Genomic DNA, 144,179 nt, shown 5'->3' with positions numbered 1-144,179 from the left:
CCCACCAGACCCGCTACGGCGCAGCGATCACGTCTGAGGCGTGCCGCATCGGACGCTGCACCTAGGAATAGCGCTGTGACCAGGTGGCTTTGGCTGTGAGGGAAAAGAGGAGCCTCGCTGCTTAAACACTAGGGTTCGGGTGACGCACGCTGGAAGTTGGAAGGGGAATGAGCAAGAAAACTTTTTAAACGCAAGGGTATTGGGGCATCCTCGCACCAGTCCCCGCACGGCCCCAATGCGTTCAAACTAGACGAAGTGGAGAAGCGGGCGAATGGCGCGCCACCCGTGGGGGCAGCGCTATACATTGCAAGGAGGGGGTCTTCTGTGTTTGCCGCAAGGTGACTCTGCGTGTGCGCCAAGCGCAGAAGAAATGTAGCGGAAACGTACTTCGCTACTCGCTGAACTGGTGCTTCTGTAATTTAGGTGCTCATAATTACCGATATCCTGCCTATGACAATTTCTTTTTCTTGATTTCAATTAAGACGTCATTAAATCGCGCTTGTTCCCTCACCCAATCTGCTCTTTTCTTATCCCTTAACGTTACACCCATGATTCCTCCTTCCATAGCTCTTGAATCGTCCTCAATTTAAGTAGAACCCCTTTCGTAAAACTCCAGGTTTCTGCCCCGTACGTGAGTACTGGTAAGATACAGCTGTTATACACTTTTCCCTTGAGGGATAATGGCAACCTGCTATTCATGATCTGAGAATGCCTGCCAAATGCACCCCAGCCCATTCTTATTCTTCTGATTATTTCAGTCTCATGATCCGGATCCGCGGTCAATACCTGCCCTAAGTAGATGTACTCCCTTACCAATTCCAGTGCCTCGCTACCTATCGTAAACTGCTGTTCTCTTCCGAGACTGTTAAACATTACTTTAGTTTTCTGCAGATTAATTCTTAGACCCACCCTTGTGATTTGCCCCTCCAAGTCAGTAAGCATGCATTGCAATTGGTCCCCTGAGTTACTAGCAAGGCAATATCATCAGCGAATCGCAAGTTACTAAGGTATTCTCCATTAACTGTTATCCCCAATTCTTCCCAATCCAGGTCTCTGAATACCTCCTGTAAACACGCTGTGAATAGGATTGGAGAGATCGTATCTCCCTGCCTGACGCCTTTCTTTATTGGGATTTCGTTGCTTTCTTTATGGAGGACTGCAGTGGCTGTGGAGCCGCTATACATATTTTTCAATATTTTTACATACAGCTCGTCTACACCCTGATTCCGTAATGCCTCCATGACTGCTGAGGTTTCGACTGAGTCAAACGATTTCTCGGTATCAATGAAAGCTATATATAAGGGTTGGTTATATCCCGCAATTTCTCTATCACCTGATTGATAGTGTGAATATGGTCTATTGTTGAGTAGCCTTTACGGAATCCTGCCTGGTGCTTTGGTTCACAGAAGTCTAAGGTGTTCCTGATTTAATTTGCGATTACCTTAGTAAATACTTTGTAGGAAACGGACAGTAAGCTGATCGGTCTATAACTTTCAAATCTTTGGCGTCCCCTTTCTTATGGATTAGGATTACGTTAGCGTTCTTCCAAGATTCCGGTACGCTCGAAGTCATGAGGCATTGCGTATACAGGGTGGCCAGTTTATATAGAACATTCTGCCCACCATCCTTCAACAAATCTGCTGTTACTTGATCCTCCCCAGCTGCCTTCCCCCTTTGCATAGCTCCCAAGGCTTTCTTTACTTCTTGCGGCGTTACTTGTGGGATTTCAAGTTCCTTTAGACTATTCTCTCTTTCATTATCGTCGTAGGTGCCACTGGTACTGTATAAATCTCTATAGAATTTCTAAGCCACTTGAACTATCTTACCCATATTATTAATGATATTGCCGGCTTTGTCTATTAACGCATACATCTGATTTTTGTCAATTCCTAGGTTCTTCTTCACTGCTTTTAGGCTTCCTCCGTTCCTGAGAGCATGTTCAATTCTATCCATATTATAGTCGCTTATGTCAGCTGTCTTACGCTTGTTGATTAACTTCGAAAGTTCTGCCAGTTATATCCTAGCTGTAGGGTTAGAGGCTTTTATACATTGGCGTTTCTTCATCAGATATTTCGTCTCCTGCGATAGCTTACTGGTGTCCTGTCTAGCGGAGTTACCACCGACTTCTATTGCACACTCTTTAATGATGCCCACAACATTTGCGTTCAATCCTTCAACACTAAGGTCCTCTTCTTGGGTTAAAGCCGAATACCTGTGCTGTAGCTTGATCTGGAATTCGTCTATTGTCCCTCTTACTGCTAACTCATTGATCGGCTTATGTACCAGTTTCTTCCGTTCCCTCCTCAAGTGTCGGCTAATTCGTGTATATACATATATATATATATATATATATATACATATATATATATATATATATATATATATATATATATATATATATATATATATATATATATATATATATATATATATATATATACATACACATACACATACATACATAAACTGCTTTTTTAAGCTCCGACATCCCATCTCTACCTTCACCACGTTACCGGTTTTTTTTGTGTTTTGACGCTCTTAATGTTAATACATTAAAAAGTATGTTTCGCAATAGCTACCGCCAGGCCCCACATCATAAACACTGTAGTCAAACACCATAGTGCTTCCACCAAAGTGGTGCTCTGTACCAATACATGCAACTCGGGTGCGTAATGTAGGTACTTTAGGTCAACGGAACGCTCAATTTACGCTAAGCCAAACGGTTCGTGGTCCATTCCTTGCAACCCCTCCACAGAAATGACATAAATAAGTCGCGTACACGTACGCGCATGCGTTGAGTGGCGGAGATACGTTGATTTGTTGAACCAAGCGACAGAGTTGCGTGCTATACCAGTCGTTTTCTTTATTTGCGCTAATTCTTGCAACCTTTGCGTTTGTAGTTCCAGCAACAAAGTGCTATGTTAACTATTAAATGCACTTTATAAAGCTAAGCAGTTAAACTTGCAGTCCCGCTTTAGATAGTTTTAATCGTGCGAGCGTTTTGAAAACATTTTACAATTCTAATGAAGAAATAACACGCGGCACCGTACTTACATTTGGTCATTTTTCTTTAGTTCCCGAGGAAAAGCAATGGTAGCCACGTTTCAATAAACTTAACATATCCTGAAAACCTGTTTTTTTTTTCTCCCGTGTATGACTATGCGTGCAACTCGCTATTGAAACAATTTCAGTAAGATGACAAAACTTCCACTATAAAACAACAAAAACACATAACGCATACCCGCAATATGCCTTTCTTCGCCTCATTTCTATATTGTCTTACTATTTTTAATCCCGTGCATTCGCCGGCCATGAGTCCGCTAGACAGTGGAACGTCATGAATGTCGCCGAGACTATGACCTATATTCTCACTCTCAGAATAATGTATTGCTCCAGAATACTGCACCTTCATGCTTTGGTTGTGTGAAGCGATAGCGTGATTTATTCGCGTGTGAACCGCGTTTGCCGAGATGTTTGAAAGATTTAAACGAACCGCTAGTTGGTTGGCCGCCCTTTCGTTATAGGTGGACACTGGAACAGCCAAATGTTTGGTGATGAGAAAGTCAGATTACCTGGAAATATATCGCTGAATCGGGTCACCCGCATACCCGCTTGATACGTACATTTTTTTTCCCTCCGAGTGATAACCTTTATCCATCGAACATCAGCGATCGATGATACTAATTTCTTGCCTTTCGCGGTGGGACGGCTGGATAATGCCGTCTTGCTTTCCCACTTCGCAGATGACATCAAATATTTCTTCACGGTTTCCTATTCTTCTGCGTTCTGTCTTGGAGAGTGAATATACTGGCCCAACTTTACTATTTTGGCAGTATGACCAAGCGTTAATTATGGTTAATATTCGGACCTGTCTTCCACCTATTCTGGATTCCCATGTTTCACTAAAATGAGTGACTCTCGCAGCTATTACTCCTTTTGCATATCAGAGACCAGAATCGGTTTTTATGGTGAAAACAAAGCGATCTGAAATAGTTTGTTGACAACGCTTCACGGATGCCCAAATAGTCCTAAAAGAGATCGGCTTGCAAGGATTTTTGCAAGGATCGGCTGCAATTATCTACGTTCTAAATGGACATATGCCAATGTTCTTCATTGTTGGCTTGTATGGCTGCTAAAATGTTAGCATTAAAAATAAGAGAAGAATGATATGCTCTTGATTTCTATAGATAAATGTTAAGCTTAGACGGCGCTAAAGGTGCTCGAGACCCATGAATAAGGTAACAAAAAAGAAGACGCCATGCTAGAAAGCATGCTCTGGCGTTTACTATAATATTGATCATGATACACGACCCCCTCTTGACTATTCTGTTTCTCGTAAATGTTTCTCCCTCAATGTCAAAGTTGTTTTGTTGCTATACCATATAACTCTTGACAGGCTTCACGTGAGCTTCATTTTGATTACTTCGTCGCATAAGCTCTCTTTGACAAACTCAGAATTTCTCACATCCGATGCGATGCAAGTAGCCCAAATATGCCAAACCTGCCTTCTTTGAAAGTACCTTGTTTCGCTCAAGTTTATTTACTTATCCTTACTTTATTTTTTTGTGTGTTGAAGATCTTACATCGGTGCTTCTCCGCTCCACTTTTTGTCCTTGAATTTGCGGTGGCATGCGTCAGTCTAAATTTCACCTCTTTTTTGACAAATCATTTGCACATTGCACGACATATTTAGGTCGGGCGGTTTGTATACAAATCTCATTCAAGTGAATATATCATCTTCCGGAAAAGGGGACTATAATACTCTATTTTAGACTGGTGGAAAGGACGAGAGTATACGCCCCACACTTGGATGCCCTCAATATCCGAGACAATGGCAAATGTGACGTTACCGTTTCTTTGCGTGGAGTGATCTAAACCAGGTAAAATATTTTTACCTGCAACGTACATGGCCCGCCTGTGAAATCGTATTATGCGGGCTCCTGGGGTGGGGTGGGGTGGATGGATGGATGGATGGATGGATCGATGGATGGATGACGGATGGACGGACGGACGGACGGACTTATGTATGTATGTATGTATGTATGTATGTATGTATGTATGTATGTATGTATGTATGTATGTATGGATGGATGTATGTATGTATGTATGTATGTATGTATGTATGTATGTATGTTATGAGCATCCCCTTTGGAACGGGGCGGTGGGTTGCGCCACCAAGCACTTGCTATTATACTGCCTAATGTCCTGCTTAGGTTAAACAATAAAAAGAAAGAAAAACACTATGAGCTACACTTCCAAATTTTCTGATTCCTTATTGCGAACTGTGTCTTTGTACGTCTCCGCCTTTTGTCGTTTCCCTACTCTTCTTCCACCAATCTTCCAATCACCTCTTACTAATGCCTATTGCGGACATGATTATTTTTCCACTGCTCCCTCTGAACCCAACGGCTTCAAGGAGGCCAGTGGTGCCTAAATCGACCGCTGGGTAGACATCTTCACATTCTAACAAAACATGCTCCATAGTTTCCCTAGCTTTACCGGAGCAAGCACCTGCTTCTTCTTCCTTCTTATATCTCGCGTTATAAGTGCGTGTTCTAAGGCATCCCCATCTCGCTTCGAAAAGTAATGAGCTTCCCTTTGAGTTATCATAAATTGTTTCTTTCCTGATTTCGTTCTTTCCTCTTAAGTAGTTACCCATGGCTGGTTTCTTTTAGATTGCCACCACCCATGAGATTATTTCAGCCTCTCTGACTTTCCGCTTGACCTTTGTTGCTGTTTTGCCCACAATACATCGCGCATGCTTGCTCGTAAGCTTCCTAGTTCTTTTCGTCCACTGTGAATCAATGTTTTTCCTGTACAGATACCTGAGCGCTCTCCCAGCCCAATCACTTTCTTCCATATTCCTCAGCCGTTCTTCATACTCAGTTTTACTGCGAGCTTCCTTCACTTCAATAGTAGTACAGCCCATATCATCCTGCACAGCTTCAGCGCACTTCAGCGCGCTGCTTTACAGTGCTGAGCGCGCTGTAAAGCAGCGCCACCTAGAGCAAAGTGAAGTCACAGAACTGCGCAGCGCAAGCAAGACTGCCACAATGTAAGCTGGAGGAGTGGCTACACGGGGGCTCCATTTTCGGCATGACACACTAGAGGGCCTCCTTCACCGTGATGTCTATTCGCGTAGTTTTCACGAGCCCGATCTCCACTGTCCACCCGGCGTCGACGGCCAGTGTAACGTGCTCCGAAGAGGTGCAAGAAGCCTGCAAATACAGGCGAAATTGCCGTTCGACTGGCCGCTCGAGGCACTTTATGTGCATTCGCGGGCTTCCTTCACGCTCGAAAAACACTGTTATGTAGCATGTATTAAGCAAGAGAAAGCTGTATCGGGAGCTTTTTCATGTTGCTCTACAATTTTCTCATTAACACTTCTCATCTAATTATATTTGAGAAGTTAATTGATTATTATTTAGGAATAATTATGTAATTAGGCGGAATGCAAAAAATTATCTGACCGTCTCCAAGCGACGGCAAACAACATTACCTTGGCTCTGTCCAGCTACGTGGCATTTGCATATTTTTAATGTTTGGCTCAAGGTAAACACCCTGTATATGGCGGCTTCTAAAGAGAACATCGTTGAAGCCCTGAAGGGGTAGAAGTAAGGAGGTTTGCGGATGATGTTGCACTCACTTGTGTTGTTGCTCGCAAATTTTGTTTTGTCATTCCAGCCAACAGATGAAGGGAAATGGGGAGAATGGGGTTTCGCTGACCGCATGATAAGGACATCAAGAACATCAGGGCAGCGGCATCACATTCATAAATACTTTCGGCGGAGCAGAACGGGTATTGTTTGGGCGAGATGTGTGTTTCTGAGATAAGGCTACAAAGTGTAGGAACAATATACTTCAATATAAAGAAGAAGAACAAAGAACATGCCAGGAAGGTGGATAAGTTCGTTTCCCTGCTGAGCACTGGACGGTATGGATGTCGTCAACAGTCGTCAGTGCGCTGACGCAGCTAGAGCTCTTTCTGGTAGGAATGAAGTTGCACGATGTGTCCAGATATGGCGAGCACGTTCCGCTTACGCCATGTGTGAGGAAATCACCTCATACCGACACTGCGAAAAGCTGATGCTTGGTGTCGTGTTTCACTGCTGTGTTGTGTGCACGTCCCCTGGGAGCACCGTAAGCACCTCGCAAGTATACTCGAGAACCCCTCGGCGCTGTGCTCCAACCATCGTGCTATCACGCTTTCAACGTTTCTTCCTATTTTCTTGCTTTGAGAGGGTTAAAATCTGTCGAACATTTCCGCTAGGGCATGTGGCGCCGTAAGAAAAAGGTTGCCACTAGGTGCTTCTCCAGGTGCTGTTTTACTCCAAAGGTGATATACTTGCTGCCTGTACTTAGCTGACAAAAAATTGGTATTATGTCGATAAAAGAAAAAAATGCAAAATCTGTAAACTTGTGCTATGTATTGCAGAGGGAAGACGGCGCTTGAAAATGTGCTAAATCTGTATCCTGAAAGTCACACATAACGAAGCAGAGTGCCTCATGGTCGAGGAATGACATTACAATAACAGTAATAGCGCGCAATTACGTGAGCCATCTATTATATTCCGTAAATAGGAATTGTCATTTCGAAGCAGTTATCTCTCGCGAGTGCCCTCACGTATGTAAAATTGAGGGGTTAGCGCTGCCGTAATTCACCATGCTCAGATGAATTTTATATCTTCCCTCACTCGCGCCACTCTGCAAGCTTTCAGTTGATAGTCGGCGTTTGTGTTACCCGATTCGTTTATACTTGTGTCCCGGTTTGCACGCCTGCTTTTAGGTTATGTTAATCCTAACCGACTTGCTGACTTTATATTACTGTATGAGACATGACGTAAAGGTTTTACGCGGTAATTTATTGCTTTATTACGATGATGAAGTTGCACTCCCTGCCACTGCTTTGTATGTCAGTAAACTAATATTACACGAGCCTGCCTTCCGTACCCATAAAGTTACAGATCGGTCTCAATAACGCTTCGCAATAGAATTGTACTTCGTCCGTGTGTCGATGTACGCACCGTGGTGGTTTAGCGGCTGTGGCGTTGAGTTGCTAAGCGTCAGGTCGCAGGATCAAAAGGCCGCATTTCCTTGGGAGCGACATTCAAGCACACTAGTGTGCCCTGCATTTGGCGCACTTTATAGATCATCAGATGGTAAAAATTTGCATAGTCCCCCACTACGGCTTACCTCCTAATCGAATCATAGTTTTGGAACGTAATGCCCGATATTTTTTTCTGTTGTTTAAACAGCCTGAAGAGATACGTAGAGGTACCTCGTTTGTTGACAATAGAGTCTTTAGTTTTACACATAAGTGCTAGTATGTTTGAAGCACAACAGCAGCTCCCGTGGTAAACGAAGCTTCATATCTATGGAAAATTATGCAAAATGATTTACTGTCAACATTTTATTTATTATTCTGCCTGCTGCATGATGCATGAGGAATACGGGATATTCTGTTCTTCAGCGCAGCGGGCATACATAAGGGAGGCGCACATCGACTTATGCTGACCAAACAGCATTCATTTGTAACTACCTGATAATCGCTTAACCGGAGAATCTAACAACACCGGGTTAGGCAAGCAAAAGGTACCTTTCGGGTACCTGTAGCTCCCCACTTGGTAACCACTTCGTGCGGCGTAAGCACCGCCGATGGCATCGCGAGGTTTGCACACTAACAATAAGGAAAGCCCTGCAATATTTACCCATGGGAACGTTTCCGCGATGTATTGTTTTTTTTTTAATCGATTCACAAGGTGCATATTTCTTCACTTAGTATTTCTATGCCCTCTTTTCTTGTGTGTTTCCTAATAGGTTTTGAATTAGCACACGAATGTCATACGCATTTATTAGGTCGCTTGGTGTTCTATCAATGTATGACTTAAGTATTTTGTCTTTCTGTGTTTCATTTATTTTTTTGCCATCTTTATTATTTTTCCCGCTGAGTATTATGCCACCTGGTGAGAAGGGGCTTTTGAGAATGGTCTTTAACACCTTGCAAGGCTCTAGTTTGCGTTTTTGTCAATCACATTGATAACTTTGTACTCCTTGTCTGAATAACCCTGTATTGTATCGTAATAACGATGTTAGCTCCAGAGCTTACCAGAGCGGGGTCTGCAGCCAGAGTGCCGCGTCAACAGGAGCTCCCACTAATTAGATAAGATTAGGCGCTGAATGTTTGGGAAATAGGATTGTTCGCGGTGGTTTCGAATTCAGCGTTTGCCTTGGCAAGCCATTGTGTTGGCATTAGTCCTACGTTAATGGTTAAAACAATGGGAAAACACAGGCCGCGGCGAGGTCGACGTATTCCACTTTCGAAATATTCGAATATTTCAAAAAGAAATGAAAAAAAAGGGCTATTACCGGAGAAATTACAGGAAATTACGCAGAAAACTCATGCATAGTCGTAGGTCCTGGGAGCGATCGAAAGACCGGGACGAGATGTTTCTTCGACTAGCTAGCTTTCTTGATGAAAAAGCAGTGGGGATTTCCTTACCTTCAGGCTACTCAAGCTTCAGGTTGGTACTTCAGGGCTAGAGAAGCAAGAAAAATTTGCCCAACCAACCGACCGAAGTTAATTTCACACATCCTCCGTGAAAAGTGTAGGATCTTTCGGAAACCTGTTCAACTAATAAAGTGGACACATACACACAAAAAAACGTGCAGAATCCTTGCTCTTAACGTGAATTTATGGTAGGCCTGATAAGGGACCCCATCGGAGTTCGTGGCGCTCCCATAGTCTACTTGGGAACTAAACGCCAGAATGGAGCTGGCAGAAGCACGTAGACCTAAAGGGGTCCTGAACCACTTCTTATCGAAATGGAGAAATGCACTTGGAGGGAAAGTATGCTATTTCAGAAATACTTAGTCGCAAAAAAGGTACTTCAGTGAGTTCAGACGAAGCGGACTTATTGACAATCAAACAAGGCCTCCGCTATGCTTCCCTTGCTTCTTCAATGCCTTGGACTGCGAAGGCTACGGCGGAGTGGGACGTGCCCGCCACGCTCCACTTTCTAAATGTCACCGTGGCGCGCAGGTACAAGTTCATTTTGTATGTTAACGTAGACGTCAAGACTTCCGATTTTTGCGCCTACGACGCGCTAAACTTAAGCCAAACGTGGTTGTCCTCCGCGAACCGCAGTGCGCTCAGCCAGTAGACTCGTGGCGGCACTCCGCGGCGGCCGCGGTATCTACGCTACGTTGCATACCGCAGCTTGATGCCAGCTATTGGCCAATAGCAGCCGTCTATGAGAATGATGAAATAAAGCGCCCGATGACGAAATAAAGTGTCCAGAAGAGAGTGAGGACTGCGGCTTGTGATCGGAAAAGAGCGCTTGAGTGAAAGGTGACTTCGCGATCCGCTTGCCAGCGCCACGCACCGCGTACGACTGGAAAACTTGGCTGAGGTGTTCGCATCAGCGTGTGCTACCCGCGGACTATGTTATTTCAGCAAGCTCTCGGGAGTGGTTCAGGGTCCCTTTAGGCTTATTACGGTGCACCGCAATCTCCCGATCACCAGAACAATTTCCAGGAATGTGGCACAATATTATAAACCGTTTTTGTTGCCGCATTGGTGGCTCCCACTTTGTACGTATAGCTTACAATTCAAATCCTGTAGAGGCTACAAAATTTCACTTTAATACTTCCGAAGTTTCACTTTGGCTAAAATGTGTAGAAATTACTACTCCCTTCAGCGCCTACCACATTTTCTCGCGTAGGTGTTTGCGCATATACTTGTTAATAGAAATCATTAGACAGCTTTAGTATAGCGTAAAATCCTTGCGGTAGCGTTTCGCGTGCGATACATTTGTGGGACGCTATTCGATAGTGTTTTAGTCTTGTGTAAAACAACGATGTGCCACAAAGCGCATAACTACACTGCGTCATCTACGAGTAGGTGCGAGTAGTCAAAGCTCTAAAGCTGACTGGCTCGTCATCTAGTTAGGAGTAGTCAAAACGAGATTTTTTTTTAGAAAGTAAACAGTTTTAGAAGAGAGTTTATCGCCTTACTTGTGTTTTTTCAAGACCTTTAGTTGGACGTACGGGAACGCAAACGTAAGGTAGACATTCAACGGCAGGGTGCTGTCTGGCGCCTCGGGACAAAAGCATCCAAGTCAAGATAATCTATTAGCAACCGTCCTGTTGTTGCTACGAGGACGCGTCTCGTCAGGCCCATAAGAAATAGGAATCGCCATACGGTCTCAGAAATTGCGCGCGCTATGGGCTGATAACTAGCATTTCAGGTGAATTTAGAGGAAGTGAAAGCTCATTTCAATAGTCACAGGCGATCAACGACAGTGACAGCGCAGTCATCACGAGAATTCGCGGTGAAACTATTGTATCTTCACTACTGTATACTGATATGGGGGTCTACAACCAAAACTAATCTTATGAGGTTGATAACATTACAGAAAAAAGCGATACGATATGTCGGAAATCTCTCGTATAACGACTATACACGTTTGTACTTTTTCGAACTCTCTGTTCTGAACGTGAATCAATTATATGAGTTTAAGTTGCTTTCTTACGTCTATAACGAAATCAAGCTCGATCCTTACAAATATCTTGAATTGCACTCTAGTAGTAATGTGCCTTACAAATTAAGGCACGACCATTACAGAACTCCACTTATGAGGACCAACTACGGAACCCAAATGCTTTCATACTTAATTCGCAGTATTCTGAACAGACATACACAGGCCATAGAAATTATTCAAAAATGCGTGTCCCTGAACTCTTTCAAGAAGAGTGTTAAAGCTTACCTCCTTTCCTGTCCTAACAATCAATTGGTTGGGTATACAGAATTTTTTGATGATCCTCAGGTTCCTTATTTGTACGAATTTTCCTTTAAGATTGTAAAAGCTTGTACGTTGTTTGGTTTTTTTTTTACTTTGTATAAAACTGTGTTGTGTATGCGACTGTAGTGTATTAGGTTCTTTCTGTTGCCACAGGCTCTGAGTGTGTGTATTCGGGTGCTTGAGTCCTGTCAGGCAAAACACATGTGCCTTTTGCCCTTGTATCCAAGAGCTTGTTGTCTGAAATAACAATAATAATAATAATAATAATAATAATAATATTATTATTATTATTATTATTATTATTATTATTATTATTATTATTATTATTATTATTATTATTATTATTATTATTATTATTATTATTATTATTATAAACGAAACCATCCGTGCCTGTCGCCATCTTCAACAACGCTATTTCTTAGCGCCCGTGCTTTGCAAGCGCTAACGTCTCCCGCTAAATTCCGAAAAATAGCGGAGGCGCGCTTTGCGCAGAGCTGCTATAGCCTTCTGCGCGTGCGCAGTGTGGTCCCGCTGCATTTAAGCATTCAGTGTGGTGCCAGTTACGCAATACTAAAATTGTCTATTACGCTTAGCACCTCGTGCAACATCCGTGATTGCGACAACATCACAGAACATATCTTCACCTACACTCCTCTTGACAATGAAATACAGGACACTGCATGCCGCTTCAAGCCTTCTTGGTTACGTCACAGAAAGAAAAAAATAATGGTACCACGGACTTTACCGTCCCAATGACACATTTCCAGAAAAGCACTGCAGCAGTCTTTGAAGACGCCTGAGCTCTGTGACTCCGCATCACTTGTTATTCCTTTCCTTCTTCCTTTCCTTTTGTTTTCTTCGCTGCCACTTTTTCCAACCCTAGTGTGTGCAGAATAGCAAACCAGGCACCCCTTCACCATCCTCCCTGACCTTTATTGCCTGTCCCTCTCTCTCTATGAAGCGTGTGCGCAGTGGAGGATAGATTTGCTTGGACGCATAATATTCTCAAGCGGTGACACATTTCTCTTAAACAGCAAAACAACAACGCAGTGCGAACACGATCAATATCAATCATGCCACCAGCTTAACAGATCACTGCAGTTTTGAAATATGAAGGTTCGCGTCTTTCCCAATGGATGGTTTTCTCGAGCCTCACAGGCTATTTAACTGGTTTTGCTTCGTAATTGAATCTGCAGAATAACTGAAATTGATTGGCTTGCCAGCATGGCTTCTAATGGCACTGAAAGCCCCGAATTAAAGCACGAGCCATAATTTGCAGCTTGATGTGTTCAGCGAAACTCTCGCTCTACTAAAGCAATAATCTTTCTGGATATGCTCCGTTATGAAATGTCATGAAAGCCTAGATCATTGCTACAGCATATCAACTAAAAAAGTAAGTTCTAGTCTGATGTAGTGCAATGCTTCAATACTGACGACGGCAGTGTAAAAAGCGAATGAAGATTATAATGAAGAGAACGCGTAATAATGAAGCCTGCTCTGTGCTTGCGAGACTACATACTGCATGAGCCAGCCTGCTCCGTTTAAATTATTCAAACCTGCACAAGGTAGAGATGGAAACTAGATTCGGTGCTCACGAGCTTGCGATTAATGGTGCTGGTAATGAAATGAAGTCCCGAATGGTTATAATAGCACGAGGCATCTGAAGCAGACGGAGTGCGTAATTCGGTAAAGTAATAGAGCTGTCAGAGTCGGAGTATTCTTTATACCTCGAATACGACAACGTTTTGCCGTTACTCTCTTTAGCAATGTCACAGGCCAAAAAGACCCTTTGGTTGAGGTTTCATTTCATTTCGCTCACGTGTATCACGTAGTTCTACTTGATAACAATTTTTTTTTATTTAGGCTAAATTCCATCAAACTCAACATTATCTGCTTGAGTGGTAAAAGAAATAAGCGTCGTAATAACGGGGTGCTAGCTTCGAAAATAAAGGCTGTCTCACGATGAGAAAGCGGTTGTTGCGCGAACCATGCTGTGCTATTCCCGTGAATGACTCAATAACAATAATGATGAGTCGGCGAAACAATTTCTGAAACCGTTCCCGAATACCTGCACCTTAAAATTGTACCGTGAAGCATACTTTATGTACGTCGAATGCGTAATTTAACTGGCTGAAGGCACAAAATTAGGCCGACATGTCACGGAGAAACGCACACTTCGATGATGGCCGGATTACGCAATTTAGGTTTAGGGACCCATCTGGTGTACGTCTCTTTTCTTTTACTACTACCACAACACTATTCTTTGACAAACATTTTATCATTGAGAAGCTATGTGAAAGTATAGCCACTCTGATCATACACCTTACTCGGAAAGTCAGGTGAAACTTCAATTATATATATCTGCAAATTCCAGTGAAATAGAGACTTTCAGCAGCGAAGTGTCGCAGCGCAAAGTATTTCACAAATCTTGGTTGGTAGAAGGCAAATTATGCTATCCTGCATGGTCTAAATTCTTCACCTCAATAATTCTGTTTCGAAGTAGAAAACTCCAATTACAACTCTGTAAACTCGTTCTTTTTTTTAACAGAGTCGATGATGGTATGCAAATTACACATATCAACAAATTTCTGTTTTTTTTTTTTTTAGTACCGTCGATGTTGCAGCAGTGCCTTTGTTTTTGTCCGCGTTTTTATTTTCACTATCTTCGCTTATTAGCACTTCCATAATTATTGTGAAGCATATCTATGTAAAGGGCTTTTTTGTTGCATGTTCGTTTTTATTTGGTAGTCGTTCGTTCGTTGAGTGTTCACAAGTTTCTCCTGGTGTACCATGATTCTCGATGCACTGTGCTAAAAATCCTAAAAGAAGCCCGATAATAACTTTTGTACCTAATCAAGCAGTGGCCAATTGGAAAGCAAATACGGGTGGTAGCCAATGCAACCACACGATGTGAACAATGTTCTCTAAGGCCACCGTTTTCTCCAATAGTCGGGGCAATAGTTGAAGCAGCAATATTTATGATCGGGCAAGCGCTCTATGGAACGCCGCTTTGTACCACCTATATCAAAGCTTACGTGTGCTTGATTTCTTGCCACACAACCTAGCAGCATTCAAGCGCTCTAACTCTCACAGTAGTCTCTCCACGAGTGTCATACATCACGCAACTGAGTGCTGTCCATTGGCGAAAACATGGAGCGACATCTACGAAAGCCGCGAAACGCAGAATCATATAATTACCGGAATGTAGACGGCGAGAGTGTTGAGTGGCGCCCTCCTGCGTGTGACGTTAAAAGGGAGACTCCTCTGCCAAGCTGCACTTACGTTCCTGTGTGAAGCCAATGACGCGTTTGGCCGACGTGCCCTGCTCAAGGTTTCCAAGCGTGATTCTGCAGGCTCCAAGCTTGCCACGTCTCCATGCACATATGTTTCTTCCACGTTTTAGACTCCTGTGCTAAGGCATGAAAACACTGTCCTTGTTATTATTGTCACGTTCGAACGGAAACAATGGCATTCATGTCCGTGATCACTGACACTGAAAGATCCAAGTTGCCCTGCACATTCATTGTCTTATATTTATTGGTAACAGCATATTTCACGTAGCATCATCGCAATCCTTCACGTAATGCCTTCGTTCTATGAAAAATGGATGCGTTAAATAAAGTAGGGATAAATAGGTGAATAAACGTGCAATTTTAATGAGAACTTTCGCGACGTGTCCAAATGAGGTGAATAAACAAAGCGTGCCGCCTTTTTTTACGCGAGTTGGTATAACGTTTAACGATTTTGACGAACAGTAAGAGCCTAACTCGTACTTGTAGCCACAATAATAAGCTCAACTTAAATGTGCGTATAAAAGCAGATTCCAGGCAGTCGTGGTATAGGACTTACTGTTGGCGCAGGCGACCGTCCTAATTGCAAGCAGTAGTTAGGATCGAAGGCAATAAAGCTTCTTTATTACGATAGTTGAAACAAACAAAACTCGTATACGGATTCAAGGCTGAATATGTGACCAGGTATAGCGATGGAAGCACGCGGCTTCAACAATGCCCCAGCAACGCGAACTGATCCCCTTAATCACCCAACTCTCAAATGAGCAGAGGAATTATCATGGCCGGTTCTTCCAATAGGGCGAGCTTAGCTTGCGAACCGGGCAAGCGACCTCTTTTAACAATGGCTATTCAGGATCGCATACGCTGAGCCCTTCCGGTGTTGCAATTGATCGATATATTGAAGCGCCGGTTTGCCTAATGTAGGCTTATACGTTCAGGGGCGTCTCCTGCACGAAGCCGATAAAATGGCGCGGAATTTTTTTTTCCTCGGTTGATGCATTCGTGGGCCGCGCATTCATTGCACCAGTGCTAGATTACACCTCCCCACGGCGCATACACTCATCAATCGTTTACTAGTGCAGTGCGTTCTAATTATTTCAGCAGAAAACCTGGCGAAATTAGGCAGAGAAGCTCAGATTGTTCGCCACGGTTCGTTCCACTATGGTGCCGATGAAGCTGGGAGTGGCCCAGATGGATTACTTGTGTTGAGGTGGTTTATAAAAAAATCGCCTGATAAACATTAAAAAAATCCGCACTTTCTCCATCCGTGAAGTCGCTGTTTTCACTAACACCCCACTATTCGGTTAGAGAGAAGCAGACTTCGAGGAAACAGGTAAACAGACTTCACTGAGGGACGTCATGAAAATCGCATGTTGTAGAATGCGACGCCTCTCTGATACGGTTTTGGTGAGCCATAGAGTTATTCGCCTGTGCAATGTTGTGTCACAAACCTCATAGCCTGACGGCCATGTCACAGAGATGAAGGAGCTGAAAAAAGGCAAACTGTAATAAAAATATAGAATGCATATCCGGCATTCCCATATGCTGTGACAATGTCGTTGCTCACAAAGCTCGTAATCGGCAACAGCAGCAGTTCGTATACTTTCAACGGCATTTAGTTTACCCACCGCCCTTCTATCTCTGAAAGTGTGAAAGAACACGGAAACGAACCAGGAAGGGTATGTTCACTTAGTAATTACGAGAAGCCCATGTCACTCGTGAGGTTCACTTAATGGCACGCGGTCCCCTCTACCCCGAGCAGGTTTTCAACGTGATAGCTTTATCTCGCAGAACCCTGTCCACGGTGCATTCAACTATTGTCCTTACACGCTTCTTCCTGGAGTGTTCTTCCTGCAGTCATCTTCCCTATATTTGTTCCGTGCTACGCAGTATAGAGACATGCTTTTTATTCACATGATTCTCGTGTCGGTTCCGTACGACTTCCGCGATGAGTGCGTTATTTCGTCTTCAGTATTCCAGGAAAGGCCGCATTTCAGTCGTGCAGTTATGCTCCTTGGTTTAATTACAGCGGGCTGCTTCCTCTTCATCATCAGGCTGATTCTGTCGCCTCGAAAACGAAATCAACTAATAAGCTGAAAATGAACACGATATGGCAACGTGACATGGAACAAATGGTCAGGTTTAAAAGTTGGTAAGATTATTTATTAATTCAGCAATATAACGCTCCAAAACAGGTATTATGCAACAGTAGTATTCAGCTGTGTAACAATGGGCAAGGGGCAAGGTTCTGTTTCACAAATGCGCATTGATCCCTGTTTGAACAAAAAGAAAGCGTCTCTATTTTTATTAGTACGGATTGGTGGTGTATAGCTCCTAAAAAAATTCTGCAATGCTCATTTAACGATGTCTGTCGATGGTAATGCGAATAAAAAGCGAGAAATGTAGCGAGACACAATATTCTTGAAGTCCCGCTTACGATGGGATGACGTTACTGAAGTGATGACAATGATAAAACGACAGCCTGATGACGACGATGACCTGACGACTGTGCGACCAGAATGGCGTGATGATGATGGCATGATGAAAGTCAGATGACAAGGCCGGAATGGCGATGATGCAATCACTACGATGACATTACGACCCTGAACGCATACCTGGTGACCAAGCTATATGAACCACTTGGAGCAGAAGGCGTGATGATCACACGCTGACGAGAGTCATATTACGAAGCTGGAATGACGAGGATTGAACGACCACAACGGCCGCGCGCTATGGCAGTGTGATAACGAAGTCATGACGTGGAGACGATGTTACTTTCGCTCCCTCACCGTCTTTCTCAATGCAGAGTAGCATACTAGAGGGCCTAAGCCGAGGCCGACCTCTCTCTGTTTCCTGCTATAAAATATCGCTCTTGGTCTTTCAATGTATCACTATATACATACTTGTAGACTGCGCACGTTATCACGGAAAGTGCTGCTAAGAAATCCGCCAATGCACTCTCCTAAAATTATAGCATGTACTCTAATTTATTATCCAGCACTGCTTGCTCACTACACTTATTGTTTAAATACGCAAGTATTCCTTCTATAGCTTTTGTGCAGTCACCTCTACTAATGTAATATCTGCAACAATACCGCATGGTAAAAAGGTTAAAGGAGTTTTGGCATTATCAGCTCTTTTACCTAAATACTTCAACTTGAAGGTTTGTTTAAGGGACCGCTGGCTAGGTCATCCTATGTTAGAAAGCATGCGCCAGTCTTCCCCGTGTCTCGAGTGACGCTACCTAAGGTCAGATCTTTATCTACAGAGATTATCATTACTACAGACCTTCCAGTCCTACAGGCCACTAACGTTGTTAACCCTCTATACTGCGAAACCCACTATTAATCTATATGAAAGATCGAAATATAAGTCGCACCACCATTATAGCTTTTATCCGATGGGAGGGAAGCTGGACGAAAAAAAAAATGCCGTTGTTCTCGAGGAACGCCCAGCTTCAACCAGTTGCGTCAGTAACCTACAACCCTCTTTCCACCTACCACTCGCGTCGATGGTTGGAGCCGTCATTTCTTTCAGCCGTGGAAAAGCTGACGACCTTCATCAGGTATCGATCCATATTACTCCCGAAGAGGCCTCACTGGGAAAAGTTTTCGCTCCATCCAGATGGTTTGTCCTAGTCATCAGATGCTTTCTTTGTACGGCTTTTTTTGCGAATGAATTCAGGCTATCAGTAAAAAGAATTAATATAAATAACTTCCTCTCTTCTGAATGTCTTCAGCTCGACAGTATCTAATTTTCCCATACCTTTGCGGCGACATGCCCAATCTGATAACTTGCTCTTGAGCTCTGGGTCCCTTAAAGTACTTCGTAATTGAGCAAACCTTCCCGATGCTATTCACGCCGGCTGCCCTGGTACTCTGCTCTCAGACAGATTTGCAAAAAAAAAAATAAAATAAACACTGATATGAACCCCAATATTTCTTTCACAAACAGGCCACATTTCAGCCACGCTGAAGTTCTATATGTTGGTTTAGTTAGGTTAAACTAAAAATGCTGGCAACATTGATTTACCGATATAACTACAAAACTACAAAGAATAAATTGTTCATGAGCACAGGGGATAACACGATGGAATTTAGAATAAACGTTCCGGCATTGAAACACTTCTCGCAAACGTGTTTTAAGAGCCAGTGTACAAAAAATAACCCATACAGCAATAAAGCGAAGGTTCTGCTCTTTCTGATTAGGCAAGAGTCATTTATTGAAAGACTTATTAGGCACGATAAAATTCACATCGATTTCTAGTAATCTACAGTTGTCACTTCTTACCCCAGGAGCTCTGCAAGAATTTAGAAGTGAAAATGAGTAGTTGTAGCCACTATACGGGTAAAGACAACAGACTAGGCTTCAAAGTTTTGTGTTTTTTCAGAGCGTTGGGTCAGTTGCTATTTATATTTGTCACTGCATGTCTTCTCAGAAGCAATATACAAACTATGGATCCTACCTCTTTACTAACAATCGCTGCCAGCTTTCGCACCTTTTCTTCTCTATTGACAGACGATTATTCCAGCATAAACTTCAGATAAATTTCGAGGAAGTATTAGGATAATGAAAATCATACGGTTTCTTTTCTTTCAAATTACCCCGTATTCCACGGGATCGTGTTATGCGTATTTTATGTTTTAGAAGAAGTTGTGCTTCATCTGGGTTCGACCACAAGCAGATAAAAACACATCACCGCAGTAGAACACAATGCGGTATATTGCTTCGTAATAAACAGAAGACGTGCAAAGGCTTCGTTCCGTAGAATGCATAAATAATGGAATTTTGTGAATTCAACATTTTTAGTCACTTATGCGGAGTAAAACTTTACTTACGAGCGAAAATCCGGAAGGTAAACATGTATCGCTTAGAATAAGGTGACGCTTAAGCAGATTAATTCGTAACAGCCTGCCTACGTACAGACACTCGGCCGATTTCTTAATGTTACACTTGCTAGTAGCAAAGCAAATGTTTTCAAAGGTTATTTCTCCAAGCGTAATCGTTGCCGCACGGAATATCAAAAAGTGCGAGCCCACAACAAAAATGAGCAGACATGTAGTGCGCACACAATTTCCATTGTTACGCATGATTCCTGGCACACTGGGCCTCGTGCCATAATATGTGAATATAAGTACACGTCTGCTCCGCTGGTGAGCGTATTGTAACGCATTATGGCTTTCAAAAAGTGCTTTATGAGGTATTATATTTTTCAGAAATAAAAGCCATTTCGACGACACGGCATGGGGTAATTTTGAAAAGTTGACAGCACAAGTTTTTTTGCTGATTACGGTAAAATTGGGTCATGTTAAGTAAAAGCGGTTTACGTCAGAACTCAGCAAAAAAAAATCAGGTTGCTAATTAGTTAGGGTCTGCTCTTTATCACTGACCTTTTTAGCGTCTGACCGTTTCACGTAGGTGTTAGTGAATCAATGCTCACATTTTTCAGGCTCTATCCGGGCAAAGGAAATCGCTGATTGCCCGTTTATAGGCTGCAAAAGAGCACCAACATCAATGGCATCGCCTTAGCGATAACGCCAAATGGACTTCTTGCTGTACTCTTTAAATACACGCGGCCTGCACGGAAAAATACAATGGTGCAGTGAAGTTTCTCCATGTTTATGCTTTTTGTGAACGCCCCTTTTTTTGCGAGTTGCAATAAGCCGTTTGCTAGCAGTGAGGATAGATCGCAAGCAATGTTACAATAAAAAATGTCAAATAGTAAAGTTTTCCCTAACTAGAAATAAAGGATACGGAAAGATGTCTTGTGCTTTATCAACTATGAGAGGAATATTGCGAAAGAGCAAGAAAGAGGAAAAGAAGAAAAGAAAATGAAAGGAACGAATTCTAATGGATGACATTAGAGGCTTTTCTGTAACTGCCGTTCACAATGCGATTATTCAACGCTATCAACGAATTATCAGTCGGAAAAAAGAAAAGCTTGTGTGCGGAAATCAACTGCAGTACTCATCCTGAGATCCATTTGTACCTAATGGCTTGCCAGCTTTCTCTGCTGTTTTTCAGACAACGTTAATTTAAATCGATAAAGCCAAAACTGGTCAATGTGCGTGCGATCTCCCCATAAAGTTCCTCATAAAGAAAATTCCAGTGCTTTCTCGGGAAGCTCAAACTTAACGGTAGATCTCGTTAACCACATTCTGATACCAAATCCAGATCACTTTGGTGAATCGCCTGAGAGTGTTTGCGCCGAGACCTAGTACCCTGCTAACTGCCGAGCAATTCTGAAACTATACAGGCAAAAACTTGCATTCTTCAAAGAGGTTACATACGTAGCCTTAAACCACAGCTGTTATTCCGTGATGAGCTAATACATGAGCATCACATTTCAAATACCCTCCTGGGTGAATACAAGGCTGAAAGTACACGCGTTCGAGCTTCAATAATGCTCAAACGTTAGCCTAAATTTGAACACGAACTTGGCCAGTAAATATAACGGTACGCAGGAAATTTCTACCGAGAGGCGTGAGAGTGAGAGCATGACACTTGCGAAAGTAAGCATATGACACTCGTACCAGTCTCAGTGTGTGTGCTGCCCAGTCAGGGACTCAGTGTGACGTACTCGACGCGTGAGCTTATACAGCATTTTCGCGGTTTTTTTAGCTTAGCATGAGCCGTTAACTTTGTGAACAGACCTGTCCTATATCAGTGTCCGTGAATGAAGTGGCGAACTAAGACACAGAAAAAATCTAAACGATTGAAAATTGCCCCAGATGAAAATCTGTTCGCTATATTAAGTTACCCAGCTTTTTTGGTCAATTGTTTCAATGAAGCACCAACCCCTATTAGGTGACACAGATTTGGGGAGCCAAGAAAAAATATAATACGCTTTCCACGTACACTTTTCATATTCTTTAAGACTTCCCGCGCGCAAAAAAAAAAAAAAAAATGTTTGCGCTGAGGTTGTGTCGTCTTGGTGTTTCGTGACGTGGGCAATCTACGCGTAGAAGGAGGTGACGTATATCTTCATATACAAATCCACAATCACATTCAGGGGTTTCCGCACGGCCAATTCTAGGTAAGAAAGATTTTGTGTAGGCAGTGATCTGTCTTAATCGATGAATAAGGGTTCAATATTTCGGTCTAATGACAATGAAAATTTGAATTCAATAAACGGATCAATATGATACAAATCCGAGCTCTTAGAATTCTGCGAAAACCACGTATTTCTACACATTTTGAAAGACCTTGTCCTTATAATGCAGCGTAATCCATTCTTTGATACTGGAAGCGGGACCACATCGTCTTTGTGGTGTGCTTGTCGTGTTGCTTCATCGACTGCTGTGTTACCAGGAGTGTTACAATGACCTGGCATCCACTGGAATGCTATTTCATGTTTCGCTTGGCTTGCCTTTGCGAGGTCTAAGTGTTTCGTATATTAAATTATCACTGATTGTTTTGTCTTCTGTGCTGCAGGTTGATGTTAGAGCCGCCTGTGAAACGCTGAAAATTACCTATTTTTCGCACATCTCTTACTGACGTTATAAATTTTTATAGTATTGCGAATAGTTCAGCCGTTGTGGACGAAGTCGCACGAGATAACTGATTCATGTTTATTGAGGTGCGGTATTATGAATGCTGAAGTTGAAGAGGTTATTGTACTGGAGCCATTTGTTAGACGCGTCTGTATCCTGAATACCTCATAGATATCTGCTCAAGTGCTAGTTGTTGAGCAGCTGGAATGAACATGTCTCTTTTTCCAAATATCCCGTCTACTGACAATTCGATTTTTGGAAGCGGAAGCAGCCGTGGAGGATATTCGACGTTTGAATTTCAAAATTTATTTCTTGGCTATATATGAAGATTTTCTCGAATTTTTATATGAACAGAACTTCTGTCTCGTTTCGGTATGTCTAGAGCCAATGTCTAGAGACTTTTGTGCTGTGTTTGAAGACGGAAATAATGTCTGCATGTTACTGCAGTTTTCATAAATGGAAACGGTGATCGGCGAGCCTCAGCTATAACAAGACAGCTAGCAGTCGCCGGTGGAGCTCCTAGACATATGCGTAGTCCTCTAGCTAAACATCTTTAAAGTCGCTCTTCTGGGACACAGAACCCGCGATGCAAAGGGACGCTGGTAAGAATTTTTATGGGCTCTGGCTCCTGTTAGACGCAAGTTTATTGGGCAGTACCATGGGAGTGTGTCACGGCGGGAAGTGCAGGGATAGGTTTGGTGGTTTACACCAGCCATACTAGACAATTAATCGGGCATTTCGCGAACGTCGACCTCAACGGACACGGGATCAGTGAGAAGAATAAAATGATTCAGGGAGGTAACATTTTTTTTTGTGTTCACTACGACCAAATTCTGATAGCTATAGCGCACACACAAAATATCGAACTAATTGGACGAGAGTACGGCGGCCGTGGTATAGCACGATTGTTAAACCCCCCCGCGCGGAATCCGGAAGGTGTGGGTTCGGCTCCCATTCGCAGCAGGTCTTTTCAAGCACTTATCTCCTGTTCTTATAATATTTCTTTGCTTTATTTAAACATACCAATCAAGTAGCGCCGTGGTTTCTCTATGTTAACTGTCTGTTTTCCTCATAAGGGCACGGTATGCGTCGTCTGAACACCGTATGGCAAATGGGGGAAAAAATTATCTCAAGTAGAGGTTAGGTTGGCTCGTTTTGCTTTAATGCGAGAACAATAATTATATGCCCCATTACGCGGAAATTCGGCGACGTAGCAGTCGCTACCGAGCGATGCTACCAAAAATGGCCGGACGCCGCAAAGTATTAAAGCGCGTCATCGCTTTCACCATAGAGTCCCCCCCGCAGCGAGCAAACTTCCTTCGTGCTGCCTCTCGCTTCAACGCGAACTAAGCGCTGAGAACACAGAGCAGATAAGCTATCAGCACTCGCCCCCTTCTCGCAGATCGCTTTCAAGATAAGGCCCACGAGACCACGCAGTACGCAGGAGCGCGAATGACCAAAGCACGATAATGGTTCGCATCGAGAGGAGGCAGCGTCATCGACCACGTCGACGTACGAGTTCTACCAAACACCACGTTGTTCAAATACGTCACGCACTACAGCGTGCATCGGCCAGTGCTCATGTTTCACGAAGCAGCGTCATCATGCAAACGCTCCATCAGCCAATTTAATGATAAAGAAGAAACAAGAACCTCCAAACAAGAAAGAATGTACGTGATACACCTATATATTTGCTTCATTTACAAAACATCTTTCGTGATTTAATACCACGTCCATATCCTCGAGAAGTTATCTATGACATGAGTGCGCATTGCTACTACTCGCCTCTCTATCGTCGTCTCATGCTGGCTTTAGTTGAAAGTTTGGTGTTGCAATCACGCTACTCCGTTTCACGATTCTTTCACGGTGTGTCTCGCAATTATACCGAACGCAGCAGTATCCGACGACGAAACAGCAGGTGATCAGTAGTAAATGTTTAGACACCATTTAGCCAACTTCCACAGTAGATTATGCGTGCAGTTATTTTTTTTTGTTTACCGTACAAAGTATTCATTACGCAGTGTTCTTGTTTGTTTCACTTTTCTGTTAATAATCCCCCCTCCCACAATCACCGCTGTAATGCCTTAATAATGAAGTTAATAAATAATATATTAATGGTCAAAGCCTTCTAGACAGTGTGCTTTGCTGTATTGTTCTTTCTCTGGTTCTAATACAGGTTGTCTCCTTTTTCACTGTATCCCAACTTCACAATTTGCCTATCCTACCATTCACTCCTTTGCTTCGATCGTTTTATTTATATCCGTCTACTTTGTAGTTCCTCTTTCTTCTATACATCTACCGTTTCTACGACGTCTGTTCATTCTATAACGTTCTTGATATATCTTTACTAACTCTTTTTATTTTATTCCTTTCATTAGCTTTTTTTTTCTCCTCGGCCTTTCAACGACAGGTACCTACACTGTTTCTTGAAGGCAAGTAATTAGGAGTCGCATTTTTGTGTTTCTTTTTTTTTCAATTCTTTCCTCTCCTCGCGCTCCCTCTAATCAGGATTGACCCTAATTACTTCATAACATCCCCGTTTTTTATTTATCCCTTATCGCTCAATGACCGTCTCCTTTATCTAGGAACAGCAGACCGGCGTTTTGCAGAGGAATTCAGGTGATTACTTTCACTGCCTTCCATCACGCACACACCTTTGTTTTTTCATCAAATGACTTAAGTTTACTTTCTCTCGTTTTGCAAAGCGGTTCGCATCTGACCTAGTTACGGGTACTGTGGGCGACAAGATGAGTCAAGCACACAAGATTGTACAAGAGACATATTGAGACAGTTATATTTTGCGTCCCTCGTCGGCGTAGTTAAGTCTAGACTACTACTAAGTACTTTATTAACAATAAAGCTCAAACATAAAGCGGCAGAAGTAGCCTGTTATACGTAATCTTTGTCACGTCATCGACCGTGTTGCCTAATATCTCCTGCATGACTTTGATATCCTTCCACGTTCCTCAGGAGCCTATTGTTGTTAGTTTACCTTTTATTACAGAAAGCCACGAAAGCGCTCCTGAAATGTCTTAAGTCGACAGGTCTTGTCGACCTGTCAACCTTCCACTGTGCGCGAAACTGTGCTCTCTCTCTCTTCATCCCACACCCCTTCCCCCAGTTCAGGGTAGCAAACCGGTCGTGCGTCTGGTTAAACTCCCTGTCTTTCCTTTCTTCTATTTCCCTATCCCCCCTCTCTCTTGCAGGGTTATCTTTAGCAGTCATGTGCGCGAGAAGTGACGCGGGCGCATATAGAAATGTATTAGAAGTTAGTTGGTAAAATGGACAAATCTCCAGAGGTTTACAAATACCCTCAAAAACGAAGTTGGCGCTAAGATAAAGCGCTTAGCGCATATTCTACAAAGCTTAGATGAATTAGTAAGGTGATACTCGTAAATATGGTTGCACATGAGTTGCGTGTCCCTTCTACGCTAGTTTTATATTACACGAAGTATTCCTCGTGTCATCCAGCTCGATGTCCAGCTCTATGAGCCACTCCCCTTCGATTTAAAAAAATTCGTCAAACTTCAGATCGAGGACCACTTAAGGGTACGCATCAAATAGAGCTTTCTGATTAGTCTGCTTAAGTGACATGATTGGGTTTTACCGGCCTCGTAGGAGGCCAGATAAGCATTATTCACAAAAATGGTGTTCCTCGATTAGTAATACTTCGGCAAAGCTAACTTACGGTCGTTTCTCAATAGGACACGTAAATGAGCTACAATGAATGCGAAGGTAATAAATAAATGTTTCCCGCTTAATCTAACGAAGCTAAGACGGCCAGATTCATCCTGAAACTCAAATAAGGAGGCGTAATAAAATTGAGAAACTAAAGGAGCTTTTAACAGCCGGCACTTTATTATTATAGCTTCTATTTTTAGTAGATTTATGAAACGTCAAAACGAATGAGTTATTCAGTTTTTTTTTTTTTTGACACACCTGCTGGATGCAATCTGTAGGCCAGTGAAAACATACGCTTGTAGTGAGTGAATTTCACGTTTGGTCTCTTTTTTTTTTTTTTTTTAGTTTGGTTGCTACAGGTTTCGTTACCCATCCACTTGCTTCTCAGCTTCTGGACTTTTATCTTTTATAAGAGTGTAATAATCAAAAATCTATTTGCTGACTTCACTTCCATTCTTTACTAAGCTAAGCTGTTTAATTTCTTGTGTAGGTGGGACTCCCGTTCCATGTGATTACGTGTGCAGGAGCGTTCCTCTAGAACCATTCGCAGATATTCCTTCACTTTATCTTTGGCTGTCTGCTACGTTTATATCGAAGTCTACCTTTCTTCGGGAAAGCACACATCTATCTTAGTTTCCTCGTTTAAGCCACTTGAATCTTTCGAGCACCGGACTTCCTGTTTCCGCTAATGACTTTAACTCTGAAGTTTTCCTCGGAGTGTCAACTTCACATCACTTATTTTGCACACTGGAAAAAAGGCAATGGTATTTCAGGATGGAGATATTGACGCTGTTTCCTCGACAGAACTCTCCTGGAGATCATAAATCATGGTGCTCAGCTGGAAAGTGCCCAACGTCAAAACTTGATGGCCACCAAAGCTTGCCTCACAAGACCTGCCTGCAGTGAAAACCTGTTTTGCAAGAGCTGTCTTTACAGCGTGCATGCACTTTCAGCTAACCAAGCAGTGCTCTTTTGTTTTGTGTAATTTACTCTCTTGCGGGCAGTTTAGCCAGTCTGGTTCGTTGCCCTTTTTTGAAATGCACTACACCAGCAGCTCTACTTACAAGTCCATAGGCGGCATCATTTATTTTCCAGATGTATTGCCTCAAATGTTTTGAACAGCCATCACCGCGACTCTATGTGTCAATTTTGCTGTTTGTATACAAATTCTAATTAAGGCACTGAAATACATTATTGTCCCAGAAATAGCTTTCTCGAGAAAATGTCGTTTGCAAGCTCGTCTACTGAAAAATGAACACCTCTTGCAGCGTCGATGGCTTCTTCGGCGGTCTTCTAGTGAAAGCCTTTAACTTGTGCTATCTGTCACCGTTCGGGAGCAAACTTCCCTCTAAATCAAATAGCGCGAAACATCGTTTTGCTATAGTTTTGCGCTCTTCCGCTGACCGCGGTAGTTGGAGAAGTATGAGAGAGGCCTTTGCTCTGCAGTGGGCATAACCAGGCTGATGATGATGATGATGATGATGCGCTCTTCGGGCATTTGCCAAAGGCACATAATGTATTTCTGGATGCATGCCTGTTGTACTGGGTTGAGCTGGGACCATTTTGAAAGGTCATGTGTTTTGCAGCGAAGCTGCCAGCCTCTAATTGGTCGACATTTTTTTGTGTCGTAGTCCGTGGGCAGAAATCTGGATCAGTCCCGGGGGAAGTGCAACACTGGCCCGACCTATAGCAGAGGTGAAGCAAGCGTCAGGCACACAGCAAAAGGAAGCGAGAAGTGCTGGCATTCTTCCGAACCACGCATACAACATACCGAACAGCACTCGCTTCAGTAAATAACAAGCGCAACAAAAGCAGCCGAACCCCATTATTGATGACAAGGCCCTCCTGATAACAACGCGAAGCAGGTAACGTTCCCCGCACACGTTTCCCGATAAAGATTACTGCTGCGCAAGCTGCCGCGGCGACGGCAGCTTGCGACGTGCGGAGTGCCGTCACTAGCCTTTCGCATATAAAATAACGAGCCTAGTAACTGATTTCATTGTTCTTTCAGCATAGTTACCGGTAGGTAACGCAGAGTTAGGACTCCCGAGGAGCAGCATGCATACAATGAACGGCAAAGGGGGAAAAAAAACGGCAATACGACCAGCGGCGGGGCGCTGCCAAAAGTGCATTACTCCCGTTACTACCATTACTCTGAATTGCCATTACTACTATTACTCTAAAGCAATAAAGCAACGCATATGCCCCTCAGCAGTTGTAGTGGTGGTTTATAGCAAGTTCGCTGGACATCCACTTTAGCAGGGCCGGGATGGCGAGTCAATGCTTTTTTTTTTCTTTCCCTGTGCTGGAGGACAGCCATTGTTCTCCTTCACTTCCAACCTGCCGTTTCCCGGAACAAAGCGTTGCAGACTCTTTTTCGATGGGTAAACAAGAACACCCTGTCGAGCGTGGTCAGAGCATGGGCTAATTTTCTTATATGCGGTTTTGCTATATGCTATATAGCATAGGTGCATTTTCTGTATGCTATATAGGAACAAGGGTATTTTCCTTTCTCGTAATATTCATGGAGCCATTATTGAACATTACATTGGTAAGCGTTGTGCGTAAAGGTTTCAGTAACGCACACCGCGTTACTTGTGCGAACGTAAGCTTCTACTTCGGCATCAGAGCGTCGGTTACCAAAAATTAAGTAAACGTTGAGCAAGAGACGTTATAAGTATTACCGTCAACAACATCACTTCTTGGAAAGTAAATCAAATGAAGGATCCAGTGTGCTGTAAACACACCGGACAAAACGGCACAATTACAAGCACATTGCCTCATTTATTAGCAGACTGGCATTAGCTTGCAATATGAAATCATAGAAAAAAAGCTCCAGAGATCCATATGTAAGGACTGTGTGCATTTTCTGTAGAAGCTAAGAAAATCAATGAAATGTCATTGATGGTTACTTTAGCTGATTAGTACTCGGAGCTTTTGTGTTGTGTCAACAGATGTTTTATTTTAAGAAAAGGGTTGTGTCAGTACCGGCTTCACAGTTAGTCCGTAATTGATTGATTGATTAGCTCACTGAGTTACACATTAGGCATAACTCGCGAGGTAACACACAGAATATGAGAAATGCCACGGTGGGTGGCTCGTAATTATATTTTGACCTCAGGCACTGACACTCAGACTCTTGCAATTCGGGGCATACTCTAGCCCCGTCCTCTTACACCGGATCTATCCTGAAATTCAGACGTCAAGCCCTTGCATCCTTAGCTCAGACTTCGCCAAGTTAGATCACGTGTTCTGGCAACGCCTCGCGTTACGGGGCGACGAAGGGGTGTGGGAGGCTGCTTTACGCAGTGCCGATTTTGAAGCCCAACTATGGGCAGTCCAACGGGCCCACGACGTGGCGCAGGGGCTAGGTCTTTCTGTCCCGACGTGGGAGCAGTCCTCTACGTGCTACTGCACGTTCCGATGGACTTCAATAAAGTATTCCCATCCATCCAACGCGGGTTTCTTTAACGTGCGTCAAGAACACAGGTACAGGACAGTTCTTGCACTCACGTCACATCACAATGCACCCACCGCACCCAGATATCGTACCTCCGACTTTGTATTAGGCAGCACAGCACTAGGCCATTCAGCTATCGCTATTAAATGTAACGAATAAAAGCACAAGCTCTGTACTGCATTTTTATTACGAGACATTCAGGGTTTAGAGCGCTCGTGCTTTTCTACGTGCTACTGCTGGCTTTGAGTGAGACACAAACGAGCCTGAGGAAGAATGTTTAAAAAGTTTGCAAAAGCTAAATGACATGAAGGTAAATACGTCTTTTTGTAGTATCATGCTCAACCACGACTTACCGTGTACAGGCAATAGACTTTAGACCATTTTAGCAGCCATTGATGTACACCCATTACCAAAAATTACACGGACCAGGAATTGCGCAATGAAACACATTTTCTCCTCTGTCTTTGAACGGAACTGAAAATTAAAGACTGTTGTCCGAACCGTGCATTAGGAATTTTCTATTGCAGTCGTTAGCTTCCGCTTATGCGTGTTAATTACGAAGACTACCTGTTTTTTCGGACAACCCTGTGGTCAGCATACTTTTGCTCGCGAGGGTGTACACTATCAAAAACATTTACTCTGTTACACCTTTATCGCACAACAATACTAATCATTTTTCTTGCTCACGTTTCCTTTCTGCACTTGCTACATTCCTGTCAAGAATGCTATGCCACGCCGATAACGCGCATGCCTTTCGTGACCAGGAAGTACCTGGTGCGCAGGGATAAAGTGAAGGCACGCAAAATTGACCACCATTATTCTTTTAAAACAGAGGTACGCCCCAAAGGGTCTAAACTGCTTTAAGAGTAGCTTTCCCCTCTTCACGTTCTCGTTCCCTGTTTTCTGCAAATTAAATCCGCTGGATGTCTTGGAACTATCAGGTTATTTCAAATATTTACACCATAAATATAGAATATTCATTTCACCGCCACGAGACAGCACTGTCTTCAAAAAGATTCCCTGGGAATGTTGGAATACTGAGGAATCGCGCCGCTCTCTATAAAGCTCATAATAGTTAATGAGATTATTCCTAAACAAATCGACAGCAGACTTAATTTATATCAACTCACGGAACGTGTTAACCTTAAGCATAGATATTTGAGGCAGTTGGGCGGATAGGGCTAGTTGATGAACCATTGTCGTGGTTGTACATTACGAAGGTTAAACGAGGGCGTAGACAAGGTACATCAGTACAGGTACAACTTTACAAAGACACATCAGTAGCTGATGGTAAACGTATGCGGAAGGCAGAGAAGTCGCCCAAACAAAACTATATAAGGTTTGCTACCCTGCACCCGGCGAAAATGAACATGTGCTTAAAAAGGAGGGAGGAAGAGACAGAAAAAAATTAGTTACTACTCTAGGTATTCACCGACTCTTCAAGAAGAGCAATACTTTAGCAGTCTTCTGATAGAGTCCCGAGTAACGTCAATGTTGAAGGACTGTCCCTTGCGACATCGGGATATCATCGAACTGGTTGAGCACAGCAAAAAGTGATCGTCTCTGTGCAAACTTACAATACTTCTGGACATTGGCACAAAACAGGGCTGATGTTTTCCTCTTCAGCGCAGTGGTCACAAGCTGTGTGGTCGGCGATTCCTATGCGCCATGCTTAAGACAATTGTTGAACGCCACGCCATATGACAATCTGCATAAAATGGCCGTGCCTCTTCGGCGCAGTCCTGGAGCTACCCGAACGACTAAGGGCGCAAAAAATTTAGTTGCGTGTTGCCGAACTTGTGCCTCTTCCAATCTGATAGCGTGCATGAATGGATGATAATTGCTCATAGGAGAAGGATGAAAATGAATCATGAATAAAATATAACATTCCAAGCACTCAGTTATAATCCGAGCAAGCGTCTTCGTCGATGAGGCACATTACTTCACGTGTGCACATGTCAGTTTGTTATATACTAATAAAGTATGCTGTGAAAGACGCTTTTCCTCGCGGGGAGACTTTGGAACAATTTGTCTACAGGCTGTGACAAACGGAATCTCTTTAATTTTACCCCCCCCCCCCCCCCCCCCAATTTTTGTTTCTTCTGAAAATAAGAATGTTTTTGGGAGTAATAATCTGAGGCCACAAAGTGCAATTCTTCCTCCAGTCATATGGGCAGCGTTCTCCACACACTTTGCGCATTTGGGACCGACAACTTACAGAACATGACTGTTTATCCCGATCTTTGATAATTTATCGCCTACTTGTTGTCTGTTTGCGATCTTGTTTCTATGTTGGAATGGAACCTGCAAGTCATCAAAAAATGTGAGGGTTAAAATGAACGCTCACGGCAGGTTTTTGTTAAAGTACTTTAGAGTACCTCTCGACGACGGCATATTGCCTTGAACAACGAAAAAACGTCCAACATGACCACACTTAGAAGTGCAAGGCCATTACAATCACTCCTAATGGAATTTTTCCCGGGAAACTTTCGGAGCTAGCTCTCGCGACAGAAACTTGAATGCTTGAGCTCCAGGCTTCGGCATCGACTTGAATGCCTTTTAATTCGCTAAATCTTTGTTTGACAACCTCTCACGACCCATAAGATCGCCACACATTCTTCCCAAAAATCAATTTCAATTCGTTTGCCCGCTGTCCTGGTTTTATTGTTCCCCCACCATGTTTGTTTGGCGTTTTGCTAGGTTACTGTATAAAAAGAAACGTGAAAGATGGATCCGTGCGCTTTAGCGTTTCTCGTTCAATAGACATCATCTTCCTGACCACTTGTAAGTGACCTGCCGCTTTTAAAGATCTTTGACGTTTATTGTAGAAAGCAATAGGAAATCACTGTTCTCACTAAAACACTTGTGTAGCGAAATCTGTAATGTTGCAATGGCTTGTGAGACGTTCGTGATGAGCGATATAATTGGGGAATTTAATGTCAATAGATCAAAATATCAAAACCTAGGTGGTACCTCACTTTCTGACTTCGGAAGCAACATGCGTTCCGAGAATTCGTAAGCTGTCTATTAAAAAATACCCGAAAGCTTATTGTTGCCCAATCAGACAACTTCATCGAAGGCTTGCTTCACAAGTAAACGCAAGCAGAGGGAGTCACCGCAAAAAAAAAAAAAAAGTGACTTTCCTTTGAAGGACATCTGCGCGGGTCCTATGTTTGGAAGTCAGAAAACATCGCTTCGCCACGAGCAGGATTTCAACCTGTTTATTGTGGCTTAAAGTGGAACCCCTGCCAGTGCGTTGTGCCGATTGAATTGAACCAGGCAGTTCTTACCGCGACTGGTTCCTCTTCATCCACAGCAAATCGTTTAGATGCGTTGAATTCCCTCGAAGCTTCCTCGTCGCGACTCTTACCTTCTTTCGAACACTGCTGCCCTCGTTGCTGCAAGATTTGCAAGACTTGCTTTACATTGTATAATATTTATGCGCCTCATGTATTTGTTATTTTGCCCTACCCTATTGCGCACAAGATATTTCACTCCTAAAGCTGATGTCTGCGCTTTCTCGTAAGTATCATTTGATGTAAGCTTTTCTGCTCAGTATTGACACTAAAGCTGGGGAAATGTATTTTTCCTAGGTCTTCACAAACGTAAACATGTTTGAGACCACAATCCACTCTCTTACTTACCGTGCCCAATGCCACCCTAGCCTTCCTTGGACAAATTCTAAAACATATCATCATAAACTGTAGGAGCGGAATTGTATGCATTCAGAAATATATTTATTCGGGGTCGCGACTTGGTAAAAACAATTTTTCAGCTTATTACATCAGTATAGTCTTGAAAGCGGTGGTTCACTGCTTGTTGGAACTCGTAAACTGCGTACAGTTTGTCCGGCCCAATAAAGAATTTCTTTTATAGAACAAGTTTTCATTACTAAGCGCAAGTGCCGCAATATCTAATTATTAGAAAGCAACGACAGGAGCTGCACAGTTGACTGGGTATTGTGTTCAACGATAGATTCTGTCTGCTTTTATTTAGTGTTTTTTTTTTAGCTACACGAAAATTTGAAGAATTGCTTGCTGCAAATAGCCCAATTCTAAACTTTTAACTAAATTACTCGGTGAGGCGGCCATTACTTCTAAGAGAAATCAAATTGCCTAGTTGAATAAATACTGTAATTGCGCTAATTATCCGTATACCTAATTCCTTCACGGCACATAGATAAATAAATACTTGTAGCTGGTGAGTTTGGAAAGCAAACTGAGTTGAAACTAATTTTGAGGATGACAGCTGCTTCGGGACACGCGTCGTCAAAGTTGCGCTAAATGTGTACTGTTGATACACTTACACTTTTTAAGACAACGCTTCTTTGTGCATTGAAGGACAAAAGTGACTAAAACGTCAAAGCATTCCGTCGGAGACACTGAAAATTAATATCTCAAAAGTGGTGTACTCCTGAGAATTCGTTCCATGTGGAAGGCATTGTGTTAACTACCACAGGTGTGTCAACTGCCAATACTTATTGATCAGATGCTACTCAAAATATGTATGCCAAAAACAAGTATGTTCTGTGCAAAACAAGTGCTGTTTCAAAGATAAAATAAATGCCAAGAGCAGGAATCTCGCCGTCTGATATTCTTCTAGCGTACAGAGAGAATGCACCGAATGAATATACGTAGTGTGCGCACAATATACTGGTCGCTCTGACGCATACACTGTGCGTGGCGGGATAGACCGTATTTGTTTTACATCCGCATCGTCAGAGAATCCCATATGAAACCAGGTACAGAGAAATATTCACGAGATTACTTTTGCTAGCAATATTTTCTTTTATTCATTTTGATCGCTAGACTTTCCACTTGACCTCTTGGTGTATTACCTCTTTTTTCTTTAGCAGCACTTAAACGTCACCTAACACATGATCTTGACGACCATGACCTCCATGTTATCATGCGTGCATATCGGTCAATTTGAAAATTAGTTTTAAATCTACATTTGAATAATTGCAACGTTAATTCGCCTGCTGGCAGAATGTACAGATGATGGCACTAAGGAAACAGTGCTACGTGCATGCTTAATTAAATCGTAGGGTTTGCAGCCCCAAATTAACAGCGCAGAGGATTATGAGAGACGCTGTATAGGAGAGCTCTGAAATTATTTAGACCACCTGCGGCTGTTCAACGTGCACCTACGCTGCGCGAGCGCTCTGTACTTAGCTTCAACGAAACGCTGCCGCAGCGGCCGGCAATCGAACACGCGACGACGTGCCCAGCCTTTTAGTGGCACAGCCACTGAGCGAAACCGCGGCAGATTGTTCTACAAATAAATTCAAGGAGATATTGAGCACTGATGGGATCAATAGTGAGACGAGTTCGTGCTTGCTCTTTTCAGCCTAAAGACATTTGAATTTGAAACGTAAGGGTATTAATGTCTGGGAAGTCGACGGTTTCCATCTAGAGACATCGCAAACGCGTCTCACTTGAGAGTTGTCGGAAGTTTCTCGCAAGTACTGCTAAATCATGTTTGTTTTTTCTCCTTTTGGTGAATCACGCATTTAGCCCAAAGCAGCGGCGCCTGATGTGGACAGCTCGCCGAACTCGCTAAGAATAACAGATGTGCGCCGCGATAACGTTCAATTCATGAACAAGAGAAGAAGGGACAATGGAAAAGTGAAGTCGTTTATAACGCAAACGCGCGCGATCTAAGGCCACTTTCACAACAAACCATTCCAGGCTTTATTGTTTATGCTGTCTATACTCCAGTTTCTAGCCAAGAGATGGGAAACGCACCGCGCAAGCTTCCGACTCTCACGCATAATGCTCAATCAGCTTGATAAACACTCTTTCCGCAGTCAGGCCGGTCAAAAAGTAGGAGGATGCAGCTGTCTGTTTTATCTCCAGCCGTCCATCTGTCGCGTTGGGGCGCGTTAGAGCCCTAACACGGCAAAAGTACTTGCTAGAAGCTAAGCGTAGAGCCAGCAATTTAAACCATTAGACGTGATGATCGAGATTACCCCGGTACCCCGGACTATAAGCCCGTCCGAATTTGAGCAATGTTGGAAGTGAACCTGCCATTTATATATATATATATATATATATATTACTGCAGCTATAGTTCAAGTTGCTGGCTCTGTTGGATTGAGGGCTGTTGATGTCATGCACGAAACCAGCTGGCTTGTAATAGAAGCGTATAAAGTTATTAGAAACGTTCTTACACGTGCTTATGTACAGTGGCGGCGTAGCTTATCGTGACGGTTGATGATGAGTGATGCACTGGTGGTGATGCGCTATCAGAAACGAGATCGGGCTTAGTACTCGCACGTGTTATCACGCTCTCTCCCTCAATCCGGCATTTGTGCTGAGTGAAGGCGCCAGTCATTATACGAATTCATCATCTGCAGTAAATAGCAAAAGAAAAATAAAGAAAAAAACACTCCTGCCATTTTGGAGCTATTCCACTTGTTTTTAATCGACTTATGAGGACAGCAGCACGCTCTGAAAGCCGACGTCGCCATTTTCTAAAGGACAAAATTATTGTGGTTGAAACAACGTCATGTTCGCACGGTACAATACAGCACTTCTGTGGCGTCAAAGATAACTGAAATGACTGACCGATCTGGGAATTCTTGTGGGTTACAAAACGTAACACAAATTGCCAAACGCCTGTGTTGTGCGATAGCACTGTTGATAGCATAAATTGGATTATCATTGTCACAAGGGAAGTGCTTCGTGTAGAGGGTTCATGAAATGTTTTTGGTCGCAATAAAGAACCACCTAGCTTTAGAGGATATCTCTAACGGAATTATTTTTTTTACAAGCTTTTTGAGTCAGTGAGCTACGAGTAAATAAGCGTGTCCCTCCTCTCAAGCCAGCGCGATTTCTCCCCATACTTCTGTTTTCCCTATGGCCGTAGCTATGTCCCGCCTTTTTTGTGAACGCTGGCGGTGATGCGGAGTTTAGTCTAATTCGGCTTCGCTTGAACCAAGTGCGTCCCTACCTATTCTTCGAACACGAATTTCCTTGTCACTGCCGTGATGGTGGTCTCAAAATAGATTTTGCTATTTTGCTATATTGACCTGTAGTGCGATATTAAGGCAGTACAGCCCTGATAGCATTTATGTAACCACTGCCGAAGAGCCTCTCTGTGTCGCGTGGTCTACTCTGGCCAGTGTACTGTGCTGTTGCCTTATTCCTGTCGGACTCCTTGTTTTCCTCGGTGTAGCCGGCGAAGATCTCACAAGGCCCAACTTTAGGGGGAAAAAAGTCCTTTTTTCTATTCCTTCCACTACAGGTGCGCTAACATATGTCTACGTACAACAGCTATATCAGATGACAAATTCTGAGGATGACGTACTACATTGATTGGAAGAAATGCCTGCATTTATTGTATATGCACACCTTCGCAGTTACAAAAACTTCTGTGTTTCCATATGCTATAAAAATACCCCTGTGCAGGAGGGCAATGTTAGGTATTCCTGATGACGTGACGTGACACGGAAATGAGACCATTTGTTTAAAAGTCCGAGTGACATTAGTAACACATTCTACCGTAGAATGTTCAAAGGTAGCACAATGTGCGAGAAACAGCATCGCCACGATCTCTAGCGAGACGCTTGTGTAAACTCAACGGTAAATTACTCGCTTTACCCAGAGCGCCTAAATTTGTCACTTAGTGATTAAAAGAACCTACTCAGCGTTTCGGCGCATTCGTGCAGAACTTGTGCGGTACACGAGCGTTACCACACTGTCACATGTCACGTGTCATTCATCACACGACTACACGTGTAATTCCAAATGTGTTGTTGGTATGTTGCGGACACACATCCATGAGCCGAACAAATAATGACAGGTAATATGCTGCGACACCTTTCACTACGCAGGCCGTAGGCTCGCTGGCGCTGCTGTGGCGCTAATAACGCCGTGCCCTGAAAAGCTGGTTTGCAGAGACGTGGATTGTATGCCGTGCGAGCAGTGCAGTAGCTGTGGTGGGGAATGTACTTTCCTTATATTTGCGTAACGGCAAACGAGCGTAACGTAAAGCAACGTAACGTAACGCGTAACGAGCCGTATGTAAAAATGCTGAAAGATATCTATAGCGGCTCGACAGCCACCGTAGTCCTCCATAAAGAAAGCAACGAAATCCCAATAAAGAAAGGCGTCAGGCAGGGAGATACGATCTCTCCGATGCTATTCACAGTGTGTTTACAGGAGGTATTCAGAGAGACCTGGATTGGGAAGAATTGGCGATAAGAGTTAATGGAGAATCCCTTAGTAATCTGCGATTCGCTGATGATATTACCTTGCTTAGTATCTCAGGGGACCAATTGCAATGCATGCTCACTGACCAGGAGAGGTAAAGTAGAAAGGTGGGTCTAAAAATTAATCTGCCGAAAACTAATGTTTAACAGTCTCGGAAGAGAACAGCAGTTTACGATAGGTAACGATGCACTTGAAGTGGTAAGGGAATACATTTACTTAGGGCAGATACTGACAGCGGATCCAGATCATGAGACTGAAATATTCAGAAGAATGAGAATGGGCTGCGGTGCGTTTGGCAAGCATTCTCAGATCATGAACAGCAGGTTGCCATTATCATTCAAAAGAAAAGTGTATAACAGTTATGTCTTACCAGTGCTGGCCTACGGGGGTAGAAATCTGGAGGCTTACGAAAAGGGTTCTACTTAAATTGAGGAAGACGCAATGAGCTATCGAAAGAAGAATGATGGGTGCAACGTTAAGGGATAAGAGAAGAGCAGATTAGGTGAGAAAACAAACGCGAGTTAATGACATCTTAGTTTAAATCAAGAAAAAGAAATTGGCATGCGCAGTGCATGTAAAGAGCAGGGAAAATAATCGATGGTCATTAAGGGTTAGGGACTGGATTCCAAGGGAAGGGAAGCGCAGCAGGGGTCGGCAGAAAGTAAGGTGGGCGGATTATTTTAAGAAGTTTGCAGGGACAACATGGCCACAAATAGCACATGACCGGGGTAGTTGGAGGAGTATGGGAGTGGCCTTTGCCCTGCAGTGGGCGTAGCCAGGCTGATGATGATGAATTGTCAAGCTAAGGATGAAATTGCGTGACAGCTCACACATTAAGCAGAATTGAGTGGCGATGCTAACCGACCGATATAGACGCCGTCGCCGTTATTGGTCAAGTGAGAAAGACGGAGATACGATGTACCCAGTTTCGAGTTTTTAGTGGCTGTCGCCAAGGTAACAATACGTGGCCCATCGTCGCCGCCAGGCATACAACAGTGCCGACGTAGAACTCTCGGAAGTGGACACGCAAAGCATTGAGTTACAGTAAATAAAGCTCCCGCGTTTCACTGTTCATTCGGGACACATGTATAGGACCCGCCGTATATACTGGGACAACACGTGGAGTCTGCGAGTCAATTTTTGAAAAAAACATCGATCGACGGTATCCATGCACTATTTCTGGTGCACGATGCAACAGTTATTTGTGGTGAAGCATTGAAGGCAACATTGAGATTAAGTTTTTGCATCCATACTAGTTATATATGCAGAGTACTCCAGAATTTACCGAGTATCTGCCATATCGTAAGCCAACAGACAAAGACACCAACGACAATACAGGAGAAATTACTTGCACTTTTATTCCACTTTATTTTTGCTGTATATCAGTTACATTAACTTCTGGCGTCTCCTCCTTGTTTAGAATGTTTGGTGATGGAGTTATTAAAGATGAATCTGATATACAAGCACTACAGCATGATTAGGATTTGATCGCCTCATGGTGTGGCGAATGCAAAATGCCACTCAATGTCAAAAAGAATGTGCACGTCACACTTAGGAGGAAGCGCTCACATTATAATTATTACACTATAAACAATGTTTCTGTTGATAACGCGCGGTAGCATATATAATGTGCGGACATCCTTTTCAAGTTGATTGGTTATTTATTTATTTTATTTATGTTATAATACTGCGGGCCAACATATTTTTTTAATTAGGTGAGGCGAAAGTGATATGTGAGATAAGCCACATTCGATAAGTAATAATTAGATTTATGGGGCGTTTCAGGACGAAACATTACCTGAATTATAAGAAAGTTTAAATAACCATTATATCGCACCCCTGCCCGCAACGTCCTCAATAACGGGGGCGTTTTGTGGGATCCACCCAACGCAGAGCTCACAACACAACTTTAGAAAGTGCAGTACAGGCACTTCGGTTTCTTCTTGGTAATCCTAATATGACGCTTAGTTTTACAGATAGCCAAAGAACAATTAATTAGGAAACCGCCATGGAAATCCTAAATAATTTTTTTTCATGCTGTACAATGCTCTAAAACAGGTTGGATAGAGAGTTATATTTTTAAACCACCCCCTTATGTCTCTCAAACACGGGATCACGAGTTGAAAATAAGCGAGATTGCTTTTAAGGCTGTTGCCTTTCGCTATATCCTTTTTGTACAGTTAATTGGTGTACAGTAATTGGTTAATTGGTGTAGTGACGTAACAATTTATGTTCAACTGCGAGGCTTTCCTTTCGATGAACCCGTATGGGTTTCTTTTGTAGTAATTTCTACGAGCGGGTGGATGTGTGATTTTCCCGGTATAAATTGGAGCATTCTGTTGCCCAATATTGCTAAATTATTTCTAACGACGATTTCTCGTGCCTCGAAAAATTAATCTAGCGTATTTTTTTCTTCTTGAACCACAGCCTCCGGCATTATTGCCTGCAATAGCGAAGCAGGTACCAAAAAGGTAAAAACAAAAATAAAAAAATCATTGACAACGCATACAACATCTCCTGGGAGCTGATTTCAATGTTTCATACCAAGAATAAGTGGCTTTCGTATATCGAAAGTTTCGCCTGCTTCCGGCGTCGTGCGAATGGTCCTTTCTGGGGATCACTTGCAATACAGACATAATTTTCGTTTAGTGCGACATAATTAGGACCGCGAAGAATAATATAATTGCATCACGGTTTGCACGAATATTCCCTCTTAATTAGCACCAGGAAGCTCCTCCGACATGACGTCACAACAATGGCGCGTCCTCACATCGGAGCTGAGCCTTCTGCTCGACGTACAGCTCTGTTCTATCTTCATGTTGCGCACGCACCGAAGGGAAATTCTGTCGCTATGCAACTTGTGTTACGAAATTTCCATCACACGGTAGCATTTACTTGTGGATCTCTCGGGCTGACGATGCCCTCTCGGTGAGCGCATATTTCACCCCTCATCTTTTAAGAGGTTCAATACATACAAGCATTTGTCTAGCAAACCAGATTTTTTTTCAAGGGAATTTTCCACGTCTCAGTAATTTCTCTCGTCGTATTCGAGTGCTGATTGCCGTGTTATAGTTTGTTAACGAAGCTTTCCCTCAAGTCTAAATATTTTAAGGCAGTTTTCCTAGCCTCTAAAGCCACTCGAGTTCGCTATTCTCCTCGAGCGGCCATTTTTCCTAGAAAGTATGCCTTCCAACTACTCCGCCCTTAAACTGGCTCTCTCAGCTACTACACGCAGAGACAAAGCAACAGCGCGCGCATTAGATCCCATAGATGAGATGAATATTTACAATTAGTATTAGGGTTATAATTATATTCGAGTGCTGATTGCTGTGCTATCGTTTGTTACCGAAGCTTTCCCTCAAGTCTAAATATTTTAAGGCAGTTTGTCGTGTGCGTATCATGGCTACGCACGCTTATATCGCATTCCGTTTCTCTACCACGGGTGCGCTTTAAAACCACGGCGCTACAGTTTTTGCTTTTCTTTTCTTTCTTCTTCTCCGCCCTCAAACTGGCTCTCTTAACTGTACTACACGCAGAGACAAAGAAACAGCGCGCGCATGCGATCCCATAGATGAGATGAATATATATATATATATATATATATATATATAGAAAACTATCAGTCATAGCTCTCGTAGTATAGCCCTCTGGGCCGTTTCCTTTTTTTTTTCTCGAAAGTAGTCCTATTAGGGTTATTATAATTACAAGAAGGTATTTCGCCCTCATCAGCAGCAGTCCTTGGTATAGTTATTCTGGCGGCTAGCTTCCCACGCTATGCGTGCCGCCATCGCACCTGGTTAAGCTTTTCCTAGACGCTAGAGTTATGCTTTGTCCGCGCAACCTTGAGCGATCGGAAAGCGCGTTTCCCCATCTTGGCCGGCGGAGAAGGGAGGCTTCGTTCCGGCCGCGAAGCTCTCCACATCTCTGTAAGGTGCCTTGTGGATGTCTCGGGCTGACGATGCCCTCTCGGTGAGCGCATATTTCACCCCTCATCTTTTAAGAGGTTCAATACATACAAGCATTTGTCTAGCAAACAAGATTTTTTTCAAGGGAATTTTCCACGTCTCAGTAATTTCTCTCGTCGTATTCGAGTGCTGATTGCCGTGTTATAGTTTGTTAACGAAGCTTTCCCTCAAGTCTAAATATTTTAAGGCAGTTTTCTTAGCCTCTAAAGCCGCTCGAGTTCGCTATTCTCCTCGAGCGGCCATTTTTCCTAGAAAGTATCGCGGACAACATGAGTCTCCTTCCACGTAAGTGTGAGGCTCGGAGCAGGAGCTGTGGCGCTTGAAAGTAGCCTGGGGCCTGACGAACCAACCGACTGAGCTATCTTTCCGGGCAACATCGAAGGGTCACGAGTTCAAATCACCTGTTATGTTCCTTTTTTTTTCCGCCCCTTTTTCTTTCTTTTTTTTTTCTTTCTTTTCATGTCTTTTCCTTTATTTTATCACTGCACGGGAACCCTCCTAAAACAAAAAAAAAGAAAGATATATATCTTCAAATATGTATGGCCTCACACTCACATGTGCAGGTCATAAATAGCAGGTTCTCTAGCCGAGTGCCATTCATGCGGTATAACCGAGCTCAGATTGGTCCACCTTGACTGACCAAGTAGGGCACCACTGTAGGTTAAATGAGGCGTACAACTCCTGCGGGACCCGCCGTGGTTGCTCAGTGGTTATGGTGTTAGACTGCTGAGCACGAGGTCGCGGGATCGGACCCCGACCACGGCGGCCGCATTTCGATGGGGGCGAAATGCGAAAACACCCGTGTACTTAGAATTAGGTGCACGTTAAAGAACCCCAGGTGGTCGAAATTTTCGGAGTCCTCCACTACGGCGTGCGTAATCAGAAAGTGGTTTTGTCACGTAAAACCCCATAAATAATTCTTTAATTTAACTCCTACGGGGACGGTTGAGTATCCGTCTCCAGTGCAAGAGGACCGTGATTCAAATCCCGGTGCCGCGCTATTCTCCACAGGAAAATACAAAAAAAAAAAACCGTGTGTTGAGAAAATTGCACAAACAGGCCTGGAATGCGGCCTGATCCCGGTGACCAGAACCGGTAACGCACTCTCTCACCAGAGCAGGATTGGCCACCCTGGTGCAGTACTTGGCCACAACCTCCTATATGAATACAACAATCGAACCCCGGCCCTCAGTCCCCAGCAGCCGCGAAGCAACTGACCACGGCGGCGGTCAGATCTGTGACGCTGCAGAGGGTGCTAAGAATACCTGGCTCCGGACAGGTCGCCATTGGAATCTGAACCTGGCAACGTTTAACGTTAGAACGCTATCTAGTGAGGCGAGTCTAGCAGTGTTATTGGAGGAGTTAGAGGGTAGTAAATGGGATATAATAGGGCTCAGTGAGGTTAGGAGGACAAAAGAAGCATATACAGTGCTAAAAAGCGGGCATGTACTGTGTTACCGGGGCTTAGCGGAGAGACGAGAACTAGGAGTCGGATTCCTGATTAATAAGGAAATAGCTGGTAACATACAGGAATTCTATAGCATTAACGAGAGGGTGGCATGTCTTGTTGTGAAACTTAATAAGAGGTACAAAATGAAGGTTGTACAGGTCTACGCTCCTACATCTAGTCATGATGACCAGGAAGTCGAAAGCTTTTATGAAGACGTAGAATCGGCGATGGGTAAAGTCAAAACAAAATACACTATACTGATGGGCGACTTCAATGCCAGGGCAGGCAAGAAGCAGGCTGGAGACAAGTCAGTGGGGGAATATGGCATAGGCTCTAGGAATAGCAGAGGAGAATTATTAGTAGAGTTTGCAGAACAGAATAATATGCGGATAATGAATACCTTTTTCCGCAAGCGGGTTAGCCGAAAGTGGACGTGGAGGAGCCCAAATGGTGAGACTAGAAATGAAATCGACTTCATACTCTGCGCGAACCCTGGCATCATTCAAGATGTAGACGTGCTCGGCAAGGTACGCTGCAGTGACCACAGGATGGTAAGAACTCGAATTAGCCTAGACTTGAGGAGGGAACGAAAGAAACTGGTACACAAGAAGCCAATCAATGAGATAGCGGTAAGAGGGAAACTAGAAGAATTCCGGATCAAACTACAGAATAGGTATTCGGCTTTAACTCAGGAAGAGGACCTTAGTGTTGAAGCAATGAACGACAATCTCATGGGCATCATTAAGGAGTGCGCAATAGAAGTCGGTGGTAACGCCGTTAGACAGGAAACCAGTAAGCTATCGCAGGAGACGAAAGATCTGATCAAGAAACGCCAATGTATGAAAGCCTCTAATCCTACAGCTAGAATAGAACTGGCAGAACTTTCTAAGTTAATCAACAAGCGTAAGACAGCGGACATCAGGAACTATAATATGGATAGAATTGAACAGGCTCTCAGGAACGGAGGAAGCCTAAAAACAGTGAAGAAGAAACTAGGAATAGGCAAGAATCAGATGTGTGCGTTAAGAGACAAAGCCGGCAATATCGTTACTAATATGGACGAGATAGTTCAAGTGGCTGAGGAGTTCTATAGAGATTTATACAGTACCAGTGGCACCCACGACGATAGTGGAAGAGAGAATAGCCTAGAGGAATTCGAAATCCCACAGGTAACGCCAGAAGAAGTAAAGAAAGCCTTAGGAGCTATGCAAAGGGGGAAGGCAGCTGGGGAGGATCAGGTAACAGCAGATTTGTTGAAGGACGGTGGTCAGATTGTTCTAGAGAAACTGGCCACCCTGTATACGCAATGCCTCATAACCTCGAGCGTACCGGAATCTTGGAAGAACGCTAACATAATCCTAATCCATAAGAAAGGGGACGCCAAAGACTTTAAAAATTATAGACCGATCAGCTTACTGTCCGTTGCCTACAAAGTATTTACTAAGGTAATCGCAAATAGAATCAGGAACACCTTAGACTTCTGTCAACAAAAGGACCAGGCAGGATTCCGTAAAGGCTACTCAACAATAGACCATATTCACACTATCAATCAAGTGATAGAGAAATGTGCAGAATATAACCAACCCTTATATATAGCTTTCATTGATACCGAGAAATCGTTTGACTCAGTCGAAACCTCAGCAGTCATGGAGGCATTACGGAATCAGGGTGTAGACGAGCTGTATGTAAAAATATTGAAAAATATCTATAGCGGCTCCACAGCCACTGTAGTCCTCCATAAAAAAAGCAACGAAATCCCAATAAAGAAAGGCGTCAGACAGGGAGATACGATATCTCCAATGCTATTCACAGCATGTTTACAGGAGGTATTCAGAGGCCTGGAGTGGGAAGAATTGGGGATAAAAGTTGATGGAGAATACCTTAGCAACTTGCGATTCGCTGATGATATTGCCTTGCTTAGTAACTCAGGAGACCAATTGCAATGCATGCTCACTGACCTGGAGAGACAAAGCAGAAGGGTGGGTCTGAAAATTAATCTGCAGAAAACTAAAGTACTGTTTAACAGTCTCGGAAGAGAACAACAGTTTACGATAGGTAGCGAAACACTGGAAGTGGTAAGGGAATACATCTACTTAGGGCAGGTAGTGACCACGGATCCGGATCATGAGACTGAAATAACCAGAAGAATAAGAATGGGTTGGGGTGCGTTTGGCAGGCATTCTCAAATCATGAACAGTAGGTTGCCACTATCCCTCAAAAGGAAAGTGTACAACAGCTGTGTGTTACCAGTACTCACATATGGGGCAGAAACCTGGAGGCTTACGAAAAGGGTTCTGCTGAAATTGAGAACGACGCAACGAGCTATGGAAAGAAGAATGATGGGTGTAACGTTAAGGGATAAGAAAAGAGCAGATTGGGTGAGGCAACAAACGCGGGTAAACGACATCTTAGTTGAAATCAAGAAAAAGAAATGGGCATGGGCCGGACATGTAATGAGGAGGGAAGATAACCGATGGTCACTAAGAGCTACGGACTGGATTCCAAGAGAAGGGAAGCGTAGCAGGGGGCGGCAGAAAGTTAGGTGGGCAGATGACATTAAGACGTTTGCAGGGACAACATGGCCACAATTAGTACATGACCGGGGTAGTTGGAGAAGTATGGGAGAGGCCTTTGCCCTGCAGTGGGCGTAACTAGGCTGATGATGATGATGATGATATACGAGGAACAAGATCGAACAAGAACGGGCCACCGAAACAAAGTTGTTGTTGTTTGATTCGTTCGACAGGGCGGCTAATTACGAGGCTGTTTTTCTTACGCTAAGCTTCAAATAATAAAGTGAGCTAAAGTGAACGCTGTATTCCACATCCCTTAACCTTTCCGTATGCTCTTAAGCAGCGCACTCACAATCTCGGACCTTACGCGAAATCAATACCGTTTTCTTGTTTCTTTAGCTGTCTCGTTCTGCCCCGAGTTTTACCGTCGGTCTGTACTATCTCCTTTCTCGTCTTCAACCAAAACGCGGTCATAATAATGTGCAATTAGCGACGCGTCCGAATCAAAGGCACAGAATAAGAAGCCACGGACACAAGGGGAGTCTGCGCACTTGAATTATGCAAATCAAAGTGATCATCAAGCTGCGGGACGGAAACAGCTGAGCATTGCTGCTCAATCAACGCCGACAGCAATGAAGCGAGGCAGTCATTAATTAGTGCACTAATTAATTAGGGTTTAGCAAGCAGTCTGTGAAACGAGCCCTCGAGGCACTCCGCCCGGACCAGCTCGATACTCAGGTGCGTCTTTTCCCTCAACGAAAGCACTCCCGTGTTTCAAACGAAATTTTTTCTTTTTTAACATTTTGCCCACTCTTCAATTATTGTTAATCCGACACTCCTCATCAGGGCTTCCGCAGAAGCAATGAGATAATTACGCCTGCAGAGAATGGTCCAGCTCTACTTTCATTGGATAGCAGAAGATAGTATAGAGAAACTGTGAATTAGGTTTCAGATTTCTGAGGTTTCGAATTTCTTACGTTGTCAGGAGCGGACATGAACCGGCGGTATTCTTTTTCTTGCGTTTGTTATTTGTGGCGAACGCGAGGAATTTTTCGTAGACTGCGCACTCAAATTACACAAACTACAGAAAACGAAAATATATAGAGGCCGCTCATCGACGCTACGCTTCCATGACATCAGCTTTATCGCAGTTCCGACTAATTATTTTTATTGCAAGCCTGAAGCTAGAGTTACGTAACACACTGCATTTTCACAGTGACGCTGAAGAAGACGGGCAAACGTGAAATATAAAGCAGGCCAGAAATTCAGGATTTTTGCTCATTTTAGGTATATATCTGTGCCCAGCGATAACAATTTTATGTGTGCGAAATATTCAATATATTCTGAAGTTACACTGAACTTTATCCATTTTGAATAGATCGACTGTAGTTTTGCAGTGTTTTCAGTAACCATAATCAATTCCCTCCAATAATTATATTAATGAAAGACTCAATGCAACAAAACCTGCTCGTAACGACGATATTTTTGATACAACGGTACCAGATCCCATCCGAGTCCAGCTATTATGCACCTAATACACCTAGATTTATACCCAACGGACAAGTGCAGACATTCCAACTACAGAGCCACCCTGGAGCATATCCTATGGGAACGTACGGCTGTAATACAGGGTAACGGTGATGCAGCCTCAAACAGTGACAGCCTCCGCGGGCGCTGGGAGTGTGCGTTGCTCAGCTCGGACCTGCAGCACCAACTCTGGGCCGTCCAGAGAGCCGAGGAAGCTGCCAAAGGCCAACAATCCTTGGCTGAAACCTAGGCGGGGTCCAGGCCCACCCCACCGAATCGCAGGGCACTGAATAAAGTTATTTGAATGAATGAATGAACCGTAAAGGCCGACTACCGCGAAATTTACCTTTCACTTAATTGCTAGCAAATGAGTAAGTAACATAAACCACTGAGGCAATCATGTCAAATTTGCCCCGCTAGTTTTCGTCTAGTATTCTTTCCACACTCTTACACCTCAGTCAGATGTTTAACTTACAGGGCCGGGACCGATCTGATCGTACACACCGAAGCTATCTGGTCTTCTAATGAAAGGACAATAGAGGTACCTTGGAACTGGTGAAACTCGAAGCTTCAGTCCGCTAATAAAAAAAAAAGGAAGAGGTGATGTACACTCTGTTACTAACAACAACAGAAAGCAAACAGACCATGAAACCGAGGAATACACAGGTGAAATGAACTGCCTTTTAACTTCAAATTTGTAGATTGCAGAAGGAGGAAAGAGAAAAGTAGAAGGCAGGGAGGTTAACCAGAATAACGTCCGGTTGGCTACCCTACACCGGGGGAATGGGAAAGGGGAGAACAAACATCACAGGGAGAGAGAGGAGGGAAGGAAAGAAGGAAATTGCGGCGAGTTCGTTGACGCGTGTGGTCTTACAGAAATCGCGTTAATAGTCACAGATGGTCCCACAAACCCGTCGTCCTTAAGAAACACAAAAGCGCCTTCACCGCTTTATGGGCCGACGGGCGATGGGGGCGGTGTTCTAGCAGCACCTGCACAGAAAGCGGCCGATTGTCCAGTTTTTGGAAAGCTTTGGCAAGTTCTTGTCTGTCTGAGGCATATCTTGGTCAGTGGCACAGCAGGTGGTCGATCTTTTCTTCGGTGCCACAGACCTCGCTAGCTGCACTGTCAGTCATTCCAATTAATGTAGAGTATGCCTTTGTGAAGGCCACTCCTAACCAAAGGCGGCAGAGAAGCGCAGCTTCACGTCGAGGAAGTCCGAGTGGAGGTCGGAGTTGCAGGGAGGGGTTTAGTCGATGCAGTCGCGTGATTCGTAAGTTTGGCGAGTTCCACTCGGTCAGTGTGAGACTGCGTGCAAGGTGTCGAGGCTGCTTTGCAGCGTCAGTCCTCGAAAGCGGAATTGAAACGCTGTGCTCTCCTCGATGTGCTGTGCGAGCAGCGTTATCGGCGGAATCATTGCCACTGATTCCACAGTGACCAGGTATCCATTGAAAAACGACCTCGTGACCTTTTTGTTGGACATCATGGTAAAGTTTCACAACTTCGTATGTCAATTGGTCATGACATCCGTGTCGGAGAACTGACTGCGTGCCCTGTAGTGCTGGTTTTGAATCGCAGAACACAGCCCATTTTCTAGGTCTTTCAGAATCAATGAATTCCAGTGCTCGACGCAGGGCCGTTAGTTCTGTCGCCGTTGAGGTCGTGACATGCGATGTCTTGAACCGCAGTGTCATTCCTCGCGTTGGTATAACCACGGCACCAGAAGAACTGCACCACGTAGTCGATCCGTCGGTATATATGTGCACGTGGTTGCTGTACTTTTCATGTAGAAGAAGTAAGCTCAGCTGTTTTAGAGCAGGGGCCGGTAGATCTGTCTTCTTCTGTAGTCCCGGAATCATTAGATGTACTTGTGGACGGCTCAAACACCACGGAGGAAACGCTGGCTTGGCCGCAGGTGCGTACCCAGAAGTAAACAACGCACGATGTGCACTGACAATACTGCTAAAAGTCGAGCAGGGCCTTGCAGCAGTGAGGCTCGCCAAGTGGTGGGAAAGGGTAATAGCATACTGCCTGAGATGCATACGCATTGTCTCAACGGTAATGTGCGTCATGATTGGGTAATCCTGCGCAAGGGCAATGGTTTCAGCTGTTGATGCACTGCGTGGTAAGCCAAGACATATCTTAAGGGCTTGGGCTTGAATACTCTGTATCGTACGCAGGTTAGACTTGCAGGTGTTGGATAGTGCAGGCAGGCTGTACCGCAGGAATCCAACGAACAACGCCATGTACAGCTGTAACATAGCGTTTACAGATACTCCCCAACTTTTTCCTGCAAGGAACCTGAACAGGTGACAGATAGCAGTCAGCCGCTTTTTCACGTAATTGACGTGCGGAGTCCAAGACAGGTCTCTGTCAATTACGACTCCCAAGAACCTGTGACTTCTGCTGTATGGTATAAGTTGTCCGTTAATAGATACGCCGTTGGCTTCCTCGTGAATGCCACCATTGCGCACTTTCCGCATGATATTTCGAGTCCTTGTTCACGAAGGTAGCAAGATGTCATTGTGGCAGCCTTCTGAAGCCGAGCGCGAAGCTGAAGTCGTGTCACACTTGATGTCGAAATGCAGATGTCGTCCGCATAGATGGAAAGTCGTACGGTGCTTGACAGGTTGTCAACTAATCCACAGAGGGTGAGATTGAAAAGAGTCGGGCTAAGCACTCCGCCTTGAGGGACTCCTCGGCTACCGTGATGCTCGGATGTCGGGCCATTTTCTGTGTCTACATAGAATGGTCTCCTCTGTAAGTAGCTGCACACCCACATGTACATCTTACCACCAAGTCCGACGGCTTCTAACGTGCTAAGGATGGCTTCATGGGTGACATTATCATAAGCCCCTTTAACGTCTAGAAACAGAGCAGCAGATAGTCGCTTACAGGCCTTTTGGTGTTGCACATAGGTTATCAAGTCAACAACACTGTCTGTTGACGAATGGCCCCGTCTGAATCCAGCCATAGCATCTGGATAAATTTCATAGTATTCTAAGTGCCATTCCAGACGCGTTAAAATCATTCTTTCCATTGTTTTTCCGACACAGCTGGCTAGTGCGATCGAACGGTATGAGGAAATGTCCAAAGGCGACTTGCCAGCTTTGAGAAGTGGAATGAGGCGAGTTGACTTTCGCTCTTGCGGAACTGTACCCGTCTGCCAGGAGTCGTTGTACAGGTGCAAGAGTGCCTTCCGAGCTTGGTATCCTAGATTACACAGGGCAAGGTATGTAATGCCGTCAGGTCCTGGCGCTGAAGAACGCCTGCACAAAGCCAGCGCAGCTTCCAGTTCTTCCATAGAAAAACGGCATTCCATGCGGGGATCGCGTGAAAACAGTGGGTGGTCGAGCGTTCCCGTACCCGTTCCATCGGAATTTACCTCGCCAGCAATCTTTCTGCAGAAAGATTCAGCGACGTCAATATCACTACATTGTAGATAAAGTGCCAGAGATTTAAACGGGTGGCGCTGACCAGAGGTTGTGCGAAGTCCACGAACAGTCCTCCATATGAGCGACAATGGCTTTCGCGGATCCAGGGACTCGCAAAAGGATACCCATTGTCGTGAAGCCAGCTTGTTCATTTGACGCCGTATTTTCTTTTGTGTTTGTCTAGCCAATCTCAAGTCATGATTGCACTTCGTGCGTCTGTATCTTCGCTCCGCACGACGGCGAATTGCTCGAAGTTTTGCTAGTTCGATGTCGAAATCGGTGCGGGAAGAACTCCTCGAAAGCAAATGCGTGGTCGTTTGTATGGCATCCTTTATCGCGCCCTGTAGGTTACAGAAGGTGCCGTCACGACAACAGCCTTCCAATATTATTTTGTATTTAGGCCAATCGGTGCACTGGATGGTTCTGGAGGAGTTGGAGCTAGTCAAACCTTCGATCTTCAAATAGGTTGGGATGTGGTCGCTACCCCGTGTTTCTAAATCCGAAAACCAGTGCACTCTTCTCGAAAGCGAACGTGAAACGAAGGTTAAGTCCAAGCAGCTGCTATACGCTGATCCACGCAGATAAGTAGGGCTTCCATCATTTGACAAGCAAAATTCGCGTTCAGAGGCAAAGGACACCAACGCTCTGCCTCTAGAATTAAATTTGGAGCTTCCCCATAGGTAATGGTGGGCGTTAAAGTCACCAGTGAGCACCCACGGCTGTGGAGTCGATGTTAAAATTCCCCGTAGGCGCTCACAATCTAGATGGCGTGCTGGAGATAAATAGGCTCCAAGTATTCTGAACGTGAGCTTTTTCTTTTTCACTGTTAAGCAAACGTATTGATTTGCTTCGTCAGGAGGCACTGGGTGATGTACATAAGTCAAGTCACGGCGTATAAACACAACAACCTTGCTGCACTCTCCGTGGGTAGAGGACATAAAGCACTCATACCCGGACAGTCTGATAGGCGCTGACAGGTTGGGCTCGCAAATCACGATAATGGGGAACTGGTGCGTAAAGACAAACTGTCTAAAGTCGGACATGCGTGGCTTAAGCCCTCTGGCGTTCCACTGAAGGACAGATGCATTCTTGACTTCCTCTTGAAACGACGGCATCTCTCGGGCCGTGGTTTTACCCTAGAGCCGCAAGCACCGGACTCAAGGTGTCCAGCACCTGCAGTGCGCTCTGTGCCGACGGGGTTATCATGCTGCTCAGTAGAATGCGCATGGCGTCCATAAGTGACTTCAGCATCACTATGACTTGGCGATCCTCAGTCGTCGGCCCATCCGCGCTTCGTGAGGTCATTGAGGGCGGCGCATTTTGATGCGACTCCGAGGCAGGTTGTGCTCGTGGAAGTGTAGGCCACTCTTCAGGAGGCGAGAGTGTTGCCCCAGTCTTCGTTTTCGCACTGTCACTCTTTGTGGAAGTTGGCGTTGATACGGTAGCCGCTTTGCCGGAAGATGGTGTATATCTTTCAGTAGACGTGACTCTTCGTGCTGCTCTTCGGTGCCGATTTCGTCGTCGCCTGAGAGTAGCGGCAGCCTCTCTGTGTGTTGAATGGTCCCGTACCATACGTTTGAGTACTGCTCGCTCGTTCCTCACCCGCGGGCAATCATTCGATGAGGCCTCATGAGTACCATGGCAGTTAGGGCACTTTAACACAGTTGCGCGGCAGGCATCTGCTGAATGAGATTCGGCGCAACGTGGGCACACGAGGTCCTTCCTACAGACACCTTTTACGTGCCCCATCTTGCAGCATTTGTAGCATTGCAGGGGCTTCGGTACGTATGGGCGGACTGCATGGCGGACGTGGCCAACTTTGACGTGTGAGGGAAGGCTGTCTCCCTCAAACCACAGCTTCAGGCAACGGGTGTTGCCAAGTCTTGCGATGTGCGTGATAAGAGTGCCTTCTGTAGTTGGCTTTATTAATATCAGTAAGTCGTCGGTTGGTATAGAAATATCGACATCATAAATGACGCCGATAGTGCCACTGCAACCAGTAGGTATCAAGGATCGCACTTGCACTTTGTCGATCTCCGTTACATGCCGCAGGTTTTGCAGTGCACTACGGTGCAGAACATCTACTGCAAGGACATTCTTCCGTGCGTTTATTCTCACGTCCTTTATCTCGTTTGGCGCGATTCCCTCAAGAAACGCAGAAAGGACTTGCCTGTTTAGGAGTCGCAGATTGGACACTGGGTCCACAGGCATGAAGAGCATAGTGTACGGCCAGAGCTGTGGTGTTGTCTTCACGGTGGAGACACTTGGCGACGATGACCTCCGCAGCAGTCTTCTTTTTGTGGTTCGGCTCATGACAAGAGTGAAATCGTCGTCCGACGAGTCGACGCCGTCTGAGTACAACTCGGTTGCCTCGCTGTCCGTGTCACTTGACGCATTTCCACTTTTCCTGGACGCGACCCCACGTGATGGCTTGGCTCCAGGAAGGTCTTCGAGGGCTTATTCGTCCATTGCCGCAACACGAGAGAGGCAGCTCCCACAGTTTGGAAAGAAACAAAGCGAGACAAAGGTAAAAGCGTTCTGTGATAGAAACACTTCGTCGTCGTCCCCGGAGTATCGAATGTAGATTGCAGAAAAACAAATAAAAGTGGGCAACGTAATCCACTTCCGTTTCCATTTCTTCGATCATTTCTAACTGATGTAAAATCAAATAATATTTGCCGTGTGTATCGTCCACAGAAGAGATTTTAGCCCTGAGACTCCAGGATTACATCAATAATGTAAATATACTCGCATGTCCATCTCGCGCTTGCCAAAACGTAGCACTGTAAATGGTCACAAAAAATACCACCGTGGCCATGCCGTTGTATATAAGTTATTGTAATAAAGTTTCAATGAGCAGACCAGAATGCAGCCGCAGCTGCCCCCTGGAGGCGCACAATTATTATTTGCGCATACAGATACAAATGCCAGAAAAAAAAAACAAATATGGCCTGGCAGTTCTGAACTCCACTCATACCTTCTTGAAGAGGTGTGAGAAAAAAAGAAAGAAACTGAACGGGAATAATCTGAAAAAAAAAAATATGTCGACGGCACATCACACACAGAGCACAGGCCTAAAGTGACAAGAATTCTAGCACTGCTTTGAGAGCCTTATTTCTGCTTGAAGCATGACATTCTGGAAAGAACAAACTATTACGCGGAATTCGTGCAGGCTTAGGTTGCTGGAACTGATTGAGTGGCATACAGCGGGAGCTTTGGAATGTTGGGCATTCTAGCAGCAAGTGCTCAAGCTTTTCGCCGTAGTTTCCACGAGCCGGGCACGAAAATCTCTGCGCACGTCGCTGTCAGTAAAGCCACAAATCAAAAGAAAAGCACGCCGCCACCGAAGCTGTCGCTATTGGCCGTGCGGGTACGGAAAGAGAACTTCAGTTTAAAACGCACAACGTTACTCCACTCAAAAGGCCAGCGTTCAGAAACTTTAATTTCACTCTACGTTATTGTGTATACATTTCTGTTAGACATAATTTCTCATGTGCTCTCTGGATTGTCATTTTGTACGGCGATGAAGAACGAAAGACTAGCACCTCAGATTCCTTTGTTCGTGTGGCTGATTGTACTACAAGCTGTCCTCGTGCATAACCATGCGCTGTCGCCATTTTTCTTTCTCTGATCATTTTTATTAAATCTACGCTGGGCCCTACAGCCGTAAGTCACACAATCGGTTGCAAAAAGCCTTGAATCTGTAAATCTATACACCCAGTCCCATAAAGTAAAAAAAAAATGCCGGTGATCAAGATAGGCACGCTTGTCGCACAAACGCAGAGCAGTCGCGTTTATGTTGCAATTCCATTGTTGCTTATCTGCAGTCCATTGGAAGGAGTTGCATGATCGCTCGAAGGCTTCGAAATTTCGCCCTTTTCTAGCAGGTGCGTGGCTCTGCCAAGAGCGGTCATGCGCAACTGAGATTTGTAAGATCGCATTCTGCTTTGCCGTTTTCCAAGAGTGGAAGCATATGCGCTGTCTATTTCGTTGATCGTACCTTTTAGAAATGCACGTTAGCCGCTTTATTGGGCAAACAGGGTGCGTGAGAATGCGCATCAACTCACACGGCAATCATCAAACCCGATCGCGTGACCACTTTTGGTCGCTGCAAGTATAAAGCTTACGATCCCGGCAAAACCGAATCAGCCTTTGAGTGCAGCGTACGGCGCGTGCAAAATGAACGCAGAAATGAACCTGTCCTCGTTTTTTTTAGAGTAGTCAGCCTTGGATTACATCAACTGCCCTCCCCCACAGCCAGCACTAACAACTTAAAATGACACACACAAGGCTTTCAATGTCAGCATAGCTTTCAAGCAAGTTTCACCATTATGTTCTTTTCAAGGACATGCCAGCGGCGAATCAGTTATCCGTTTGATTATAAACTGTAGAAACAGTGAGACAAGAAAAAAAAAAGACACCGCAGAAACCGTCTCACCACGAATGTCGACGTCACTGCGATATATCAACCCAGCATATTGCAACCGACAAAACGCGCCACGTAAACGACGTGTATGAGGCCGGGGTGTTCTCTCGCGTTTCCCTCTTACCACACCGCGCCATCTAGCGTCGCCGCAGCGAAGTTCCCGCGTTGCGCGTGTGTCACTATATATTCAAACAAGAGTGTAAGTATAATACTAACGCGGTTTCGACTCCGCCCACCACCGCAGAAATATAAATTAAGTTTTATCATTGCAAAACGGCACACACGTGGTGGCGCATACACGGTGACCCAAGGCAACACCAAAGAAGTTCATTGAAGCATGAAACGTACGTATTTTTTCCACACCCAGTGATCCATTTTGTGGGTGATAGAGGTGCATCGATAAACGGAACATAAGTAGGGGTATATACCACAGTAAATCAATAATTAATTAATCGCCAATAAACGCTATCACTAAGACCGGACTTAAGGCAGGATGAATGGATCCTAAGAAGGAGCAAGAACGAAGTAGCTCGCGATACCTTGAAACGTTTTGCATCAAGAAGAAAAGTCAAAACTGTGCGACTCATCATTAAGCTTCTTCGATAGAGAGAGAGAGAGAGAAACAACTTTACTGGTCCATTATGAAATGAAACGTGTTAAGCGTCTGATGGGGTGGCTCCCTCTTCGCGGGCTCCATATGCTTCCAGGGCCGCCTGGTCCCTGTGGATCAGTCGGAGCTGGTCTTCCAGGGCGGGGCTGGACAGCATGATCTCCCATCTATCGTAAAGGGTGGGGATAGCAGGGGGGTTAGTTATGGGTATAGGTGGGGGGTGGTCTATGGAAAAATTGCACTCTCCTATGACGTGCCGAAGGGTGCCTAATGCATTGCAGTGAGGACATGTGTTCTTATATCTCTCTGGGTATATTTTGTTCTGGAGGCAGGGGTGGGGAAAGGATCCTGCCTGGATTTGCCTGTATATTGTTTGTTCGGCTCTGGTCAAGGAGTGGTGGGGGTGCGGGAAGGTCTTCCTGCCGTCCCTGTAATATTTGACTATATCTCTGTAATTTGTGATGGGTTGCCATCCCCTTGCCTCCTCCTCGTTGGCCCGGGAGTTTAGCGCTCGGGCCTGTTGATGAGCATATTCATTGCCCTCAACTGAGGAGTGAGCCGGGACCCAAACTAATTCGACTGCTTGTTTAGGAGACGTAGCTTTACCAAGGATTTTTAGTGCCGCAAGGGACACCCAGCCAGATCTGTAGTTCTTGTATGCAGCTTGTTAGTCCGTGACGATCTTGGTGACGTTTGGTTGCAGGAGTGCGAGAGCTATCGCTGCTTCTTCTGCTTCGTCCGAAGACGGAGTGTAGATTGATGCGCAGGTGACCAGCTTTTCTAGCCCGGTGACCACGACTGTTGCCCTCGTGGAGCGTTTCGATAGAGAGGCGTCTGTATATAAAACAGTGTCGTCTTCCTCCAGGGTCCTGGAGATGGCTCTTGCCCGGGCGTCGCGTCGTCCGGCATGCCTTGTGGGGTTCATGTTGCGTGGTAGTGGTTTGCATTCCACGTTCTCACTCAACTTTTCGGCTAATTGGTAGTGGTGGGTGTAGTGCAATTCTTGCCATCCTAGCTTGCGGAGGACGCTTCTGCCCGCCTTGGTCTGGCTAAGGCGTACCCTTTGATTGGATAGGTGGGCTTCTACGAGCTCGGCTACTGTGTTGTGGACTCCCATTTGAAGTAATGTTGTCGTGGATGAATTTATGGGAATACCCAGGGCCTGCTTCGTGGCTTTCCTGATTATTGCGTCAAGTTGTAAGGCGTCCTTCTTGAGGAGCTGGAGGTACGGCGCTGCGTAGACGATTCGTGAGATAACAAAGGCCTCAACGAGGCGCAAGGTGTCCGATTCCTTCAGACCCCTCCGCCTGTTGGCCACTCGTCAGATCATGTTCAAGATTTGGTCTGACGTGAGCTTGATTTTTCTAATCATGGCTGTTGCCTTGCCGTCTGCCTGGATCAGGAGGCCCAGGATCCTGAGTTGAGGTACCGGGAGGATCCGGTTCCCTTCCAAAGTGATTTCTATGTTTTCTGCTTGGGTCCTTGATGCACGTGGTCTGACAATGGTCAGCTCAGATTTTTGAGGCGAACAGCAAAGGCCACATGTCTTCACATAGCTGTTGATCGTGTCAGCCGCTTTTTGGAGCGTGTTTTCCATCCAGCCATCCGACCCTGCCCTCGCAGTCCAGAGGGTGATGTCGTCGGCATATAATGCGTGGCCCAGACCATCTATTGATTCGAGAAGCTTGGGCAACGGACGGCAGGAGAGCCATGTTAAATAGGAGGGGGGAAAGGACCGAACCTTGCGGCGTTCCTCGATTCACCAGGGAGATCGGTTGGGATGTCTCCTCTCCTATTCTGATCCTTGCCGTTCGGTTACAAAGAAAGTCTCGGATGTAGTTGTAAGTTTTCACTCCACAACCCGTGTTGCGCAGTTTGCGCAGGGCACTTTCATGTGTGACGTTATCAAAGGCACCTGTGAGGTCTAGCGCTAGTATCGCTCGCGGCGCCTGCTTCGTTGCTCGCTTAATTACCACTTCGTTGAGTTGTACGAGAACATCCTGGGTGCCCAGGTGTTGCCTAAAGCCATACATTGTCTCTGACATCTGATCGGTGGCATCAAGATGTCGCTGCAACCTCTTAAGTACCATACGTTCCATGACCTTCCCCACGCAGGACGTGAGGGACATCGGTCGCATGTTGTCGATGTGAGGTGTCTTCCCGGGCTTGGGTATGAAGCGGACTTCTGCCTCTTTCCATTCGTGTGGAAGTTTGCCAGACTCCCAGACCCGGTTCATATACGCGAGCAGCTGTCTCCGGGCCTTGTGGTCGAGGTTGTTAAGTAACTTGTAGGTAATGGTATCGGGTCCCGGCGCGCTGCCCCTGTTGCTCTCGGAGATTGCCGGCACACGCAAACGCTTTATCTGGAAAGTGTTTGTTAGCCCTATTAGCGCTAAGCGAGGTGCCATCACATTAACGGTGCCCCGTGCGTTGTAAAAAAGAACCTTTTATACGCTTGATGCCTGAAAAAAAAAAAGCAAATAAAAGTAAGCGCGCGTCCTGCCTTCATGCCTTCACCTCTGTGTGATTATATTTTTGGCGCGAAATTCAGTATTGTTCCACACGCACCAACCACCTCAACAGTGATTAGCTACTGCTAAACCAAGTTGACGTGAAACGGGTCAACTGACTATAGCGTCCCATATGCAGTGTCATATACCCGTGATGCAAGTTAGTCACACGATGGGCTTCGGAGCCCGATCTCCAACTACTAGACAATAGATTACCCAGTGATTCATGTATGCGGGAAAATGATTAGAGACGCTGAGAGATAGACGGTGCTTGGAGAAAGTGTTTGTAGTACTCTAATAATCATGATGCAGCGGTGCTCTGGTCGGTACGCCACTGACTGCAGTTTATAGCACAGCTTAAATTTGTTCACCAATAAGGCTGCCGGTGAGTCCCACGCATAAATCTCTTACGCTGATGATCGTTGATGAGGGAAAAAGTTGGGTTGTTTATTCCGACCTTGTCTGGACACTAAATATGAGCCATACGAGCCACAAAGCCACGAGCCACAAAACCACACGAGGTCAAGTTTATTAGCTATACATATTGTGAAATTTCCGTATTACGCACTCCGGTGCGCAAAAGGTGGTGGAAATTAGTTAATGCTGAATTTTCCAATACGGCTTCTCTCACTGCTGTAGCTTAAGGAAACTGACATGACCAACATTTCGTTTTTTACAAACCTTGCTTAAGCATGTTCAGCCAAGCGACAGAACAGCGCCTGTAGGGGTGGGAACTTTTCGACTGCACATTTCCAGTGGTTTTTATAATGGCGGTAGATCAGAGTGTTCCGTTAAACTTCAGTTGGAGAGCCCTACGGATCAACAGCATTAAGGTTTTACTATAGTGAACGCTTGCAAGAGTTTGCGGTGCATGATCTATACGTACAGTGGGGAGCAAGGAATATCGTAATCGGCGGTTAATTTTTATTTCGTATCTCGGTTAGTGTGTGTGCTAACAAAGTAACCACCCGTCTGCTATCTGAAGTTTTCAAGTAGTTTCGCCTCGCGTTTAGTTTATGCTCTGGAAAAAAAGGACGCCTAGGGTAACCTATACATATGGGAATTGGTCAGAGAAACATGACCGCCCGTACGCAGTGTCTAACTTTTGACACGACTCAGAAATCAATACGGACCGCTTAAGTTGTCGAAGAAAAGCTGCGGCATAAAAGTTATTTACTGGCAGTGCTCTAGGCTAGTCGATAAACATTTCATACCCCAGAGTTTTCAACGTTGCCCCCTCGGCCAACAGTCGAACTTCACCGCAGCGCATTAACTGTACTCACTGGGAGCATTCTTTAGCAAGTGACATTTCAAAAAATAGGACCAGTTTCAACAACATCGAAAAGCAATGTCGAGAGAGGGTATGCCCTTCTTATGACATGCGTATTTAAGGCCCTAAGTCGTAACTTCCCGGCTGCGGAATAGTGGCGTTTAAATTTCTGAGCAAAAAAACTAATATAACGCAGCACTAAACGCACGACAAGGTGTCACAAATGTGCGTGTTGTATGAAGGGCACACAATTGCGACCTTGCTGACAGATGTTAAGTATTTTGGAGGTACTTGTTAACGAGCTTTTACTGTATATATATATATATATATATATATATATATATATATATATATATATATATATATATATATATATATATATATACAGTAAAAGCTCAGTAATTCGCACCGCAAGGGGAAGCCGCTTCAGTTCGAACTAACGAAAGTGAAGGAGAACAACAGTACACTGCGGTTTGGAAGCAGTAGGGCACGTCAGAAATTTAATGCTTGAAAAAGTCCGTCATCGTAGTCGGCCTTTTCTACTTGAAGGCGACAGCTATCACTTTTTACTCTAATGAGCGAATGTGGCGGAAGGCCTCCTCTTCGCCTTCTTCAAAACTGAAGAGACGGGCAGCATTCAATCTAGCCATGACCTCCACAGCGGAGGGCCGCACTGGAGCTTCGTCTTCCTCCTCCTCTTCGTCACTGGCAGCGACCGGTTCAGCGCTTCTGACCTGACAAATTATGTCCTCAACTGTCAGCGCACCAGACACCACTGCACTCTCGTCCACGTCGACATAGTCAGCAAGGGAGATGTCGTCCAAAATGTCCGCCATGGGAGTGGTGACGCCATCTTCGAGCGCAGGTGGCTAGTTTCCTCCTTGTAGAGCTTGCGCGCCGAAGAAACAGTGGCGATAGCAATTTGCTATCGTAACTGAAGTTACTTGCTCCCAAGCACGTACAAGCATATGTAGCGCACTTAGGAGCGTCACCTGATAATTATTACGCAAAATAATTTGTTCCAACAGAAGGCGCCGGTAAAATGATTATAAATTTTTAATGATACCTTGGTCCATGGGCTGTAGCGCAGCTGTAGTGTTAGGTGGAAGGAAGGCTAGCTCAATGGCCTTCATCTCAGCGTCGACCTTATGAGCCCAACAATTGTCAACGAGCAGGAGGACTTTCCGTCCACAACGCTCAAACTTCTTCTCCATCTTCCCTAGCCACTGTCCGAACAGTTCCCCCGTCATCCATGCCTTTCTCTTGGCTGCTTAGTCCACTGGGAGGGACCGGATCTGGGAGGTCAACGTAGAACCGAGAGCAGGCAGCCGCTGCTACCTTCATGTCCGATCCCGAGCCGGTTAGATTTTTCCCGATTTTGCTTTCTCTCGCCGTTCTTTCCGCTCCGGAGGCGACGCAGTCTTGTGTGTAGGCAGTAGGTGCGCTTCTCTGGCCGATTGCCAGGCGCCAAACCGCCGGCACGGTGGCGCGTAGTTGGAATTATCCGTGGCGGAACCTTCTCGCGTTTGAACTAACGGCCTTTTTTTCATACATAGACTTCTGTGGAGCTTGGCCGTACCAAATCGTACAGTTCGAATTATTGAAGTTCAAGTTAACGAGCTTTCACTGTTTGTATATATATATATATATATATATATATATATATATATATATATATATATATATATATATATATCACGTGGTGGTGACGTTAAGAACACAGTGACAATACTGCGAAAGGCACAACTGGATTTTATTGGGCGAACCTGTGCCCACAAAACAGGCTACACGTATAGCACAACGAAAGCGGCGAACACAGTCGGCGATCGTCGAAAATCTGATCACCGAGGCAAGCGCGTCGGCTTTTATACAGCAGTCGTCGAAGGTTCCAGACTGATCGTTCGGACCCGCGTGCCTTCCACAATGTTCTACACCATTCGCGTCACGCGATGAAATCAGATAACACAATGTTCGGCGACCACAGACAGCCGGGTAGAAGCATCGATAACTTTCCAGAAACTTCCGATACATGCATGCGCGTCCCGCGCTGTACGATAACACTTGTTAGGCGGTGAAGCGGGTCGCCCGATAAAGACAAGTACACGTGTCAATATATATATATATATATATATATATATATATATATATATATATATATATATATGCATATATATATATATACCTTCGCATTTCGCGTGCGATGCTCTACCAATTGAGCTACCGCGGCGCCGTTTTCCCATCCACTTTCTTAGTTAGCCAGCGGCACCACTCACAGACCTTGGTGGTGGACGTGGAATGTCTTTTTTTGCCGCAGGCGTCACGACAGCGTGATCTTTTAGGGTGGAGGCAACTGGTCAATAAACCGACATATGCTACCTGAAGGCATCAATGTTGCCGGATTCGAGACCCTCGTTATGTAATGAACGAGAAGAAGAATATATATATATATATATATATATATATATATATATATATATATATATATATATATATATATATATATATATATATATATGAGCGTTAATTCAATGTGGCTAATTGAGAAACATGGCCGGGTGGGCGTCGTGTATCTTTGTGGCGTATTCAAGGTGACGCAGTCCGCGACACATCCATACACATGCCGGGACATGTGCGACATGGTGAAATGAATGAATGTTTGATGTTTTATGGCGCAAGGGCCAGGTATGACCAGAGAGCGCCATGCTAGTGTTAGTGAGTTCGCAGTGTACTGATGGGTTCCGTGAAGCTAAATGTGACGTGGCTGTAAAGGGCCCTAAAAGGGTTGAGGTAAATTGCATGAAATCTACGTGTAATAACATCATGGGGATGACTACTGACGTGAACAATGAACATTAAAATGCATTGAGAAAGAATGATGCAATATATAAAGTATGTGATTGTCTAGAGATTCTCTGCCGAACAAGGTTGGAGTTACTGTGAACAGATCAGTACGCTCGCTTCTAGGTCTTCGAATCGTCGCCAAACGGTATCGTTGCTGAAACCTCTCGCATAATACAGAATTCCTCTTCGGTGGTGAAACACCTCCGAGGCTTTTTCACCTGTAGGCGTGCGAGCACCGCGTTTGATGACGTCACCGGTGACATGCCGTTGCTTGAGCGGGTGGTCCCCATGTTTCGCAAAAACAGTAGCCCGCTGCACTGGAGAGAGGACACCAGCGAGCGAGCGGCCCGCTCCGTAAAATCGCCGGCCGGTCCCGGCGTACCGCAGATGCGCAGTGGCGTCTCCGCTCGCCCGCTGGCCAGTAAACCCGCTCAGCTATAACGCTCTATTGACAGCCACGTATACGGTGCAAGCGCACTGTGCGATAATACTCGCTATATACTGCGATGTTCTAGGGGCTGTCTTGATTTCATTTTAACTCGCTTGAAAACAAAAAATGACTGTGGCTTAGCTAGGGTTAAGCCCAGGATGCGAAGCATACTAGCCTTTATTTTAGTTGTTGAACCACTGCTTAGCCTGGTGAACTGCTGTTGCTTGGCTATATTTGGTTCGGCTAGTAGAAGAAACAACTCATGTGTTACTCTGCTTCGCCTTCAAGAGTGGAACGCGACAGCGTTCCCGTCGACCCGCCAAGGGGTGTAAGACAATGGGCTACGGCGCAGCGACTACGCGCCCCGCATTGGACGCGGTGAGCGTCGAGCAACGCAGTGTTCGGCGCGGCAACGAAATGTGCGCCTGAGCAAGCGACGCACGCCTGAGCCTTAGAAACAGCTCGTTTCTAAGGCAACACCGCATTCACTAGAGGCGCTTTTGTACCGCTTCGAAGCATCGTACTCGTGGCTCAGTAGTAGCGTCTCCGTCTCACACTCCGGAGACCCTGGTTCGATTCCCACCCAGCCCATCTTGCAAGAGTTGAGCCAAAGCCACCTAGAAATAAAAGCGCAGCAGCTTATATACCGCCGCGACGCCGCGAGCGACGGCGCGAGTTGGAGCCCCGTTTCTCCTCTGTCGTGACGTCACGGTGTCACGTGGTATTGAAGGCGACACCGCCGCGCCTGAGGAGCTGAGCTGAGCTCTAGTAATATGCTTCGCATAAAAGAAACAGACACAAACATATCGCAGTATAAGGGGGTCAAAATGGTGCACTGCAGTCAACCTGGATGTACATGCCTGCCATTGGTGATGCCTGTCCGGCTCGCGCTATACATTACACTATGCTTCAGCCACGCGGCCCGCCGTTCGCGTTTCGTTTCACACCGATAGTACGCCTCACTGGGGCTGCCCATTCTCAGTACGTCCATAAGATCGATGATCGCATGCTGATTTCGCAAAATAGAAACTCAAATCGTTGAGCACGCCTGGAAAAAGTGACGGTGCCTCGTGCTTCCCTGCTTCGGACAAACCATTGCGGCCGCTCAGTGCAGCACGAGAGAAGCAGATAACATTGGCGTCGCGTCCACCATGACACTGGCATCCTACGGGGAAGAAACATAATAGCTTCTGTCCACCTCGCTCTCTATTACATGCACAACCGAGACAGAAACGGCGCCGCATGGCCCAGCGGGTGCTTGGGCCGTAGGCGTGACAACTAGCGGTGTTTTTCTTGTTTTTTTTTTTTTTCGATGAGGCTCTGTTTATTAGAAAGGAACCGAGTAAGCGAAAAACGATGTTGAAAATGCAGCGAATAAGCAGTCGCAGACGTACAGAACCCTTCACCATACCTATAACTGAGGACGCAAATGGGACAAAAAGGGAAATACTTTTGTGCAATTTTGTTTCCCCACTACATTCATGAAATTGGGATAACGCTCTCCCCTAGCTTGGCGTAAACCAATTTTCCATGCCGCAAGTTCGTCTGACGCATGTACTGCTCCTCTCTGAGCCGCCCATCTGTGTTGATTGTGGCTATGGATGAAGCCTTCACCAAAGCCAGTGCATGAAGGCTCGATAGTACTCCTTGCTCTATTACATCGAAAAGAAAATACTGTCCATTAAAGCGCTACTGATTTGTCTTCCACGAACACAAGTGGCCTAGAGTGCACTGAGGTGATCAATTTAATGCCATGTAGACGACACATGAACGATGTCCCTACATTCGTCGGCTCACAGAAGAACGAAAACACTATGGTACATTTTCAGAAGCGCTTGCCTGTGCCGAGCACACTTATGTTTGTAATTCTTTTAGTAAGCGGGTGCATGCTTATCAACATCTTCTCTAACTATCCTTCTAACTTTTCTACTCAGTTGATACCCCCTTCCTGTGCAGGGTAAACAACCGGGCGCCCTTGTGACAAAGATTTCCTTGTTGTATTTCTTCTTTGCTTTGTGCAATTAGGCGCATAAGTACTATGAGCAGTATTGTCTAAAACTGCTTAGCCAACAGTATTATTGATGGGAAGCTAACAGAACGCGTGATGTAGAAAGATACGTATTATCGTTGAAACACTGTACTCACCCTCGAATTCCTGTTTACTGCGTAAGCCCAACGGGGTAGCAGGACTAGTTCAGCTTCTTCATCGGCTTCCTTAGATGGGCAACAAAAAGTCGTCACTTTCGTTCCGCGAGCGCTATTTCCGCGGAACCCGGCTCGCACGGGCTAGCAGGCATGACGAACTTCATCCTTGGTAGCACAGGAAGCCACAAAAACGAGCACGAGGAGGAAATATGCAATGGTATACTCTGACGCTCATCCAGGCAGCACCACCTCAAGTCCACGGCGTGAAAGCACACGGCACTACCTCGTTGCCGTGCCTTCTTGCGAACAACCTGAACACGCTAGCACACGACGCGGACAGAGAGACGTTCCGGTGACAGGCTTTCACACAGCAAGCGCATAAAACGCAGCTCGACTACAGTGGTAACGTTAAAGCATTACAAGCACGCAAACTCGGGGAAAATTTACGGAGGTTCAATGATTGCGATGTACAGAATATCGCCCGCAATGAGCGCTTGCCTGACAATTGGATCCGTGGGCCTGATCTAGCCGACGTGACGGCTCAGAGCACATCGTCTTATCAGGATGGTTTTCCATGGGGTGGCCATTGCAGCAATGCCTGCCGGCCGCACGTCGCATCGTTGACACCTGACTATCAGGGTCGCGGACATTGTGGGCGCCGCCACATAAGGTGTCGTGGCATCTTGCTGTTTGGAAGACGAGCATGGCGTGTCCATCTCGAGCCAGAAGGGGAAGCGGGCTGAGGAATTCCGCACAGGGTGCTCTTCGTGGAATTAAAGAAGTAGGCTAAAAAGTTATACTGAGCTCAGATGGAAAAAAGACGATAGTTCCTATCAGGAGACCAGCGTGCGTCGCAGAGGGCGTAAACCGAGGCAACGTACCAAATTATCGCACGGCCACCCCATCTGATGTCAAAAAGGACACTTCAAACGCGCACTTCAAATCGGGGCGGCCGACTGGTCTTGTGACGCCATTATTCAGTTTCGCCTCTTCAGAAGCACGATTCCTTCGCCAAACGGGCTAAACACTACTTGCGTTCAACAGTTCGTGCATGGACGGCAAGATGACCGATTAAATAACGAAGTTTACGGTAGCTATCGAGTAGTGCCTCGTCGAGAGCAAGATTTGTGGCACAAATTGCTGTCGGAGTACACTAATAAACTCACAAAAACTGCGATTTTTTACTCGATTTTTTACACCACTGAATGCGCAATTTCAGCGCATTCATTCATGTAGTCAATCCAAGACGAACCTCTAGATTGAATTTGACGTTAGTTTCCCCTCAGGTGCACAACTAATGTCGTTCAAATATTTAAATAGCCGCCGTGGTTGCTCAGTGGCTATGGTGTTAGGCTGCTGAGCACGAGATCGCGGGATCGAATCCCGGCCACGGCGGCCGCATTTCGATGGGGGCGAAATGCGAAAACACCCGTGTACTTAGATTTAGGTGCACGTTAAAGAACCCCAGGTGGTCGAAATTTCCGGAGTCCTCCACTACGGCGTGCCTCATAATCAGAAAGTGGTTTTGGCACGTAAAACCCCATAATCTAAATATTTAAATGACCAATTGCAGGATTGGCGTTCTCACCTGGAAACAAGCAACAGCCAAGGAAGCCTTACTTTTAGACGAGAAGGCTGCCTTAGGCATTTTTTCCTCCTACACTTAGGTGGTCCTTTTCTATTCGCATTCCGGATTACACGCCCATTTGTATAGGAGAAATATTAGAGTTATACTAGCGCTGCGCAAACCTTGCGAACCAATCGTCAGCTGTCGTGGATACACATTCTCTGTCGGTATGCTCATCGATTTCCACGGCATCAAATACAGCTATCGTAAGTATTTTTTTTTTATAATTTAGTAGCTACTACGTTACAAAAAATAACTGTGGTTAGTTCATGGCGACCGCAGTTTATACTTAAGCGAAGTGGCAGATTTATGTGCCAGAATGTCTCTAATCAAACTTCTAATTCCTATCTGACTGTAAACAACTTACGTCCCTGCATCAAAATTCAGAACATTTGCCTGCACAATGATTTATATAAGTTATTGCTGATAACACTTTCAGCATTTCAATTTTTGGTGGAATAAAATTGTTTTTTTTTTCCCGGACATTGCAAGTACAAACGCCAGAATACGCTGTCGCATTCGTCAATTGCATTTTTATTGACATAGGGCTGGTCTGGCAATATGGCCTTTACGCCATAATTACAAGGAAACTGATTCAATAGGCTACTACTTTTTATCATGCCTGCGATATTTAGACGTGAGAAAGATATTGCTCGAAGCTCCACTCTGCAAAATTGAGTTTGGTTTTAGTAAACCGGTAATATTATCATTTGGGGCTTCGACACTTGGCTATAATCACAGAGACCTCTGTTGCGCAGTCTTTCTTTTAACTGAAACAAATCATTAGCCTGCTAATCGCCATACCTTTATTCTACCTATCTGGTCAGCATTCAGTTCACTAAAATTGGTCACTCCAGATTCTGTAATACTATTGTATGTCTTCCCTCGTTGGTTACAACCTCTTTTAAGAATGGTTTTCCGTCAGTCTGACTGCTCGCTCGCGTGCTAGTCTGTAGGTATTTTCTATCTGCTTTTATTTTTTCCTTTATTTTGCATTTCTACCTTTCAAATAGGAATTTTCTTGAGCTAGTACATGAACCGCGCCGGCGACCGTCGTCCATGGGACAGCGCCAAAGACTGCTTGGCGAGCTACAACGGCCCTTTGCCTGGCCCGCCGAACCTTCTCTCCACCCGGCGACAAGATGGACAGGGCGCAGGCTAGGGCACTCAGATAACTGCAGACGCTCACGTACCCCAACCCTGCAAAACACCACGGGCTCTACCCCGGTACGTACCGGACAAATATATGCAAGGTCTGCCGCACTGATATAGCCATTTTAACTCGCATGCTCTGGGACTGTAACAAAAACCCGCACGGTGCTAAATCCGGAACCCTTCCCACGAAGTGGGCCGGTGCGTTGCGCAGCCCCAGCGTCGGCGGCCAACTTGACGCCCTCCGGCAGGCCTGCGAGACGGCGGTGAGGCTAAAACTCGACGTCCCCATGTGGGAGACCTAAGGCCCCGTGAGCGAAGACTCTGCTGGACTATAAATAAAGTTGTTACCAACCAAGTACCTCCTGTCACCCAAATCTTGCCCTATCCCCCTTAGTGGGTTATGATCCATAAAAGGCTCCATCATAATCATCATCGCCATCACCTATCCGTCATACTGACTGTACCCAAGATAGCTTGTAAATAGCAAGTACATTTTCATTAATCTCTATCTTTACACTTATCAATAAACACCATGCACAGCATAAAAGTGAACACGTTTTTATGCGCCCGACTATGAATTAGTTACCCTGCCACCTCACTAAACTCCGCGGCACAAAATTTCCTACTTGCGCCTGGAATGCGAGTATTTTTTTTCCCGTATGAATATCACTTTGCAGTACTTAATATCGATGATATTGAGTTCAACTAAAAGGGAATAAATGGGAACGAACAGTGTAAAGAACGATCACTTAATTTCAATGTAGGCTGTGTTTTGAACCAAGTAGCTACGTCGGTACAACATAACCATCCGGAGCGAACATGGAGGTTTTGATGGACTGCACTTAAGTGTAGCGCAAGTTTCACACCGTCAACTAGTATTTCACTAACACTTCGTTTTTAGGTACTGAAGAACACTTTGCAATATGATTAACGTGGTTTAAATCATGCCTCCGGGACCTCAAATAGGTACGACGTGATGCTCCCGCATTTCTCTCGCATTTCCCGCTGTACTGTCGGTGAGTTTTTTCGCAGAGCTCACCCTGATTAGGGGGCCTCTTTTTATACGCCAAAGAGAAAGTAGTGTCCGGAACATTTATGTCCATGAATCAGGAAAATGAGATTGGACATGGTGAAGTGCCGGTGTCTTTAAGCCAGGGAACTCACATGGAAGCACTGTTTTAGGGTGGCGAAAACACCAAAATTTTGACCGGCATTTGCCGCCAAATTTTGGGAGTAGCCGTTTTGGTGCTCCATCTGGCTAGAAGTCACAGCACATTCCTGCTTTTTGTTTTCTTTTTACCTTGTCGTGCTCTGACGTACCTATGCTGGCACACGATCTATTAAATTTCTTTAATTTTGTTTACACCAATGCCACATGAAACCTGCACGCAATTTTAATATGCCTGTTACCTTTTCCTTTTATTTTAACGCATCCAATTTAGTTTTTTTTTATTGTGTGTCCTGTGACCCGTACACAGCTACAAGTTATTTGGCATAGTGGCGTGCTCGTGATAGTATTGTCTCACGCCAAGCATGGGAACTGCACTAAGCATTGTCGTTGCCTTCCACTTGTACGTAATACATAAAGGGTATTGTTTGAACGGTGCTGTAATAACGACTGCATACTAGCCTGTTTAACTCAAACGTAGACGTGCCGTGTACTGCGCTCAGACACGCTATAGGTCTCTGGCTGCGGATGCGAAAGCTTATTTTTAAAGGTTGGTTAGTTTCACGTCGCCAAGCGTTGAGGGAAACGTGGTCTGTCAGCTTGTCTTTCGCCATTTGGTGATTTGTCGGATAGCTTAAGCTCTCAATTTAGCTGGAGACAGCAAGTTTCCTTACAAAGGTTGTGAGCACTCTAAAGGACCACTTGCAGCGAGGCTCCCTAACGTAAGATAGTTTGCGCAACTTCTGGTCCCCGGAACAATATGTTAAAAACATAAAACCACTTTACGGAAACGTAGCCTGACGTTTATTTTTTATCAATGAGGCAAAAGGAAGCTTCACTTTGAGAGTTGATTAGACAGCAATGTTGTGATCATACTTGTGTTTGTCCTGCTTCTCGACCCTCTTATCAGGAGAATGGCAATCTGACTAAACATACGGGGTTTCGGTGATTTACAGGCCGCCTGCGCGACTTCGGCATAAGGGATGGTGACATCCTACGCACACCATATCGTTACATTATTGCACCCCCCAACGTTGCACGGAGTGCGTATCAACTCGACACCTGGACACAAGTCTCTTCATGCTAATGAACGTGCTAACGCGGCAGCCCGAGAGGTCGCTAACTGGGTGCCATTGGAAGAGCTGTCCAACCCAGACGGCGCACCGACAGAACCACTGAACTACGCTGAACCTACAATATTACAGAGACAGCAGGAGACACCCCCCGGCAGCCCATAATTCTCTTACCCGAGAAGATGCCGTCGCGTGGCGACAGCTTCGAACTAATTCATTATCTTCGAACTAATGCTTTTATCTTCACCTCTTCTAACCTACACAATATCCCTCATACTGTCCCTACTGCGGAGCAACGCCCAAATTATATAATTGCGCCTGGGTGAACCCACACCCTCCGGGTTGCTCCCCTCTTCGTTCTCCTTCACCTACCTCCTGCGAAACTGCGCTGACCCACTTAAGGGCCGTTTATAGTCCGACGTAACGCGCGCGCGCGCCCGCGCTCGCGCACGCTACGTTACGTTGGCAAAAACAAGTCCTTCTATAGTCTGACGCACTGCAGCGCCGACGTAACCGGCGGCTGCCAGCGCGCCCCGACGAGCTCGGCGCATATTTGGCTCCTGCTCCATTCGCGCGCTGGCGCCGCCAACCGCGTCGACCCACAATGCATTGCGCGCGAAGAAAAAGGCGCGAACACAACTCCGCAGACGGCTTTTGCGGACGGTACGCGACTTGGCGAACGCTCTGCGCATGCTCCGAAGATAGCAGCCGACGGCGCGCGCGTTGAAGTATAGAGGGGATGGCATCTCGGCCGGCGCAGCGCAACCGACGTAGCGTGACTGACCGCGAACGACGCTGGCCCGTGCGCCGATAACGTCGGACTATAAACGGGCCTTTAGACCCGCAAGAGCAGCGATGGCTGATTCGGCGGGCACGCCGTGTAGCGAAAGCAATGGGGCCTTGAACTATGGGCTCCACCCTACGAGGAAGTCTCCCCGCCTCATTAGAAATAAATGTTCTCTCTCTCTCTTTCTAGCATGCCAAGACAGAAACTACAAAAAATAAAAGCGTATGCTGACGACATATCAATATTTGTGAGCTACACATCAAGGTTTTTGAGTTTTCCTTCAAATCTGACAAATACGCTGTCCTATCTAGAGCAGTTTCGAACGCGACAAAACGTATGGTGCCAATTGTTGGACACTTAAAAGTTCAGCTGCCCAGTGGCATCCACAGAAATCGAAGCAGTACGAGTACTTGCCATTGTTTTCGAAGCAGGTGATGCCCCCCAGAATGTGGGATGAAGCATCTGAAAAGTTGGAAGGCGATTCAACCTCCAGTCTTCCAGGGCGAGTTGTGGGTTAGAGCGGTGCGGAGCCATTGCGCCCCGCACTTCATCACATCAGTGTTCGTGCGAGGAGAGTAGGATATGTGCCAGACTCGTAAATGTTTTTTTTTCTTTTACTACACAATCTTCGCGATCGGCATATACTTTGAGACTGCACTATATTCGGGATCGGTCCACATTTTAACGTTGATTGATTTTTACATAATTTCCGAGATTTAACATGTCAAAACTACGATGCAATTATGAAGCCAGTCGTTATTGGGGGGGGGGGGGGGAGGCGAAATGTCTGTCACCCAATGATTACAGCATCAGGCTTTAGTGCTAGATGTCCTTTGTTCGAGTTCCGCAGTTGGACAATTTTATTTACAAACATCACAATTTTCGCCATAAGGTTGAAACATTGAATACAATAGAAACACTCTAGAATATTGCACGCAGTTCGTGGCTTAAGTGGCAATACGAACTGCACTAAACACAAGCTAGCTACGTGAACACGCATGGTGTGACGTCAGCAGGCACGCATCTGACAGAAAGAACTCGATGACCGCGAGAAGCATCAGCTAGGATAACTTCAAGGTCTTGCCGGCGTTCTCGCATTGCGTGGGCCTCGCGTTCCTGTACTGCGGCCTTTACAGCGCGCACGGTGTTAGTGTCCCCTGCGCACTTTTCAACTGCAATGTTTTGAAAATGTTGTCACTTAGCCCAGTCGCCGTAGCGCCACGTCTAGACGCACGCAGTAACAACTCGTCGTGGCCATCAGACGCCATATACAATAAAGCTGGCGGACTGCATCACAGCGCTGGGCTGCAAGTACTTACCAGCCCACACTGCGTAATACAAGGTGACGTTCAGGCATGCCAAAAACTGGACACGACATTTGGAGAGAAATGGTCCAGATACCGTTCTCGACATAAAGACGAGGCGATACCGGTGTGTGCGCATGGTTGGCGTCTCCAGCGATACCTATGCGAAATTACAATACAATATACAATAAGTGGAGCCCCTATACATAACTTACTCATCCTGTCACTTCGACATGCCACGAGGCCTCAATAGATTAAGACCAAACAAATCGAGCGCACAGCTAAAGAAAGAGAGGTATGTTAGAAAGAAAGGACGAAGAAAGGACACAAAGAGTGAAGTCAAATAACGTATTGACACTTCATCGGGGCTCTGCTATTTTAGACTATAGGCACACAGGGCTGATTTTACCTAGAAATATGACTTAGGCAACTCATATTGTGAAGACGCTGGCTGTGAATGGCTTCTGAGCACTCGGGTACATAACTCTTGCTACGCTTCCGTAAAAAAAAAAAAAAAAAAAAAAAAAAAAAACAACGACAAGGTGGACAGATATAGGGCTACAAGCAAGATTACGCAGTCACTCCCACAAGTCGCTGCTCTGCAATTAGAAAGAACACGAAACTCAGTAAGAATACATTTGTGTTCAGTGTATAGGTGAGGCTACTCAATCTGACCGACGAAGCGTATGATAACAATTATTTGAGCTATTCCTAGAGGTATCCGCTTTGTCCGCAAAACTTAGGGTTCGTACGTTGCATGGAATCCAGAGGGTACGCCTGATATATAGCGGTATTTTGGAACGCGGCACTAATGAAGGTTCCGCAATGGGGAGGAGAGTTGTCCTTCCATAAACAGAGAATCCTACTCACCTCAAAATTATACCGTGTGCTTCAATGTAGATTTTCGCACCTGTCTTATAATTGCTAAATATTTAGGCATTTCTTGAAAACAGCGTGGTGAGAATGTTATTTCGCGAAAGATCATTTCTAGCGGCGCCCGTCTGAAACTGCGCAATAACGATTATTCACACCTGCATTACTTAATAATTTACTAGCTGGTTTTTAGGTACCTTGACGAAGAAGGTTCGACAACTCAATGAACGCCCCTTGTGCGATGAGGACATGCTACTTGAAAATTCAGTTTAATAAAGGTTCCATGCATAATTATGCTCAATTATTTAGGCCTACTGCACTCTTTATTTCACGATATACAATTTTTATGTTCCATAATGTCCCCAATGTGCCATGTAGAGCTCAATATTGTTAAGTATGCGTGTGTCTGGTAATCCGGCTATACATTCTGCAAGTAGCACTTCGGGCGAAATACTGCCTTTAACTGCACCAGATGTTGAAGCAGAATACATAATTTTTTTATATATTATACCTACCATCGTGGCCAAGCAGCTATGGCACTGCGCTGCTAAGCACGAGATCCCTACCAGGGCGGCCGCATTTCTACGGGGGTGAAATGCGAAAACGTCCGTATACGTGTACTGTGCGTTGTGTGCGCGTTAAAGAAATCCAAGCCGGTAAGAAAATTAATCTGGAGCTCCTCACTATGACGTGTCTCACAATCGGATTGTGGTTTTTGTCACGTAAAACCCCGGAATTTGCAGTTTTTCGATAAAATTCAGAAATTCATCGGACGGCCGTTCGCGTGTGGTAAATAACTAGAGGCGTTTGTTAAATACCTATTTCGCTGCGACTCCACACTGTATAGAATAACACGAGAACGTAGCATTTATAGAACAACGTGTGAGCTGCTTAGTGCATGACGCGCTTTTAGCAAACGGGTTGCCATGGCAAATTATGAATATAATAGTGGAGAGTAGTTGCATAGAAACATAATTGTTTTTGGCGCTACAGCGTTTGACTACGTCCAAAATTGTGCAAACAATGCCCAAACTCTCATCCTAGCACAAGTGACACTTTGCGAACCATTGATCATCGTATCTCTGTAGCATTGCTTCTAAAAATTACTTGCTCAAACAAGCGCACTTCAAGAAGCTTTTGCTCGAACACGTAGTCTCATCCTCTCTTTTTCGTTCTCTGAAACTGAAACTCTTCTTGGGCGCGTATAATACCGATGCAAGCACAGTGTGCGTACAACCATCCCTGCATTTGGCAAAAGCCACATCGATTTTGCACCTTGTTTCTCTTTTTGTTGCACCAAACGCCGAACCAGGTTTCGGCCACAACGGAAGCGAGCGTTCCGAATGGTGCATCCGCAAATCTTGGCCCTCCCTGTGGCCTGGCTAGCCGCTTCATTTCCTTTTCTTTGAAGTTTGCCACTCTTTTCACAGAGCTGGTGGAAGTTCTCCCCATTATTTACGCCTGCGTGTACGGTCTATAAGTATAGAATTTGCGGGCCATCTCTTGGCGCGATGTGTGCTTCTTTGTTTTCTGCGCTATCTAGACATCTGAAGGCAACCACTGTTCTCAGAGGCCTGCAAACCCCGTAACATGGGTGGGTGCGGTAGAGGTAGAAAAAGATCGGTACAAAAGGTGAAACCAGGCTTCTGCCGACGGTATGTCACGTCAAAAAGGAAGCTGGCTGTCATGACTGACTGGTTTCGCGACCCGGTGCGTTGATTGCAGAAAACTGCACCGTTCTTGTTCCCCCTTTCACTTGCTCGCATGAAAGGCCTGCCGTGAACTTTGATGGAGAGAGAGAGAGAAAACAAGGGTAGGAAAGGCAGGGAGGTCAACCAGAACAGCATCCGGTTTGCTACCCTACACTGGGGGTGGGGGAAAGGGGAATAGAAAGAGGAAGAAAGGGAGAGAGGAAGCACTGAGTACGTGTGGGAGCGACACCATACACAGGGACACTATAAACGGTCTGTTAAGCCCGTGCACTTCAAGTACCGCACTAGTGCACGAATCGCTTTTCGAGCCAGTGACGGGTGTGGCCACGGTCCGAGTATCTTTGACTCGGTGAAAGATCTCGTGTCCAGTCTGCGTAAAGTTGCCCGCAGAGAGAGGCGTTGGACATCGTAGCGAGGGCAGGTACACAATAGGTGCTCGATTGTCTCCTCGCACCCACAGGAGTCGCACATCGGGCTCTCGGCCATTCCCATACGGTAGGAGTATGCGTTCGTGAACGCCACTCGCAGCCACAAACGACACAACAAGGTTGCTTCGCCGCGGGGAAGGCTAGATGGCAGTTGTAGCCGTAGCGTGGGGTCCAGTTTACGTAATCTGCAATTGAAGCCACTTGAAATCCAGGGATCTTGGGACTTCTTACGCGCAAGTTGGCGAAGTTCTCTGGCAGCGTCCCACCTCGCCAAAGGTGTTGGACGCGTCTAGGTATCTTCGTGGGCATACCGGGCAGCCTTGTCAGCTAGGTTGTTGCCGACGATGCCACAGTGAGCAGGAATCCACTGAAATATAATGTGGTGTCCACTTTCCAGAGCATGGTGGTACAGTTCCCTGATTTCAGATGTCATTTGCTCGTAAGTTCTGTGACGCAATGCGGACTTGATGCTGTGAAGGGCTGCCTTAGAGTCACAAGATACGACCCATTTCTCTGTAGGCTCTTCGGTGGTGTACATCATAGCGGCATGGAGAGCTGCAAGTTCTGCCGATATAGATGTAGTCATGTGCGAGAATTTGAATTTAACCGTAACGTTCTTGGCTGGAACGACGAATGCGGCAGTTGAGCTGGTAGGTGAGGTGGAACCATCGGTATATATATGTATGCGGTCATGATACGTCTGGTGCAGTAATATGAGCGTAAGTTGCTTCAGAGCCGGCGATGGATGATTGGACTTTTTTGTAATTCCAGAAATAGCAAAATTCACTTGAGGCTGTCGCAGGCACCACAGGCGAGAGAAAGGCTTCGCCGCCGGTGTAAATGACGCCGGTATGTACTCATGATGAGCGCTAATAACTTGTGAAAAGGTCGCTTGAGGTCTCTCGGCTGGTAGGGAGGCCAAGTGATGGTCGGGGATCCTTGACAGATGGCGAATGTGCGCTCTGAGAGAGTCGACAGCTACATGTGTTTGGATTGTATGGTCTCCTGCGATGGCGATTGTTGTTGCTGTTGAGGTGCACCTAGGCAGCCCTAAACACGTGCGTAGGGCTTGACCTTGTATGCTCTCCAAGGCGCGAAAGTTCGTCTTGCATGCATTTGACAATACTGGTAGGCTGTAACGAAGGAGTCCGAGAAACAAAGCCCTGTACAGCTGCAACATAGAATGGACTGGTGTACCCCAGTTTTTCCCGCATAGAAATTGGAAGACCTGAGCAATGGCGACTAGCTTCTTCTTCAGATAGACGCAGTGAGGGCTCCACGAGAGGTTGCGGTCAATGATGATGCCCAGAAAGCGATGCGTCTTAACATAGAGTACAGCTTGACCATTGATGGTAACAGGATACGGTGACATTTGTTTCCGCGTAAAACCAAGTAATGCGCACTTTTCAGTAGACACACTGAGGCCTTGCTCTCGGAGATAAGAAGCCGTCATGGTTGCCGCCCGCTGAAGCCTGGCTCTTAGCTGAGGGCGAGTCACCGCAGAGGCCCAGATGCAAATGTCGTCGGCGTATATTGAGACATGTACTGTCTGCGGTAGGTAATCCGCTAGTCCTACCAGGACGAGGTTGAACAAAATAGGGCTCAACACTCCACCCTGCGGCACACCACGGCAGATGGAATGGTCTGAAGCTGGGCCATCTTCGGTCTGTAAGAAAAAACGCCTCTCAGTCAAATAGTCCCGAATCCATTGATACATCCGGCCACCAACTCCAACAGCCTCAAGTGAGTTTAGTATGGCCTCATGGGCGACGTTGTCGTATGCTCCTTTTATATCGAGAAAAAGTGCCGCAGATAGGCGCTTGAGGCTTTTTTGATTTTGGACCCATGTTACGATGTCAATGACGTTGTCGATGGACGTGCGACCTCGACGAAAACCTGTCATGGCGTCCGGATAGATGTTGAATCGTTCTAGGTACCATTCCAATCGAGCAAGAATCATTCTTTCCATCACTTTGCCGACGCAGCTCGAAAGCGCAATCGGACGATATGATGACATCTCAAGCGGAGACTTTCCAGGTTTCAGAATGGGGATCAAGCGGCTCGATTTCCATTGTTTAGGAATGGCGCCGTTCTGCCAAGATTCATTGTAGTAGTTGAGCAGCTCATTACATGCGTCATGTCCAAGGTGGCATAGGGCAGCATACATGATGCCATCAGGTCCTGGTGACGAAGAACGCCGGCAGGTCGCCAACGCAGCATCGAGCTCTTCGAGTGAAAACAGCACGTTCATTTCTGGTACACGTGCCTCAGGGATGTCATTCAATGCTGCGTCAGTAATGATGGCCATGGACCCAGCAACCCGTGCACAGAACTCTTCAGCCACTTGAAGTTCCGAGCGGCGTTGGTAGAGGGCCAGAGCAGCGAAGGGCTTCCTTTGATGCGGAGATGAGCGAAGACCCCTAACCGTTCTCCATATGTGCGAGAGCGATTTTCGGGGATCAAGCGACTGACAGAATGCGTTCCATCTCTTATCTTCCAATTTATCCATGCGACGCTGGACTTTCTTTTGTATGCGTCGTGAAGCCCTCAGATCCAAGACGGACTTCGTGCGCCGATACCTCCTCTCCGCTTGTCGGCGTGCTGCACGCAGCCTCTCCAGTTCCATGTCCAAGTCTGTTCGCCTTGTTGACCTTGGAAGCGAGCAGATGGATGTTTTCAATGCCTCTGCGATTGCTTCTTCGATAGTGTGTGAGAGGCCTTCCCGACATGTGTCATCCATATCCTTCTAAAATTTTGACCAATCAACTGTACGCAAGGCAGTAGAGGAGCGCTGCTCAACTCCTCTAATCTTTATGTATGTTGGAATATCGTCGCTTCCATGTGTTTCTATGTCTGCAAACCATTGGACGCTCGAGGCAAAGCGCCGTGACACCAAAGTTAAGTCCAAGCAGCTACTGTAGGTCGTGCCTCGCAGAAATGTAGGGCTGCCGTCATTCACGCAGCACAAATCATGGTCGGCAGTAAAGGAGGCAAGGCTCCTGCCTTTGCAGTCAATTTTAGTGCTTCTCCAAAGCTGGTGATGCGCGTTGAAATCACCTGTGATAACCCAGGGGCCATTGTTCATTAGTAATATTTTCTTTAGCCTTCACCGTCAAAGTGATCCGCTGGGGATATGTAGCCTCCAATCAGTGTAAATGACACATTCTTCTTTTGGACATTTACGCAGACATATTGGTTGTCGTCATGAGGCTCTATCGCATTAGCGACATATGTTAAGTCCGTGCGGATGTAGATGATCACTTTCGTGCTCGCACCGCATGTGGACGAGACGAAAGATTCATAACCGGACAGTCTGAGTGGAGTTGATGAATTTGGTTCGCAAATGACCAGTATGGGGAAGCGATGTGTGAAAATGAATTGGCGAAAGTCTGATATACGGGTCCTTAGACCCCTGGCATTCCATTGAAAGATCGACGCACTTTTAAGTTCAGTGCGGAAGGGGACTATTGATCGAGCCATGATGCTTAAACGATGCTAGCAAGCACTGGATTTAGTGCATCCAGTATTTGCAGAGCGCTTCGAGCTGCTGGTGTTTGCAGCTTGTTCAGTATAATGCGCATTGTATTAATTAGCGATTGCAGCATATGAGCCGCCTGCCTGTCGTGGTCGCACAAATCGCCGACAGTAGACGTCGGGGGTTGTCCAGCGAAAGCTTGCTGTGTGTCTGTTGGTGAATGTTGTCGTTTCGGTAGAGCCGGCCAAGATTCGGCAGATGTGGTCTTCTCAGTGGACTTGCTCTTCGCGGTCCTGTCCACATTGTCTGGCCTGGGCGGTGGAGGAGGAGGTGGTGTTGTAGGAAGTGGCATGCGCCTTCCTTGAGGAGCCTTCCTTGAGGAGCGCCGGCGACGTGAACGTCGCTTCCTGATTTTTTCGGCGGCCTGGCGATGAGATGAATGATCTCTCGCCATCTCTTTCAAGATGGCCATTTCCTTCTTAATATGTGGGCATTTCTTCGATGAAGCTTCATGTGATCCTCCGCAGTTGGAACACTTCACTACAGTCGCGCCACATTTATCTGCAGCGTGGGGCTCTCCGCAGCGGGGGCATGCTGCCTGATTTTTGCAGACGCTGCTCACGTGTCCCAGTTTCATGCATTTGCGGCACTGAAGAGGTTTCGCAATGAAAGGCCGCACTGCATGTCTGAAGTGTCCCACCTTAACATGCGAGGTTATATATTTACCCTTGAATGCTATTTTCACGCAGCGTGAACTGCCTAGCCGCTTAACATCAACGATGACCTCATCATTGGCTGGCTTGATAAGAATCGGCAAGTCGTTATTAAGGATGGCAACGTCTACGTCGTAGATAACACCGGTGACTACGTCAGATCCCAGAGGGATTTAAGAGCGCACCTGAATGCCATCGAGGTCCGTTACGCTGCGTAGAGTGGTCAAAGCAGCCGCATGCTGGACATCAACCGCCAGAAGATTTTTTCGGGTGTTCACTCGAATGTCCGATATTTCGTTTGGCACCAGGGCTTCCTGACATCGACACAGATTGCCTGTTAAGTAGCCTCATGTTGACGTTGGGACGCAGGGACACAAATATGATGGTATTGGCGTCCGGCCTCTGCGGCTGTCTCGCTATTTGCGTGCTTGACGATGAGGACGTCCTGGTGTTCCTCCTCTTCGCTCTGCGGCTCTGCACAAGCTGGAAGTCGTCATCGGAAGTGTCCTCACTGCTGAGAGAGTAGACATGGGTGTCCTCGCTGTCGGTGTCGCTCTGCTGACCGATGCGCTTCCTGGAGGCGGCCGCCGCTGACGCCGCCGTCGCCGGCAGACGTGCGGGGTCGTCCACTTCTATTACGACCGAGCAGGGAGCGAGGACCAGCGGATGAACTTAGGTTTTCACAGAAATAAAGCGGAGCTAGAAAGAACAGCGCTGTATCAAAAGAGGGAGAAATGAGAGTCCAGGAAGGAGGCGCCACACTCGTCGCAAGGCGACGTTCCAAAAGGGACGGGAGGGGGGTGGGGGGGGGGCTAACCCAGCGTGCATTAGCAATTCAAATGGGCGGGGATGAGTTCCCGGACTTATACCACGTGCGCACGTGGCTAGCGAAGGTGAATTGTGAGTTGGAGGGCGCATTTGCACGAGACGCGAAAAGTCCTAACAGTGCGGATACTGACGAGACGCAACCGAGTTATCGCCGACGTCTCTGTAATAATTCAAAACACCATCCTTTACTCGGTTTCTTTTCCCTGTTCGATGAAATAAAGTAGAAGCATTCGGGTTGACAACTGAAATCCCCCAAATAAATCTTTGAATCAGCAAAACAATATGCAGCGAAAAAAAAAGGAAGTTGATATTTCTAGCTAGGAAAAAATAGGCCTCTTTTCAATCAGAATCGCTATGGAATGTTGAGAGCTTTATAATGAGGAATAGAGAAATATTCGACAAAAATATCTATGATGCCCTAAAGCACAAGTGTGCATCTAAATGTTCACAAGAAACGAGTACGGAATAGGCTCACTTCCTCACGCAAGACACTAGGAAAAGAAAATCAAAATGAAATTTGCAAAGAACATAATGTGATAAGCTTCTTGTCCTTTGATGAAAAATAAGTTTAGTGTAAATACAACAAAAGATTCGTGCACCTGTAATATACCTCACATTACAAAATGCAAGTGCAGACGCGTATGCAAGCTTTAATACATACATACATACATACATACATACATACATACATACATACATACATACATACACACATACATACATACATACATACATACACACATACATACATACATACATGCATGCATGCATGCATGCATGCATACATACATACATACATACATACATGCATACATACATGCATACATACATACATACATACATGCAAGTGCACACACGTGCGCACACACATACATATATGCATACAGTTCGAAGCCAGCGCATTTAATACTAATTTCAGCGAATTCAGGCTAGTAGCAATGCTATATCTTAATTAGGATCATCATCATCATCATCATCAGCCTAGTTACGCCCACTGCAGGGCAAAGGCCTCTCCCATACTTCTCCAACTACCCCGGTCATCTACTAATTGTGGCCATGTTGTCCCTGCAAACGTCTTAATGTCATCTGCCCACCTAACTTTCTGCCGCCCCCTGCTACGCTTCCCTTCTCTTGGAATCCAGTTCGTAGCTCTTAGTGACCATCGGTTATCTTCCCTCCTCATTACATGTCCGGCCCATGCCCATTTCTTTTTCTTGATTTCAACTAAGATGTCGTTTACCCGCGTTTGTTGCCTCACCCAATCTGCTCTTTTCTTATCCCTTAACGTTACACCCATCATTCTTCTTTCCATAGCTCGTTGCGTCGTTCTCAATTTCAGCAGAACCCTTTTCGTAAGCCTCCAGGTTTCTGCCCCATATGTGAGTTCTGGTAACACACAGCTGTTGTACACTTTCCTTTTGAGGGATAGTGGCAACCTACTGTTCATGATTTGAGAATGCCTGCCAAACGCACCCCAACCCATTCTTATTCTTCTGGTTATTTCAGTCTCATGATCCGGATCCGTGGTCACTACCTGCCCTAAGTAGATGTATTCCCTTACCACTTCCAGTGTTTCGCTACCTATCGTAAACTGCTGTTCTCTTCCGAGACTGTTAAACAGTACTTTAGTCTTCGGCAGATTAATTTTCAGACCCACCCTTCTGCTTTGCCTCTCCAGGTCAGTGAGCATGCATTGCAATTGGTCTCCTGAGTTACTAAGCAAGGCAATATCATCAGCGAATCGCAAGTTGCTAAGGTATTCTCCATCAACTTTTATCCCCAATTCTTCCCACTCCAGGCCTCTGATACCTCCTGTAAGCATGCTGTGAATAGCATTGGAGATATCGTATCTCCCTGTCTGACGCCTTTCTTTATAGGGATTTTGTTGCTTTCTTTGTGGAGGACTACGGTGGCTGTGGAGCCGCTATAGATATCTTCCAGTATATTTACATATGGCTCATCTACACCCTGATTCCGTAATGCCTCCATGACTGCTGAGGTTTCGACTGAATCAAACGCTTTCTCGTAATCAATGAAAGCTATATATAAGGGTTGGTTATATTCTGCACATTTCTCTATCACTTGATTGATAGTGTGAATATGGTCTATTGTTGAGTAGCCTTTACGGAATCCTGCCTGGTCCTTTGGTTGACAGAAGTCTAAGGTGTTCCTGATTCTATTTGCGATTACCTTAGTAAATACTTTGTAGGCAACGGACAGTAAGCTGATCGGTCTATAATTTTTCAAGTCTTTGGCGTGCCTTTTCTTATGGATTAGGATTATATTAGCGTTCTTCCAAGATTCCGGTACGCTCGAGGTTATGAGGCATTGCGTATACAGGGTGGCCAGTTTCTCTAGAAGAATCTGACCACCATCCTTCACCAAATCTGCTGTTACCTGATCCTCCCCAGCTGCCTTCCCCCTTTGCATAGCTCCTAAGGCTTTCTTTACTTCTTCTGGCGTTACCTGTGGGATTTCGAATTCCTCTAGGCTATTCTCTCTTCCACTATCATCGTGGGTGCCACTGGTACTGTATAAATCTCTATAGAACTCCTCAGCCACTTGAACTATCTCGTCCATATTAGTAACGATATTGCCGGCTTTGTCTCTTAACGCACACATCTGATTCTTGCCTATTCCTAGTTTCTTCTTCACTGTTTTTTAGGTTTCCTCCGTTCTTGAGAGCCTGTTCAATTCTATCCATATTATAGTTCCTGATGTCCGCTGTCTTACGCTTGTTGATTAACTTAGAAAGTTCTGCCAGTTCTATTCTAGCTGTAGGATTAGAGGCTTTCATACATTGGCGTTTCTTGATCAGATCTTTCGTCTCCTGCGATAGCTTACTGGTTTCCTGTCTAACGGCGTTACCCCCGAACTTCTATTGCGCACTCCTTAATGATGCCCATGAGATTGTCGTTCATTGCTTCAACACTAAGGTCCTCTTCCTGAGTTAAAGCCGAATACCTGTTCTGTAGTTTGATCCGGAATTTCTCTAGTTTCCCTCTTACCGCTAACTCATTGATTGGCTTCTTGTGCACCAGTTTCTTTCGTTCCCTCCTCAAGTCTAGGCTAATTCGAGTTCTTACCATCCTGTGGTCACTGCAGCGTACCTTGCCGAGCACGTCTACATCTTGAATGATGCCAGGGTTCGCGCAGAGTATGAAGTCGATTTCATTTCTAGTCTCACCATTCGGGCTCCTCCACGTCCACTTTCGGCTAACCCGCTTGCGGAAAAAGGTATTCATTATACGCATATTATTCTGTTCTGCAAACTCTACTAATAATTCTCCTCTGCTATTCCTAGAGCCTATGCCATATTCCCCCACTGACTTGTCTCCAGCCTGCTTCTTGCCTACCCTGGCATTGAAGTCGCCCATCAGTATAGTGTATTTTGTTTTGACTTTACCCATCGCCGATTCTACGTCTTCATAAAAGCTTTCGACTTCCTGGTCATCATGACTAGATGTAGGAGCGTAGACCTGTACAACCTTCATTTTGTACCTCTTATTAAATTTCACAACAAGACATGCCACCCTCTCGTTAATGCTATAGAATTCCTGTATGTTACCAGCTATTTCCTTATTAATCAGGAATCCGACTCCTAGTTCTCGTCTCTCCGCTAAGCCCCGGTAACACAGTACATGCCCGCTTTTTAGCACTGTATATGCTTCTTTTGTCCTCCTAACCTCACTGAGCCCTATTATATCCCATTTACTACCCTCTAATTCCTCCAATAACACTGCTAGACTCGCCTCACTAGATAGCGTTCTAACATTAAACGTTGCCAGGTTCGGATTCCAATGGCGGCCTGTCCGGAGCCAGGTATTCTTAGCACCCTCTGCAGCGTCACAGATCTGACCGCCGCCGTGGTCAGTTGTTTCGCGGCTGCTGGGGACTGAGGGCCGGGGTTCGATTGTTGTATTCATATAGGAGGTTGTGGCCAAGTACTGCACCAGGGTGGCCAATCCTGCTCTGGTGAGAGAGTGCGTTACCGGTTCTGGTCACCGGGATCAGGCCGCACTCCAGGCCTGTTTGTGCAATTTTCTCAACACACGGTTTTTTTTGTGTATTTTCCGGTGGAGAATAGCGCGGCACCGGGATTTGAATCACGGTCCTCTTGCACTGGAGACGGATACTCTACCGTCCCCGTAGGAGTTAAATTAAAAATTAATTTATGGGGTTTTACGTGACAAAACCACTTTCTGATTATGCACGCCGTAGTGGAGGACTCCGCAAATTTCGACCACCTGGGGTTCTTTAACGTGCACCTAATTCTAAGTACACGGGTGTTTTCGCATTTCGCCCCCATCGAAATGCGGCCGCCGTGGTCGGGGTGCGATCCCGCGACTTCGTGCTCAGCAGTCTAACACCATAACCACTGAGCAACCACGGCGGGTCCCGCAGGAGTTGTACGCCTCATTTAACCTACAGTGGTGCCCTACTTGGTCAGTCAAGGTGGACCAATCTGAGCTCGGTTATACCGCATGGATGGCACTCGGCTAGAGAACCTGGTATTTATGACCTGCACATGTGAGTGTGAGGCCATACATATTTGAAGATATATACCTTTCTTTTCTTTTTTTTTTAGCAGGGTTCCCGTACAGTGATAAAATAAAGGAAAAGACATTAAAAGAAAGAAAAAAAAACGAAGGAAAAAGGGGCAGAAAAAAAAAAAAGGAACATAACAGGTATTTGAACTCGTGACCCTTCGATGTTGCCCGGAAAGATAGCTCAGTCGGTTGGTTCGTCAGGCACCAGGCTACTTTCAAGCGCCACAGCTCCTGCACCGAGCCTCACACTGCTTTGTCTCTGCGTGTAGTAGTTGAGAGAGCCAGTTTAAGGGCGGAGTAGTTGGAAGGCATACTTTATAGGAAAATGGCCGCTCAAGGAGAAGAGCGAACTCGAGCGGCTTTAGAGGCTAGGAAAACTGCCTTAAAATATTTAGACTTGAGGGAAAGCTTCGTTAACAAACTTTAACACGGCAATCAGCACTCGAATACGACGAGAGAAATTACTGAGACGTGGAAAATTGCCTTGAAAAAAAATCTGGTTTGCTAGACAAATGCTTGTATGTATTGAACCTCTTAAAAGATGAGGGGTGAAATATGCGCTCACCGAGAGGGCATCTTCAGCACGAGACATCCACAAGGCACCTTACAGAGATGTGGAGAGCTTCGCGGCCGGAACGAAGCCTCCCCTCTCCGCCGGCCAAGAGGGGGAAACGCGCTTTCCGATCGCTCAAGGTTGCGCGGACAAAGCATAACTCTAGCGTCTAGGAAAAGCTTAACCAGGTGCGATGGCGGCACGCATAGCGTGGGAAGCTAGGCGCCAGAATAACTATACCAAGGACTGCTGCTGAAGAGGGCGAAATACCTTCGTGTAATTATAATAACCCTAATAGGACTACTTTCGAAAAAAAAAAAGGAAACGGCCCAGAGGGCTATACTACGAGAGCTATGACTGATAGTTTTCTATATATATATATATATATTCATCTCATCTATGGGATCGCATGCGCGCGCTGTTTCTTTGTCTCTGCGTGTAGTACAGTTAAGAGAGCCAGTTTAAGGGCGGAGAAGAAGAAAGAAGAGAAAAGCAAAAAAACTGCAGCGCCGTGGTTTTAAAGCGCACCCGTGGTAGAGAAACGGAATGCGATATAAGCGTGCGTAGCCATGATACGCACACGACAAACTGCCTTAAAATATTTAGACTTCAGGGAAAGCTTCGTTAGCAAACGATAGCACGGCAATCAGCACTCGAATATAATTATAACCCTAATACTAATTGTAAATATTCATCTCATCTATGGGATCTAATGCGCGCGCTGTTGCTTTGTCTCTGCGTGTAGTAGTTGAGAGAGCCAGTTTAAGGGCGGAGTAGTTGGAAGGCATACTTTATAGGAAAAATGGCCGCTCAAGGAGAAGAGCAAACTCGAGCGGCTTTAGAGGCTAGGAAAACTGCCTTAAAATATTTAGACTTGAGGGAAAGCTTCGTTAACAAACTATAACACGGCAATCAGCACTCGAATACGACGAGAGAAATTACTGAGACGTGGAAAATTGCCTTGAAAAAAAATCTGGTTTGCTAGACAAATGCTTGTATGTATTGAACCTCTTAAAAGATGAGGGGTGAAATATGCGCTCACCGAGAGGGCATCTTCAGCACGAGACATCCACAAGGCACCTTACAGAGATGTGGAGAGCTTCGCGGCCGGAACGAAGCCAACGTAAATTACCAAGGTGTCTTTTGGCTTACATCTAGTTTTCTATATTGGCGAATTTCAATCTTATATTCTAGATCTCACAGTTCCTTTTCACTCCTGACTCCTTCCTTTTTCGCGAAATCTTATTGTTTCATTTAGTTTTCACGCACCCCGCAAATTCCTGTTACCGGTCTCCATCCTAAAGAATATTACTTTCTGTAAATAAAACCAGCCTACCGCACACAATGCATTGGATTCTGGGAGCAAAATTTGTTTCGCTTACAACAAACAGCACCTTCTAACGCTGTTCGTGGAAGTCAGTCGGACAATCTATGGGTTCGTCTTGTTTAGTTGTACTTTCCTACATGGATCGGTGCTTCCGCTAAAAGACACTTATAGGGAGAAACGCATCTGGAAGAAAGCCTTCGTAGGATCTGCACCAAAAGCAAAGTTGAAAAGCACGGCAGACTTTGAACACATTACGGCAGACTGTAGGAACAACCTTGATGGTAGCTTGCTGTGAGACATGTACCGTTCCTCCGTCTTTTCTTCTTCCGTCTTGTAAGGGAAGTGAATGGTCAGAAACGGTCTTCGGCACTATCAACGTGAACCCTCAGAAAAGCGATAAAAGTGTGTTCAAAGCTTGCGCACGCCATTTTTCGAAAAATGGACGGCAACGTTACCAGCACACAAATACAACTCAGATGAATATCATCGCCGGGAAAGCGCACTGTTGTTCTTGTCAAACGAAATGACTGGTGCTGACGAGAAGATACAGCTTTACCTTTTATGCTGATGGGACCATTGTGCTCACAAGAATGAAGAAACAGCTGTGTTTGATGTTGCATTTGATGCTGCAAACAGCTGCTTGGGAATGTTTGAATAAAAAGAAAATAATGTGTTCTCGCGAAATTGAACAATGAAGTAAGGTTTAGTCATTCTTTACTCGTTAGAGCAGCAGTGCTCTTAACTATACGAGTTTGAACGTAAAGCTGGTAGCGTAGCAATGACAGTGTCGCGAAGTCATGTACAGTCACAGGGGCGTTTCAATGGGAGCAAAATTCAAAAACGTCCGTATACCGTGCATTGGGTACACGTTACAGAACACCACGTGGTCAAAGCTGTTCAAGAACGGCCCGCTACGGCGTGCCTTATAATAATATCTTGGGTTTGTTATGGAAAGCCCCAGAATTCTTTTTTTGTTGATTTTGATCAATGTGACTAGTTCAATTTACACTGCAACGCTTTACTAACCTGCTCTAAGCAAAGTGATCTTGCGTGTAAACATTGAGGGTAAACATTTAAAAAATTAGACGTCTTCTAATTACCGGACTGACATCCCTATCATTCTAAGGCTATATCCCTAACATCTCTACATCTCTGCAACACATAGTCTGGAGGGCTAAAGGACGCAAGAAATGCTGTTTCATTTGAATTAACACGATGGTTTACGGATTTGTAAGACATTGGTTAAATATGCTCGCAATCGATAGGATACCAAGTTTTTGGAAGATAGGTAGTGTCTGTAAGTAAGCAGACAGATTTCCGGGTATCCCATTCTTCTTCAGTACATGGAGCCTGTTTGAATTGACGTTGCTTATAACACCCCAAGCTACAAAGTAAGAGTGAAGCTTAGAGAAGATAATTGCATAATATAATTGGCGCTTGAACTAGGTTGGTAAAACATATTTTAATTTCGTTAACATCCCAAGTGCTTTTTGAAACTTCTGAACACAAACCCGGTACACTCTCTGTTCAGCACAATTTTTCACGAAAGCAAATGGACAAGAATATGTTCGAAAGAACGCGGTTGATTCTTTCTTCGCGAAACGCTAATTGGAGGTCAGTGTTAAGTGTGTTATTTATTCATAAAATAAAAACGCCCTTTGTTTTATACATGTTGGTCTTTAAATGCTTCAAAAATGACATTAGCTTGAAACATCAGGCTATTGATGTCACCAGAAATCAAAAACTTATTCCCGCTGTCGGCATACAAAATCATAGCTTTCTCGCATATTAGAACTACATCCTTTGTATATGGTATGGGTGGTGGTGGTGGTGGTGGTGGTGGTGTTGAAGCAGGCGGGGTTAGCCTGGCATACATAGCCGGCAATTGTTCCGCCTGATCCTCCTTCATGTTGAGATCAGGGGGTGTGTCACCAGGTGTCGATGAGCCCCGTGTCTCGCAGGAAGGCTATCAGCAGTCGTAGCGCTCTCTTCCTGAATGCCGCGGGCCCTCCGGGAAAAACAACGTCTTCAAAGGTCCTGTGCGTGAGACCGCTTTTTTGCAGGTTGTCGACCAACGCTTTTCTTTCTGTGTCAAACTGTGGGCATAGCCAAATGAAATGTTCGATGTCACCAATGTCACCACAGAAAACACAGAGTGGGGAAGCGCGAAGCCCAGTCTTAAATAACCAAGCTGGGGTGTCCGCGGAGTCGGTCCTGATGCGGCATAAAAGCGTCGCTTGTTCGCGTGTAAATCCATGAGTCACACAGGATTCGTGTGGATTCTTGTGCATCTGTCTAAAGTGAAGGCGGATTGCATCCTTAGGGTCATGAAAAGCTTTTGGAGCTTTCACTTTTGGGACACATGTCAGCGCTAGGCGTGCAAGGGCGTCAGCTTCCTCGTTTCCATCAATTCCTACGTGTGATGGAATCCACTGAAACCTTATGTTAAATCCTTTGCTCGTTAGGTCGTCAGTCAGTGCCAGAGACTGCCTTGTAAATTTCTCTAGAGGTAGGCCCCGGTGTAATCTTTGTAATGCTGACTTGGAATCCGTCAGCACCACGACATCACGTGCAGAAGAGGCACGTAGTTTCTGCAAAGCCGCGGTGATTGCGGCGCTTTCTACTGTTGTAGAGGAAACTACGCGATCCAGTCGGCCAGACCATGACACATCAAGGGATGGTATGCAGAATGCCGCTGCACAGCTATCTGTTTGTGCGCACACCGAACCGTCTGTGTACACTTGTAGATGGCTTTGAAACACAGTGCTCAAGTGGTGCAGCACAATAAACTTGGCTTCGGCAGTTGAAATGGTGCGTTTCGTCGGTAGGTGGGGTACATTGAGGCTGCAGGTAACATCCGGAAAAGACCATGGCGGGTCAAGGCGACTTCTTTTAGGCCATTCCAATCCTAGAAATCGGAAGGTGTTCAGCGCCGCATGGAAATGTGAGCGAGTTCTTGATCTTAGCCGCCGGAGAAACGCCGTGCCTGCTCGTGACTCGCCCAGCCTTAATAGCTGCGTCAGCAAGGCCTGAGATGCCAAGAGGCGGAGTGGAAGAGACTCTGCCTCATTAGTGACTTTCTTGTTTGAAGCCGCCGTTGGAACTCCCATCGCCAAGCGAAGTCCCTTTCTGTGCACTGCCTCCAAGCGCTCGAATTGACCCGATGACGGTGATATCAGAGGGAGCTGATAGAGAATGCGGCTTGTTATCAGTGCAGCGTTCAGTTTAAGCATGGATATAGGATTGTTTCCCCAACGTACACCTGCCAATCGACGAAGTGCGTTGATTCTTTGCACTGATGCAGCCACAACACTTTCGACCGCACCACGCCATAGTAGCTTGTTGTCGATGGTGACGCCCAGGAATCGAACATGAGTTGCACGAAGAATTGAATGCCCTCTGATATTCAGCGTCAGACGTGTTGACTTGCGTCTCACTCCCGGGAAAAGCATGAAGGCTGATTTTTCTGCTGATAAGGATAGGCCAAGCGTCGATAAGTGGCGATCGATAGTGGAGATTGCGGCCTGGGCTATCCGGGCCAAAGGTTTGTGTTGGTACCCCGAGATCCAAATACAGATGTCATCTGCGTAGATGGACATTTTAACTGCCGTCCGACCTACTTTCAGGGCATCTGGAAGGCTGGCCATGGCAACGTTAAAAAGCAAGGGGGATAGGACACTTCCTTGTGGGACGCCGAGGGAAATGCGTCGCTTGACACTCATTATACTTCCCAGCTTAACTTGTACACATCGATCACTGAGAAATTCATGGACGAATCGAAGAGCATTTCCCGAGACGCCCATGGCTCGGAGTCCGTTGATGATGCCTGTATGTAGCACACAGTCGTATGCCTTGGCAACGTCCATAAAGATGGCGAGTGTGGAAAGGCCGTCTACGCGATGGTGCTCGATATAGCTTAGTAGATCCAAGACACTGTCCTGGGCACTCAACCGTGGAAATCCGGTCATACATGATGGCAGTCTATTTCCTTGCTCAAGATACCATGTTAACCTCGTACATATTAGTCTTTCCATCAACTTTGATACGCATGATGTTAGCGATACTGGCCGATATGAGGTGAGGTTTGCAGGATCCTTTCCGGACTTGAGCACTGGCACCACCCATGCTGTCTTCTACGCTTCTGGGATCTCTCCTGTGCTCCAGACGGGATTAAACATGTCCAGAAGTGCTCGTTTTCGTTCATATGGCAGATTTGTCAGCATCTGATTGCTGATCGAATCGGGACCCACAGCACAGCGTCTTCTTAATTTGCTAAGCGCCAAATCCATCTCACGAAAGGTGAACGGCATATCCATGGTATGAAATGCTTCAGACAACAGAGGGTTCGATACTCCTGCTGATCTGCCAGATGTGTATACGTCTGCAAAATCTTCTGCAAGGGTTTGCAAATCTTTTCCTTGCTTTAAAGCAAGTGCTTCGAATGGCCTGTGTAGGCGAATCTTTCCGGATAGGCTATTCATTACTCCCCATATCCTTGTCATGGGAGTAAACGCCGATAAACTCTCACAGAAAGCAGCCCATTGAACTCGTCTTAATCTTTTTGTGTGACGACGAATGACAGCGTTTATTCTGTTGTATTCAGATTTCGCAGCTGGATTTCCCGTTTTTCTCATTAGTTTTCGCCCCGCTCTCCTACGCGCTGCGCAGAGGTTCTTTAGTTTCAAATCAGGAGTAGGGAAATGATCTGGCAGTTTCAACAATGAGGTAGCCACTCTTTTGCTCCGCAGCATATCTGCGAACAGCTCACCAGGGGATTCGTCCAACGCTTCTCTGTATGTGTCCCAGCGGGTCACAGGACAGAATTGTCGCCGAGCAGTGTGAAATCCGGTGATGTTGGTGAAGATCGGAAAGTGGTCACTGCCCATCCTATCTGGGGCCGTTGTTGACGTTACGACAAGGTCTGTAGAATGGATCACGAGGTCTATGGCACTCCATGAATCTGGTGGTCTGAAGAAAGTTGGTTTGCCATCGTTCGCGATACACAAGTCAGCAGCTTCCGCGGCTGTGACTAGTTCCCTGCCTCGGGAATCTGCAGTCTTATCTCCCCAAAGCGAATGATGTGCGTTAAAGTCCCCACAGATTATTATAGGAGAGGGGCAACGAATGCAAAGGTCCTTTATGAACGCCTCCATGGAGACCTTCCTGCGCGGACTTATATACACCGACACCACACTGAGTTTTCGTTTTCCAAGGCACACTTGCACAGCGGCGACTTCCAAGAAGGTAGAACAAAGGTCTTGCACTGGTAAGGTGACGTGAGGTATTTCTTGCCTGATGTATATCATCGAACTTCCATTTGCAAATGATGGTATACTCGGATTTCCATGTCTGATGTACCCTGGTATCGTCCTTCCATTTGGGAGACCGGCCTCCGAGAGGGCTAGAATTGGTATAGGTATGTCTCGAAGGAAATGGCTGAGTTCAGAAAGACGCTGTAGAATACCGGCGCAGTTCCATTGCATTATTAAGGGCACTTTTGGACGACGGAATGTACCAAGTGGGCGAGACATTGCCATTATGCTACTGAGTGTATGTGGAAGTAGAGCAGAGTATTACTGACTCAAGAGCCAGCACTGCTAGTGATACGCGCTTTGTTCACGGCACTACGTTCCCACGTCGCGAAGATGCCTGCTAGTTCAACGAAGGATATGCTGGAAGCAGTATATGGTATGGGTACTAAAGTTGGTCTTTGGAGGCCCGCCAGATTTTATTGTTTCTAGGCTTCAATGTGTGTTTTCTATGCTGGATAACTGAAAACAATTAATTAAATAGCGCCTCATTATTTCTCGCGCATTTCCACGGTCGCCGCATCTTTCCAACTTATCGAGCATAACGTCATCGTTTATAGTCAAGTGCTTTCTTAAAATGTAAAGGTATTCCAAAAATGTAGAGCTTATTTGTAATGTTTCCAAATATTTTGTTTCTTTATTGTGTAATGAAAACACTGTCTACCAATATTTTCGGCATTGGCTTTTCTGCAGATTAAGCAGGGCCACGCTTTTTGGAAAAAGAAAAAAAGTGGGTCACTTTCGTACTTATGATGTTGTTCTCAGCTATATTAGAGAACACAGGTAAAATTGGGATAGGCCGATAGTTCCCAAGAATGTTTTTTGCTTCCAGCATTATGCACTATGCAAACACGCGCAATCTTGATTTTGCAGCGAAGCTGTTAGCTGTTAGGCCGGCATTTCTCATGGCGCGTCCTCATAAGAAAAGAAAGCCCTTCAGCGATTAAAAAAAGAAACCTTCAATGATTGAAGGGAAAAGCGCATATATTATTTTGTATCACGCAGCACTATACAGAACAGCACTCGTTTCTATAAATAACAAGCACAAATCAAGAATCAGAACCACATACCTGATGATAAGATGCTTCTGATAAAAATGCGAAGCACGTAACGCTAACCGGATGCGTTTCGCGGGAGAGATTACTGTTAACGGCCAACACTCTTGGGCCAAGGTTGTTGTTGCTTACCCCTTTTCGTAAATAAACCCCCTTACAATTGGGATATTTCACAGCTTCAGCGTATCACCAACGTGCCTGCGTGAACAGAGCCAGCCAGGATTATTATTAGGCTAAATCTGCCCTTCCATTTACATCACACAACAAACACGTGAATGCCATTCTTGTACATGCATAATGCGGGCCACCGTCTGCCATTCTAGAGATATTAGTTAGCACGTGGAGTCAGAATTACTACCGTGTAATGAAAGGCGTGATAGCTGCGACAAGAAATGCGATACAGAAGAGAAATGCAAGGAGTAGAAAATGATGGCGGCAGTGTCTGAAAACCACCCACGACGCGTTCAATGATGCATAAAAAAAGGAAGCCCGGCAAACACATGCCCGAGTCAGCTACATTCTTCCTCAGTTCTCGTGCCTTTGTGGCTCGCCCCCACCTCTCTGGCTTTGGTGTTAGAAGCTTGCATCAGCGGCCACCTTTACGTTCGTGGAAGTGCTGTCGTGCCTAAGGACCAGGGTGTTTTGTCGTGCCGTCGAGCTCACGGGGTGTCAACACCTCTTTGAATGGACGCCCTTGAGGAAAAGTAAACGAATAAGGGACCGCAGCTTGGCGTAGTGCGGCTTTCTAATACCCCTAATGGCCACCTGAGAAAGTTGCCACGGGGGCTTCCTGGATATAGCGCTTGTTTGCAGCGCGTGAGGTAAATGTTTTCTCTCGAGAAGCGACAAGCTTGTTAAGGAGAACCACGACAACAACACGTGGCGCCCGGGGCCAAATGCGCGTAATAGACTCGCTGAAAATGCAAGCGAGAATGCTTTAAACGCGAACAGAAAAAAACAGAATACGCCGGCTTTCGCACTGACGGCACCGAAGAATTTTTCAATATTTGTTGTTGTTTTTCAAAGACGGAAAGCTGCCAAAGTACTGCGACTGCAGTTTTGATGCTACGCGTTAGCGCGTAGTTCAGCCGCATAATGAGTATGAGTAGAAAGTTTAGCTGCCTTCCACTTTCGATAGCTCAATGATCAATGGGGATGGGTCCGGAAGGGTAAGCGTACACTATACAAGGCTGCAGCAATATGAGAACTGTCATTAATTTTTGCACCGTCTTTGGCGTGTTTGTTATAACTTTCTTTTTTCGCATAGCACTAAAGGGCAGAACACGCATTTTTTTTCTAAGCATTCATTTGAGGAAGCATGCCTGAACTCTTGAAACTCCGTATTCGTGATACGTGATCCGCTTTTTGCACGCCTGGGGCGGCGCCTTTCTTCTTTTGGCATTTCTTTATTACTACTAGAAGTTAAATTCTACCTGTATTGAACACCAACCATTTATTTTGTTTTATTTTTGTAATAACCTATGTGGACGCAGCAGCAGCTTTTGCAAGATTCCTCTATTGCACAAAAAACAAGGGTTTATGTAAGCGCGATGTATCGCTTATCGGCACACGCGCGACGGGTTTAGCACGGAAGACATGCGCACAAGATAGCCAACTCAGTCACGTCGCTCTGTTATCACAATTTTCGACACCTTCTCTTGAGCGCCAATCCACACAATTTTTTCTTTGAAAGAGTTATTATTAATAAGTTTTTTTTCCGCTGGCATAGGCAATCAAGTTCCAGAGCCTGTTCGTTCACTTGTCCCATCATTGTAGGTTGAAAAAAAAATTAATTATGGGGTTTATGTGCAAAAACCACATTCTGATTATGAGGCACGTCGTAGTGGAGGACTCCGGAAATTTCGACCACGTGGGCTTAATTCACGTGCACCTAAATCTACGCACACATGTGTTCTCGGATTTCGCCGCCATCGAAATGCGGCCGTCGCGGCCGGGATTCTATCCCGCGACCTCGTGCTCAGCAGCCCAGCACCATAGCCACTGAGCAACCAGGGTTGGTGTTGTACGGTGAAAAACATTCCAATTGTTATTAACAGTATTATGAGCATTAACTTGTATTTTCTTATCCATCTTTCCGCCAACAAACATCCGTTGAGCAAACCTCAATTTTATTGAACACGCGACAAGAGTTTAGGTAGCAGAAATGTTCGCAAAAAAAAAGAAGGGGGGGGGGGGTTACCTTAGTTGGTATAAGGCGCAGCGCGTTCTTCATACGGCTTTCGGGGCTCACATCTGCGTCAAATGAGGCTGTTAGCGCTGTACACCTCTAAAGTGACGGAAAACAACATGACGCTTATTACACAATTTTGGTGCTTTCACATATCTGTCTTGAAGTTAACCTGTGCATAAGGGTAGAGTCCCTTCAATGCTCGAGTTGATTGCATTTGCTTAGCGGCACTGAGAGCGACTGCAGTGCCCGTTGTAATAGCTTACATTTATAAAGTGCGCCGATATAGGGACTTCCGCCATTCCTTTCTGCATTGAGAGCAATATATGAAACTTAGCTACGTCCAAGCATATTCCCGTTTGCTACTTCACGGTATTTTAAGCCTTCTGTTTAGGTTTCTTTTACACACTTGTATTTCGTTGAAAAAGGCGGGGCACTTGTTCTTGTTGTATATTCCCCTACAGAAATTGTCTTTCTTTCAAAGGTGCTATATAACGTTCCTAAAAAAATTATAATAAAAATACGCCAGCCCAATATGGTATTTGGCACATTTTAATACAGAATGAATCGATTACGAACTAAACACTACTGAGGTACGCCAGTTGTTCGGTGACTTCCAAACGAAGAGAAATATCCTGCAGCATCTGCTAAGACGTCCCCTAGTGCCGGATAGTTCGATGATCACAGCGCGATCAAGCTCTCTAGCGTTCTTCGCCAATTAGCAATCCTGAATAAGCGCAACGTAAAAAAGAAAGTACTTCATGTGTTTTCGCATTGGCAGAAATAAATGTAAGAGATGCTAAATTCGGTAGCAATCATCTGGACCTGGTCGTCAAAGAAGGCGCTAAACTGGTTATGCGGTATCCGGCACTGCCATCTCCGGCATGTTTAGCTGAACCTCATTGACGGCTTCTCCACGTTGCACGGTTGTATTTTCGTGACTGCGATAGGTGAATGGAAGTGAAAGCGGCAAATGGAAAACCTCTGCGCGTCCCTACTTCCTGCTAGAGCACATATAGTATCTGTAGTTTGGCCTAAGTACAATGAAGCAATTATTAAGAAATAATTGACGATTGTTCATTACCACATATCTATAGAAATGTGTGAATAGTCACTCAGTCGTAATAAGTAGAATGTTGTAGGCGCAGCGGTAGGTGCAGGAACGACCTTAAGTTACAATCATTTTATGATATTCCCCTTTTCTGGCTTACTATAAACAGTAAACACTCTTTCATACTCATGTAATGCAAAACGGGCTCCTGCACCCACATTTGTTTGTTTCTTTTTTTTTATGAGCCTGCCCTGACATGATGTCCGTAATATGCGAATACGTCGTATATGGATACATTGTACGACAATGACTGGCACGTAACATGGGCAGCCATAGAAGTTCTAGCCATAGAAGTGCGCTATATACGTACGTTACAAACGTGTGCGTGTAAATTGATTTATTGAGTGTTAAGCACTTAGCACAAGGAGCAGAAATTAAAGGAAATTAAAGCTCCTCTTTCGACGCGTTATTGAAATGCGCCCACAAGAACCACCCATTTCGCATGGTTACCAACAGTTGCGTAGCTACCTTTCTCTTAGCACAACAGTGCACGAAACAAAGTATCCTTTACAGGGTAATAAAGATAACGCTTGGGTTTCTTCGTGCAATGACCTCCGGTTTGACTTATGAGTGAGTATATTACGGTAAAAAACAGTGAGAAGCAACAACTGCTTGTGAGGAAGTTCCATACTTCTTAAAAATTTGGTTGCATGTTGTTAAGCAGTGTTGTTCTTCACGGTGTGCCGTGTGCAGATTTGTGCTACCTTAATTTTGTGAAACTTATTCATTGAGGAGCTGTAGATACTAGTCTTCTAGAGCACCACTCTTGTACAAATTCTAGTTTTTTTCTCTAATAAAAATGAAAGAGAATATTACAAATATCTTTCGATCTGTTTTTTCACCAAAATTAGTAAGTTCTTGGTGGATGTCCCGCCTCCCTCACTCCCCCCCCCCCCTTTCTTTCGTCGATCCACATGTCTTGAGACCCGCGCTGGTTAGTTAGCGCTAAGTAACAAGGTTAGAGCTGATATTTACTCTCAATCATTCTCAATCTCATGGCCGTAACGCAACATTGTAATCAGGGAGTAGAACTGCTGGATTAAGTAGAGGAATACCTCCTAAAAGTTCGAAAATACACTTATCGCTCACTGGTTGTGTCTTCCTTGGTCTTTGTACAAGGCATACCACGTAGTCATAATCCTAATGCTACATGAACTAGCCAAGCAACCAAATGTGATTAAAAATTTACAATTTTAACCCTTTTGCATCAGTGAAGTAGAGCACTGCACGGGCGCCCGCGGCACGGGCCAGTCTCCAAGCAATTTTTGGCGGGTCCAGGAAGGACCAGGGCCTCAAATCTTCGGGCCTTGGCCAAGGTTTAGCTTGGAGCCGCAGATCAGAGCCGAAACTGGACACGTTCACTGATGAGCTTGTAGGTCGCACATTCGCACACATGCAGGTGCTATGCTCACATCCGGAATATCTTGGCCACAGCTAAAGTTACAATTAGGGAAGCGAACCCGTTATATACCTTACCAAACAAAACAAAACAAAAAGAGATTTCCAATTCTTGCTTGTTTGAATACGTTGCGTAAAAAAAGTTTTCTGGTTATTTTCTTGCCATAGAAGCCAACGGAGCTAACTCTACGGCTATCTCAAAGATCCTTCGACAGACCGCCAATACATCCAGATTGCTGAAACGAGTGACCAACCGGCGAGGGGGTATGAAGGAAGACAGCCTCACCGCCTTGTCAAATCTTTTATCGTCTGTCACATTACTTATGTTGCGCCCTTTCTCAACTGGTACAAAGCTGAAAAGACTAAACTGGACATCATCATTAGAGGAGCCTATAAGCAGGCCTTAGGACTACCCAACCACACCAGCACGGATCTTCTACTACAATTAGGTGTCCACAACACGCTAGACGAGTTAATCGAGGCCCAACGTCGATCTCAACTAGAGCGGCTTACTCTCACGGAAACGGGCCGCAGCATTCTAAACAAGCTTAATATCGCCTACCACCGTCAACATGGAGACAAACACCCAATACCACGCGAAATTCAGCAATGGATACACGCCGACCCTATTCCGAAAAATATGCACCCTGACTACAACAAAGAACGCAGGAAGGCACGAGCTACTTCCCTCATCAAAGCTTACGCCAACACAGCGGGTGTCACCTTCGTCGACGCAGCTGAGTACCAAGATGGACAGCGCTTTGCGGCGGTTACCACAGCAGGCGGCTTGCTCCGACATGCTGCCAGCATCGTTACAAAAAATGCCGAGACGGCCGAGGAAGTGGCCATTGCCCTGGCCACTCTTGATCCATCCTGTCCCACCATACTGAGCGATTCTCGCGCAGCAGTCAACAACTACATCAAAGGTCGTATTTCTCATCAATCACTCCGTATCTTACGACAAGCCCCGCATTCGTCTGAAAATCAAATCACCCTCGTCTGGATCCCAGCACACGCCGGCGTTGTCCACCCGCACCTCACCAACCTCAACGAGGTTACACACTCCGTAGCACGAGGACTAGTCAACCGTGCCGGAGACGGTGCAGGTGCACCCGCAGGGCGCGACCGCCTTACAAGATACAACGACCTTGTAAAGTCATTTTACCTCGCAAGAAGAACCTTCCCCGCCCCTCACCGCAAGTTAAACAGGGCACAGGCAACCACCCTTCGCCTGCTACAGACGAATACATACCCCTCCCTCACACGCTATCACACTATATACCCCGACATCTACCCGAGCCAGACGTGCAAGGTCTGTAAAACTGAATCGGCAACACTCCCCCACATGCTATGGGAGTGCAAAGATCAATACCAAGAGCTTAATCCCGTGACCCTCTCGTCGAGATGGCACGCCGCCCTGCGCAGCTCCCATCTCAACGACCAACTCTGGGCGACCCAGCAGGCCTACGAAGCGGCGAAGAGGCAAGACCTCGACGTCCCATCGTGGGAGGCCTAGGCCCAGCCGACAGAACTGCTGGTGTTCATTAAAGTTTACTCTCTCTCTCTCTCTGGTTATTTTTGTGGCTTTGTTGGTAGAAAGCAAAGTTTGCTTTTGCTAAAGAACAACGTTACCGCTTTTAGCGAATACATTTTTTCATCAGTCTCGATACGATTGTTATATTCCAAATGCAATATTTTTGAGACTGTTTTGTGTATTGAAAGACATTGACGAATGATTTGTGGTCGCTGCAATACGCAGAGCTAGTTTCCTCCTTAACTGTATTCGTAACGATATTCGCGCTCCCTAAATTTATGCATGGGGATTGTTTTGACGCACGTGGGCTCAGACTGGACAGTGTGTCAGTGTGTTTCCAGCCTTAATTTCTTTTTCTGCCCAAGTTATATTATGCGCGCTCTTTTGCACCAATGTCTTTTAAGCTGTCTCACACTGTCAGAAATATTTACAACCGCCGTTTTATCGCGATAGCAAGTAACACCGTAGGGGCAGTGGTGCCACCGCCATCGGGCTATCATGGCATTTACGCGCTTGCGCAGCCTGAGCATGGACGCTTGCGTTAAGCTGCAAAAGCGTCGAAGCCAAGTCACCTGTAAGCCGGGTATAGGAAATTGGGATAGCTAGTGCCCCATCGAGTTCCACGCTGAGAAACAAGTTGAATAACCCTGGCGCTCTGCCTAATGAGCTAAGCCGTTGTCAGGGCAGCGTTTTGACTTCTGCAGCTGTCGTACACTCTGTGCGCTCACCCATTAACGTTCCTACTGAGCTGTTGTCTGCATGCCACACCGTAGTGCTTGCACTGTTCTTGGCGGAAAGAACAGTAAGCGTCGAACTAAATCTAGCGGTGCCAAACGCCCAAAAATTTCCCAAAGTTTACGATGTGTCTCATTTTGTGAACCACCGACGTACGACACCAGTAACGCCGTTAGCAACATTCCTTACGCTACAGCGTAGTAACACGGCAGGCATTTGCCAAGGGGCTGCTCTTGCTGCGCAACTAGGGTCGCCTTCTGTATAGTGCCACGTCACCTGCGCATTTTGTTGGTACAGCGTGCGACCGGCAAGCGCGCAACCCTAAACTTCTTTGTCGCTGCTAATGGTACGCCTTCTGGCGAAACTGAGATATTTTACAAGTACGAATAATTCTTGGGGTTTTAGAACACGAAGTGTGTACCAGAGTTGCGTCCACTGGCGTATACAGGAAAATGAACGGCCAGAAATTTAAAGCTCGCGGGTGCCCTAAGGTAAAGGTGTTCCTAACTGTTACAGCGAAGCTTTTAAGCGCTACTTTCTCCACTATCGTGTCCCCGTGTAGAAAAAAGCTATCACCATCAGCAATGGCTAGAGCGACGGCTTCTTCTTCCACAGCTGGCTCTGCTGGCTCTGTTGCAGCATAGAATTTCACTTCTCTTCTGTCGTCGTAATGGGGGAGGCCTCGTTTACGGGGGTATAAGCCATTGCTTAAGAAGGTATGACCTATTTATTGTCTTACGTGACGAAGATTTACTTTTGAAGCAATTTAATTTTGAAGAATCGCAAGCCTCAAGCTCGGGCGGATCCTGCTAACCACCCCACCGAGCAAACTCGAGACATCGAACGCAAGCGACAACGGCCGACTGCGGGCATACCGTCACTGACTTCGTTCTCTCCGTCGCACCTGAACCTGTGTGTAACCTCATTAGGAAACAAAAAGACGTAATCGATTAGTGAGAAAGACTTTATTGAACTGTCGGGATTTATCCAGTGATAAACACCGAAGCCGCACGTTTCAGCTATGCTGGTTAACCCTCTGCACAGATTGCTTGGACTGATAGTTTTTTCTATTCAAATTGTGCAATCAGCCCTTCACGATTGGTGGCAAATTTTTGGCACATCCCCCACTTCGCCTGTCTGTCAAGCGACGGCGAAAGAACCGCTAAAGCTTGTTCGACATGACGCCTGCAGATTGATCATGTATGATTAAACTCAACTAAATAAAAATAATTATTTCTGACTCATAGCTTTCTTTCAGGCATTAACTATCCGCTATTGGTCAAAAGTTCTCGTCCGCGCCTAATTCGCCTGTCCGTAACGCGACGTCACAAAATCGCGAAGACTCACTGCGTCAGAGTGACGTGCACGCGTTCAGGATGTGCTAATGTGTCGAACAAAGCTGAATTTTTGTCCTGAATAGCCCGAGACTGCCTTGTTTTGAAAGGAACAGATGGTGGCCGTCCGCCAATTGCTCTAGCACTCGCTACTCGCAGCCACTGAGGAGTACGGATATATTACCGTAATGCAATATTTTTTTTTGCATGACGGTATAACGTTATCGAGCCCTTTCGGCACGTATACGACATCACTTTGCCGACTTTTCTTCTTGAGAATCACTTTCAGCAGAATTTTTACCCGGCGGTGCATGTCGCAGCGATTTTTGACCAGCGACGGCACCCTAGGTAAGGGGAAGCGAACCAATCGCAGAAGTCGGCACCACCCTCCTCATCCGGTCATCTATATTTTCACGGCGCTGGTCCCGTCTCACCGAAGCCATCGGCACATCAGCCTGCTCCTGGCCTCTTGTCAGCCAAATTATATAAGAAATTGCGCACAACGTAGGTAATGCTATCCGTTTTGAAAGGAAACAAAAGTGACCTCCGATAAAAGAGGAGAGCGTTTGATTGGGTTCTTCAGATGACACTGCGGGTTACCGCCCGATGTTGGCGTCAGTGGATACGTAAATTTGACGTCAGGAGCTCGGAATAGCTTTACTTTATTGGGCCCCAGATATTACATCTGTCGGCCTTTTCAGGTTAACTGTACACGCGCTTTGTAGGAAAGAGTTGTTCGCAGAGTTTTATTTTCAATGCATGTAATTTATTGTAGTGTCTTAGAAGACACCCGCGAGGTTATGACAGATTTAGGACATGTGTAGACTAGGTTCCTCCGGCGGGACGGAGCCGGGCCCTTTATATAGCCATTGGCAGGGGTCACGCATTGTCATGCAGGCACGGGCCAGGTTCGGCCCATATTCGGAGCGACAGGCCTGGTTTGGGCCCAGGCTAAAACACACAGCCCCTTGCAGTGCACTGTAGTGAAGTTTCAAACAAACATTTAGATAAAAATGAATGACTGCACCCATGCCTGCCGCTCGATGTTGCATAATTGATGAATTTATCTTTTCCATCTTACCTTGTTCTTTCTATTTAAGCGGTTAGATTCAGAGAACATCATTTTTGAAAGGAAGAAGTGAAAGAGCGTAGACGACGGCACGTAGTTTTCAGCCCAATAGCCATTTTTCATCCTCCCGTTTGGTGGCCAATTGCATACAATGTGGCTGATGAATCATGCACATCTCATCAAGGCACTTACAAAACAGTCATGCAAAAAGAAGAACGCTAGCAGAATACACCTGCAATAAAGACAACCTTTACGCCCTCGTTGTTCCCCCTTTCAGTTCGAGAACAGCTTCATCTAGACCACTTTATTACCAACGGAGATTAACGATCAGACGTCACTACCAAAACAGATCGCATAATAGCACATATATAATGTATTTATGCTGATTACATACTAGTATCAATGTTAGCATACAATTTCCAGGACTTTACCCGAATGTTTACGTAATTATGAAGTATTTCTCGGGCTGCGGGCAATTTATGTTCATGCCGCATATACTGATATTATCTATGCATTCAATTATATATATTTATGGTATTTATGTGTTTTCTCGGGATTTCGTTTGGGCTTTATCTTATCAGTGTGATGTCTTAAAGCGGCTATGGGGCCTTCTTTGCACGCTTCCCACGAAGCTACCACTTGACTAGCGCCCACTTAGACAACGATGGCGCCCGGCGCTGATAACTGACGAGTCCACAAAGAAACTCCCTTTGAGGTGACAACAACCCCCCCATTCTGTGGAAGCGGTAACGACAGCCCAGGCCAGGCTTCTCAACGCTCTACAAGATGGCCGTCACCGAGAGCCCGCTAATTGATGCAAGGGTCCAACGTGCACGACTTCCTTGGGGGCAGCGTCGACCTTAGGTTCATAGTTCCCTCGTGGTTGCGTCGCACTGGGAGTTAACTGCGGAACATCACTGACGAACCCAGCAAGTTGGTGCGACAAATTGGCGGAGTGCTGCGATCGCTTCGACCATTTTGATTGGTCGGCACAGAGTAATGGAATTCTCTCCTCTAGTGACCTAAGGAAAGCGACTGCTTATGAGAGCGGATTCTTTAGTTACAGTGCAGAGTGTGCCGACGTGGGGATCTGTGGCTCAGACATTTAGTTTTGTTACATATTGTGTGATCAGCCATGAATGGAATTCGACATGGAGTGTACTCCATAATTACTAAGTGTTGCGAGCTGTAAATGTGCGAAATAAACCTGTTTCTTGTTTCCTTCAACCCACCGCTCTCATCTTCTCAGGAAGAAGCAGCTCGCGGCGATAGAGACGAACGGCGGCATGGGTCCGTTTAGTAAGCTTAGTGCGACATCCCGGTATTGCGCAGGCCAGTAACCACGTCGTACCGTGGCTTTCGCAAGCTTCCCTCTGTGCGACGCCCGAGTATAACCTAGGAACCCCCGAACCGGATCGCAACACCAGTTAGTGTTCACATGTATGAAATGGGGGTAGTGTCTTTAACGTACTTAATTTTTGCACACATTTGCCCTAATCCCCCTTGAAGGCATATTTGCTGCATTCGAGCCCAACTTTTTTTAGGGAGTCCCCATGCAGTGTATACACAGTACAATGTTAATGAACGGAACCTCAAGAGATCGGAGAAATACGTTGGGATTACCAGGAGTGCCACTTACTGAATAATGTGAAGAGGTATTGAACCATATAATGGATCCTCTTTACACTCTTATAAATTTTCCGCATAATGCAGCGAATGTACCAGCTTTAGTTTTATCAACGGCTTCTGAATGATCTAGGCTCGGCTTGTCTTGTTTGTGTTTCTAGGAGGCACTGGCAGCGTATCCAAACAAGAACATATCTTTTATTGTTCCGGTAGGTGGCCAAACAACACACGGTTGTACATGAAGAGGCCAAATTGGGGAACGCCTCACTGAAAGAGATCTGATATTTCCGGTGTCCCCAGATTGGTCGTCTATGAGCCGTGTACGAGCTGCAATGTTGTCTCGGCCTGTACATGCTATGCGTTAAAATATAACAAATTTTAGCTTTCTTGAGTCTTTACCATCAGTTTTAAGAATGACCTTCTAGATATAGGATCGGTTTCGCGAACAAATACATTGGAGATCCTGCCTCTTTATGAAAAAAGTGACTCGTCATTCCGGACCTGTGAAAGTGGATGCTCATCGTAGCTATTGCAGAACCCCCCCTACAACTGCTGAAGGGGGTATGCAATGCTTTATCGATGGTTTGGATGCTTCCTTTCCGTTTGTTTTTCATTGAAACGTATGCTGTTCTTTGTGTTTTATGGGAGATTTCATTGAATGTATGCACCGTTCACTTGACTTTGCTGAGAGCTTGTAGCCTTTACCTTACGGAGTTACGAGCCATTGCATTTTATACTGCTTACGAAGGTATGAGCCATCGCTTGTGATGATAGATGCTTGTTTTGAGCTTCTTCTTTATGGAAATGAGTGCTGTTCTGTACGCTGTATGCGCGATTCCAATGAATATATGCACTGTTCGCTTCATTTTGCATGAATGGTCGTAGCCTCTGCGTTACGAAGGGGATGAGTCATTGCATGTTTGCTTGCTTAGAGGGGTATGAGCCATTCCTGCTGATGATAATTTTTATTCACGAACCGAGACGATAAATGCCGACCACCGAGAGGTGAACAGCTTCGCTGTAAACATTATTATGAGCTTGATTGAGTGGTTCCTTTTGGAGAGGATTGCCAAAGATTCGGTTTTGTATAACGAGAACTTTTTTGCATCACCGCCATACAAAGCCAACCAAGTTAGAGCTTGTTGTTCTGTTTAGGCAGTGATTCTGGTTAAAGTATTATCATTTATCGAAATCTTACTGTACGCTTTGTATTCACGTTGCATTGACCTGGGCATCAGAAGCGTGCGTATAATTCACCCATTTACTTAGCTTTCATTAAAAACTTAAATTATTTTAAGCGAATAAATGAAATACGCCATTTCTGCAGCGGTCAGGAATATAAAGCGTTTTCTTAAGGTGTAAATCCTTTGCATTGTGTGCGAAATCTCTTTGTGGACATAAAAACAGACCTTTACTCACTGTAAGTGTGCGGGCTACATCAAACCCATAATTCTTGTAATTTATACATTCTATGAGAAATGAGAAGCTTTCATATTGATGTTCAAGATTGCATCATAGCTACTACCACTTCTGTGCCGCATGCTTTGCGAAGTTTCTGCTCTTTCTTCGTGACTTTATTGTAAAGGACGTATACGCAAAAAGTAAAGCTTTGGTTTTTTTTTCTTTCCGCCTCCCACATTTTGTAAACGTGAGCAAACGTCACATTATGCCAGTTGTAAGCACGGAAATCTGGTACCCCTAAACAAGTCGTCTGCTCACCATCGTAGGCGTATCAAAGTTGCAAGTCCCTGAGGCAGTGTGGTGCGTCAGTTGGATGTCCAACCGGACACACGCCATGTGAACGCAAAAGTACAAGAAGGTTTTGGTAATCGAGGCCACTGCCACGGTACGCTCCACCTGAAAAACTGAGCCTTCGGGTGACAAGGTCTCTTTGAAGGCGCCGGCCGGAAGCTCCTACCTTGGCTTGTCGGCTCGTCTAAAAGGAGAAGTCTCTCGGAACCTGTCTGGTTCTTATCTTTTTATTTTGGCATTACAGCTTCGAACCTCGTCTCATAGCCTCGGGGAGGATGTGCACTCTAAGCACGCTTTTCTTCTCTTGCTGATGCTTACTGCAGGGCTTCCAGGCTCATTTAATATCACCCTTTTATTCGCAACGGCCCCACCGGAAGATACGAACATGGAATGACATTAGTAACACAAGCACCATACTAATATTACCCAATCCTGTGTCTGGCTGGTTGCTTCTGATTTTGGCACATTTCGGGCGGAGCCTCAGTAAAAGCCCCTTACTTTCTCTTAACGGTGAACTCAATGTTTTTATTAATTCGTTTATTTTTTGGTGCCTCCGTTCCCTCTAGCGTAACCCTTTACCAAGCTGGTCGATAAAATAGCTCTTACGATTAAGAATAACCTTAGTAACGTCTCCGTATGCACAGGAGACCTGCGAGAGTTACCACGAAATTTCTATAAAGAAACGCTCGATAATTTAATACACAAAATTACGATATTTTCAAATAGAGCGCGCATTTTGGGCGCCGATGTTGTGGTGCACAGTACAAAATGTACGCTTTGCTGGTGTGGTGATTACACGCGAGAATATGCGGCATCAGCTTCTGTCTGCGTCGAGAGTTTCAGATTGGCGGTAGACTCAGCCGAAGGAGCGTAGAAACGCGGTAAAGACAAACATGGAGGGAGAAAATCTTGTGGAGAGAAGCACTAAGAGAGGGAGTAAAGTACACAGTGTAACCGGAGAATGCCTAGACTCAGAAGCTAATGTGGGTCTTCCGAAACGATCCGCGTCCGGTTGGCTGTGAAGGACATATACTGAAACAAGGATTGCGTAATTCCCTGTTTTCCGCTATGCTCCCATCGGTGAAGGAGGAGAAATTCTTCGCAGGCTCTCATACATCTCATCAAAAAGCATTGTTGTAGGAGTGATAGAGCAAAACCGTTGTGAAACAACGTGCGAATTGTTCTTATGTTGGGAGGCTTAAAGTGTCATTCAGCGAAGTTCCGCATGCGTTTTAGAAACATGTTATCTTGGCTGATTTTATTCGTTTGCTTTTTGGTGGTTAGCGATTTTTAGGTTCTTTTCTTTATGTACAATCTTCTTGAATTCTAACGTTGCTTTGTATAATTGTTAACTCATAGTTGTCCCAGGGTGATGTACGTTTTTATTCTTCTATTCATCTGATTTTTGTGTGGTACCATAATACCTTTACTATCATTATGTGTATATGTACATTATTAAATTTCGTTTATTTTTTTTTTCTTGCAGCGTCCTAACAATGCGGCCTTCTCGTTTACTTGTCATGTGTGCCTTGCGAAGATCTCGGAATAACATTACTGCCAAAAAGCTGTTCACTAGGACTTTTCTATTTTCGAATAATAAATAATCTAATTAAACGTTGGGTAAAAAAACACTTAGTGCCCTTCCACTTTGTGAAGAAGGGTCACCATCGAAGCTGCGTATGTGGGCCCCTTACTGTCCAACTGCACCTGCGCCGTGGGTCGGCCCGGTATTGCACTATCCTCGAGATCGATCCACGTGTGGGGAGTGCTTAACGCCTGCTTCACCTCCGCCACGGGTCGGCCTGGTATTGCGCTATATTCAGGATTTTTTTTTTCTACACGCGGGCACCACAGTGGGAAAGTAGCCCTTAACATCATCGCTGTGAAACACTGAAGCCGAGACCTCCATGTGCATTTTTTTTCAAGAAAACCTAAATGGACTTCCAGTCAGTTTAACTCCATCTGTTCTTTCCTTTCCGCTCATGGAATCAGCAATGGCGCTGGCGAGGACGAGTGCGACTTTGATATTGTCGTCTTCGTTATCGAGTCATAATCAGGCCATCTCATCACTATCATTAGAAAAATAAAACCGTTACTTCACTCAATAATCCCACTACAGTTCTCACGCAAAATACACTGCGAAACCCAGTGAGCTGTCTTACATATCTAGCACATAGTTTCAACCCTAAGGGTAGTAGTGCCAGTGAGCACAATTTTACCCAATGTAAATAAATAACAAGTACCAATGAAAAGCCCAGCATCTACGCAGTCGTCTTATATGGTAATCTCAGAGGCCCACCGACCTGCTTATAGTAGAGCGAATGATACTCAAAATTTTCGTTTCAGAAACATAAAATCAAAGGGGTTGCGAAACATTCGGTACAGCGAAAGTCCACAAAACTTGCTGATTTGGCGATTACGCGCCAACTACCAACCACTGTCAATGTGATACTAAATCATGGCCGTGAGGTATTGTGCAGTTTGTAGTTGGAGGAGTTAACCAATGGGCAATAGGCGAACGTTCGCGATTTGTAAGTGAACATGGTGTCGAGCACCACACAGACTGCGAGACTGGTCATGTGTCTGTATTCATTTCGCAGGCCACAATATTAAAAACCGCAGCGGTAGAGGCATCATTTGCGCGTATCTCAATGAAGTATTTGAGAAAAGATTTACCCTTTTCAAAGAAACGTTTTACCCCTCGCTTTCGCTCTCAGAAGTCTGTGTCTTCAACGCGTCCCTCGTCAACGCAAGCTCTCGCCCGAGTTGTGGCTGCCCCTCGGTAAGGCCAACTGAAAACGCGCAAGACGTCATAACACGCTCGCTTTCCAGCGAGTTCATTACTACAAGGACTGCTCAGCGGCATAAAATTCGACATAAGTGCTTTCGCATTGAAAACTAAGAACAAGTGCTTAAATGTCCTCGGATTTTTTTTTTCGTTGAGGGCCATGTTAAAAAGTCCATCTTTATTATTATCATCGTCATTATCGGTGGCCATTGGGAGAGACTGCTGCTGTTGCAAATAATGAGTCTAGAGACAGAAAAATCCCTGCAGTAGGCTGATTTAGAAGAATAACTCTGTACAATCATACTGCAAGTAGTACACTCGTCGTACTTGGCTTCAAGCGCTAGCGCCCTCTGACTTTAGGTCTCTCCTTGATCCATCGGAACGCATGCCGGCTAAACCTGTTTGATATTGTTATTCCGCTTTACATTAACGTGGACGAGAATGACTTCGTGATCACCGCAACTCCGCCACACTGCAGTGTTTCTTCACAAATTAAATTAGATTATAGATTATTTTCCCATCGGTTGTTAGTTTTATGTGGCTGCTTTCATTGTAAGAAATGTCTTATCTTTTTATTACGTATTTTGTTGATCTAAGCATGTCGGCCAAGGACCACTGATCACAGTTCTTGTACTGTCTGTATTTCATTCCATTTGTAATTGCTCATATGACAAACAAATAATGCAGGAAATCCAGCAACCAAAGTTTGCAAAGGTTCACATGCGCTCAGCACAATCAGTAGGTTGTGGTCACTGCAACGTGTTTCAGCTATTCGTTCAATCAAAACACGTTTTTACAGCGAAGCTTTATATGGCTAGGGATCCATGCATATATTGTATCCGTTCGTCAAAAACAAAAAAGACGAGTGCCGGCTGATCCCGGAGATTGCGCAATACAGGGTCGACCCGCGGCGGAGGGGAAGCAAGCTTCAAGCACTCCGTCCCTGATAATAACGATAAATAATGCTAAATGAAACAAATAAATCAAGATTCATTGTTTCAAGTCGATGGGTATACTGCAATCGTTTGTGAACACCACATGAACTGACTAGCAGGAGGCGTTGCCATGTACGCAAACAATAAAATGTATGTAGACCCTTGACTCGCACGAGGGCAATGCCACCGACTGGAGATGTCTGCGCCGTGCATTCGAAAGACGTAGCCGTGATACTCACTGTGCATATATCTGCACACACCCAAAGGCCCCATAACGTAAAACTATTCCAATATGTTTTTATTCCTATCTCCTGACGTCGAATTTGCGAAACCGCCGACGCAAGCATCGGGCAGTGACCCGCAGGGCTGTGTAAACACACCAATCAAACGCTTTCCTCGTTCATAGGAGGTCACTTTCGTTTGCTTGAAAAACGAATAACATTGCCTACACTGAGCGGCTTGTCTTATCTAATTGGATCCCAAGAAGCCAGGAGCATGCCTAAGTGGAGAGGGATTCAATGGGGCCGAGCCACTGCGCTGAACATCGGTAACCGGATAAGAGGGTGGTGCCGGCGTCTGTGATTGGCCCACTTTCCTTTACTTGGCTCGCGGTGGCTGGTTTAAAATCACGGCGGTAGGAAATTTGAACCTAATGATGACGCTAAAACAGATCCTCAGCAAAGAAGAATTCGCAGAACGAGGTCGTAAACCTGCCGAAAGTGCTCGAAAACGCTACACGGCCACGCAAAAAAAGTTTTATTATACGCAGATACACCCATGTTTTCCGGCAGGTGCGAGTAGCCAGCGCCTGAGCGATCGGCGGCAGCCATCTTTTCTTCCGTTCGGTACGGGGCCGCATGCAGCTGTTCAGAAGAAAACTCATTTTTGTTCGGCATATTAATGCATCTTTAACGCGTACACGTCACTTTGACGTGGTGAGTTCTTGCGGTTTTGTGAACGTCGCGTGAGAGGCAGGGGAAGTGAGTGCAGCCAAAAAACTTTTGACCAATAGCCGAGGGCTATTGGCAAAAAGGTGTCGAATCAGAAATTCCCTATTTTTCTTTTGTTCGGTCAAATCATGCATAATCAGTGTGTACACGTCATATCAGATGGGGAGCTATCGCGGTGTTCATGACGTTGCATGACAGACAGGTGAAGTGGGTTGGTCCTAAACCGTGTTTGACCAATCGCGGAGGGCTGATTGCAGAATTTAAATAGAAAAAAAAATTGAATAGCTTTACGTTATAGTGCCCAAGTGTGATATCAAGAACCTCATGAACAGGTACTTTGCATGCATTAGCCGTGATGACACTACCCATGTGGTCATCCCCTTTCCCATTGCCCCGGTGTAGGGTAGCCAACCGGATGTTATTCTGGTTAAGCTCCCTGCCTTCAGCTTTTCTGTTTCCTCCCTCCTCTCATGTGATCATCGTTGGAAACTTCAAGGAGGACATTTCAGAACCAGAGGAGAATGTTTAATTCAGTTTGTGCTAGAAGAGTTTCTTTTGAAGTGCCACACTACTCCAAGTGACTAAAGTGCTTAACAGTGGTCGTGCAATGATTTTACTTTGGCCCAGATTGTGTTTAAAGTTGTAATCGAACCAATCAGTGTAAATCACAGTAATCACAAAGCTATAGTTACTGCAATTACCAAGTGATGAAAATAAAGACATGTACCCTTGTCTAATCCTGCGGGAAGTGCTACAGTGGAATGGCTACCCGATTTTTTTTTTTTGTGTGTGTGTGCTTCCTGGCCGGGTCTATTCTCGGTTAGAGTTGTTAAAGTGTAATATTCAAGCATTCCATTATTCTATAATGATGTCAAAGGGAGGAGCAGGAGAAGGCCGATGCATTTCGGGAAAGTGGCGGTGCTCTCTAGTCGAGGATTTTGTATATATTCTAGCAGGCGCCTATAACCGTCGTTGTCGACGGCAAAAGGGAGGCGATGTTCACGGGTACCAGCTTGTCTATCTTGCGTAGCGTCACACGATGGATGCTAAGTTATTGCTGTGGACGGCAGCTGGAGAGCATTATGGAATGACGACATCACTTTATAACCCCACCTTAAGATAGTGCTCAAGCACTCGGCCACTACGACACTAGCAATTCATTGCAAACAAATTTATTGTTTCTGAAAGCCAATCATTCCGCGAATTAAGGTTACAGAGACTGCCGAGTCTGCATCCCGATCCGGTAAACTAGCGATGCCATGGCGAAGCGCAGTGCTAAGCTATAATTTACCCTGAGCCACTGCCATCGCCTCTACGAATGGCAGGCCATCGCCTAAAAAAATTATGCACGAAGTTATTGATGTACTGAGATATGTAAATGATAAGCTAGGGCTACGATGTGAGCTTTTGCATTTATTGACGTGGCTACAGACATCTAAAAACACTCTCTGTGCCATAAAATGAATAATTGCTCGAAATTTTAGGGCCATCTTGAGGGTGCACTTTGTTGTAAGAAGGCGTTTTAAATAATGGGAACACACCAACAATTGTTTCCCCATCTTTTCTACAACACAGGGAAATCATTTCAGAATCTCGCTGATTTCTTTCAATATTGGCATTTCTTCTACAGAGATTATCGAGACCATCAATGAAATCCCGATCACGCGGAATAGCACAGTAACGTCCACGATGATTTTCGCATTGACGAAAAGGAGCAATCACTTTCTGGAATCAATGGTTGTCGATGGAAAGAAAACACTGACTGCCGAAACCTGTGCCTAAGAATAACTAAGAAAACCCGCTGCACAATAAAAAGAAAATGGCGACCAGGTAATGAACGCCGAGCAGTGGGGCGCATCACCAATTGCCTCTTGCCTCTTGGGGCTGCCGCTCCAATAGGCCAGTGACGAGATCCAGGTGAGAAGGACACGTGAGCTTCGGAGAACTAAGAGAATGAACAACCCGTGAGAAGAAAAGCTATTTGCGTGGATGTCCGCCACATGGCTTCTCTAACAAAGCACAGGGAGACGAGCGTGAGAGCTTTCGCCGCCAATGCCAACAACTTTGCACGCTGTGAGGCTTTGTGGGCAAGAAGTGAAGTTCGTTGGGCGCACCCACGATTCGAGCGGCTTCGCGCTCAGAAAGACCAGCTGCTGCCGTAGCCTCCGGCCCTGTGTTTCCTGTAGACATGTTAAATTGAATGATACACGGCGGCTCAATTTCGTCAGCAGCAGAACAATTTTTGGGAGAGTGGCGCACCTGAGGGAGGGGGGGGGGGGGGGCAGCCTGTGTCCGCCGGATGGTTGTAGTCGGCAAGATTTAATTTGAACTTTGAACTTTATTTGTATCTATACAACGTACAGATAGCAGGGGCACAGACAAAAAGCCATAAAATCGGCTTGACTAGGTCTGTGTCCCTTATTGGTTTCTTTGGCATCACGTAGCAATGCGTGCACAAGTACAAGATGAACAATAAAAAATATAAACAATATGTGGATAAATGGGACTATTTATACAAAGTTACTTCGCACTGCGGCGAAAAAATTGACATGAATGCAGATATAGTATTGTCATACAAGTTACGAAAAACACGAACAGGAAAAAAAAACAAAATTCAGACATTATGAATCCCTTTTCATTTACGGGTAACATTCACAGAAATACAAAACTAAATAGGTCACTGTGCAATTACAGCTTAGAACACGTATACATCAGAACAAAACACAAAGAAAAACACTAAGCATTCACGTGAATGCCAATATGAGTGGCAAGTTTGGCCACCCAATTGAAATGATAATAAGTAGGGTGATTAATGAAAAGAGTTAAGTAGAGATGGTAGTTCATGGCGCAGTATTTGATTCCCGTAGTCAGTTCTTGAGTGCGGAATATGCCAAGTTTCTCTGTGACATGTACTGAAACTGCTTGTATTTAGTGTTAGCCTTGACAAGTGCACAAGAAAATGAGTGCTACCTTTCCTTTCCGTAAAAAAGCGTTTCAGCAAAATTGTATTGTAGACCGATTTTATCGGCGCTATATCTAATTGACAAAAAAGAGGATCAGTATGCGCATCGAATGAAGAGTTTGAAATTGCACGGATGGCTTTCTTTTGCAATAAATATAGAATGTTGATGTTACTGCTAGTCCTGTTGCCCCATACGAGGTGACAATAGTTAACATGAGATAAGAAAAGAGAATTATAAAGTAGGAGCTTCGCTCTTAATGGTAAAAGGAAGCGTAATCTTATTAGTATTCCAGCAACACGTGCAAGTTTGTTGGCAATAATGTTGACATGGTCATTCCACAGCATATTCTCTTAGAATATGACACCTAAGCTTTTAACCGATGGTGCTATGTCTATGAAAGATGTGCCTATTTTTAGATGTCCGTCAATACTGTGCCTTTTGTTTTTTGGCTGGAAAAGCACGCCTTTTGTTTTGGTAGTATTAATAGTTAATGAGTTGAATAAGCTCTACTTGTTTATTTGGGCTAGTGTATCAATAGCAACACATAGTAATTCTTTCACGTCCTTAGAAGTTATGAACAAACTAGTGTCGTCGGCATAGATAACAAATTGGGCGTTGGTATTGATATTAGTTATGTCATTTATATACAGGTTAAACAATAGTGGTCCTAGTATGCTTCCTTGAGGAACTCCAGCGAATACAGGCAAATTTTTTGAACAGTTGTTACCTACGACAACGGTCTGATACCTGTACTGCAAATAACTTCTAATTAAGTTCAGGAAAGTTCCCCTAAAGCCATAAATGTCAAGTTTTGTTAGTAGAGTGTCGTGATTAAGGGTGTCAAAAGCCTTGGAAAAATTAATAAAGACACCGAGAGTAAGTAAATTGTCTTCAAAGCCTCGTAAAATTATCTCTTTTTGCATCAGTAAAGCTATTTCTGTTGAACAACCTTTTCTAAACCCATACTGGTAATCCGTAATTACATTGTGCTTTTTACAAAAAGAGGTTACTCTGGTATTAATCAATTTCTCAAGACATTTAGAAAAAATAGGCAGGATCGATATCGGCCTATAATTTGAGAGGTCGTTTCTGTCGCCAGATTTGAAAAGTGCTGTTACCTTCGCTATTTGCATGCGCCGAGGAAATATGCCATTCGCCAATGAAAGATTGTACACGTGCTTTAAGACAGGACAGATTAGGTCTAGAACATGCTTAGCTGGGCGAATCTGCAAATCATCAATATCGCAACTTTTGCTATTTCGAGGGCTGAGAAACGTGCTGTAGATTTCATGAGCGTTAGTGGGGCTTAGGAATGCACTTTCGACGACTTTTGGTTTTACGTATTCTGTGCAACGAGGATCGTAGGAACTATTCACCAGCGATACAAAGTGATTGTTAAAAGCGTCAGCCAATGCCGTGCCTGATGTCGGCTGATTATTTATTTCTAACTCTTCTGCATTCTCTGGCTGATTGTTTACACGAAGTAAACTGTTTAGTTTTTTCCAGGTGATATCGGTTCGCATTATCGTTTCTTGATTAAATAATTTCTCGAAATATTGCGCTTTTGCTGCCCTTAGAGTACCATTAACTTTATTCCGGAATTTTTTGAACTCTGCTAAATCTGTTGCATCCCTTGTGCCTAGGAATTGCTTGAAAAGAGCATCTTTTTGTTTGATCAACTTCAACGTACTGTCAGTAATCCAAGGTTTCCTTGCTTTTCTGGCTTTTTTTGTTTTGCGTTTAAACGACTTTCTGTAAGCGCTCTGAAAAAATTATAAAAACAACTCGTACGCTTTGTCACAGTCTTTTTCGTTATACACGTCTTGCCAGTTTATGCGCAATATTTCGTTGCGAAATTTCTCAAGTGTGAATAGGTTAATATCCTGAAATGTGAAGTGTTGATCTTTAGAAAGACGCGAGGGCAACACAGGTGAATTAATAAGTAGAAAGATAGGCAAGTGGTCACTGACGTGAGCAGTGATTACGCCCGATTCAATGTTTTCTGTGTCAAAATTCGTAATGAAAACATCGAGTAAACTTTGGCTGTCACCTTGAACACGAGTAGGAGCAGTAATTGTATTAATGCAAGCATTCGATTCAAGTACCCGCAATGTATCTCTGCGAAGTGGGCTATCGTGTAACATGTTAATATTAATATCACCACCCAAAACTAAACTGTAGTCGTTATCGTTAACCCAGGATAGCAGGTTGTCGATGTATTTAAGAAAATTAACCACATTCCCTTCCGGTGGGCGATATACCACAGAAAAAATGCTGCGACCATGAAGAACAGTCAAAATTTCAAAGTCAGCAGTAATTTGAGTAAAGTCTTTCAACAATTCGCAATGCAAGTTAGTCCTTGTAAGCAACAGGACACCGCCGCCTTTTTTATTGCAGCGATTGAGATAATGAGAGACATAGTCTGATATTTGCAACACTTCTTCGTTGCGATACCATGTTTCGCACAGCATGACAATGTCAAATGAAAAACCAAAAGAAGACAGCAATGCGTTGAGATCATCGTCCTTATTGCGTGCAGATTGCGTCTTTAAATGTAAAAAGGACGTGCACTTACTTCTCTTAGAAAATATTTTACCAACGTCAGTTGGTGTGAACAGTCTTTCAGCCATGTTTAACTGCTGCAGTAAGGACGACGCCCGATGCACACTAGCAAGTGCTTACTCCATTTTATCAAGGTCTTGAACTGCAGATATGCGTAGTGCCCGTGACGTGTCAGTTTTCCACGCGAAAATTCTACCATCCCGAGTCCACGCGTACTTCCACTGTTTGTCTTTCTTCCGCGCAACAACTTGCCCAAGAAGCTTCTTTAGTGTTGGGCACAGGTGCTCATTTACGAAAATAGAAGCATGACCAGATTGACCGAATTCAGTGGCGCATATACGCTTCTTTCGCGCCTTTTCAATGAGCCCATCACGCTTTGAACGCGAACGAAACTGAACCACAATATTCGGACAGCCACCGTCTTTCCGCGGCACACGGTGACAAACATCGATGTCTGCGTCACAGATAGGCTCATTGACCAGGCTGCCGAGCTTCGCTACTATTGCAAAAGGATTTTCATTTTCAGTGAATGGCACACCTTTAATTTCAACGTTTCTGCTTCTAGAGTATTGTTCCTGGGTTGTCACCCTCTCCTCAAGGCCAGACACTTGCCCTACAAGTTCCTGACATTTGGCTGTCAAAGCAGCGTTTTCCTTTTTTAAGGAAGCGTTTTCTTTTCAATTGCAGCACACCGTGTCGTCATTGCGTCAAACTGGGTGCTGAAGAAATCAATGGAATGTTTCATATCTTTGAATTCCTTTCGGAGTTCTTTTTCAATAGCGCTTCGCATATCACGCGTGTCTTGCCGAATGTCTTTTAGGAACCTGGTTAGTTCAGGCATCACCCTAGTACCGGACATTTACACTTCACGTTTGGCAGCAGTGACGGAGTAAGTAAGAAAAGGAAACATAAAAGATTGCGCACGAACCTGTGTGTAGGACAATCAACGTAAGTAAGTATGTCGGCTCCGCCGCCACTGCTGCCAAAGTGCCGGTCAGGTAGACGATGCAGGTCCTTTATAGCCAGGGGCAGTGCCAGTTGAAGGTCAGGGGGCGCTGATTCCACTCGGAAAGCTACGTCAGCTGTAAGCGCGTATGCCACCCAACCGAAGACGGTATGATGTGGCAAAACGGGAACAATCCCGCGCAGACGCAGCCGTGAAGTCCCCAAGTGGCAGTCGACGTCGTTGCGGCTCGAGGCAGGCAAAAACCTGTGTGTAGGACAATCAACGTAAGTAAATATGTCGGCTCCACCGCCACTGCTGCCAAAGTGCCGGTCAGGTAGACGATGCAGGTCCTTTATAGCCAGGGGCAGTGCCAGTTGAAGGTCAGGGGGCGCTGATTCCACTCGGAAAGCTACGTCAGCTGTAAGCGCGTATGCCACCCAACCGAAGACGGTATGATGTGGCAAAACGGGAACAATCCCGCGCAGACGCAGCCGTGAAGTCCCCAAGTGGCAGTCGACGTCGTTGCGGCTCGAGGCAGGCAAAAACCTGTGTGTAGGACAATCAACGTAAGTAAATATGTCGGCTCCACCGCCACTGCTGCCAAAGTGCCGGTCAGGTAGACGATGCAGGTCCTTTATAGCCAGGGGCAGTGCCAGTTGAAGGTCAGGGGGCGCTGATTCCCCTCGGAAAGCTACGTCAGCTGTAAGCGCGTATGCCACCCAACCGAAGACGGTATGATGTGGCAAAACGGGAACAATCCCGCGCAGACGCAGCCGTGAAGTCCCCAAGTGGCAGTCGACGTCGTTGCGGCTCGAGGCAGGTAAAAAACCTGTGTGTAGGACAATCAACGTAAGTAAATATGTCGCCTCCACCGCCACTGCTGCGCCACTGCTGCCAAAGTGCCGGTCAGGTAGACGATGCAGGTCCTTTATAGCCAGGGGCAGTGCCAGTTGAAGGTCAGGGGGCGCTGATTCCACTCGGAAAGCTACGTCAGCTGTAAGCGCGTATGCCACCCAACCGAAGACGGTATGATGTGGCAAAACGGGAACAATCCCGCGCAGACGCAGCCGTGAAGTCCCCAAGTGGCAGTCGACGTCGTTGCGGCTCGAGGCAGGAAAAAACCTGTGTGTAGGACAATCAACGTAAGTAAATATGTCGGCTCCACCGCCACTGCTGCCAAAGTGCCGGTCAGGTAGACGATGCAGGTCCTTTATAGCCAGGGGCAGTGCCAGTTGAAGGTCAGAGGGCGCTGATTCCACTCGGAAAGCTACGTCAGCTGTAAGCGCGTATGCCACCCAACCGAAGACGGTATGATGTCGCAAAACGGGAACAATCCCGCGCAGACGCAGCCGTGAAGTCCCCAAGTGGCAGTCGACGTCGTTGCGGCTCGAGGCAGGCAAAAACCTGTGTGTAGGACAATCAACGTAAGTAAATATGTCGGCTCCACCGCCACTGCTGCCAAAGTGCCGGTCAGGTAGACGATGCAGGTCCTTTATAGCCAGGGGCAGTGCCAGTTGAAGGTCAGGGGGCGCTGATTCCACTCGGAAAGCTACGTCAGCTGTAAGCGCGTATGCCACCCAACCGAAGACGGTATGATGTGGCAAAACGGGAACAATCCCGCGCAGACGCAGCCGTGAAGTCCCCAAGTGGCAGTCGACGTCGTTGCGGCTCGAGGCAGGCAAAAACCTGTGTGTAGGACAATCAACGTAAGTAAATATGTCGGCTCCACCGCCACTGCTGCCAAAGTGCCGGTCAGGTAGACGATGCAGGTCCTTTATAGCCAGGGGCAGTGCCAGTTGAAGGTCAGGGGGCGCTGATTCCACTCGGAAAGCTACGTCAGCTGTAAGCGCGTATGCCACCCAACCGAAGACGGTATGATGTGGCAAAACGGGAACAATCCCGCGCAGACGCAGCCGTGAAGTCCCCAAGTGGCAGTCGACGTCGTTGCGGCTCGAGGCAGGCAAAAACCTGCGTGTAGGACAATCAACGTAAGTAAATATGTCGGCTCCACCGCCACTGCTGCCAAAGTGCCGGTCAGGTAGACGATGCAGGTCCTTTATAGCCAGGGGCAGTGCCAGTTGAAGGTCAGGGGGCGCTGATTCCACTCGGAAAGCTACGTCAGCTGTAAGCGCGTATGCCACCCAACCGAAGACGGTATGATGTGGCAAAACGGGAACAATCCCGCGCAGACGCAGCCGTGAAGTCTCCCAGTGGCAGTCGACGTCGTTGCGGCTCGAGGCAGGCAAAAACCTGTGTGTAGGACAATCAACGTAAGTAAATATGTCGGCTCCACCGCCACTGCTGCGCCACTGCTGCCAAAGTGCCGGTCAGGTAGACGATGCAGGTCCTTTATAGCCAGGGGCAGTGCCAGTTGAAGGTCAGGGGGCGCTGATTCCACTCGGAAAGCTACGTCAGCTGTAAGCGCGTATGCCACCCAACCGAAGACTGTATGATGTGGCAAAACGGGAACAATCCCGCGCAGACGCAGCCGTGAAGTCCCCAAGTGGCAGTCGACGTCGTTGCGCCTCGAGGCAGGCAAAAACCTGGGTGTAGGACAATCAACGTAAGTAAATATGTCGGCTCCGCCGCCACTGCTGCCAAAGTATCGCAAGGCGTTGGGTGGTGTCGTAGAAACTTGAGCAAGGTTCTCTCCCAGGAGCAGAGGGTGGGGAGAATGAGCAGCGTAGCATCCAGAAATAACACTCACGGTGCTTTCCTTGATGCATTATCGAACGAGACCAGTAATCACAAAATTGGGGATTGATGCTGCAAGCAGGCGGCCGCAATATACTCATGTGTGCGTTGTGGGAGATAAGCGCCAGAAGGCGCAACAGAGGGCAAACTAAGTTGCATCATGGGAATCTCAAAGGACGAAGGTTGCCCTAGGCTGCGACTGAAGCATGCCGGCCCGCACTTTGCGCCAAGACATCCCCGCCACCCGAATGCAAGAAAAGTAAATATTGGTACTCATGGAATGCTGAAGGCGAACTTTTTGCGCCTCTGCTCGGAGCTAACATATCATCCATCACAACAATCAGTGCAGTCGTTGAGCGGCAGCCGGAAACGCAGCGGCAGCAACGAGAGGTCAGCTGGGTGGACGATATAGCCGCGACACACACGATGGATGAGGAATACACGACAATGAGAAAAAAAAAGAACTACCCAGTTCCCGCCGGGTCAGCTACTCTACCACTGGGCTACGCCAGCGCATTTTTTTTTTCTTTTATATATGGGAGGAAAATATTGAGCAAAACACGAAATACAAAGTGCTACAGAAGTTTAAGGTGACTGAAAACACATTCATAAGTCAGGCAAGTTCGTGCAAGCGTCCGATACAGGCATCCAGTATGGCGCTGTTTCTTGTGCAGCGTACACACTACGAACGTAGGCAGCGGATTCCCGAAAAAGCGACCAAGTGCCTCGTGGTGGTTAAGCATGCCTATACCAGATTCTAGAACGCCAAAGGATATATGTAGGACAAGTACCATGAACACGTCACAGGGTCATAGGCATCTTTTAAAGACAGGGAAAGGATTGTGTATGGTTTAGTATCTAAATCGTTTTTAAGTGTTTTTTGGAGAATGTCCTAGATGAACAAGGCATCCCTACAATCTACAAAACAGGGATCAATAGTTTCAGCATGTGAACACAAGCGGCAGTTTGTCGTCCAAAGCGCGAAACAGTCCATTTTTTCTAACCAGTTTGGACAGGAAGGGTTGATGAATGTAACCTAATGCAAAAAGTTTTGATCACTGCAGGAATGATGGCTCGACGAACGCGCTTAAGTATATCTAGGTAATAGTATTCACAATAAGGCGCACGATAACGGAGAACAGGAAACAATGGGTCTGACTGCAGCAGAAATTTTTTTGCCGGAGGCAGTGAAAATATAATTCATCCGAAGGCGAGCTTTTAGACAGTGAAATCCTTCAACAACCTGCTTCAAGAAACACCAAGGAGTCGTCGCTGCATCTCTGATAGATGACGACACTACTATTTCGGGAAGGTAATTGATTAATCGAAGTTGTAAAGTCTGTCTTACAAATGGACGGCTTGTATTACGAAAGGAGCATAACCGGGAAGCAAGTTGCCTAACAAAATGGCACATGACGGAATAAGCTTGCAACTTAAGCCCCGAGCAGTGTAATACCTTCAGGAAATCGCAAGCTTCAGCTTGGCTAACTATGGACGGCTGCCGCCCCTGCCAGTTGTCAACTTTACGTTGTACTTATGCAAGTTCCGATTACTACTGCGATATTGAGAGAGTGGTACGCCTAAGTACTTAAGTCTTGCCTCCACTGAATACCACCGAAGTGAGTTGGCATCGTATACAATAGACCAAACCAAAACAATGAACTTGTCTCAAAGTTAACTAATGCACCAGAAGCTGAGCAAAACTATTGCGTTATGGTAAAGGTAGTCTGTACACTTTCCTTGTAAGCAGAGAAGAAGGCCATGTCATCTGCATAGGCAAGTACCCGGACCTCATTAGGTAGCAATTTGAACTCGCGAGAGGTATGATCATTCAGCATTCAGCCGCAAAGTGGTTTCAAGTTCAAATCAAATACTAGAGGGGACAAGGGAAAATCTTGCCTTACCGATGCCCTGAGGTAGATAGATTCTTATAGAATACATATAAATATTAACGTTGTTGTGCCATTAGCATAACAGATGGTGGCGCCTTTAAAGTTGCAGGAAGTTAAAGGATATGGTCCCATATCACTTCGGAACGTGGTTTATAAAATATTTGCGAAGATATTAACTAGCTAGTGGCGTTGAAGACATAATTCGGTCACTGCTGGGAGACCATCAAACACGTGGCATTAGAGGCTGAGCCACGCCTGCGCTTGCTAGCATGCAGCGGAAACACGCCCTATAGAAGCGTCCTAGCGCGCGAGGAGACACGCGATGTGACCTGCCTGCTGCGTAGCGTAGATACACGCACATTTTTATTGCAGTTGCATATTATAACACCAGGTAGCACGCCATGTAGCTGATGCACAGGTAGCGAGCGGTACAAGACTGTTATAGAAGATTTGAAGAAGAAAAAGTTTAAGATGTATACAAGAATGCTACAAAGAAATATGTAATGCGTACCGGATGAAATCAAGGTGGTTAGGTGTCTATTTCACCGCCGCGTTTCAAAGAGGATGACAATAAATAATAATCATAATAATAACCATCATAATTAGCATCGTATCGTACCACTTGCCTTGGGATGTGAGATGCGCATTAGCCGGCAGCCATTTGCACAGGGCGTATTAGATAAAACATACCATCAAGTTTCCATGCTATCTAGTGGCTCTCGCAGACGAACTCTCAAATGTGAAAGCTACCGCTATGTTAGAATAAAATGGTATTTTATTTATATTTGAAAGAACAAGTAGAATACTGCACCAAAAGTTTTTTCTTACGAAATACGCCAGTTTAAAGATTGCAGAAAGCATATATCACCGCTTCACCTGATAACCTTCATTACCCAAAATGGCGCCGCCTTTACTTGCGCAGCAAATATGATGCCTAGATAAGCATATAAATGCACCCATTGACGTGTTAACTTATTATTTTGGGGTACATTGTAGAAGCGAAGGATTGGAGCCGAGCAGAGAGAAGTAGTCTCTTCTCGGCAAAAATACTGATTCTTGAAATCAATTTTAGGCATTAGTCCATAGAGTGTGCTACGAAATACCTTCGCATTCAAGTTAACAGTTTCCTAAAAGCCGTTATCCTAGATACCCGGGGCAACGTTTATTGGAATGGTAAGGAATTCTTCACCGTATTTTGGGGACGAATGTGCTGTTCCTGGAGTCAGTAATACCACATGCGCTAGCAGTAATTATTTTACTTCATCGCTTCGTACTTGCAAATGAAACTAGTGCCCGAAATCGATGGCCTAAAATATTGTGCATCCAAGAAAACTGGGAGAATCGGCAGATGGGAAAGCTTCGTTCAATTAGATGCTCGTGGTAATGCTAAAGTGCTTATGTTGAGTAGATTGAATACTTCAAATGCCATGTAACGTTACGTACATACGATGCTTACGTTACGGAAATAACACTTACGTGCCATGAATATGATAGAAGGGTACTTACTGGTTTTCACTAGTTGGTAACAATTCATGATAAATGTCGGTCACGATATATGTCTGGGGTCTGGTACTTACTACTTAGAATTTAGCTGGCTATCTTACTAAAGTGAATTCACGTGTGTATGTCCATTTGTTAACTACACAAGCATGTTTTATATCTTCTGTGTCACGTCGTGCTTTATAAAAACATTCTATTTCCTACAAATAAAACCAGTTGAAAGTTTGCGCTGGTGTCGCTCATTTTCTAGTCCTCGTTTCAAGTGTTGCCCAAATGACATTTATCATAAATATGACCTCAATTCTTCCACTGAATCAATGCGCGATAGTCAATAAAGTTGGTAGGTTTATCTATTGAGCGACGTCACTGATTCACATTGCAGCATATCCATACCCACTATGGCTTTTAGCGCACTCTGAAAACCGAGGCGCTCTTAGTGTCGTGACGTATAGCTATAACTGCAGGTATAAATGTGAAATATTAAATATTCTATGTCAAATATGAAACACGACGCTTGAATGTGAACCTGTTCGCATAAAGTATGTAGCAAAATGTAGATAACTGCATCTGACAATCGAAAATTCGGTAAACGTGTTTTGTAGTCAATATTTTTCGTTTTAATTTAAATAATGAATGTCTTGTTAACACTTATAGTGACGTAAGTCAGTCCTTTTCGTGCAATAGAAGTAATCTTATGAAAACTAATATTAAATCGTAACTACCAACTTCTAGACATGGCTCTAAAATATCAGGAGTCCTGTCGAACGATACGAACATCATTTGGGCCGTGTCGACATGTTCCTCTACGTCAGTGCTTTCTCCTCACCCTTCTCCATGCTAACATTTCAACTGTTCTTGTTTTTACTTCTCCACGCCAGAGCTTTCTGAACAACATTTCATCATCTGCGAAAAACTGATACTAATCTACACGGAAGAGGCAAGCAAGGTGCTTGACTCTAGGGCTCTAGCTACATATCATGGCAAACCCACCAACGTCATCGATTTCACTGCGTTCGTCATGACGGGACAGGTGTAGTACACTGTTGCCATTATCGGTCCACTAAGTAACCATGTTTTATTACTGTCTCGCAGATTGGTTTTGTTTCTCGGCGACAAAAATAGCAAGGTCAAAACGTGATTAAACATTTTAGTTGTCTATTTGGCCGCTGTCATTGTGCGTGGTAATGATTTTTGCCTGTCGTCGCCTCTACTAGATAGACAATCAACTTTACTGTTCAGTCAATCTTCAGCGCAATTTTTTTTTTCTTTTGCAAGTTAGAAAAAACAACGCACCACCTAATTACACGATGTGTTTACAAAACGAAAGACGAGGTCGCCGGTTTCATTCGCGGCCCTGGAGGCCACATTTAGAGAGGCGCTCAATGCGAAAACGCCCCTGTACCATAAGTTGGGTGCACGTTTAAGGACCTCAGGTGGTGTAAATTGATGCGGAGTCGTGCTTTACGGCATGCCTCAAAATCGGATCGTCATTTTTGCCACGTAAAAGCCCCAATCGTATTTCTTTAATTTTTGGGTTACAAATAAACAAAGAAAACAATAAAGAAGGCTGTTATTTTAAAAGATTCACTCCATTGTTAGTGAACTGAATAACGGAATAAGCGCGTACATTTATAAGCACGTAAAACAATTTCGCTGTAAAGGGCTTTTTCGTGGATAGTGAGTTTTTTATTTAGCCCTCCATGAAAAAGCAGTCAAAGAGTGCAGGAGACACATTGAATGATTAGGAAGGGCTTGAAAAAGGAACTAAATGGCATCGCATATTGATACCTACGTTATGCACGGCTTAAAAGCCAGTCACGTATGTAATTAGTATATATAACAAATCGTCCGGAAAATTTTCATTGAATGACCAGCAACATAGCTTTTTTGTCTCAACATATTTTTTTACTTCTTCATTGATGTGTATGTGCATATGTTACTTCAATAACTCACATCTGTGATAGCTCTGCATATGTCTCAACACTTCCGCTCAACTCTGAATGATGCTTACTTCCCATAGCCACTCTTTATCTTTAATTTCTTTCCAGTGTCTGAACACTTATTCGATAATTGTACCTAGTGGCCTGTCCAGCCCACGTACTTGCTAAGCAGCTCAACAGCTTCCTATCGAAATTTTGAACTTTTTGCTAGTGCACGCGGTATACCTTATTTTTGCTTGTTTTTGTTGGGTTAATGCTGGGCTTTTTTGTCTATTCATTTAATGTTTAAGCATTCAGGAAAGCCCTGCGACAAATGCTACCAACGTATAAGGCACGTATGGTCGGCAGCCGCGTCGTTCTTGTCCGACAACGTGTCTCACACATTCTATTAACAAAGTGGAGCAGAGGCCGACACACGCATTTTGCACTTGACGTGCTATCTACGAAGCATTTTGCTGGTTAAAAACAGCTGCACTGAAAAGCGTTCGACGCGGTTTTCGGTGACAGCATGCGTCAGAGACTATGTTGGGAGAAACAGAGGACCAGTTGGAGGAAAATTTCGCCTTCAATACGTTAGACAGGTGTGTGTGGCCGCTTTGATGGCGTTTCCGTATTCAGCTAATTTCATCGGTGACAAGGCGGTATTTGAAGTACTTAGTGAGAGGAGTTGGTTCACGCTGGCTTGGTGCTGTTGACTTTCCTTTGATCGTTGTTCTTGCGGATATTAAAAAAAGTGCCGTTTACAAGGCCTGCCACCGTGAAGACCTTGTTTTTTCGCAACATGGAAAAATGTCACTAGCGTGTCTATCGCACACGCTTTATCAGCCGCACGTAGCACAAAGAAACTTTAGTAGAGGCTGACAGCGCAAGTTGTTCCGTCACGTGGTTTCCATGAACGCCCAAAACAAACACTAGATTAATTAAGTGCAATAAACAATACGTTCAAAACTATATTTTCTCTATTATTCCGATGAAATCTCTAATGGTAACATACAAAATTACCCACGAAGATTTGTTCATTTTATTCTCGCCCCGATATCGCACCAATAAATTAGTTCGTTACAAATTTCGAACTCTAATATTTTTCGCATTTGGGCTGGTATGGCTTGGTAAAAGTTTTCTAAACGCGCTAAGTTTAGTGCATGGCTTTTTCGCAATACGATGTAGGCCTGACTGATACTCGCCGTGGGTGCTAAGCGGCCATGGTGTTGGGCTGCTAAGCACGTGGTCGCGGGATTGCATCCCCGCCTTCGCGGGGTTGCAAGAATATTTACGCCTCTATAAAGAGACTCTACACATGCACTTCTGGGGCAAAGTAACGACTGCGTAAAGTAAAGAAAAAAACTTCTGTCAGTGTGTTTTCTTGTAACTTGACGACGTGCGACAGGTCAAAGAGCATCCTTCGCGCTTTCGTTTGTTTAAAAAAAATGAAAAGCACCATGCAATGAAATTCTGTAGAGGTGCATACTTCACAGAAACATGGTAGAAAAGCAACGTATGTAGACATGCGCTCAGGGAAATTTGTTGTGCTGGTGTTGCTGCCAAATTCGCTTAGCTATCGCAGGTGTCAGTGCTGGCGCCTCAGTCAACGTGATTCCTTTTTCCTGAGCTGATTTCGTGCCTGGTTTTGACCTTTCTCTTCGTCGGTGCGATAAAAATGCGAAATTCGTTATTTTTTATGTTCGCGCTATTTTCTGACACGGCAATTCGTAACACCACTTTCTTTCTTTCTTCCTTTCTTCCTTTCTTTCTTTCTTTCTTTATTTCTTTCGTTCTTTCTTTCTTTCTTTCTTCCTTCCTTCCTTCCTTCCTTCCTTTCTTTCTTTCTTCCTTTCTTTCTCGTTCTTCCTTTCTTTTTCTAGCCGAAATATTTCAGCAACTCAGAATTCTCTCCTTATTGACTCAAACAGAAGATGAAAAATGAGCCTTAAAAGAAGGATGCCTCACTAACATAAGCATGCGCGAGGTACAGTGGTGGGTTTGATAGAACAAACCACTTGTGAGGCCGCCCCGGTCTCGCGATAATGAAACAAAAAGCAGAAGCGGCTGGGCATTACCCCATCAGCCGCGTGGATTGTAGCACTCCCTCGGGCCGATGTCATGCGAACAATATGCTCTGTGGCGGAGTTTGCGTGCGCTGCCGGCTTGACGAGCAAGTTATCATTGTGTTGTTACTTTTACATTTCTTTGACTCAAGCAGAAAGGTGTCGACTCAGGCGATTCGGCAAAACAATTGGACATCTTAGGTTAGTTTGGATGATGATGTTTGAGCTCAACACAAAGCTAGGTCTTTGCTTTTGTCTATTCAATTGGCATTTATTTTCATCGCCTTCCTCCTGGAATGGAATAAGTTACAGGTGGGTTCATTTGTATGGGAGCAAAAAATCAATGTTGGTGTATTTACACTAAGGTGCAAGTTAAAAAATTCAAGGTAATCAAGCTAATCTTATCCAGCACTATTATACAGCTTCTGTGTGTAGTGTGGGTAGTTCAGCTTCACAGTATTACTTTAGTGTGCTTTCTCCGCATAATGTGTACGTGCTTAACATGAATGCAAGGTCAGTGTGTTCGTGTTTCAGCCATGCTCTTCTCCAGCAGTGTCATTGTGGAAAGATGGTAATATTTTGAACCACGTGGAGAAAGCATGACTTCCTTTCGACTCCGTGTAACCCTTTGCGTTGCCAAATGGCAGCTTTCAAAGTCTCAGCGAATTTCTTGAATAATACAGTGACTTTCAATAGAATTAACAAATATTTAGCTAAATTATTCAATCTTTCGCTGAAAGCAAGAATATGCGCGTAAAGAAACATTTCATTTGAAACAAATGCTACACCAAACGTCTTCAGAACACCTCCTACTGGATTAAAAAAACCCGCACGACTAAACGCTCAATGATTCAAGTTTGCTTTAAAATATTTTGTACTCCTCAAACGTACACCATTAGGAAGAATAAAAAAAAACTACATTTTCTTTACTCGATGCTCAGAGCGTGACAGAGCCTGAATTGAAATCAGAACCAATGTTGGAGGTCGGAGTCAGCCCTCCTGAGGCAGCGATGGCCATTCGGCCTTTTTACTTAATTATCCTATAAAGACACAAATCTTGTGCTCAGAAGTTAGTAGCGATGAAGAAAATCGTATGTATTCTCAGCTGTACGTTCACCCTTGGGAAACGGCATGCGGGCGGAAAAGCCAAAGCGGCCGCAAAATATTTTCTGCGCATGCACAAGATGTTCACATTTGTTTCGCCACTGCAGCGGAAACCACTGCTGCTTTCGCACACATCAATCTAGTTTGCTTACGTTTCCCGCGTGGTGGCGCTGTTCATGACACCATTTCAAGACATAAGTTCATTCATCGACCCATCAGTTACTAAAAGCTATCATTTCGCAGAACTGTGAGTGTCGTTTTTTACTTTCGCCTATCGCGGAAGGTAAACAAGACATAGTTTCGATAGCTTTAGCTAGTTGCTTTTCCTAAAAATAGACAATGAACAACAGAAAATGTTAAATTTTGCGACCGGACGTTTACATGTTAGTGCAGCTTCCGGTGAAGCGGCATCGTTTTCCGCTTCGCCGTGGCGAAAAAATCGGTCCAACAGCGATTTTCCCGTTTTGCCAACTAGGCGGGCGGATTTCGTCAAGTTTTTTTCCGCTTCCACCTGCTCCCAGACCAAGTGTGAACGTAGCCTAAGTGACTGCAAAATCAATAAAGGTTGCATCAAAAAAGCAACAACTTAATGTTAAGCTGAAAATGTTTGTATGCCTAATTGCTGTCATCACAATGCCCTCTTGAAGTTGCGATAATGACAAATCAGTTTCGCGGAAGTCCGCAAGGCGGGGAAGGCTCATAAAAGGGAAAAATTTCCGTCCACTTGATTGTAGCACGAAGCTACAAAAGAAACCTATACATTTTTGCTCAAAAAGAAAGCTTCGTTGTTGAAAAAAAAGTTCATCCGCATCCGAGATTCGAACCCGGGACCAACGGCTTAGCTGGATGGTCGCTCTACCGTAGAGAGGGCTTGCGATAATAAACGTAATGAATTGCGCTGAATTTCCAATACGGCACTACGCAGGACAAACTATGTAAAGCCTAATATTGCAAAAATGCCCTTCCAGTGCATCTCAGTAACCTTGACGCGAGTGGAAAGGGGAGTGTTCTCGCCATACTTTCAAAACTTTATATTAAAAGCGGCAAACTTGCTTTCTTGTATATATTTAGTTCAGAGCAGAACATGCTTGAAATGTAATATGTGATGCCAGAAATTCTTCGAATATTAAAAGCACGCCGGGGAAAAATTAATCTGCTTGATGCAGCGTCCGGTAGTTTTCTCGTCAAGAGAGACAAATTTAATCTTCGGGAGCATGACAGCCTAAAAAAGGACGAATGTATCACGCGACACGCTCATGGCTGAAGTTTTGAGTTAAGATAGATTACGGGGTAAACTATGCGTTTGAGAGATCTAATTTTGTGTCCATCATAAATCTTTTTCTACACTGTAAACGGAAATGAGCCGAAAAAGGCATCTTAAGGGATGTGACCTCCCTTGAGACTACGTGCCTGAAAACCGTGCTCCCTTAGAGTGGTGTAGAAATGCTCAGCGTCCTCCATTTCTCTCCCTCGCAAAATGCGGATGAAAGAAGGAGACAGAACCTCAATTCTGCATCCTTTATAAGAGGGAGTTTAGAAGATACAGGCCTCCCTTTAGCGTAAACGGAGTTCTGTTTCTTATTTTATGCGTTATTTTCTTTTCTTTTACACATCTGTGAGAAGGAAACGAGAAAGGAGAGATATATTGTCCAAGTGGTTCTTCTTCTTTTTTTTTTCTTTCTGCAAATTTATACATTTCCGGAGTGCAAGCCAACTTATTTAGGGCGATATAAATAGACGCTTTGTTCGTCTCGTCGACCACAATGTCCTGTCGCGCTGCCAGAACCCCCGGTCGGCATCTGACGAGCTGTCTTCGGAAGCGAGACCATGCAAAACTTCGACGGCTTAGGCCGCAGAATGTCCTCGCTTCTGTTCGTCTTCCCATCAACTAAAGGTGAAACTGAAGGCAAAGCTCGCAAAGCGCCACTGTCGTCGGCGCCGGTGACGGCACCTGTTTTGCTCATCGTAGTTCTGCGTGTGTGTCTGTATGCGTGCTTACGAGGTAATTTTGGCGGCCGTCGGAGAGTGTTTCGTGTAGTGTGGAACCTCACAAGAAAGCTACCTGCCCCACTGCGCAGCACGGCGGTGATCGGCCACCGCGTAGTCATCGCTTTGACGTGATCTGTGTACTACAATACACTTTCGTGGTTCGCGCGGCCGTGCTCGGGTATTCCCTCCTGCGCCACGATATGACAGCGGCTAGTGAAACCTCACCCACAGTCCTCACAAAATCGGACCGCGTACGGTGTCGACTGCTTTTGGAAACGGCGCGTTTCGGATTACCGCTTGCCCAGTTGCCTCATGTTTGACGCGGCCTTTTCAAGCTGCGGTGGTGAGTACGGCGCGGAAGCATTGCGCTATGCGCCTAATGCTCACACCTTTTATGTCGCGGTGTTGAGACTTACCGGTCCTCTCAATAAAACTCAAGAAGCCAGTGCCGCACAAAAAAGAGACGTTTCAACTTTTTTCTTTCTCTTTTTCAATTTAATTGTCGTGTTTTACGTGTCAGAACCATGATCTGTTCCTGTGACCTCGTGCTTAATACTAAGCACAGCTCCAAGGACGCTTATAACAACCACGGCGGGTCAAAGAGTATTGGAGTTTCGTCATCAGGTGTGTTTGATAACCACTTCGCCTTAAGTGTCGATATAGGTTGTGACAGCCCACTTGAAAAACACAACAGGAAATTTTAGTCTGTCGTTCTGTTGTCCGTAGTGTGACGTCCTGTAGTTCTTGATCAATATTCAATTAAAAATTGACAGAGACCTCTTTAAGGCTATGTAAATTTGTTTGTAGAAAAAAGAAAAAAATAAGGAAAAAAAAAATCTCCCCGCAGGGGATTCGAACTCCGGACTGAGCCATCCCGAGCCCAGCATCTTACCACTACGCCACGCCGAATATGCGCACAGGTGCATATTTCAGCTATACAAACACTTTGCGTTTATGTTTATATTTTCATTTTAAGAGTCAACAGGCGCTTTCATTCCACCGCGTCAACTGCCGCATCTCTAGAAAAGTAAAAGTGTTCTTACCATCGACAGGTACATTGTGTAGTGCTAGAACATCGATTTTGCTGTAGGATATCCATATTAAATAAGAAATACAGAAATAGACAACGGTGACCGGGGACACTGTTAGGTTGTTACCGCTAATTTCGACAGTTGTCTCTCGCTCTGCACTTTTGAGCGCGCATATAATTCTGTGTTCAATGCAAGATAGCTACATAAACATTCGTGGATGATTGTTCATTCTGACAGCATACTGGCATCTCTCGGCAGCGCTGTACCAGAATAATGAGACCCGAGCGAGACAGCTTTTCACGCAACTTTGTGGAACAACCCAAAACTTCTTTTTCGCTTTGTAAAAGCTTATGCAATATTTCTGGGAAGTTAACCGTGTCAGTGTAACGGCACATGTAAGTCCACAGGCCTGTGTGCCACATCTTACCAAATAACACAAAACGGATACGCAGCCATTCCCGCAGATGATATGATTTTCATCAGCGGCCGATTTTGAGGAGGCCGGTAGGGCATTTATGGTGCTTCGTCGTCACGGCACAATTATAACAATTGGCCACTTCGACTTTAATACCGGTGTCTGTGCTATCAGCATTGCCGGCTTCAGAGAAGCACGATTGAATACCGCGCAAGAGAAAAGTACAGGGTACACCACCGATGCGAAATTGACATACAATTTTAAAGCGTCGCGACTGAAAGCGCTCCTGTCGCGGCGTCAGAAATTATGTCGCTGCGACAGAAAGTGGCACATTTCTAACGCCACGACCGAAAATGTGTAGTCCCGACACAGAGTTCCTGTTGCGACGTCAGAATCGCTGTTGCGATAGAAAGTTGCTGTTGCGACTTCAGAACTCTTGGTGTTCACGACAGGATGATTCTGTTGGGACATCAGAATTTCTGTCATAATGTCAGAAATGTCTGTCGCAACTACAGAAACATCAGGAACTTCTGTCGTACAACAGAAATTTCCGTAGTTGCGACAGGAACTCCTGTTGTCTTTTTCAACTGGGAGTGATTTGCGTCACAGCAACATTATTTTTAAGGCGGCAAATTACTGTTATGCAGCATGAACAATGCGAACAGCCAGCCTGTTTCTGTGTTAAATGGAGGCACGCAGTGTGTGCACACAATTACGTTCATTTTGTCAGTTTTGTGAAATAAGCTTCAAACTGCATGCATTTTCACTGGGAAATCTGTACCAGCACTTCCTTGTATCAAGTTGTCTATGCACAAAGGTTTGTGCATTAGAAATCACAGTTTCAGGCAGTTACAGCCTACAATTTCTTTTTTTTTTTTTTTTGTATACAGACACTAACTGTGTTTTCATAGTCATGTATTGCACGCTTGACCAGTGCTGAAAAGGACAAATGGAATAAATTCAAATAGGCCTGCGAATTTGTTTGCTTGGTGAGGCTTTGATGTATTTTAGTAACGTGTTCATGTGCAGATGTCGTGTGAATGCATACTTGGACTTTAGTTACGTTTCACTGCATCAAAAGAAACCACCCAGCCAATCTCAATTTCCTTCCTTGTTTCTTGCCCTTGGTGTCCACATACCTGAATGTATTCTGAGTTTTTGTACCAAGACAACAGCAGGGCATCACACATGCTAGAAACATTAAGACAAAGAACAAGGAATGTGGCACAAATGATCCACAGAGTCACAAAACAAAAATGAGGCTTCAAAGAAGCGGAGGCAGTCAGACTTGTGCGAGCATTAATTATTAGCAGGGTGACCTATAGCCTCCCCTTTCAAAAACTAAATAAGGCTGAAATGTCTAAAGTGAGCTCCATCATCAGGGCAGCTAGGGCTCCCAAAAACACATGTGCCAAAAAGCTGGAGGCTCTTGGTATTCACAACACACATGAAGAACATGACACGGCATGTGGTCATGCCTCAGAGAGAACATCTGAATTCTACAAAACAAGGAAAGGCTCTGTTACAAAAGGCAGGATATCCCCTGATAGCGCAGTATGGCTGAGAAAAAACAGTTTTGCTACCCAGACAAACAAGAGAGGAAATTCTAGTTTCACGAATCCCAAAGAATATGAACACGGAACACCACCAAAGCAGAAGAAAAGCGCAATCAAAGGCTTTACAAAAGAAATGTGAAAGAAATCCAGACGTATACTACACAGATGCATGTAGAGTGGCAACAGACAAATTCAAAATAGTGGCCTTCAATTGGTCCACAGGGATAACAACTTCCATTCGGAACCCTTTAACCTGCACCGTGGAGGCAGCAGCCATAGCGCTGGCCTTTCGAGATGCAGAAGCAAAAGAAACAATCTGCATTGGCCATGATGGACTCTAAGGCAGCATGCTGTTCGTGCATGACGGGTACCGTCCCATACAAAATTCACAGAATTGCACCAGGTGGTAATTTGGTGCCCGGCGCACTCTGGACTCGAGGAAAATGAGAGGGTGGACCGAACTGCTCGAGCAATAAGCATCCGAGCACTAGTCAGTCCTTTCAAGGAACTCCCATTGACCCATACGACACTTCGAAAACCAGGAAAAGGAGAGACAAAAATACAGCCGCCCGCACTCCAACCTTATGAAAGAACAGGCCAGGGATTCGCGCTGTGTACAGACTAACACATATTTACACCTACAAATACTCACTAAGGTACACCCTGCATTCTATGAAAGTATGTGTTCTTGGTGCGAGGAGCTGCCAATTCTTGCCCACGTAACATGAACGTATAAACTACAGCCTCCAAATTCCAATTCGCCCCTTATGGCGTAAGTGCCAAGTAACAGGCACTGGGATGTTTGGCTTGCTAGTGAAGATGTAGAGAGCCAGAGAGCTCTTCTCGATCAAGCCCAGCAAACCACAGAGATCAGTGGAGCCCTGGACTGAGGGACGCACCGACCGCCCAAACCACTAAGAGAAATAAACTTTATACTACTATTACTTGTCCTTCTGGAATAACAGAAAGTGGACATGGAGGAGCCCGAACGGCGAGACTAGAAATGAAATAGATTTCATACTCTGCGCTAACCCTGGCATCATACAAGATGTAGACGTGCTCGGTAAGGTGCGCTGCAGTGACCACAGGATGGTAAGAACTCGAATTAGCCTAGACCTGAGGAGGGAACGGAGGAAACTGGTACATAAGAAGCCGATCAATGAGTTAGCGCTAAGAGGGAAAATAGAGGAATTCCAGATCAAGCTACAGAACAGGTATTCGGCTTTAAGCCACGAACAGGATCTTAGTGTTGAAGCAATGAACGACAATCTTGTGGGCATCATTAAGGAGTGTGCAATAGAAGTCGGTGGTAACTCCGTTAGACAGGATACCAGTAAGCTATCGCAGGAGACGAAAGATCTGATCAAGAAACGCCAATGTATGAAAGCCTCTAACCCTACAGCTAGCATAGAACTGGCAGAACTTTCGAAGTTAATCAACAAGCGTAAGACAGCTGACATAAGGAAGCATAACATGGATAGAATTGAACAAGCTCTCAGGAACGGAGGAAGCCTAAAAGCAGTGAAGAAGAAACTAGGAATTGGCAAGAATCAGATGTATGCGCTAAGAGACAAAGCCGGCAATATCATTACTAATATGGATGAGATAGTTCAAGTGGCTGAGGAGTTCTATAGAGATTTATACAGTACGAGTGGCACCCACGATGATAATGGAAGAGAGAATAATCTAGAGGAATTCGATATCCCAGAAGTAACGCCGGAAGAAGTAAAGAAAGCCTTGGGAGCTATGCAAAGGGGGAAGGCAGCTGGGGAGGATCAGGTAACAGCAGATTTGCTGAAGGATGGTGGGCAGATTGTTCTAGAAAAACTGGCCAGCCTCTATACGCAATGCCTCAAGACCTCGAGCGTACCGGAATCTTGGAAGAACGCTAACATAATCCTAATCCATAAGAAAGGCGACGCCAAAGACTTGAAAAATTATAGACCGATCAGCTTACTGTCCGTTGCCTACAAAGTATTTACTAAGGTAATTGCAAATAGAATCCGGAACACCTTAGACTTCCGTCAACCAAAGGACCAGGCAGGATTCCGTAAAGGCTACTCAACAATAGATCATATTCACACTATCAATCAGGTGATAGAGAAATGTGCGGAATATAACCAACCATTATATATAGCTTTCATTGATTACGAGAAAGCGTTTGATTCAGTCGAAACCTCAGCAGTCATGGAGGCATTGCGGAATCAGGGTGTAGACGAGCCGTATGTAAAAATACTGAAAGATATCTATAGCGGCTCCACAGCCACTGTACTCCTCCATAAAGAAAGCAACAAAATCCCAATAAAGAAAGGCGTCAGGCAGGGAGATACGATCTCTCCAATGCTATTCACAGCGTGTTTACAGGAGGTATTCAGAGACCTGGATTGGGAAGAATTGGGGATAAGAGTAAATGGAGAATACCTTAGTAACTTGCGCTTCGCTGATGATATTGCCTTGCTTAGTAACTCAGGGGACCAACTGCAATGCATGCTCACTGATCTGGAGAGGCAGAGCAGAAGGGTGGGACTAAAAATGAATCTGCAGAAAACTAAAGTAATGTTTAACAGTCTCGGAAGGGAACAGCAGTTTACGATAGGTAGCGAGGCACTGGAAGTGGTAAGAGAATACATCTACTTAGGACAGGTAGTGACTGCTGATCCAGATCATGAGACGGAAATAATCAGAAGAATAAGAATGGGCTGGGGTGCGTTTGGCAGGCATTCGCAGATCATGAACAGCAGGTTGCCATTATCCCTCAAGAGAAAAGTGTATAACAGCTGTGTCTTACCAGTACTCACGTACGGGGCAGAAACCTGGAGGCTTACGAAAAGGGTTCTACTTAAATTGAGGACGACGCAACGAGCTATGGAAAGAAAAATGATAGGTGTAACGTTAAGGGATAAGAAAAGAGCAGATTGGGTGAGGGAACAAACGCGCGTTAATGACATCTTAGTTGAAATCGAGAAAAAGAAATGGGCATGGGCAGGACATGTAATGAGGAGGGAAGATAACCGATGGTCATTAAGGGTTACGGACTGGATTCCGAGGGAAGGGAAGCGTAGCAGGGGGCGACAGAAAGTTAGGTGGGCAGATGAGATTAGGAAGTTTGGAGGGTCGACATGGCCACAATTAGTACATGACCGGGGTAGTTGGAGAAGTATGGGAGAGGCCTTTGCCCTGCAGTGGGCGTAATCAGGCTGATGATGATGATGATGATGACTTGTCCTTAGTGCTATCAGCCATCAAGTTTACCTACAACTACAAATGAGCCACATGTCACTTGATTCACTCAGATTCCATTTCACTCTTTGTAGGAGGGCATGCATGACTGATTGCGTATGTGCAGCATTTTGTTGCCACAGAGGGGTATGTAATATGGAAACCAACATAAACATTAATACACTCTGTAGTAACTTGTTCTGAATTGAACTTTTAAAAATAAAGAGCAATTTCAATAAATGACATGTGTTTTTTTTTTTTAACTGGGTGAGTAGTGTGCTACCGTCTGGGATTTTTTTTATTCCACGTGGTAGAGGTGTGTGGCTGTCACTGTACTGCTTTCAAGCTTCTGCATCAAGTGTGCTTGTGGCACCTGGGACTAATTCTCAAAGCAAATATGCTTCAGGTAATTGCGAATTCTCGTCAAACATGACATGCATATTGCTGTATTTGTCTTGGAAAATTTATTCAGAAAAGCAGCTTTTATAGCTTCAGTAAATTATTCATTGTGGCCAATTCAGGTGACCCTTTCCGAGATTGACCATTAATTTTACAGCAGTGGCTTTCTATCATTCAAGTATTCAGTGTGTATACTGCTTCTTTTCAGATATGTTAACATCATACAAGTCTGCATTCCTAAGAACATAAACAGCCAGAGGCCACATTGCAAAGACAGGGATCTGAGTATCAAGAAAAGAAATCAGTAATAAAGGTAGCAAGAAGTACTCACAAGCAAATATTTGTTGTCAGAGGGATGCAAGAATAATACAGCCCATCCAGGGGGTGCGCGAAAGCCAGATAATGGCCACAAAAAACAAAGCCTACTCATATGTCACAGCCATTTTAATCAATATTGACATTTAACTCCAGGGTATGCATATTGAAGCCTTGCTAATTATGTAAATTTACTAGCACTACCGTCCAGTACTGCTGTGCTCCTGAATGGTGGCTCACATTTGCAGGCAGCAATAGGTGCAGCGACATCCATCATTCGTGCATCACTCATTTTGGACAATACACACCTTGCTGCAAGGAAAAGTAGCCACAATATAGCTTGCTAACAATTATTGGCAATTAGTTTGAGAAAGGCGTTTCCAACCACACCAGGCTAGACCGGCATTGCTTTGCAGCATGCTCTACACCGGGAACGTAACTCCTTGCCCCCGAACCCAACATGTCTGTTTACCTGGCATAGGACAATGTGCAGACAATGCTCACCCCCCCCCCCCCCAACACATGCAGCAATATATTCCTGGCTACCGGCACTGGTCCTTGTTACAAGAAATAGAAGTACGGGTCCTTGGTCTCGATGTTCGCCAATCCGGAACAAGATCAAATTGGCTAGGCAAAATAAAGAAGACGCCAATGTCAACCTTCCACCTGATATGAAGGATTGCATCTAAATGTGAAGAAGGTTGTACCGAAATAGCCAGTAATGCTGTTTGGTCTGTACTCCAGCCACATATTATTTATCAGGCTCAGTTTTACTGGCCCTCACTGAAGCAGAGGGACCAGATTGAGATCATTATTCAGAATGTGATGAGGGCAATAGCTGCTCTCCCTCTGTTCGCTCAAGAACATGCCCAGGTGAACACCACGGCAGCATTGCTAATTCAATGTGAATGAGCATTTGAATTAAAGAGGTTGCATGTTGCAGTCACTTCTGATTGCTTGGGTGCAAGAACAAACTTAAGGCCATGGCACGGCTGTACACTGATGTTCCTTTGGACCAATGTATTTTGTACAGACGCTGCTATTACAAGAGATGGAAGCATAGTATCAGTCAGCCTTAAGTACTTCCCTCTTTATAAAAATAAGGAATCTACAATGGATGTCTGCAACTCTACTTGAGCTTCATACCATACATGACAAGAGTCTGCAGAACGGGGCTGGTACACGGTAAAGTCACACATGACACCAATGAGGCAGCCTCATTTTTATCAAACTTCACCCAAATACAGACACACCAATTCCTTGAGTGCCATTTAGCAGCTGAAGCAAGACAGTAAAGCCACATAGCTTTGTCAGAAGATACACAAGCTTCACAACTACTCACTTTTAATGCTTGTTTACACTAGGTATAGGGACACATCTCTGGCCTTTTCAATGCCATGGCAGATAACAAAGAACACAACAACATCAAGAACATGTATCTACCCGCACCTCTTGTGCCAGGCTCACTTACCGTCTTTCTACCCTGAAAAGTTTGCTCTGATGCGACACATGCTTTTACGCTCAAGTTTGACAGCCATTGCTGCATCAATTTTGCAAGCACTGTCAAGGACGCAGTATTCTTAACTGCAATTTATTATCAGGAAATACGTAATTTTAATAATGTGAGCACAGGCATCTTGACTCACTTATTATGAATGGAAAGAAATGTCACTGCTGCCTGAATGAAAAGAGTAATCTTCTGCAGTTGTAGAGAGTCAGTGTGGCTTCATGCAATACTGTTTCACAGCAAGTTTGTACAAAGTATCATTACAGGCAGGGAATTATAGGCCTAATTGTGCTTTTCACTTGCTCTGAATGTGACCTTAAACAAAGCATTGTGTGTAAAAAGGGCAAATGTTCTTTGATATGAAGCATCTATCAGGGAGTAGCATTTTGCCTTTTGAGACTTTTTAGCATCCATGGGGGAGAGATTAAATTGCCAGTGTATCTCTATAAGGCATGCCTCTAAAGATGCACATGGCGTTTAGGAAGGTAAATTTTTTTGAACCTGGGAGGGACGTACGGAAATAACTTTAATGAGAAAAGGATCTGCAAGGTTTCCAGCCCAGGCTCAGGCCACCCGGGCATTATGTGCGGTGAGGCATAGCCTTTCCACTGCTGCCCAGGCCCACTGGATAGCCCATAGTTGGTCGTGTAGTTCCGAGCTAGTCAGAGCGCTTAGCTATCGCTCCTCGAGAAGGTCCTGTTCTATCTTGTCCTCTAGATATATCGATCTGATCTGTGTGCACTTCCATGAGATCTGTGCATTGTATGCGGGTTCGTGCTTGCAGAGCTTGCAGCTCGCGTCTGGGTATTGTGTTGAATTTACTCTGTCTAAATGTACTGGGTTTCGGAATATTCTGGTTTGCAACCTCCTCCAATCTGTTTCTTGAAACCTGTCGAGTTGTTGGCGGGGTTGTGGGTATGTTTCTCCTCGTTTCGTATAGTGTGTCAGTATGTCGTGGTACGTGACCAGTCTGTGCCTGTTGTCTCGTATCGCTACTTCGTTGTCGTTGCCTCCCCGCTGTCCTTCCCCTTTCCCCGGGGGTTGCGGGGTGTTGTGCCGTCACTGTCCGAGACGCGGTGGATTAGTTCTCGCGCGGCTCGGTCGGCCTTCTCATTGAGGTTGGGAGGGCGATTCATGGTTACTTCTCCCATATGTACTGGGATCCATTTGAGGTATTTGGGTCATGTCAGAGAAACACAAATGTATTGTTCCAAAATGGTACAGTGTTACTCCGCTGCTAGAAAGGTGATTTAGAAGAGCTCTCTAACTCCATTGACTAAATTTTCAGAGGTGATTGCAATGGGTGATTCCCCTGTTACTCTGGTATTGCTAGTCTGGTGCTTACTGTCAGTGATATACACAGCATGCCAGTCTTGGAGCTCAACTTTCAAGAGCCAATTAAGAGGCATGTCATGGGTGATTTATTAAGCTTATTAGGCTTCTTTTTAAACAAACAATTAATTTATTCTTTATTTTTGCTGTCATTTTGATGGCCTGTCTATGCTTTTTGTTTTCAAAGGCCATATTATTTTCATAATTATGGCCTTCAATGTTTAATTGTAATATCCCGTATAATCCACAGTGATTACTCGTAAAAGAGAAATCAATATAGAACAAACAGTAGATGTGGGTAAATGTATGTGCATTGACTTGAACAGTCACCTGCAAAAGTTTAAAGTCAGGTTGCTCAATGGATTGAATAATCTCAGTTGGAAAGCAGCACTAAGTGTGTTCATATGCCCTTCACTCATCCAGTATACGTAAATGTAACCAAATGTAGTATATGTAACCAACACACTCTCAGACTTTAGCGCAATAAGTTAATATGTTGTGTTATGCTGTTGAGTTGAGACTGTGAATGGAACGATTATTAAAATGAGCAAGCTAGAGACAACTATTGCAGTGTTTATAATTTGTGGTAATTGCAGCATGATATTGCAAAAGAACATAAATAATGCTCCTCTCAATGTTTCTATCTATGCCTTTCGTTCATCTCTTAGTCTCTCTGAAATTAAGCAGCAGAGCATGGCATAAGCACTGCTGCTTACGTTTATAATGGAGTCATCAGTGGGTTTCAGACAGAGGCAACTCCTGTCCCTTATGCACATATGTTTTGGTATTTTCAAGACTGTTCCTGTCATACCAAAGCCAAGGCTCACTGGCCCCTCATGGCATTGAAGCTTGCTCACCAATTACTCAGAGTGGATGATACATTTTCTGGATTTTGTCAGGTGCCATCTGTCTTGCCCTAATCATGGTATGAAAGGTGGGTCCTGCTGGTCCAATGCAGCTATCTTAATAAAAAAATATTATAATTTGCATGTTTCTTCTCTTGGCCACCGAAGTGCATCATCCAAACCAAACACAAACACTTTTTTTCCTAGGCGCACTCTTGAAAACAAATGGCTTGCAGCCACATGCAGAAGAAAGTACAAAACAAATTATGCAAATTAATGCTCTGCATTGTGCAGATTATGCAATGTGTACAGTAACTAAGGCTGCACCTCTAATGCATTAACTGTATTCAAGATTATGAAAGCTTTTTGCTAATTAAGCCATGTTCTAAAATTGGATTGCATACCCTAGCTGCATATGTGACTAAAAATGTGGTAGCTCAGTTGAAAAAGCTACAAGTGGCATTCCTGTGGGGTATGTTTGTTCACTTGAAAAGCAGATTTTACTCAGTTGGTCATATGACAAGAAATTTTGTTGTTGTGTTCTTAATACTTCATTCCTACATTGCATACTACACTACACCCTAAAGGTCCACACAGCCCACATATATCATCATTAAATTAATAAAATGTGAATACCATGTGCACATTTGTAATGTTCCTCTTCAGGCGAATATGTACGGTACTGTACCTATATGCCGCCCTCATCATTCGTCTACACGCTAATAGGAAGTTCGTTTACATAGTTGTGTGCGAGAAAAATACTAAACAGCACTTCGTCGGCATGTCGTCGGCGAGCATATCTCATGAGAGCCTCTCAACTGTACGTGCCAATTCGACCGAGTCATACATACATACATACGGTGCGATTCGGCAAACATGAACCTATCTCCAGGGCCAGTATGTCAATGGATTCCTTTCTCGGGGTTATCGTTATTATTATTACCTACCGTCCATATAAACGACCTATCGGTGATAGTGTACGCGCAGCATGGCAAGGAAAGGCCCTAGCGAGTACGGCACCTCGATCTATCTGCCTGCTCTATCATAACATAGCATAACCGTCGGAATAAAGTGATCGCAATCGCACCTATTGTGTAACACAATAAGAAAAAAAGGCTAATGCCAACAGAGCTGTGATACGGAAGCGATCGACGTTTCACGTACCGTCAACACGCTAACTTAATTGTTGACAAAACACGATTTTACCACTAGCGCTGGCCAGACAGAAAGCGTTGTCGGCCGCATATGCCAAACTCGGTCCAAGGATGCTCGGGGCGTCCAAGCAATTGCTGACTCGGGCCCGGGCCGGGCTTGGACCTAGGAGCGTCTGGCCGGGGAACATTCATTGGCAACAGACGGGAAGTCAGCGAGTCGTGGAACGTTCTTGCGCGAGCGAAACGCAAGCGAAATTAAAATATGTTACAATGTCCACCGTCTACAATCGGGCAGCGCGAAGCATTGGGCCGCGCAACAGCTACGCAGTTAATCTGAACCCTCGGGCTAATCACAGGTCACATACCGAACCCCGCATCGTAAGAATGGGCTATTTTCCCATGCCCTTCACCTGCGGGGTGCCCTCACGCAGCGAGCGTACTACCATCCAAAAGTCAATCTATTATTGCCCGGCCGGCACCGCGTACGGCGGACGTGAGGTGGCACACAACGACGGGAGCTTTGCCCAAGCCGGATTAGCAAACGTTAAGAAACTGCCGTATTGTAATAAGTCGTGGTTATCAGCGCGTCAAATGACAAGGAAGAGCTCAATCATAAACTACGCTTATCCATGCCGGCCTGGTCGCTGTGGACGCGGATATAACACATAGCGTTACAGAAAAGTGTTCACAAACCATTAACAGCCCTGCTCGTGTATTTAATAACGTTTTCTACTCATCGTACCTTTGCGCTAGCTGTTACCAAAACTAAGACAAATCCTAACCAATTCGCCCACCTTGCTGTCTTGCTGACATAATATGACTGGTGAAAGTTATTCTAGTGCATGCACATATATCGTATTCACATGTGCATATATTGATTGTTTACTTCAGCATAAAAAAAAGAAGGATGCTCCATCTGTATAATTTCACAAAATTACATTTTCCTTCCTTTCTTTCCTTTTTTTTACTGTTGCAGTGGGTTCAGTACAATATGTACAAATAAAATATGTCACTTTCACACTACTCCATCACTTAGGAACAGCAAATCAGCAATCAGGATGACAGATATATTTATTTTCTTATTAATTATTTAAAATTTGTAGTCAGTATGAGACAGCTCACACTAAGCTTGCTTGGTTTTTAACAAGCTCTTGGTCAACAACGACACATACGTTTGGGACTCGGAAATAAACTGTGCAGTGCGTCTGTGTCAGCATGCTTTAAGAATGACAAGCCAAACCTTCATCTTATGCAAGTGTGGAAACTAACAGTTTATGCAACCACACACCCATAACACGTCTACAAACCTGTCATTCTTATGCACTAGAGGTTGAAGTTTGATGTCAAAATATATGTCACTTTCATCACTCATTGATTCATGCGTGACATCTCTTCTTGTACTAATCAAGACGTGGCTAAACGATACCATCTCCTATAAAATTTTTCTTTTCACATCTGCATGCAACACTTTTTGTTGTGAATGATGCAACTGCATAGAAGGTGGCATGCTCATAGCTTTAAAAAAATAAATTCTTGCAGTTCCAACTGGCATTCGTTCATTCCTAGAGCACATTTTCATTTCACTTCAATGCTCAAGCAGAATGTTCTCATAAGTGCATACTACTGCCCTCCGGATGTAAATTGTGCATTTTCAAGCGAGTTTCAAAACATTCTAAATGAAGTGCATATGCTATTTTGGCATTCTACTGTGATCATTTATGGCAATTTTAATTTCTCCATTATTAACTGGACAACAGAATCTGTCACAGCTGCTCACGCTCAATGGCATATTTTCCTTCATTCCTGTCTACACTTCATGTTACCTCAACTCATTACTCTCCCAACCTGTTCATCATGTACACTGGCCAATATTCTAGATCTCATAAGAGGTAGAAAAAAAGTAACATTCAAATATGCAAAGCCATCAAGACTGCCCTGGGCCTACCATCTACGGCTTTGACTACGAGACTTCTCAAGACGGGCATACACAACACCTGGCAAGAATTAGCCGAAGCTCGTAAAGCCAGTCAGTTAGAATGACTTAAGCTCATGCCCACCGGGAGATCAGTGCTGCAACGGTTGAGCTACAGTGAAACCTTTATAGGCCACCACGGACTGAAAAGAAAGAATTCCTCCAAACATCTGCAAATCCCTGTGCATAGCACCAATTGTACCACAAGGAAAGAAGACAAGCCCAAGTGGATGCCCTACGGCAAAGACACAGGCAAAGTCCAGATGCCAGATACACCGACACAGTCAAATACCCGCTAAGAAATGCTTACGCCCTGAACGTCACAGATTCTAAGGGCAGAGAGCTAGCGTCTGCCACAGTCCGTGCGCAAAACTCTGAGACT

The sequence above is a fragment of the Dermacentor andersoni genome, chromosome 7 (assembly GCF_023375885.2).
Source record: "Dermacentor andersoni chromosome 7, qqDerAnde1_hic_scaffold, whole genome shotgun sequence".
NCBI lineage: Eukaryota > Metazoa > Arthropoda > Arachnida > Ixodida > Ixodidae > Dermacentor > Dermacentor andersoni.
This window is presented reverse-complemented; position numbering follows the sequence as displayed.